This window comes from Phlebotomus papatasi, chromosome 2, assembly GCF_024763615.1.
Source record: "Phlebotomus papatasi isolate M1 chromosome 2, Ppap_2.1, whole genome shotgun sequence".
NCBI classification, from domain to species: domain Eukaryota; kingdom Metazoa; phylum Arthropoda; class Insecta; order Diptera; family Psychodidae; genus Phlebotomus; species Phlebotomus papatasi.
The window spans coordinates 58,160,981-58,273,126 of record NC_077223.1 but is presented as its reverse complement, the minus strand read 5'-3'; the positions used below and the strand labels follow the sequence as shown (position 1 = coordinate 58,273,126).

The 112,146-nt window shown below is 34.3% G+C and overlaps 7 protein-coding genes across 11 annotated transcripts; 1 reads left to right on the top strand and 6 right to left on the bottom strand.

Annotated features, from left to right (window-relative positions):
- Window positions 1-9,064: 9,064 nt before the first annotated feature.
- On the bottom strand, window positions 9,065-36,991 carry LOC129801893 (cholinesterase 2). The gene is made up of 2 exons (XM_055847328.1): window positions 36,077-36,991; window positions 9,065-11,336 (listed from the first exon to the last, which is right to left on the bottom strand). The coding sequence occupies exons 1-2, from the start codon at window positions 36,540-36,542 to the stop codon at window positions 9,877-9,879; spliced, it is 1,926 nt and encodes a 641-aa protein (XP_055703303.1). The 5' UTR covers window positions 36,543-36,991; the 3' UTR covers window positions 9,065-9,876.
- A 126-nt stretch (window positions 36,992-37,117) lies between these two features.
- LOC129801907 (protein LZIC-like) lies at window positions 37,118-40,982 on the bottom strand. Of its 2 annotated transcripts, XR_008751739.1 has the most exons (4): window positions 40,790-40,982; window positions 40,540-40,675; window positions 39,981-40,468; window positions 37,118-37,280 (listed from the first exon to the last, which is right to left on the bottom strand). XR_008751739.1 is itself a non-coding variant. In XM_055847344.1 (3 exons), exons 1-3 carry the CDS (start codon window positions 40,873-40,875, stop codon window positions 40,190-40,192), a joined length of 501 nt encoding a protein of 166 aa, XP_055703319.1. In that variant the 5' UTR covers window positions 40,876-40,982; the 3' UTR covers window positions 37,118-40,189. The 2 variants fall into 2 exon arrangements, 1 of the variants encoding a protein (XP_055703319.1); XM_055847344.1 differs by having other exon boundaries at window positions 37,118-40,468.
- Window positions 40,983-41,223: 241 nt separating this feature from the next.
- LOC129801904 (signal recognition particle receptor subunit beta) lies at window positions 41,224-50,151 on the top strand. The gene is made up of 5 exons (XM_055847339.1): window positions 41,224-41,455; window positions 41,524-41,690; window positions 41,750-41,889; window positions 41,959-45,811; window positions 47,097-50,151. Exons 1-4 carry the CDS (start codon window positions 41,350-41,352, stop codon window positions 42,275-42,277), a joined length of 732 nt encoding a protein of 243 aa, XP_055703314.1. The 5' UTR covers window positions 41,224-41,349; the 3' UTR covers window positions 42,278-45,811; window positions 47,097-50,151.
- LOC129801898 (uncharacterized) lies at window positions 50,152-56,151 on the bottom strand. The gene is made up of 2 exons (XM_055847333.1): window positions 55,266-56,151; window positions 50,152-50,548 (listed from the first exon to the last, which is right to left on the bottom strand). Exons 1-2 carry the CDS (start codon window positions 56,124-56,126, stop codon window positions 50,258-50,260), a joined length of 1,152 nt encoding a protein of 383 aa, XP_055703308.1. The 5' UTR covers window positions 56,127-56,151; the 3' UTR covers window positions 50,152-50,257.
- LOC129801888 (adenylate cyclase type 7) lies at window positions 56,139-60,639 on the bottom strand. 2 transcript variants are annotated; one of them, XM_055847321.1, is made up of 10 exons: window positions 60,248-60,639; window positions 59,559-60,083; window positions 59,376-59,494; window positions 59,260-59,298; window positions 58,382-59,200; window positions 57,835-58,315; window positions 57,512-57,754; window positions 57,196-57,320; window positions 56,728-57,131; window positions 56,139-56,660 (listed from the first exon to the last, which is right to left on the bottom strand). In XM_055847321.1, the coding sequence occupies exons 1-10, from the start codon at window positions 60,509-60,511 to the stop codon at window positions 56,188-56,190; spliced, it is 3,492 nt and encodes a 1,163-aa protein (XP_055703296.1). In that variant the 5' UTR covers window positions 60,512-60,639; the 3' UTR covers window positions 56,139-56,187. The 2 variants fall into 2 exon arrangements, with proteins under 2 accessions (XP_055703296.1, XP_055703297.1); XM_055847322.1 differs by having other exon boundaries at window positions 58,382-59,197.
- Window positions 60,640-63,588: 2,949 nt separating this feature from the next.
- LOC129801884 (laminin subunit gamma-1) lies at window positions 63,589-85,980 on the bottom strand. Of its 3 annotated transcripts, none has more exons than XM_055847314.1 (16): window positions 85,780-85,980; window positions 84,519-84,772; window positions 79,628-79,761; window positions 79,434-79,561; window positions 74,751-74,868; window positions 74,327-74,688; window positions 74,111-74,245; window positions 72,032-73,420; window positions 69,305-69,502; window positions 68,815-69,118; window positions 68,166-68,436; window positions 67,801-68,100; window positions 64,959-65,512; window positions 64,652-64,901; window positions 64,209-64,596; window positions 63,589-64,135 (listed from the first exon to the last, which is right to left on the bottom strand). In XM_055847314.1, exons 2-16 carry the CDS (start codon window positions 84,636-84,638, stop codon window positions 63,924-63,926), a joined length of 4,863 nt encoding a protein of 1,620 aa, XP_055703289.1. In that variant the 5' UTR covers window positions 84,639-84,772; window positions 85,780-85,980; the 3' UTR covers window positions 63,589-63,923. The 3 variants fall into 3 exon arrangements, with proteins under 3 accessions (XP_055703289.1, XP_055703291.1, XP_055703290.1); XM_055847316.1 differs by having other exon boundaries at window positions 84,519-84,729; window positions 85,782-85,980; XM_055847315.1 differs by lacking the exon at window positions 85,780-85,980 and having other exon boundaries at window positions 84,519-84,947.
- A 1,473-nt stretch (window positions 85,981-87,453) lies between these two features.
- Window positions 87,454-105,619, bottom strand: LOC129801885 (transmembrane channel-like protein). Its single transcript, XM_055847317.1, has 13 exons — window positions 105,540-105,619; window positions 100,843-101,044; window positions 100,518-100,764; window positions 100,257-100,445; window positions 100,060-100,193; window positions 96,019-96,126; window positions 95,782-95,876; window positions 95,653-95,696; window positions 94,818-95,213; window positions 89,982-91,405; window positions 89,742-89,918; window positions 88,861-89,192; window positions 87,454-88,787 (listed from the first exon to the last, which is right to left on the bottom strand). Exons 1-13 carry the CDS (start codon window positions 105,568-105,570, stop codon window positions 87,745-87,747), a joined length of 4,422 nt encoding a protein of 1,473 aa, XP_055703292.1. The 5' UTR covers window positions 105,571-105,619; the 3' UTR covers window positions 87,454-87,744.
- Between the last annotated feature and the right edge of the window lie 6,527 nt (window positions 105,620-112,146).

Here is a 112,146-nt window from a genome sequence, read left to right as displayed (position 1 = left end):
TTTCGGAGAAAATCCCAAAACAAAAGAGGTATAATAGCTCTTGAGATTTTCCTTTGCGATTAGTCATTGTAATTTGAAACCCAGATTTTTCTTTCTCCAGACACTGGAAAATATGTTAAAAGGCCATTTTATTCAAAATACATAATTCAATTTTTGGGGTTTCGTTTTTTCTTCTTTTTGCAACTCTGGGGAAAATTACGTGATTCCATATGAATGTTTTTTGAGCTAGAATGTAGAGAAAGGATGGAAAGTGGGAGAATTATTTGATAGACAACTTGAGATATGACTTCTAGAGAGTGTGTAAAGTTTCTTTTGGGCTGAAAGTGATTCACAATTGCGTGATTGTTGTCGTAAAAGAGCTTGAAAGATCCTCGTAAACACAAGAGAAAGCTTTATATTGAGCTTCTTAGGCGTTGATTTTGTGACGCTTTCCAAATGTAATAACTTGAACAAATTTAGATATTTCGTGTAGAAAAGGACTTGACAAAAAAGAAATTATTACATTATTACAGACAATAACACAAAAAAAATATTTAGTTGAAGAAAAGTTTCTTTTTTCCTAAAGATTATTTAGTCTGTTCGAGAGACACTTTATTAAGTATTTCAATGTCATTACCAATGTGCCCCGTGTTGGAAGAATCTGTTGATCGTAAATCGCCCAGGCACGTCTTCCCCGTAGTGAATGCTTCTTACTTGCTCCTGAAGTTTTTGGGCAGCTGCGGGGTGCATTTTTTATTACGGTTTGTCACAGTTTGAGAGTTAAGTCAGAGATCTCACCGCCCAAGACTAAACGGTCTTGCCTATTTCGCCACTGAGATCCTTTTAACTAATCCTAACCGCTTTTTATTCAATTCGATGCCTTCAAATCGGTGGCAGCCAAAATCCTGAACGCCAAAATCCCGAAGGCCAAAATCCCGAATGTTCAAAATCCTGAAAGGGATGAAATTATATAGAGGAAAATATTTAGAATAATTTCTTAAGACACGGAATATTTCCCTTTGCCTCCAACAATCGTGAGAATAGCTGTGACACTTTTAAGAATTCGGGATTTTGGCTTTCGAGATTTTGGCCGGGACCCCTTCAAAGTAATTTGATGTATCATGCAGAATTTAGTGTCTGATCTCCGATAGGACCAGATCAAAGCAGATGATTTCCTTCCTTTCCTTCCAATCCCACCAAATCCACAAGAAAAACTTTCTATCAGTAGTCAAGACTTGGGCTGATTGTAAATGATTCAGCCATGATAGCATCAGTAGGGGAGACTGGGGTAAAATGTGAAACAAAACGTATATTTTATTTTTTTACAAGCTACTCGAGCGCTTCAAAAATTTCTAATTAGCTCAGTTTTATAGGAAATTTACCGCTCTACAACTTTGTGAAAGTAATATTCCTCTATTTTGTAAGGAAATACGTTTATTGAGCCAATTTCTAAAAGGTAATTTTTTGACTATTCTCAAAAATGCTGGGGCAAATAGTACCAGACATTGGGTATTATTATATTTTGATTCGCTTCATTACGGGCTTCCGTAAATTTGAAGAAATATCTAGAGGATATATTTTCATAGAAAATTTATTCATCTACATCTTTGTAAAACACCGTTTTCTCTGCGAGAAAAGTGAGAAAAAGAGAAAGGCGCTTTTCAAGCTATTTTAGAAAAAAAAACACACAAAAGACTGCAAATCGTTTGACCAATGCAAACAACAAGCGGCGAGACATGGTAATGACGTTTCTTTTCGCCGTGAGACATCAGAAATTTCTTCGCTTTTTTGTTACTTTTTGCTCTATACCTTTTGTTACTTTTTACCCCAAGTGGCCATTTTTAATAAAAGGATTTCTCGAGAAAAGAAGTTTTGTGAAATTCTAAAATAGATAGCGGATTCGTATTCAAAAAATCCAAATTATTTAGAAAATATTCACCAGTGCATCAATTTTGGAAAATAAGTAGGTAATAATTGTTATCTTCTGCAAGGAAAATATTTCAAAAATAGTGCTAAAAATTTCGATATTTTTTATTTTCTAAATTCCTTGTTCAAATTCTAAGAAACTTACAACATTGAAGAAGTTCTATGGAGGCTATCTATAGAAAAAAATTTGAGCCGCTATGTTTTTTATTTTGGAGATATTGAATTTTGAATTTTCCGATTTGTGACTTTTTGCCCCAGTCTCCCCTATCACCAAAGAATCAAGACTACGATGTTAGTGTAGAAAAAAAAACAGCATCATTTTTTCTAAAGTTGAGATTGAAGGTGTCATTGAATTGTTTTTTTTTTGTGTATGGAACTGTTTACAGTCATCTCATAAATTGATATCAAACTCTGCTTACAATTCTCAGAACGAAAGGGTATTTAGACAGAAATCTAGTATATTTTATTCTTCTTAACAAGGGACAGAGTAATGTATACATACAAGGACCGCTTCAATTTTGACTTTATCGCATTATACGGGCTTCAGACCTAAGGCTTAGCCAAATGGCTTAACTTCTCTAACTGGTTGTTGGTCAAGGTTTCTGGAAAAATTTTGATTTAGGATTAAATATTGAAAGCAAATGATCAATGAGATTTTCAAAAACCAGAAAAATTGATTTCTATTAAGGATTTTGAAACCTTCAGTCTGAAGACCACTTTACGGTCACGAGTACAGAAAAATTCCCATATGAATCTGTTATGTGAATGAGAAGATGGCTTAAGCTTTGGAGGCCACTTGCTAAAAACTCATAATCATATGAATATAGGACTTTATTTCTAATTTAAATAATTTTTTTCCATCTCAGAAATTATTACTAATATTGTGTCTTTTTCAAAATTCAAGTAATTTTTTTTGCATTAAACAGTGATGTGCATGCGAACCAAAAATCTGATCTTTTATTTGCGGCATTGAAAGTGGTCGCTATAACCCTAGAATCAATACCGGAATACCCTGAAATCAATATTAAAATTAATGAATGAAAATGCAGCATTTTAACTGAAGGAAAAACGAAAAATACATTTTTAGATTTTGGCTTAATTTTAATTCTTAACAAGGTATTATTAAAAGGAAAAAAGACTTTTTAAAATTCAAAGAAGAAAAAGTTCAAGTATTACGACAGATGGTCATCCACGATATTCTAGAAACGCTAAAATGGATAGGTAGGGTAAATTAAGCTAATTCAAAACCTACTTCAAATGGAAATTTTTCGCTACTCCAAAAGGAAACGTCACTGTTTTCATGATAAATACAGTACTAAATTACTATGTTTATATATTTTCTATAGCTCAGTTTCATTATTTAGTTTAATTTTACTCCAAATAAAGCGAAAATTCATTCATATTCACAAATTTTAATTTGTTAATTTCTCAGAAAAAGTAAAAGTATAACTTTTCACCATTGAATTTTTCATCGATCGACCATGTTTTCCAATGAAAAACCCAATGAGGTGACTGTTGCTTATTCATTTTGTACAACTTTTATGTCATATTTCTGGCTATTTTTAGTTAAATTAAGTGCTAAACTTTATTGTTAACGGTACGTGAAGTTTTTCTGAAGTGTTTGCAAATGCTTCAATAGGAAACACCAGAAATATGATTTTTTTGGAGAGATTATCTTATTGTCTCAGATATGAAAGCAGAAAACACCAAGAATAAGAACAAATCCTGTACTCAAGAGCAACTCAATACGGTTTTGGAAGCCTTTCGTCGCGGTTTCACTTACACTGTTTATCTCCAATTAGAAACTTTCCCTTGTCTCCATTTGGATTAATTTGTCTCCAATAGAAGTATTTAACACTCGTGTATTTTTCTTGTATTTAAGAAGTTTTCAAATTATATCTAAAGAATTTTCACTAAACAGTAACATTCTAGAAGAGTCAAGGAGCAAATTTATGTAATTCTCTTAAGAAAAAAAATATGAACTTTATGTGTTCAATTTTCTGTCAAAGTTAAAGCGTCTGAAAATGGTTTTGAATTAGGACATTTACCCTAGATAGTTTACTTAACGTATTTTTTGCACAATACAAGAATTAATTTTTCTTTAATTCAAATGACATAAAAAGAGATGGGGTTATAAGTGATTGCGAACCCTGCATGCTTTGAGTCCCTGTTGCATTTTAATTCACCGGATAACCTCCAGAAAAAAAGTACATCAGTCGTTATCAATTTGGAATGATTCCCTTTATCTTCAAAATTCATTTCCGAATTTAATTTGCTGTCTCGTTAAATTGACTGCATTTGGAGAATCTGATCTGGGATATCTTCAAATGGGTTGAAATCCTGTAAGCCAAAATCCCGAATGGGTCGAAATTCCGAAAAGCCAAAAATCCGAATAGACCAAAATCCTGAATAACCAAAATTCCGAGAAACCAAAATCCCAAATGGTTATAATCCTGAAAAGGACAAAATTATACGCAGTATGAATTCTAGAATAATGTGTTTCGGTATTTTACCCATTCAGGATTTTGGCTTTCGAGATTTTCATCTGGACCCCTCTAACCATTATATTCTCTTCTTAGGAGCAACCTGGAAACTGGAGCAGTAGTAAACAAGGGGTAATTGTAAGCATGATTTTTTGTCTTTACAATATTTGGACTTATATTGATTATTTGTTTAGAGAACAAGGATCCCTACTTTCTATAAATTCTTATAAGCCTTCCTAAGAAACAATTTCTTCTTAATCTAGTCTTGTAGAATTCTTTAAGTAAGGCACTATAGAACCAAAAATCTTTTTACTTGCTTATAACGCTCTTGGTTCCATCACTGAGATTCCTATAAGTAAAGTGGCACACTCTTACGGTTCTTAGACGCTTCTATAGGAATTTTGACAGAACATTCTCACTTTAAGTCTTTTAAAAGTGCAGTAAAAGACTTGTTTAATACTTGGTTCTATAAGGCAGCTATTTTGCTTCTTGGGTTGTTCTTTGAAATTTAATTAAAAACATTGCAGTGTTTACAACTTCTCCGTGTTTACTACTGCCCCAATTTCTCCTACTTTAAATTTTTCTCTATGGGAAGATTAAAAATATATCGGAAAATACGAATCTGAATACAAATTTAAGGTCCGGTCGGTGACGGATCTAAAGATTTATCTCAGAATTCGGAGGAGAGTATTCTTAAAAGTTGCGAAGAATTAGTGCTGTGTAACATTTGCCTGCACCCTTCGCTGTATGGATTCATCATGCAGAATTCAACAAAATTAAGAAATTAATAATTTACACTAAATCGCAAAATATTGCAATTAATTTTTATAATAAAGCTTCCTGACTGAAATATCAAAAGTCTATTTTAAATAATAATGAGTGATTTAGTGAATCACTGAAAAACAAGGAAAATCTTAGAGAAGGTCTCATGGGAAATTGATGGAAAAATCAATGAATTGTAACTCCAATTCGAGTCATTTGCGATAAAATTCCACTTGTTCAAATCAAGACAATAAATTTCTTCGTCTGACAATCTCAATTGGATGCTCACCCTTGTTGTAAGATCGATTTGCACATATGTAACTCACGCGCTTTCCCAACCATTGTATAATCACTGCATAATTATCAATAAATTTTATCTACGTAGAAGGAGTTGAGGCCACCCAAAGGATTTCCAGGGGTTTTATTTGGAAAGTTGCGACAAAGGAGTTTTTAATTTAAAATTTCCAGTAGAAATTTGCACAATCGAGAGGATTAATTTGCTGTCTGTTTTTCAATTTCCTAGTACATTTTTTTTGAAACGTTTAAGCTTGGTTTTTCCGCGCAAATCGATCACTCACTTTCACCCCTCAAACCTCCCACTCTTCTGCAAAATATCCCCAAAGCAAATGACACAATCATGTGCGTGCCTCAAAATGCAAATGAGACACTTAGAACACCGCTGATGACGAGAGCGATTGAGCTCCCTGAGGAATTTCCCATCCAGGGAGGGATTTCCATTGCAGCATAAGAAAAAAAACCAAGGAAGAACTTTTGTTCTCTCTTTTTTTTTCAAATAGATAAACTCTTTTTTATTGGATTTCTCACTGATATTTTTTACACGGACTCTCTCATTTTATTGCACTAGGGAACAAAAATAATTTTACACCCTTTACACCACTTTTTTTTATTTACTAAGAAATGTGCAAGAAAAATTTTATAAGATGGACTTCTCTCTTGACTCTCTTGTTAATTTTTTCTCTCTCTTATTATGAGGGAAATAACCTCCTGGCGGAAGAAGGAAATAAATTGGTTAAATACAGCACATAAAAGTCACCGGTTGAAAAATGATTTACCATGAAAACACCTTTATTAATTGGAGAAAAATAGTTAATGCTTAATTTTTCTGCAATAACAATTTGAAAAAGTGTTCCTTTTACTTATAGACAAATTAACATTTTGAAATATAGGGACGTTTTTTATTACAAATTAAACAAACCTTATTATAACTATCTTTTTGAAACTTCTAAAGATAATTTAAACCAAAAATTAAAGAAAAACGTTATACAAATATGACTCAGCCTTAGGGGAAGCTGGGGTACCACCAAACCCTAATTTTTAGTTCTAAACTACTTGGAGTATATCGACCATTTCTTCAGTGGACAAGCATCCCTATAATGCCTATAAATTTTTATAAGCCTTGTCCTCTGAAGTCGAATATCTGATTAAAAAATCGGAGTGATTGATGCAACCCCGTGTTTGGTGGTGCCCCAGTTTCCCCTATGTCCTAGACACACTTACGACTTAAGCCGAGAGACGACTTAGTGGAAAATTATGGAAATGCAGTTTAACCATTATTTCGAATATAATTACGCTAAGCCGTCTCTCGGCTAATCTTCAGGTCTGTCAAGGCCCTTACCCTCCTATAGAAAACATCTGGTAATATGGAGATATCGAAAAATTGAGAAATTTTTATAATACTTATAATGGATGTTTTTCATTACATAAGTTCGTGTCCTATCTAAGGATAAACTTTGACAATTAATTTTTTAAATAGTTTTTTTTTTCAAAAATATATTCTTCATTATTCTTCATAAAATTAAAGATTCTGTATTGATACGTGCAGTGCCTTTTATTCGAAAGACAAAATATTCAATATTGAGCTTGGAAATGTATCCAAACTTCGTGATACCAATTTGTGACCTCTCAGTAACCTTCTTCATTTTTTCACTTCTCGATATATTATTTTATAGCGGTTGCCTTAACGTATATTTCCTCCATATACGAAAATACCGTTAAATCATTCCGAATTACAGGTCTTTAAGGTCAAAAATTTAAAAAGCTCTAAAGAGCCTGTTCCTCCACAAAATGGTAGGGAAGACTGGGGCAAAAAGTCACAAAACGGATATTTTATTTTTTTACAAGCTACTCGAGCGCTCTAAAAATTTCTAATTAGCGCAGTTTTATAGGAAATTTACCGCTCTACAACTTTATGAAAGTAATTTTACTCTATTTTGTAAGGAAATATGTTTATCGAGCTGTTTTCTAAAAGGTAATTTTATGACCATTCTCAAAAATTTTGGGGCAAATAGTACCAGACATTGGGTATTATTACTTTTTGATTCGCTTCATTACAGGCTTCCGTAAATATGAAAAAATACCTAGAGGACATATTTTCCTAGAAAATTTATTCATGTACACCTTTGTAAAACACCGTTTTCTCTGCGAGAAAAGTGAGAAAAAGAGAAAGGCGCTTTTCAAGCTATTTTAGAAAAAAAAACACACAAAAGACTGCAAATCGTTTGACCAATGCAAACAACAAGCGGCGAGACATGGTAATGACGTTTCTTTTCGCCGTGAGACATCAGAAATTGCTTCGCTTTTTTGTTACTTTTTGCTCTATACCTTTTGTTACTTTTTACCCCAAGTGGCCATTTTTAATAAAAGGATTTCTGGAGAAAAGAAGTTTTGTGAAATTCTAAAATAGATAGTAGATTCATATTCAAAAAATCCAAATTATTTAGAAAATATTCACCAGTGCATCAATTTTGGGAAATAAGTAGGTAATTGTTATCTTCTGCACGGAAAATATTTCAAAAATAGGCTAAACACTTCGATATTTTTTATTTTCTAAATTACTTGTTCGAATTCTAAGAAACTTACGACATTGAAGAAGGTCTATGGAGATGGAGGCTATCTATAGAAAAAACTGAGCCGCTATCTTTTTTACCTTGGAAGATATTGAATTTTGAATTTTTCGATTTGTGACTTTTTGCCCCAGTCTCCCCTATCATGCTTGGGTTCATTGGAGAAATTTTCGATTTTCTTACAATTCTGAACCGAATTCAATTGCTTGAACCGACTATAAATTGATGAGTAATTTTTATTTGAATATCATTAGTGTTACGCATATGCAATTTTATGCGATTTTTTGATTTTTAAATCGGTACAAATCAATGGTAAACGATGCGAAAGTATTTTTGAAATAGCATAGACGTCACGAGTTCGAGAATTTCCCAAAATATGGAACGCTTTTTGTATAAAATTGCAATCCTTTTTTTTTTGTTAAGTTCTAACGTAGATCCCTTTCCGAAGATCGCAGATATACATGCTTCATAATGCACGTTTTTATTACTTGTTTTGAAAAAGAAATCTCTAAGAAACAAATCGACCTATTTAAATACACAGAACTTTTAATTGAAAAAGTGATCTTTAAAAATCAATTATATCACGGATATTTTGGGCTTCATTCTCTAATTTTTAGAGATTCCTACTACTAAAATCCTAAATCTATCCATAATAGGATTAATTTGAGATAAAATCAGATAGATTTTGTAAAGTCTGAAAATATAAAAAATATTTGGAAACAGTTTTTAGAAATAAATACTTGATTTTATCCCTCTCTAGGGTTAAAATTAGAGCCCTCATCTTGATTTTAAAAATAGGGCTAGAAATTTTTGGGATCCTTTTTTTTTAAAGAAAGTAAATAAGAATTGTGAGTTTAGCCATGAGATATACTTCGAATTCGCCAATGAAAATCGGACACGAACTTATGCGATCATCTAATATAGTGTTCTCTATTTTAGATTGAGCAAAAATATCTAAGGGCCTAGACAGACCTAAAAGGATTAGCCGAGAGACGGCTTAGCGTAATAGTCAAACTACATTTCCATCATTTTCCACTAAGTCGTTTCTTGGCTTAAGTCGTAAGTGTGTCTAGGGCATTACGGTACTTATAAAAATTATCCTAAAATTGCTTTAAAGTATAACAATTTCAAAATCGGTTTGTTGCCAATTTGTAGACGGATTGTAAAAGAAACAATATTTCCATCGCGGATATGAAAACGGAAAATCAAAGTCATTCTTTGACGAATAACAATTTTGGAAAGGGCAAATACGGATCGTCATGATTCCAAATACGATACAATTTAATCATTCAGGCTCTCAGTCCATAACAGAATCAAGAACGAACAGAACAGCAAAATTTTTCCTTGAAATTAAAATTCTTCAGCTTTCTTTTAAGACTACAATTAATTTTTAACTTTGACTAATTAATTTTGAACTTTTTAACTTTAAGGACGAGAAGGTCAAAAATTGGTGCACTGAAAAAATCACTTTTTCTGACTTTTTAGAACAAAACATAGCTTTAGAAGGCCGTAGGAAAATTTTCAGTTTTGGGTCACCGGTGACCCAATCGTCCTTAAAGACTTAAAAATCAATTTTTAAGGGTATCCCCAAATAACTTGTTGCTATATTCCTAATATAGAAAATTGGAGGGTTATTACCTTAGAAATCATTCTACAAAGCTTACAAAACGTTATCACAGATAGTTTAAATTCAAAACCATCGAGTTTCCAAATACATGATATGATATTTAATTTCATCTATGCTATGTAGAGAAGTTAGAGAGTCAAGAGAGAAAACCTTTTTGGAAATGGGTGATTTATCTCACCTATCTCATCATTGAACTTTTGATTGCTATTTATACACATCCTCTGAGGGCCTCTCATTACGTCCATATAATAAGCGTCGTCAGGATGATGAAACAATGAACAAAGAGTAGGTTTCTAGTCTCTCCTGGTGGATAGAGACGTATAGAAGTGGCTAAACTAGTTGAATTGCAGCACTGACTGGCGAATGTAACTACTTTGGGGTAGTATTCATTCCAGAATTGTACTGAGCCATAGTTCATGTTTGACCGATCGCTCATATTGAAAGCTCTGTCTACAATTAGAATCCCAGGGGAGTCAGCTGTGAACTTTTCCCATTTTATGTACACTCCCATCTCTGTGGGATTACCAAATTTAGCAAAATTTGCCCACAGAGTCATGATGATCTCGGCAATTTGTTTATCAGCCCGGTCCCATTGTGCACCAGACGGCAACTGAGCCCAGTAGGGCAGACCCCAGACAAATAGAGAATCAAAACCATGAGGGACGCCAACCCAATCTGGGACTCCTTCAAGTACACCCGGAGATCGGGCTTTCATGTCAAATCTGTAGGCATAGACATCGCCTTTCTTGAGACTCATGGCAGCCGCTAATTGAATTGCTGGAGCTGCAAATTTCTTCTCTGTGCTAAAATCGATAAAACGCTTTCGGAGGATGGTAGGTTCCATTGTTGGAGGATAGGGCTTGTACACAAAATTCACTGCATCAATCACAATCTGATTGTTACCCACACAAGTATCATTAGACTCAAATTGAGAGAGTTCATTTAACACCATATCCCCTAGAAGAGTATCATACATCTCCGATGAGATCCCTTCAGTCAGAATATCACCAACAGCAAGCTCTAGCACTTCCTCCATGTCTGTGAATCCAATCAGCAGAGGCATCTGTCTGATCTGTCCACGCTCCACAAGAGCCTTGGGTGTGTCCGGAATAAAGGGAGTTGTTGTATTACTCAATCCATCATCCACCACTGGACCCCAATCTGTCACAGGTCCACTGTCCGCCAAGATCTGTGCCGGTACATTTCTCAGGCAATTCAGTAGCTTTGAAGTTGGTCTCCGGAAACATCCAAAAGTCTTTGCTGTCCTATCCAGAGCAGACATATAGCTCTTGGCTTCGCGTACATTTGTGTCCAACAGAGGACTCCCTGACATCATCACAGCCCTAGTGAACAGTCCCTCTGACCAATCCCCAGAAATCAAATGCAGACCAACACTGATTGCGCCAGCACCGTGTCCCATTGCTGTGATTGTATTTTCATTTCCGCCAAAATGTTTTATATTGCGTTTGACCCACAAAAGGGCAGCAGATTGGTCCATAAGACCAAAGTTTCCTGGGGCCTCACCATCTGCTGTTGTTAGGAAGCCAAAAATGCCCAAACGAAAGGCAATGGACACCACAATGACCTTCTGCTTGAGAACTAGTTGGAAGGGATTGAGTTCAGTGGCACTGCCAGAGGAGAAATCTCCTCCATGGAGCCAAGCTATCACAGCAAATCCATCCGGAGGAGCAGGAGCTGGAAGAAAAAAAAGATCTTCATTAGGCAAGCTCTAAATGACTTGGAAAAATTTAGTTGTTGTTTTTATAATTGAATTTGCTATATGAGTGTTAGATCGGCTGATCGGTGCCGATCAGTCTTTATGATCAGCTAATTGGAGCTTAATTATTGTCTAATTAGTGTCGTTCGGTTTCCATGATGAGCTGATCAGCGCCATTAAGTTTTCATGATCGATTGATCACCGTCAGTCGTTTAGCTTACATGATCGACTGAAAGACGCCCTCCATTTCCTTTTCAATTATCAATTGATCAGTTTCCATGACCTTTCTTTCTCTCGAAATCGAGTAGAGAGGTCGCCCAGGAGAGCGGGCTGTGCTTCTCCAGAAACTCAAGAATAAAGTGAGCGAAGTTCAAGAAAAAAGTGAGAAAACTTAAAGCATTACCAAGGATGCTAGCTTCTACCACCTTATCGGTGGTATGTGGTATCCTTGTAGAATAGGATTGAACCCATTCCTTGATGTTGGGACCAAGAGTTTTAATTGCCTGGGAGGCGGTATACCTCCAGAAAGTTCCGTTAGTCAGTGAAAAAGTTTAATAGTTACCAAAAAGTAATATTCTGCTTTGAGAAATTAAAAGTACATTAATAAATTCAAGTGATAAATTAAAATCTTGAAAAAAGTGATTAAAAAAAAACAAGTTTTATCAAGGATGCTCATTTTTACCGCCTTGTCGGTGATATATCTTGATTGAAAAGGATTCAACCCATTCCTTAATTTATGGGAACAATAATTTTATGAGCATTAAAAAAAAGAATAGTTGCAGTCAGTTAAAAGCATAGTTGGTAACAGATGAAAAGAAAGACGTACAGCAGATTCTCCAAGTACAGGGCATTTGACGGGACATCCGATTAGATAAGGTAGAAGTGGAAGAACTGGTTTCAGAAATGAATTTTGAAGACAAAGGACAGAACACTGGTTAATCACTCCAAATTGATGACGATTGTTCCAACTTTTTCTGGAGGCTGGAGGGAGAAGTGAACGTAGTGTTGGCTGAAAGAAGTGAAGGGCCCGCATTTCAGCGAAGTCCACACTTAGGTTTATCCTGCAAAACCAGTTATTGCTAAATTTGTTTTTATCATCGCAATAAATCATCGATCAATCGATCAATATCGATTGATCGAGGCCATTCAGTTTCCATGATCTACTGATCGCCCTCGTTCAGTTTTCATGATTTGCTAATTGGCGCCCTTTAGTCCCCGTCCCCATAATCGACTGATCAAGTTCCATAATCGACTGGTGTCGTTTCCATGATCGGTGCTGGTCAGCTTTCATTCACTGATCGATCGACGCAGTTTAGTCTGCATGATCACCTAAACAACAGACATTGTTCAAGATGAACATGCACGTTCATACAAATAATGTTCAAATTAGGATTTTTTAATCTTTGAGGAATGATAATGGGTTTTAATTCATATCCGAGTACTTTTGAATAGTTAAATCAACAGGATATTCATCATATGTTCTCACATCCTAAAAAAGATACGAATAATTGAACACAAAAATTGGACAGTTTTGGGTTCACCAAGACTTTACAAGGGTTTTCGTTACCCCTACTTTTTAAGTCAATGACTTATCCTTAAAGGATTTAAGGACTACTACACTATTTTTAGATACTTTTACTACTAGGAATGTCCTGTCATTTCAATTAGAAACGAATAGTTTAACTAATACACGGATTTTAGTTTTGGTTAATCCGAGTCATTTCACGAAGTATACAAAACAAGTCATCTTTGGTGCCGGATCGTGATATTCTATAGGTGGGGTATCTGACGGATTATATTGGATTCAGATCTTCCGGTGTTCGTCAGGGGCAGCTTTTTCCTCAATCAAAAACTCAAAATTTTGCTCCAAAGCTTTCAACCTTGGTATGGGTCTTCCTCAGTGGGTCAATTTAGAATTTTTAAATCATTGGGAAACGTGTAACGTCTACTTATCATACATCACCATTACTTTTCAAAAACTTCTTGAGATTTTTTTGTAAATTATTCTTAAAAATTTTTTCTCACTCTCTATAGAAAATGTTGGCTCACTCTCTATAGAAAATGCGATAGAACCTTGGTTAAAACTCTCTCGAGGCACCCCTGGGGTAGCCTACACAAGGGACCATTACGGCCTTAAGCCCAGTGGCTCGAAAGAGCCGTTACTAGAGGCCGTGAAAACAGCACAGAGTCAGTCCAAACAGTGGAAGAATTCCCCAGAAAGTTTTCACCAGAGCAAGTGAATAATCTGACGGGATTCGGATTATTCTCTTCCTCTAGCTTCGGCTTTTCAGCTGTTTGGAGCCGAAACAGACATAGTAAATAGTGAGTTACAGGTCTGTTTATCACCTGCCGATAAGTCTTGGCATGCTTAAGAACTTTTTACAACAATAAAAACAGGATCTTTAAGGTGTATTGACTAATATGGGATCACTAGAAATCCGAAATCAATTACCATTTTAGACTGTTTATAAAACTCTGTTTATGAATATTGTTAATATAAACTGTTTACGAATTAACGCTATTACGAAGATAGAACAACTAATACCCTAAAATAAAGCAATAAGATTTTTAATTTTAAGAATTGTAAAAAAACGGTGATATACGTATAATGAACCACCACTCTCCCCTGAATTTGTTAAAATCATCAAAAAATTTTAACTGCTTCCGTACATTAATTTCAATAGAAATTTTATTTAACTGATCTTAGTCGTCAACAAAAATAACTTGAAATTCTTATGAATGTCGAGAGATGATTAGGTCACGTCTGACTTAGTGAAAATTAAACACGATTTTTGACCTGGTTTAGATCAATTTGTTTTTATTCAGTTCAACAAATTCATCTAATATTCCTCGGTTTTTTCTTCAAATTGGCTATTCAATTAAATATCAAAAAAAAAGTTTAAGTTTTGCCTTGAACTCTTGAACTTTAACATTATACGTACACATAGCGTGAAGAGGAAGCCATCACTAGAAAGTTCTGTCTTCACGCGAAATGTTGAAGAGCTTTCTTCGCGTAAACTCAATTATAGTGGCCATAAATCCTCCTAAGAATTTTCCTTCCAAAGAGTGGCCATATAAAAAGCGACGGAGAAAGATTTGTGTGAGATGATAAGAGGGCAACGGCTTTTGTGTAAATTTCGCTTTCAAAAGAACCAGAAAATTCTGAGAGACGCCAACAATTAGCATTTTAGCCTTTCACCTTTTGGGCCACGCGCCAGCCATATATACAATTGAATTGCTAATTGGGTGACTTTTTTTAGGGGGTTGGTCTGGCGTCTCTTTTTAATTCTTCTGAAGATGCTAAAAAAAGGTTTACCCACTTGTAGGGGCTTAATTATGCAAATAAAATTGGCAGGAGTTGAAGAGGAAAAACCCAAAGTGTTTCTTCATGCAAATCCCCACATATCTGGGTATTTTTTTTTGGTGGATGACCAAGGGGGAAAATGGGGGCGAGAATGGAAAATATGTTCATTTGTCGTGTTTGTAATTGTTTCCCGTTTGTGTCAAGCCAGGAGGAATTCTGAATTGTCCACTGCGAGTTACTTATGGACCTTTCCTCAAATTCCACCCACAAGACTCTCTCTTTTTTTTGTTCACCTTATTAACTTCCATGGCATCTGATAAGAAGCCACTAGCGATACTATACACAAGTGTGAATATTACGCATGTTTTTCCATCAAATGTCGCAGGGCAAATAGTAATTTTCTCGACCTAGAAGAGTGACCAACATTTAGCGGCAATAAATGTGAGACTGTTGTTAATCAATCACAAAAACTGCCACTTGAGAGCAAGATCAGCGTAATTGAGGGTTAATCTTAAATTATTTTGTATAGTATAATCTATATTTAATAAGAGGTTTTAGATACTAATTTAATGAGCTTGAAAGCTCGAATATCTCTCTCGTTTGTACATTTTTTGTTTGTCCCTATAACTCATGCCAGAACATTCTAGACTGATTATTTTTTTTTTAGGCTTTTCTACTACTGATATCTTAGTCTTTAAATAACAAACCAGTGAGATTAGTTTTTCTTTGCGTTAATAACGTGTCCGTAATATTCAATACAAATAGGTGTGATTACGTAAAAACCACGCCCAAAAAGGTGGTCGATCTCTTCTCGAATGACTCTACGTCATAATTAACAGTTACCGTGAGGTTGGTACTTTAACAATAAATTTACATTCATTTTTATTGCTTCAAAGTCGTAAAATTTTAGTTAGGGGAAAGTACTCTTCCTTCGAACGCTCATGTCTTCGAATAATATCAATTTCTTTTATTTTTCCAAAGTGATTTACATATGATTATCAGGTAATTATCAATAATTGATGATAAGCTAACTAATATTTAATAGAAATTTGTAAGTCTCTTAGGAAAAATAAAAGGAAATTCACATTATTCGAAGGCATGTCGAAGGGAGAGTACTTTCCCCTATACTGCTATTGTAGCATTAAAGACGTTCGCTCGACCTCTTTATAGGCTAATATCGTGCATTCAGTAATACGGGACACTTCGGTAGTGACGTTTTGATGATATAGGGGAGACCGGGGATGTTTGGGACACTTTTTCATGTTTTGACTTTGAGACACTATTACAAAAAATCACGATAGTGTATCATAATTTTATGCGGTATACAGGATACTTATGGGCAGGGGGGTGACATTAGCTCTGAAAAATGCGACCAGTTTCAGTGTAAATTTTTTCCTGTTTTCGTACATATTTCACAAGATATCTCCAAAACTACGTAGGTTGCCAATTTGGGGTTTTCGGTTGCCTTTTCGTTATTAAATTGGCTTTTATTTTGTATTAGTATTATTTGCTAATTCACTCTACAATGACAGAAAACAGCTAATAAACTCAAAAGTTTTTTCGGCACGCTACAAACATATGGGAAACATAGGAAACGTCATGCCCCTGCTTATGGGTATTGACTTTATAAAGAATACTCGATAGAACTTGGAAAACGGTTGAGTTTTCTTGGAGAAGATAAAACATTTAACTTGACGCTTTGTCCCAAACCTCCCCGATTTGGGGCAGTATGGGACGCAAAAGAGGATGTTTGGGACGCATTTTTTCTCGCATAATTTGCATTATTGGAGAACGTTAATTAATTTTAAATACTAGATTAAAAATATTTCTGATAGAAATAAAAATGTTTCATCTTTAATTTCATACTTAGAAATGAATATCACTTTTATTTGTCCAGTAGAGTCATTTATTGTCAATCGATTATTTAAAGTATTTTCTTCTTATTTTCCATTTACCTTTCCTTACCTTTTTTTATTCTAAATATTGCAATCATGATCATCAAATTCCTCAGGCGAGTAGATTCTCTTAACACTTTTAATTTTGAACTCATTGGCGGATTCCTATTTGATTTTACGACAACTGCATGGTACATATTTTTTCTTATTTCTCTGAATTAGCTCTTGCCTTGCCTTTTCTGGAGAACTTTTGAGAATAGTAGAGGATATTGCTCGAGAAATTTTTGAGAAAATAGTTTTTAACGAGATTAAGCTAAGATCGAAGCCCCTCTGAGAAGAAATTATTGATTCCCAAGACATTGATGATTTAATTGTCTCTGTAGTTAGAAAAATCTGCTCCACTGGTAAAGTTTGCACAAGAGGGAGATTTTCAGTAGAAACTGGGCATTATTCTTCGTTTTGACAATAAACAATTGCACACCACCTACAATATTGTCGAAAATCAGCGTCCCATTCATCCCCGTTCAGGTGTCCCAAACATTCCCGCGGGTAGTTTTGGTATTTAAAACCTTTATGTAAAAAACAAGAGCGTATAATCTCCGAAACTTTTATAAAAATATGTTCCCAGATTACACTGCTACCTAATGAGATAAAAAAGTTTTGATTATATATCGCTGATATAAAATACAAAGAGCAAAACTGAGAAATCAAAATATACAATTTTTATCAATTTTTAAGAAAGTGTTCATAGAATTAAAACTATAAAACTGAGGATATCCATTCTTTTAGTTAAGATACATCTCAATATTGCCTACGATTGAGTAGTGGTTAAATCCCATTTATTAAAAAAAAATAATGAAAAAATCGCCTTGTCCCACACTACCCCTGTCCCAAACCTCCCCGGTCTCCCATATTCAAAGCCCGTGGTTTTTGATAAGTACGCCTAATATGAGGAATAAAATAATAAAATTTAATTAAAAAGCTTAGCTTCAAATCTTAGCTAACTAAAATAAGTATCGAGGTATTTGTAGGTTTAAATCAATTTAACGTTTTGATAATGATCCTAGGTATATAATAGAGAATTCGAGTAATAAAAGGTATTTTTTATGGGTTACTCATTTTCTATTTTTTTTTTGTAAAAATAAGACAGTAAAAGGATTATAGTTCTTAAAGCCCACTTCTTTTAAACTTTTTCTATTTGCAAAGGTTAAAATGGAATAATCTGGAATCATTTCTAATTTGGAATTTTGAGACTTTCTCTCTATTTTAAATGGGATTCTGATTTTTTTGAGATTTTTCTATTTTTATTTGGCCCATCTAAAACAGTGAAGAAATCTCAAAATTCCAAATTGGAAGTGATTCCAAATTACCATTGTACCCTAGGTAGGGTATAAAATATTATATAAAATTTCACACAATGCGGAATTCTGACCAAACTATTTTAGACTTGGGATTGTTTGAGATAGTACTCTAGAATCGCATACAGTAGAGTCTCGCTATAGTCCATATTTGGTTCCAGATTTGACACTTAGGTCGCACTATAGTCCATGTCATTTTTTAAAATTATCAACGACATTTAGTATTGAAATTGCTCGACGATTTCCACTTTCTTTGCGATTGTGATACTTGTCCTCGCTCTCCATTATGGATCACAATTATCACAACTACTCAATAAAGATTGCCAAAAATATTAAAATGATTATGAAAAAATTGCATGTCGCGTACTGAAAAACATAACCTAACTCAAAATCAGTGTTTTGAAATCAACGGTCGTTAAATTGTGGACTATAGAACGATGGCCTATAGCGGGACTCTACTGTAATTACTAAATTATTACTTAATTATCAAAGTATCAAAGTCCAACTTTAAAATTACTTTAGCATTACGCCAAACAGCTGATATAGGGTTAGCTTAGGTATTTGGTAATTTCTATAAATAATTAAAAGTTTTCGTTTTATAAGTTAGCTGTTTTTTGCTACTTATACGATTTTTTCGAAGTCTCTGTTTTTTTTAAATCAACAGGGTAAAGTGATACAATTTGGACATAGTGTTATAAGTTGGACAATTCGCCGGTACAAGTTGGACAGGGATTTTTTTCTTGATAAATACAGTACTAAAATTTTTTAAGTACAAGAAACTAAAGCATTAAAAATATACAAATAAAAATGAAGTACTAAATTTATTGTTAGATTAAAAGTCCTGGTTACACTTGCACTAGCTTCTTTATTGTTGTTACTCCGTTGAAGTACAAAGCGACACTGACTCATTGACTCGATAATCAATAATATGATATACAATAATTATGCTTATTAAACAATATAGGCGATTCGCCACATTCCTCCCCCCTTAATTAAACAGTGGTATTTTTCTTAATTTTAAAGTTCTTACAGCTATTCCAATATTTATAAAGAATAAAAAGTAATACCCCAATGATAATAGTTATATAAATAATATAATGATATACATGGTGTTTTGTCATTTGATCACTATATTCTAAACCTTCTGCGATATGGACTTTTTCAAAAAGGTCTTTTAATTCCTTCCTACTGCTCAACAAAATATCCTTTTTTGATTCAGTTTTAATGTTCGAAATATTTAAGCTTCTGAAATTACTCATGAATACTTCTACTTTCCGAGATAAATTAGAATAAACTGACAATCCAGAATATAGTGACAAATGATCATTGTTTAGTTTACATTCAGTGTTAAATTTTAAAACACCACGTTTATTAATGTTTTCTTCAAATTGTTTATTTAAACAATTGATTATGATTTTTCTTGGAACTTTTTGGACATATACAAATGTTGCGTTATCGATTTCAATCCAAATGTTTTCTGAAAGATCAATTTTCAATTTACGACAATGTGAAGTTTCATCTTGTAAAATGATTTCACTTTCACAAGTGTGCCTTCCCACCTTATATAGAATTCTGGAAGAACACATATGTAAAGTTTCAATAATATTACATTTTGATAAATCATTTTCAGTTAATGCAAGATAATTGTCTCTACTTTTATCAATAGCAACAGCTGGAAAATCGATATGGATCAGTTCATATCCCTCCCCATTTAAGAAAGGAATAGGCGAAATTTGGAATAAAGTAAATTCATTATTGACACACAAGGGAATTTTGATCACTCCAACTAATTTGGCATTTAGAGAATAGAAGGAAAGGCTTGAGACTTCGTATAAGGGTGCTACATCGTTATCAAACGGAATTAAAACGTCTTTAGGCAATACAAGTGAAATAGATTTTATTTCATTTAAAAAATCATTAGGAGGTAGAAAGAACGGATGAACATGACCAAATGTTGCAGCATGTAATACCGCCAAAATTTGTTGTTGTTCATGTTCCAACTGTTGCATGTCCAACAATACAGTCTCTCCAAGATCGTACAGATCATTCATTATGTTTTGAAAATTAAATTGAGAATCTATTTTCTTCAAACTATCATGAACTTGGAGTACAGCAGTGTCTATAGCTTCTTCGGTTCTATTAAGTTCACTGAGCATGGATTTTACAATAGATAATTGCATATTTGTTTTTCTGATCAAAGTATTAGAATTATTTCGAAAATTTTCCATGACACTTTGTATTTCATCATAATCGTTTTGATTCATAGTTCCGAATAAAAATTTTGATACATCTCCAACAACATTTATAAGTCCTCTTTTATCTCTTCGAGGACGATGTAACTTCATGATTCCTTTTATCATCAGATTTGTATTATTCAGTTGTCTAATTCTTATATTCATTTTAATTTTACTGGATCTACAAGGCATGTCCTCTATTTTAAATTTTTTTGAATTTTTTAAAAATGGATTAATTTTCAGTGTTTCACATAAATCTTCGAATCTTTTAACATGTTCAGACATAATTGAAATACCATCACTTAAAGGTTGAGTATCGCACGCAACTATAACAGTCCATTTTGAGTGACTTATTAATAATTTCCCCAGGGAGTGCACGTGAAAATTAACGTCCTTTGGCAGTGGCACGATTTCGTAAGGTCGCTCCGCATTTGTCAGAAGAAACAATGACAAGAAAATTGTCAAAACGAAAACAAACCCTGCAGAAAAGAAATTTCTATAAATTTTACTCCACAAACTTCCTCAATAAATTATTATGCACGGTTTTAAATTTCTTCCCGACTAAAATTCTAGTATTTAAAGGCGATAAGACATCAGTGACTATGTAGGGTCCTCTTCTTTTTGGCAAAAACTTTGATGATTCTCCTGGTTTAGATGGAGATTTGTTTAACAAAAAGACCTTGTCTCCTATATCAAAACTTTCGGCGTTTATATTCTTATCATAGTGATTTTTTGAGTGGATTTTCTGCTTCTTTAGTTTCTGTAACGCAAGATTCTGAATTTTTTTGAGTTTCACTTTCAAGTCAAAAATGTAATCATTAAACGTATACGCAGGTTCATCCTTGCGCGCTGTCATTGATGGGAATTCAAATTTTGTCCCAAAAATAAGTTCATGTGGAGAGAATCCATGTGCCGAGTGTACCGCTGAATTATAAGACGCAATAGCTCGAGGAATCCACAAATCCCATTCCGAAGGGCATTCCTGAACGAAACATCTCAGATAATCTCCGAGAGTTCTGTGAAATCGTTCAAGAGCCCCGTTAGTCTCGGGATGATACGGAGTAGATTGAATCTTCGTAATCTTAAGCATTTTACATACTTGTTTAAAAACTTCTGAGAGGAAGGGAGTTCCTTGGTCTGAGCATACAATAATTGGCGTCCCGAAAATACAGACAAAGTAATTCAAGAAAGCATTAGCGATGGTAGTAGCAGTTTGGTCCCCCATGGGAATGGCTACTAAATATTTAGTAAGATCGCATTGAATTGTAAGAATATACTTGTTGCCCATAGAAGACATCTGCAAAGGCCCTACTACATCTAAAGTCACCTTATAAAAAGGGGAAGTGGAATTTGTCGTTAATGCCATAGGCATTTTTGTTGCTTGGAAGATCTTGCTCTTCTGGCAAATCTCGCATCTACTTATATATCGACCAATAACTCTCCGCATATTTTTAAACCAAAACTTTTCTTTAATTCGCTGATAAGTAGATGTTACTCCGCGATGACCACCTAGAGACGTGTCATGATGCTCCTTAATTACTTTTTCTATTTCTTCCAAATCAGTTAATCGTTCAATTTTATTTAGAAAAATTTCCAAAATAATGTCTGAATCGTTAAAAACGTAATTTATAATTTTCTTAATTAAACAAAATTCGTATTTCCCTTGACATAAATTTGCCTTGTCAAAAATTAGACTGTTAATATTGTGTCGTTCACAGTATTCCCTTAATATTTTGAAAAATTGAAAAATATTAAAGTACTGAACGTTGTTAATTAGAGGAATTTTCATTAAAATGAAAAATGTGTTTTGCGTTTGTAAACTGCTGATGGATTTTATAGGGGAGTTCTCAATAATATTTCGTATTTCTTTCGATTCGATGAAAGGATAATCCGAAGGATCGCTTGTTTCCGGAATCAAAAGAAATAGATTACCTTTAATATCGTTCGAAATACATTTATCCTCAACCTCAACAAAAACATCACTCAGTCCTGGATGATCATTCTCAATAAAGGATTTAAAATCCTCATCAAATTCCTCGTATTTCCCTTTTTGAATGAAAGGATTGGCCTTGGCCTGAGATCGAGTTACTGCGTTTACAGTTTGAGGAGTCGCTTGAGTGTTGGATATGCGACTTAAAGTATCAGCATTAGGGATAGTGCTGCCTGCTTTATACTTAATCTCAAATTCAAAATCAGACTCAAGTTTTATTCGCCAACGTAAAATACGGTGAGAGGGATCTTTAATACTAAAGATCCAAGTTAAGGGTTTGTGGTCCGTATAAATGGTAAACTTTCTCCCTACTAAATACTCTCTGAAATACTTACAAAAATAATAAATTGACAAAGCCTCCTTTTCTATGGTACCATAGTTAATTTCGGCTTTGTTGAGCGTCCGACTCCCGTAAGCGATCACGTGATCACCTTGAGATAATACCGCTCCAATTGCGCATTTCGAAGCATCGGTAGTTAAAGAAAATTCCTTAGACAAATCTGGAAATTTAACCACGGGATATGTAGTCAATTTATTTTTTAATTCCTCGAATGAATTTTGACATTCGATTGTCCATTCGAAAGGCACGTTCTTTGCTGTAAGTCGTATTAGAGGATATGCTATTTTTGAAAAACTGGGTATAAAGCGTCTGTAATAAGACGCTAATCCCAAAAAGGATTTAACCTCTCGAACACATGTAGGTCTCGGAAATTCTGCAACAACCATTACTTTACTTTTATCGACGGATAACCCCTTTTCCGAAATACTGTATCCCAAATACACTATTTCGTTGCAAAAAAAATCGCATTTACTTGGTTTAATTTTTAATTTGTAATTTTGCAATCTCTCAAACACTTTGGACAGTTTTGAAAAATGCGTTTCGAGGGTATCGGAAAACACGATAATATCATCGAGATATACATAACAAGATTCTCCTTTTAACCCGTCTAAAACACAATTCATCATACGAGAAAAGGCCGCGGGGGCGGATGAAATACCCTGAGGTAATCGAGTGAACTCGTAATGGCTTCCCGCAGCATTAAATGCAGTCGTGTGTCTACAGGAATCATTAAGAGGAACCTGATAATATCCTGATGCGAGGTCCATTTTTGTAAAATATTTACAATTTCCCAAATGATTTAAAATATTATTGATATCCTCGAGTGGATGGGAGTCACGAACAGAGATTTCATTCAATTTGCGGTAGTCAATTACAATTCTCCACTGCTTCTTACCTGACTCGTCAGGTTTCTTCGGAACAAGAAGCAGGGGTGAATTATATGGACTTGAGCTATGTTTAATAATTCCATTCTGCAACATCTCATCCAACTGTTTCTTAACTTCTTGTCTTAAATGAATGGGTATTTTATATGATCGTTCATTTACCGGGGCACTTCCAGGCTGAATAATTATCTTATGTTCTCCCACAGAGGCGCAAGATAAAAAATCACCTTTCAAGTAAAAAACGTCACTAAACTTCTGCAAAAAATCTTCAAAATGTTTTTGTTCTCTAGGAGCAAGCTCGCGTCCTATTTTTATGGAATCTAAAATTTGTTTATGTCGATCTTCCATTTTCAATTTGGAATTATGTTCGATCCTTATCTCATATACGTGATACTGTTCTATATCCAATGATTGAAATTTAAGACTGAAATCCTTCAAAGTCTTGTCAAAAGAATTAGTATTCGTAATAGGGATTCTTGCCTTGCATTCACGAGGTTGAACAATACAGCTAAAAACATTTACACCGCATTCCAATCCTTGTGTCATACATAACAATGGCTTATTTTCAGGAAGTGTGACCTGAACAAAAGTTTGTGTTTGTGCAGGCAAGAAACATTGACCTTGTATAGTGGTAATTTCCGTTATTGACTCTTTTTCTAGAGCAAGAGCACTAGGATTGAGAGCCTTGTCTTCAGAAGCAGCCGTGGAGGCTACATTATGGTAACGTTCGCAGGGAACAGTGAACGGCAAGAGCACGTTTATGGTATTGAACAGGACTTGCTTGTCTTTAATAAAAATTACTGCATCCATTTTATCTAAGAAATCTCGACCAAGAATCCCATCATATGGAAATTTTGAAGATTCTGGAAGGATTTGTGCAATTCCATCAGTCATCATTTTGTTAGGATCTACTCCCAATTTAAAAAACGTAGTCCCTAAGGTTTTCGATTCAGAATCAGTTATTCCAATTATTTTCAATGAATTTGTATTATTAATTTTAGTAGTGGAGGGCAAGATAGAAAATCTCAAAAATGTAAATGGGGAACCGGTGTCGCAAAGTAGCTTATACATTTTAATATGACCCTCAATGTCCAGATAAATATTGAGCAAATAAGACTGAATATAACCTTCGGGAATACTATTAAAGATTCCTATTGCTCGGTCGACAACTCGGCATCCATCTGAATTGCCGACCCGTCTTCGTTTCCCGAAAATTCTTCATCATCCTGTTCATTATCTATTACTGGATTTATACGAGATCTATCATGAAATTGTGTGGATTCAAATTGACCACCTCTTGGACGAAAAGTGGAATTAAGAGTTGTATTTTGTCTGGCGCTTGTACCTGAGAGTGAATTGTTTTGATTAGAAGAGCGATTTGGGTTAAAGATTGCATTTCTGTTGATTGTGCGATTATTTGAGCTACTTGAGTTTTGCAGTGTGACTCTGCGAGAATTATTTGAATTTGCTTGAGATGACGAGGCATTATTTTGACCTAATTGTGGATTTTGTTTTTTATAATTCGTCGCGAAATTTATTGCGGATTGCAGAGATCGAAATTGTTTCGCTAACGTCAGGATTCTTGTTTCTTGATGACGAATGCCATTAGCAAAAACTGAAATCGCCAATTCAGTATGTGCGTCTTTGATTGACGTAGGTAAATTTCCGTTCAGCAATAATGCATGTACATGGTTCAATGTCTTTTGCGCTGATTCAACGCGACTGCCAAAGTCCACTAAACTTTCTTGATGTTTCGGTGAAAGTCTTTCAAGATTTTGAAAAGCGCCCGCCAAATTTATGTCTGGACCAAAGAGATTTAGAATTTCATTTTTAAACTCTTCATAACTGTTAAAAGTTGCGTCGCGAATTTGTTCATGTACACTATTACTGATTTTATATTTGATTGATCTAATGAACTCTGCATCACTATCCCCATCCCCGTAGTAATCTTCATAAATATTATCACATATATAGAAAAAATGTTGCACATCTTTGGGCTCACCCTTAAGTTCTGGAATAGTTTTCCAAGCTTCCAGATAGGGAAGACGAAAATTTGTCTGTCTGGATTGAGATCCATCTTGGTTAGTGTTGTTTTGTGGATTAGAGTTTCCTGGCATCTCGGTTGATTCAGACGGATGTGTTGCTCGGATGCTGGAGAATGGAGATACAAGTTGATTATCGTCTGGTAATACGTCTCTGAGACTCCAGTCCAGTGGATTTACTGAGTGTCGATCGTGTTGAGAAGCTGCTGGTGTTTGTATATCTGCAAATGTAAATCCAGGTGAAGATCTGGTTTGGTCCAGCAGTGTGTTACCAGGAGAGTTTGATTGAGATGAAGTAGAAGATGATCGTGAAGAGCAAGTTGTAATTTGTAGTTCCGGAACTGATCCAGACTGTTCAGCGATTAAGTTGTTTGAAGATTGTGAAAGCGGGGGGCTTCTTTGGGTTATAGTGCTCCTCTGGAACGGATTAGATGCAGCTTGGCTGGGCACGTGCCTATTGCGAAGATCAAAACTCCTTCGACTCATAAAACCACTTCTGACACCACTGTTAGATTAAAAGTCCTGGTTACACTTGCACTAGCTTCTTTATTGTTGTTACTCCGTTGAAGTACAAAGCGACACTGACTCATTGACTCGATAATCAATAATATGATATACAATAATTATGCTTATTAAACAATATAGGCGATTCGCCACATTATCAAGAAAAAGCCCTGTCCAACTTGTACCATTGTCCAACTTGTACCATGGTCCAACTTGTACCACTTTACCCTAATAATAATATAATTCATCTGTAAAATTCCTCAACGATAACCGAATCATTTTTGAATACAAGCGGCTGTCACAAAGTGGTAGTCATTTTGACGTTGTCACTTACCACTCATTTCTAATTTAACTTATTTACCTAAAAACGCCCAATTAATTACTTTTATAAATTAGAATTATTCACTTCCTGAACTCCTTTTTTGGGCATTTTTGGTTTACTTTTAACAGTAGCACCCTCATTTTATCCCGCCAAATTACCCTTAACTGCAACGCTCGCCGAAAGTGTTTTCAATTTACAAATTTGTGGTTTCCGTTTCCAATTTTACCCTCTCCCTTTGGCTGAGGGCTTTTCTCCCTCAGCTCTGCCTTCTTGGGAATTTCCGTAGTCAAGGGAGGAATTGGTGCAGAAATGTGGCCCAGAAAGTAAATGTGCGGGATTGTGTGATTAAAAAATGTGGAGCAGACTAAATATTTTTTTCTTATTTTTAAATCATTTTCAAAGAATTCTGTGCTCGTAAGAATCAGTGGGAATGTAGGTGGCTTGATAGTGGAAAAAAGCGTGATTTGGAGTAATTAAGGGGATTTTTTTTGCTGGCACAGAAATGTCACCAGTGCTGACCACAGTCTTAAATCTCTATTGGGTCATATGGGGGCGACGATGAGGAAATGGGGAGCATATGGAACAAGCAGGGAGACGTCTATGGGGGATGAAGAAAAAGAAATGGGAATGGCGTCATGTAATCAGTGTGTTGAAATCGCGTCCTGTATAGGAGGTTTGTTAACCTCAAATCCCGCAAACTTGCCGCCAAAACGCCGTGCACCCGTTTTGGGAGCGTCGGGGAGCAATGAAGCAAAATAAAAAAAAATGGAAGTGAAGAGAAAACCTCCTAAAAGCTTTCGTGACACGCAACAATTACATTAAAGTTGCTTTCCGCGGGATTTTTAGAGCTGAAAAGGAGGAATTTACACTCTTTAAACAATTTCGTCAAAAACAATTCTGTAATCTCACCTGAAATTTTTGGCTAAAACACCAGCAAAGGATTAATTAAATAAATGCATATAGAATTCATTCAGCGAAATGGTTTTAAATTAATCAATTTCCAGATATTTCACAGCGGGACTAAGGATTGGAATAAGGAATGCCCTAAAAATTCCCGAGACGAAGGAGACCAAGGGGTAGCACCCGAAAAAACGTGAAAATGTGAGATCGCGTGAGGGCAAAATATTTATTTATCGATTTACCAACTTTAATATTTTTCCATTTTATATCCTTTTCACTCTCTCAGGCTATTCCTCCTCTTTTTTTTCTGGGCTCCCAAGGAATCTAACCTTTCCACCCTCGATTAATCCAAATTAACTTACTTTCATCTTGTCTTTAGGAAATACCAATCGAGATAATCTCCAAGAAAATTAACCTTAAATTATACTCCTTGACCGATAAGAATGAGGTGAAACGTCACTAAAATTGAAAGTGAAGACCTCGGTTAGAATAAATTGCAGTCTCTTGGTATTTTTCGCAGAATGTTCAGCAAGGAAATCCATTAATAAATCATGAATCTAGAGAACGCCTCCCAAAGAGGAATAAAAGTTAAGAGAGAAAAGAGAAATTCAATCACGTGTAAAGTTTATTGTGTGAAAATTTACACTTAAGAAGGTAAAACTTTTGGAAGAGTTTTCCACAAAAAGTCTTCCTCATTGGATTTTTTTTGAAACTCCGTAACTTTAAGATTTCCTTGACAGAAGCACAAACTTATATTAATTAGAGAATAGTAAAATTTATAGTGAATTAGAGAAAGTTGTTCCGTTTTTAAAAACCCCCTTAAAAAGATTGGGTTAATAGATTTCATTTTAATATTTCTTCAATATTTTATTTATCATAAGACTGAAAATATTAAAATTAATTTGAAATAAAAATTTCTCTTGCAGTTTAAGTATAGAGAAAATAACAATTTTTAATTAGCCATGAAGCAGACCTAAGGCTTAGTCAGCTTAACAGCTCTATAATTTCTTATTAGTCAAGATTTTTTAAAGATTTCGAAAAAATAATAAAATTGCTTAACATTTTGAAACCTTCAGGAATTGATCTGAACCTCTAGTCTGTGACTAAACAGCTTTACAGATAAAAATAGATAATCATTCTCCAAAAGTGAAAAGTATCTCATATTTTTTTTTGTACAGAAAACTTAGTCAAATCAATTTTTTTTTAATAATTTAAATATTGGAAACTCAGTTGTCTAAAAATTGTAACATAAAAATTACAGTTTTATGCTCATTTTATACTTCTTTAAGTTATGATATAACATGAATAGACTTTTATAAATATTTCAAAGAATATGGGGAATGGGGACGTGTTTATACTTTCATTAAAACTTTGCTCAATACACACATTAAGGAAAACTATAGAAAAATTTACTGGCTAAATCTATCCATGGCTGTACCGCAGTTTTTCCTACCCACATTACTTTAGCCACAATTTACTTTCGGTAATTTATAAATCGGTTGTGACATTACTCTTTTACAGCACATGCTTTATTGACAATAACCTTGAACAACTTCTTTCTGTTTCTCAAGGTCAAAAATTAAGAAGCTATCAAGAGCATGTTTCTTAACTTTATTTTAATTGGTTGTACGAGTAATTTGTTTCCTAACCGGTCTGGTTCGGTTCCGAGCAATAAAAAGGTAATTATATTTTGCAAGACCATATGGAGAAGAAAATGTTATGGTACCGATGAAACATGGATAATTTAATAGTTTTTCAAGATTGAAGGTTTAAAAGGTTCTATATAACGTGCTCTTTAACTTAATAGAATCATGTTTGGATGTTGGAAAGGACCAGGTTTCGCTGATAATGTCTGAATCGGTTCCAAATGTTTTTAAACCAATAATGAACCTATTATGAATCGATACCTAATTTTACTGCTCGATCTCCACACAGATAGCAGTATACATAACCCCTCAATTTTTCCATCCCCTAAAATTTTCACCTTCCACCCCCGGGGACCACTTTTCTCAATATATCTTCGTGTTTCAGACAATTAAGTTATTTTGTTCGATCTTTTGAGTAATTTGTATTCAGTTCAAATTGATTAAGTAATGGTAAACTTAAAATAATGCGCAGTTGAAAAAACTTTTGAAAAATTTTCGATCTCATGAATAGTTTGCTTTTTTCCATGAATTTGATTTCTAAAAGAATTTTATTAATACGTACATGTCAATAATGCGAAACTATTGGATGATTGCAAAAGTTCGTAGGACTCCCAAATGTAAATTTCAACAGATATTTTCTTTTAGAAATATTATTTGTATAATAATGAAGGATATAGTTTACATTGATCTTAACACTTGTCCTCGAAAGATGTATAAGCTTATCAATTCCATTTTTTTAAGGAAGAGACTGTTTTTTTCTCGAATAAAGCTTGCTAGGTCGTTTTCGACAGCTTGAGCGGAATCCATATTTTTGCACACCAAACTGTTCTGTAGAGATTGGAACAAATGATATTCTGAAGGGTCAATATCTGAAGAATATTCCAATTTTTGGAGAATTTCTTATTGCAACTCCTGTAATTTTGGCAGCGTTTGTTATTAGTCGCACGATTTAATGTTGTCATTTTGGAAGATCATGCCCTTTCTTTTGACCAAAATCGGATGTTTTTATTTCCAAAATTCGCTTAACATAAAATGCTGCAAATACACCTTTTTGTTCCACATTTTGGAAAAGTCCTCCAAAGGACATATCGACCTAATTTGAAGGATACATAGCATTAGAGGGATGTAAGGCACTATAGTCTTTCCAGTACAAGCAAAAGAGTAAACATGAATTGTGGAGGTAAGCTACAGGATACCCCTTAACGACCTGTGTGAAAAAGTCCCATGAACTTATGCAATCATCCAATACTTCTCAGGTATTTTACCTCACAGCCTCGAGTTCGAGTATTCCGGAAAGCTAAAACCGTTAGAACGTTTCGCTACTCCGTTTTTATTAGGAAAAACAAATAAGAAGTACAAAATTAAATTTAGTTTAGAAAAAGTATTAATTTTGATTTCATTAAATTTTCTCGATTATAAAAGATGTGCCGGGTGCTTAAAAAATCTAGACCTAAAAAATCTAGAACATTATATTAAAAAAAATACAGATTAAATGAAAACTTGTTGTTTTCCCTTTGGCAAAACATATATGAAAATTTCACTGCTTTTAAAGTTCTGAGAATTGCTCAAATTTAATTTTTTTACCTTTTTTTTTTTAATACTCTTAATAGTAGGGTAAAGTGGTACAAGTTGGACAGTGGTACAAGTTGGGCAATGGTACAAGTTGGGCAATGGTACAATTTGGACAGGGATTATTGTCTTGATAAATTTAGTACTTCATTTTTATTTGTATATTTTTAATGCTTTAGTTTTATAATTTGGTTCCTTGTGCTTAAAAACAAATTTTGTACTGTATTTATCAAGAAAAAAAAGCCATGTCCGACTTGTACCGGCAAATTGTCCAACTTATAACACTAATTCCAAATTATATCACTTTACCCTATAATATTTTAGCTATTTATTTTATAGTACACTTTAATTCATAAGTTATTGTAAGATATTCAAACATTGTAAAAATCACCGAGAAAAATGTGGATGGTAAAATTTACCATCCTCCATACAAAATTCTAATGGCCGGATAGTAAAAAAGTCACCCAGCAAACGCGATATTAAATTGGACTGTCAAAAATTGTAGAATCTATTGCATGGATAGTAAATTCTAATAGCCGGATGGTAAATTCTAATATCCCCGGATGTTAGATTTTACTAGCCGGATGGTAAATTTTACTGGCAGGATAGTATATTTTACTAGCCGGATATTAGAATGAAAAATGTCGGAAAAATTTATTTTTCCTTATTTTCATTGCTTTTTGGCCATTGTTTGAGGGCTTGGGGCCCTTCTTGGATGATATTCTCTGTATTTCAAGCCATTTTAGTGCGTGAAAATTGACGACTGCGCCGAGATTTGAACACGCGACCTTTGTGATGACAGTCCAGCATTTTCCAGCTGCGCCACGAATTGCTATAATGTATTCAAAGCATATCGGGAACCGTTGCATCGGCATCCACGATATTCCAAAATGACATTCTAACAGCAGGATGGCAAATTTTACTGGCTTGGATGGTAATTTCAATCCAAATTACTATCCTCCGTTAAAATTTACTGTCTTCCAGTTAAATTTTAACATCTAATATGCGGCCAATAAAATTTACTTCCCGGATATTAGAATCTAAGAGAAGTTAAGGTAAAATCTAAAGGAGGATAGTAGATTTTACCATCCGGCTGTTAGAATTTACTATCCATAGGATAGTAAATTTTAAAATGTCAAGATGGTAGATTCTAAAGGAAAGTTTCTATGGAGGATGGTATTTTCTACTATCTTTTGAGATAGTAGAATTTAAAGACACGATTTGTAGAAAATACCATCCAAATTTTTCTCGGTGATCTTAGAATTTTTATATTTTCTTTAAAAACAATGATTTCTCCAAGTTCTTTTAGTATGGGTTTTTCTTAAATCACTGAATGTTTGGCTGAAAATTTCTCTTTAAAATCATTTTGTAAGTGATTGTTTTTGTACGTGAAATCCTCCATTATCCAATGAATAAATTATAGGGTGGAAGAGTCAGAATATAAGTGGAAGAGTCTGCATTTTCGCAGTGTTTGTGTAATAATTCAGCAGTAAATGTAGCGGGTGGACGTGGACTTGTAAATGATTGCAAAAGATCTCAATCAGACAGTGTCAATTTCACACAGTGATGGTTTATTGAGAGGCCTCCTCTTTGACCCGAAAACCTGGGGATGCTCTCAAAATAGCAAAGTTGATAACCTTGCGCCTTAAAACTAGGACAAATTGATTGAGAAATCTAAATTGATATTTCATCTATAAATATTTTAGAGAGGCTCTCATGTAACTCCACCAAGTTAATTCAATGCGATTGTTCTGCATGAAAACACCTCTCTTTTTCAACATTTCAATAAATTGTGGAAAATTTTCCTAAAAGCTCAATGAAGGGTGGCTCAACATACAAAGTATACAACATGATTATTTTGTCTCGTGAAACTTTCATGATCATTAATATTAGTTGGGTAAGAAGTTTAGCACACTTTCTGCACTATATTAAGTAATTTTTCTCTGGGTGTCTTAATTTGCAGAAGACCTTTAAAGGTCAAGATTACGGCAATTTTGTCTGCAATCCACTTTGCTGTTGTCTCCTGTGTCCTCAAAAAAATTATGCTGGAAAATTCAATGAGCAGCAAAAAAAAGAAGAAAAATTCCTTTACTGCAAGCTTCGAAAGCAACATGCAAAGTTAACACGCGCGAAGAATCGAGTAAAAAAGTGAAAAATCTGCGAGTAATTAATTGGCCTTAGCGTTTTTTTCCTCAACCTCTTCAGCAGCTAATAAGTTTAGAGAATGGATTAAAAAAACAAGTTCTCCATTTCTTTTTCAAAAAAAAAGAGGCAGTCTTTAACATTCATTCACGATTGCTTCCCTAACGTTTAGCAATATGGAACTAATAGAATCTCCACCCTCGTGGAATTATGTGTGCACGAGGGAATCAATAGCAATGTCAATATTTTGAAAATTTATTCATAGATTTATTTGTCATGAAATTGCTCACAGACGGTAAACATTTGTAGCGTAACAATGTGTAACGAGGATATATCCATGGGGAAGAGCGCTCGTGGATATCGCGAGGGTTGGCAGAGAAATGGGGTTTCGCATATTCGACAAATGCAAAAAAAGGACAGAACCTTTCCACAATTTCAATTGTGAGGGAATTTATTTCTTTCTCTTTTCGAGGACAAATTTTGGAGGAAGTTCCCAAACGATTTGCAGGTTGATATTTTGATGGATATCTCCTTGATGAGACAATTTGGAAAATCCCTTTTTTATTATGTTGAGAATTTTTATTAGGCATTAATAAGTATAAGACTATGTAACTAATTACTTGTTAATTATTTTATATAAAGGCTTCTTCACATTGGAAAAATTTCTGTCAAAAATTGTGTCTTTCTTGACATTGAAATTTTTTTTTATTGAAAATTTTCTCATACTTTCAAAATATTCAAATTTTTACTCCTTAAGCCGTTATGATAAGTTCCAGCGTTTGTTATAACCTAGATGGGTACTTTCCCTAGAATATTAAATCCTTATTAGTTAATATTTTTTGTGTATAATGGTGTCTACACACTAGAAGCAATTTTCGTAGAAAAATGTCTTTTTTAAAAAATTCTGGCATTTCTGCCTACAAGGATAGGGGAAATTTTCTTTAAAAAGGCAGTTTTTAAAGAAATTGCTCCTAGTGTGTAGAGGCCTTAAGGGAAATAATATTGAAATGTTTAAATCATATCTTTTTATCTTGTGAAAAAAGATCATTTAAATGGATTAAATGGTAAAAAATAAATAAAGGTGAACTTGCCTAAAGCCTCAAATTACAGTAGACTCTTTCTCAATTGGTTAGGAGGCAAAATGTCATCCAAATTATCGAGAAATTTGAGTATGAAATTCATTATAAATTCCACAAAAAGCGCTCAAATATAAAGAATCGCGATAAAACAAAAGAAACTGCAGCGAATTTGAACAAATTTGCTTTAAAATCAAACATGAAAATTGGCAACAAAATTTTGCGCCCGATTGAAAAAGAGCCGATTGAGCGAAAGTCTACTGTAGCAGTAAAGTATCCAGTAAACGAAATTTATACAAAGGTGGATCTCTAATCCATGATCCTAATCCTTAGACCGTAATCAGATTAGAGGTTTAGCCTAGTTTCCGAAGGTCTCAAAATCCTAAATAGCAACCAATTTAATTTGTTCTTCTGATTCAAATATATTAATTCCCCTTTAATAATCCATTCCTAAAGCTGGCTATACATTAGACATAATTTATTGAAATATTTCTTTTCAATGTCAAATATTGACAAGGATTGCCTCCACATTGCAAAGATTTATTGACATAAATATTTCAATATTGAAGAAAATTGTTCAGTGTGTAGGCAAATATTGAAATATTTCTTTCAATATGGAACATTTTATTTCATTATTTTGAATGGCTACAAACTAGGCCAAATTATTTCAATAAAAAATTGCAGTCACATTGATATAAAATTTCAAAGAAATTCCAAATATCAAATTGATTTGATATTATTTCCTTCAGAACGTCACAGAACTGCTGGATTTTCCTTGTTCATGAATGGAAACACATCCAAGATCAAAATCCAGGTTAAGACACATCGCTCCTGCTTCCTCCAGAAAATCCCAGATTCTTGGAATTTAATTATATATTTTGTTCAATCTCCTCAAGAACCCAACTTGGTCAGCACTAATCACCTGCTTTCTCCAGAAAATCTCAGAACTTCTGGGATTTTCTTGTTCATTATGCCCAAAGCACTTCAGATACCTTCTGTGGTCAGAGGATTCCTGGAGCTTCCTCCAGAAATCCCAGATCTTCTGGGATTTTCTTGTATATTATGTCAAAAACACTTCATATAAGTATAATTTTATGATACGAATTGGAATTCTACAGAGGGAACGAAGGCTTGTGGTTGTGGCCATCCAGTCCTTTTGCTCGCTATGGTAAACTCTCCTACGGTATGATACGAAGCATAATCCTGAAAGTCTGTGAGAATTCAAGTTATTAATTCTATTTGGCTTTTGTTTCCAATCTGAAGTGTTTTTGACATAATATACAAAAAAAATCCCAGAAGATCTGGGATTTCTGGAGGAAGCTCCAGGGATCCTCTGACCGCAGAATGTATCTGAAGTGCTTTGGCCATAATGAACAAGAAAATCCCAGAAGATCTGGAATTCTGGAGGAAGCTGGAGAAATCTTCTGACCAATTTGGTTATTTTTGGGTGTTCTTGACAAAATGCGGAAGAAAATCCCAGAAGATCTGTGAATCCCTGACTAGACTGGTGTTTTTAATATTGAAGTCAATTTTTTCAGTATGTAGGCAATTATTGAAATATTGGTTTCAATATTCGCTTCAATATTGAAGTTTCTTTTCAATGTCACTTTGAAATGCTATTATTTCAATAATTTGTCTAATGTGTAGTGTAGAGAGCTTTATGGCCTCTACACATTGGGAGCAATTTTTGTCAAAAATTGCTTTTTTGAAGGAAATTCCCTGCAGCGTTGTAGGAGGAAACGTCAAATTTCTGTCAAAAACGCAATTTTTGACGAAAATTGCTCCCAATGTGTAGACGCCTTTAGTGCTTAATATTATAATGGACGAAATAATTGGCTCTAGATAACGTGGAACTTACTGTCTTTATTAGAAATATTCACGATACTGATTAAACCTTCAGTTTTCAGCCTAAAATTAAATAACTTGAGTTTGATTTTTGCATATACTTTCTGAAGGCTAGAAAGATTTCCATTTTAAGTTCTAAATTTAAGTTATGTAGTACAAAAAATCATTTAAATAAATTATCCTTCTCAGTGTTTTATTTTTAATGTTTTTCACTTTTAAAATATATATTATAGATGTAAAGCTGAACTTCTTTTGTGTTTTTACAAGAGAATAACCCTTTTGTTGAAATACACCAACATTTTTCTAAAATTCGTGATCATGATTGAAAATTATATTTTGTAATAGCACACATATTTTTACTTATTATAGCTTTTTTATGAGCTTATCATAAATTTATTTACACACCAAATATGAACTGGAATTTTTGCTAAAATGTAGAACAAATTATTAAGAATTAAACCATGTCACAGTCAAATTAATCATTCAATGATTTCAAATTGATCACAATTTTGCTGTTTTATTATTTAGCAAGGAATCAGGATATGGTTGAAGAGTCCGGCTTTTAAGAAATTATTTCTCCAACAAGATACACTTGACCCTCAATTTTTTCTTGCACTTTCTTTTATTAAAATAAAACTTGAATTATTGAAACATTTTTTTAACTCACCATCCGGAATGTAGACGTTAACAAAGAGACAGTCCTCGTCGAATTGTCTCGGAGGAGCTGCTGTAGTGCCACCATCTCCATCACCACTGCCACTTCCACCTCCCATAGTGCCCCCCATGGCAGCCATTTGGGGCGCTATTAATGCTTGCAGAGCTTCTTCGTGCTTTTTTACTGTTCTCGTAGCGCTCTGGAGACAATCCGCAGGCAGTTGACTGGCATTTCGGATGCCCTCCCAAGTGGGCAAATTGTCCACAACTGGAGGTGCAAAACGATTCTCATTGATGGGTGGCTGAGCATAGGGAATGCCCAGGTAAGCCACTACGGCCTGAATCCGAAACATCTTGAGATAGGTACCCATAACGGTACCCTGATCCGGAATGGCCACCGTAGGTGGTTCACGGGCTCCATATACCACCTCAACGAGTTGAAAAAGCAGGAAACATACGACAATCTTCACCAGAAACATCGCCCCAAGAGTTATCCACAATCACATTATAAAATTCACAAGAACACATACACTTGGCGCAATTCCCCAAGAGACATACAGTTCCACTGCACTGGGTTCTTTCACTTTCAGGAGGACACTTCTTGTCTGAGGAGACTCCAACTACCCACTAAGGACTCAGACATGCAACTGAGGTAGGTCTCTCGTCGGCGGGATTGTTTTCCTTTTTACTTGGCGCGCGCGTGAGACTCGCGCGAGGAAAGCCATGCCAAAGGGAGGTTTATTGCTCTTTCACCCACACTCCCGGACCGCGCGATTTCCCAAGCGGTTTACCGAATACTCTGCTGAGCCTTAGCTGCGGGGAAGGGATGAGAATCTGGGCGCCCAATCGCGTTTCCCAAACTTATACCCCCGAAAAAAAAAACTACAATTTGTGTATTTGTTTGGCTGGAAAGTGCCATTGAGAGACTTGGAAGTTGGGCAGGAGTTCTCAAAAATTATCAACAAAATTATTTATAAGAATGCTATATTTGTTACCTAAAATTTAGTCCAAAAGGGGATTTATTGGAAATTCATCTGAATATTAGAAGACTTAATTGATTTTGTCGCCTGAAAAAGCTTTTTTTTTTATTTTTAAACAATTTACAATGCATCGAATATTAAGTTATTTCTTAGAAAATCATTAAGTTTAATCATTAATTTTCTCCTTGACTTTATTTTCATGTTCATTTCTCCCACAAATTCTGCTCCAAAACTTTTCTGAAAATACATAAATATAGCAAAGTTTGCATGTACTTAAAAAGCCAGTGATAAGCCTAAATCAGCTTATAGTGGTGTGATTCCTTCGTTGCAAATTCGGATTGTGGCAAACTTGAACGATATTTATACATAAATAATGCAAATTTCGTTTAAATTGTATGTAACTTCTTATCGTTATTAATAAGGAAAATTGGATGAGAAATGCATAAAAGTGTCTGAAAATCTTTAAAGTCGATTATCTCGGAAACTATGGGAGATAGAGGCCTCAAACTTTACGTCCCTTTAGAGCCTCTTTCAGGCTAGATATGTGCAAACATTCACTTGAAAATGAAAAAAATTGGATGAGAAATGCATAAAAGTGTCTGAAAATCGCCCCGCGAAAATCAGCGAAAAAATTCACGCCTCGCCAAAATATTCGCGCCCAACGAAAATTCACGAAAAAATACGCGCCCCGCGTATTTTTCTCTCTCTCTTGAAGAGAGCGAGAGAGAGAAAGGGAGAGTGAGAGAGTGCTATATATATAAGGAAAGCTTGTCCGACCGTCCGACGCCGCTTCTCCCGCTTTTTTCCCGCCTGACGCTAACAGCAAATTTTCTTAAAATTGAAATCTTTAAAGTGAAATATCTCAAGAACTGCTCGACGAATGTCATAATTTTTTTTAAATTGGTCTAAATTTTCTGGAATGGAACAATACAAACATAAAAAATTCAAAATCGCATAGGGGAGAGTGGGGCAGTTTCACCTCTAAATTGCAAGATGAATTTTGGGACCATTTTGCAAAAAGATGATAAACAGAAGTAAAACTTTGTATATTCTGTGAATTACAGTTGGGTTTAGGGTTAATGAAAATAATAACAATAATCCTTTAATTTCATTAGTGTATTGTGGAGAAATTCATTTCACTTGAAAGGCAGAATGTGTGAAAGTCCCCCATTGCGGGGCAATTTCAAGATAAATATGAGGCTATTTTTGAGAAAGAGAAAACGTGTGTATAGGAAACTTGCGATATCAGAATTGATTAAAATTGCTATTTTGAAGTCTTCAAAGATTCTAAACTAATACATAAAAATATAATCGAACAAGAACTTTATAACAGAATTTGAACACTAATTGATCACACAAAGAAAATAAAATATCGCCAAAGATTTCCAAGCGTATTTCTCATTAATTGAGCATTTTTTTTTAAAATTTTTATACGAAAGAAATGTCTTTTGTAGTGCTAAACTAATTCTGTACATTGTTGGATCATTATATTGCCTTATAACATGTCCTTCTTAGTATAACAGTTTTATAATAGTATTTTAAAGTCTTGAATTTTTATAATACTAAAAAAAATTTACAATATCTTGCTGAAAACATCCTGAAAAGATATTATAACAATTAAATTAATCATTTTTAAGCACTTAAAAAACGCTGAAAGATTATTTTTTTTTTAATTTTTTTATTAACTTCTAGGAAATACTACTTCCCATAATTTCGAATTTTATGGACAATTACAGCTACAAAACGTTTTCAATGATCATTTTAAGTTGATTTTGTTTAAAAAATGTAAATTGATAGACACTGAAAACTTCTCCGTGTACTTGCATGAAACTGCCGCTCACGCACTTTCGGAACTTAATTCAAAATTGTCAGAACCGTCTTAAAATTAATTCAACGCTAAATGCCTTATAATAATCATAAAACCACTGGTAATTTAATACAATTATGTTACTTCCATCAACTTCTGCAATAGTTCAGAAATTGTTGAAATTAAAACATTACAAAAAGTTTCATTTTGATGCAGTTTTACAAAATCAATTAGAGAATTCAAACGAGAAGCGTCACGAAATTAATTATTTTTATGAACATGGGTCTCAGTTATCTCTTCAATAACATAAAGGTTTTATCCCATTCCTTTCAAAAGGATAAGAAGAATATGCAAAAATTGAAACTGCCCCGTCGTTAAACTGTCCCACCCTCCCCTACCTAGATTTCGAGATAAACTACAAAACGTGATTTTTAAACGGTTTAGAACCAGTTTTTCAGAAAACTAATAGCACAGAAATCATCGTACGCGCGCGTAGATATATTTAAAAACAAAAATTATGAAGATATCTATCCAAACCAGAGATATTGCGTACTACGGACTGCCGGACTCGAAATTTCCGGCTTATGATTTTCGGCATCAGGGATGTTCAAAACATATACAGTAGACTCTCGCAAATTCGGCTCTTTTAAGATCGGGCTACTTTTTAATTCGGGCATACGGTTGGTTTGTTGTCATTTTTCAAGTTTGATTATGGTTATCAAATGAATCAAATATGCTCAAATTTAGCATGGTTTGTCTTAGTTTTGATGTGATTTTGCATTATTGAGGGATTTTCATGCAATTTACGATATATATCAGTGTGTAAACTGAATATCTATATGCACATGTCGCCCGAATTTCTGTCTAATTCGGCTGACATTTCGGTCCTATATGCCCGAATTTGAGAGAGTCTACTGTACCCTGTGAATTTCAGCTCGATCGGAGCACTTTGAGAAAATCCGAGGATTACAATAGGTGTGATTAGAAGGAATCACACCTAATCATTTGTAGAAATTGCAGCCTTTGACTCTTTTGTGCTCTCCAAGGAAAAGCTTAGCCATTTGTCCCAATTTTATTTTGCGTCCCCTTCTCCGGCTTTTCACTCCCAGCTTCAATAGTTAATTTCTCACCTGGCGAGTCGTAAAATGGATCTAGGTTTTGAGGCTGGACACGAAACGGAAGTAAAAGAAAATGTCGTTTTTTTTCTAATTTTTCCGCCTTTCAACTTTTTTTTCCTACATGGAAAAGAAAAAGAAAAATTGGTGACCAAAAACTCTTGCTATTGGGGCGGAAAAGCATAGCAAATGGCAAGATTGGGAGATGGTGGGTTGTCATCTGGTCAGTCTTCTTCTGTAATCTCTTCCAGTTCCTGGAGTTGCTTCTGGCTCATGGATTCGATAAATTGGCAATCTTTGGCAGACAGTGGATGTCCCTGAGCTTTCAATTTTCCCAAAATCTCCACTTTCTTCTCTTCCATTTGCTCCTTTGTGATTTTTTTGAGCCGAAATTCCTCATCGATCTGTAGCAGCTGCTTCTCAAGTTCACTGGCATTCTGTTCCCCGAACATTTTTATCATTTCCAGTGTGTTGAAAGACGTAGCAATTGCCTTTCTGATAGACTAATTCAAAGAAAAGTTTTTTTTTTCTCAATGGGATTGCCTTATCACTGCGGAGTCTTCTTATCACTTACCTCTTTCATTTTTGAAAATTTGCTGTCCAGTGTCACATCTCCCTGATTCATGCGAGACAGTCTCTCATTGAATTCTTTAATTTGTTCAATTGTATCTTCTTTTATTGATTCAAATTCATCATCATCGAGATCTTCTCTGAAATCCCGCAGAAAAGGGGGAAATCAAAAGGGCGGGAAAGTGAATCGTGGGGAATGTAGGGTTATGTCGAGCCGGAAGATTCATCTGAAACTTGTGGATTTTTGTACTTACTTTGCTTCCTCGAGATCTTTTAATTGTGACACCAATCTGTCCAGTTGGATCTCTAGATTCTGGATAAGCTTCTCATTAGCGGACATTATTACAAAAAACTATATAAAACGGGGAAAATTTGGAGGAAAATACGAATAAAACGTCACTGGGATTTAAACAGGGCAGCCAACTGAAACTAGGAGCCATAATTTGAATTTGAAAAGCGCGCTTCCTGATTTAGTAATCGCAAATTTACAGAATCATGGTAATCGTGAATAATTCTGCATGCAGTTGTTTAAAGTAGAAGTAAAATGATGAAAAACCAATATTTTTTGTATGAAATGTATGAAATAAAACATTTTGTAATAGAAATTATAGGGTTATGTTTTTTCCCGCCCGGTGTGCTCAGTTTAGGTTCAGAGAGGGGCCTTGAAAACGCCATGTTGGCTGCCAAACGTCACTCCATGTGACGAAGAACACACACACACATACACAAACTGCCCAAAAAAGCGGCTGATAGCTGATTTCCTCAAGTTTCTTGCACTTTCTTGTGTTTCTCCAAGCCATTCAGTGTCTCAGCCATGGATAAAGCCAGTCATACATCTCGGCCTCGTGAAGAGCCAAAATTCCAAGCACCAGATACCACAACTCTAATAATATCTCTAATTGCCGTCTTCGTGACGATCGGTAAGTCTCTTTCTCTGAAATTCTGGAAATTCCCAAGGACGTCCTTGACATTGCGGGCTGTTTTTTAGTGCTTCTATATGTCTACAAGAAGAAGAAGACTTCACGGACTGATGTACTGCTGATGGGTTTGTGTGAAGCCGGGAAAACTAGTGTTTTCACACGATTGATCTTCAATGAGGATCGTGAGACTTTCACTTCCATCAAGGAGAATTCAGCTGGATACAGCAGCAAAAACGTAAGGTAGACATCATCTTCCTCAAGAGCATGAGCTTATAGTGTTGTATCTCTGAGCAGGGTTACGTGAGAATTGTGGACATTCCGGGACACGAACGATTGCGTGGCAAATTCTTTGATGATTTCAAACATCATGCCAGAGGAATTGTCTTTATCCTGGACAGTGTCTCTCTCCAGAAGAATATCCGTGATGTGGCTGAGTGAGTTTTAAAATGTCCTGCAAACTGTTTAAGGGCACTTCCTGAGGGATATTCTCTGTTTTTTTGCAGTTTTATGTACACTATTCTCCTGGATCCTGCCATAGCTTCCCTTCCCTTCCTGATTTTGTGCAACAAACAGGATGAAACCATGGCTAAGGCTGCCAGTGTCATCAAGAGCCTCCTGGAGAAGGAACTCAATGTCGTTCGTTCCACGAGGAAGAACCAGCTGGAATCTGTAGATTCCTCCAGCAAAGCCAATTCCTTCCTCGGCAAACACGGTAAGGACTTTGAATTCATCCAAATCTCCCAATATGTGGACGTGCTGGAGTGCTCGGTGAAGAACAAGGATATTGCCAGTCTCACTGACTGGCTGGACAGGATAGTGTAAAGTGACCTCCGGAATTGCCTCATTCAAACAAAATGTTTGACTTTCGCTCTGTTATTCATCAGTGGAATTTCATCTTTGTCCCTCTCTCTCTCGGTGCCTCTTGGTTTTTGTGGGAGAAAGTCACTCGAGTGGTTTCCAAAAACACTCCAAAACCTCCAAAATATTCATCTAATAACTTGTCTTTTCCAAGTCAAACTCGCTCATTAAAATACATTGGAGAATTTAATGCATTTGGCTTAATTTTTGAAAACTATCTTTTTTTTAAATAAATTTTATTTTCTGAGAGAGAGGGAAACTCTTTTGTCTTATAAAATTCACCAACTATTTCGAATGAGAAGTTGCACAAATATTTATTCTGCTCAAAAAAATCTTGATTCTTTTTCAATGAAATTTATTAGAAAAAAGTGGAAAAGATAATGAAATTGTGAGGAATTGATATTTGGTCATGTTCCTTACTTGAAATGGCATATTATGAAACTAACCAAAAATACTAAAAAGGTTATCTCGGTTATCTAATTAAGCCCATACATATTAGAGTGATAATATTTTCTTCTAAATATGAACAGAAATATTAACCCATTAAGGCCCTTTCAGTGGTTCCCTGAATATTTTTATTATTCTACAGAGAAGTTCGTGGTAAAATTTTAAGCCACGCCCCCTATAAGGAGTAACAACTAAACTGAAAAAGATTATTTAAATTTTAATTATTCTCGGTAGATGTCTAGATTTCATATAAAGAAAAAACAGTTTTTTTTTTTAAATTAGGGCTATTACCGTTGCTTTACCGATTCACCGCCAATTGTGACCGATGCACTTCGGGTTCAGAATTAAAAGATCTTTCAAAAATGTCCAAATTTGTCCAAATCCGTTGAAAATTGGGCCCTCCAGGGTGGTTGACCTTTGACCTTGAATAATTCAAGATGGCGATTTTTCCGGTGATAGGTGTCTAAGGACGAAATTTTCAGCTCGACTAACTACAAAACATATCCGAAAATCATTGAAATCGCTAGGGCCAATTTTTTGCAACATCAAAAAAACATGTTTTTGGAGGGGATAGAAGGGGTGGGGGGTACTTTGGTAAGTTAGTTCACTAGAGCATGCTGACTTGTGGGGGGGTCACTGAAGACCGGAAGTCAATATCTCTTACCGTTTAGCAGCCAGGATGGTGAGAATTTGAAAAAAAAGTGGATTGTGAAAACTGCTCTCTCTTGGAGTTCGAGCAGTTAAAAATGACATTTTCTTTCGTAACTTATGAGCACGGCCTGATTAATAAGCCACGCCCCCAATAAAACTCGTAGATAGTACAGACGTAGTTGTCCTGTTAGGTATTCGTTCAGGAGGGGCATCGTAGTGAGGATCAGTATTGAGAGTTAGTTCATAATGGATCGTCGTAGGGAGTAGATCGTTATTAGGAACGCTGAGGGTTCTGAAGAAACCTCTGACAATTGGGGCATCCATCCACGCAATTGCCTTAAGGGCTCTACGTCTACCCTTACAGATTCCCTGACGAATTTAACAATTTTGACGAAAGTGTCAATAGGAATTCCTTCCCAAGAGATGTTTCTTTGATCCTACTGCATATTTTATAGATTTTTTTCCGGAAGGATTATGTGCAAATTTTAAATGTTGGGTGGGTAGAACGCTCATGGGGCGTGGCTTATTATTTAGTGTGCGGAGTTATTAAGATTAATATTGCATTTTAAAGCGTTCCGAAATATCTGGCTACTAAACCTTGAAAATTCTAAAATTAAAATCTAAAGAGTGCACGAGAAAAAATAAACTTAGGGAAAAGTGCGCTACCTTCGGACTCGGACGACTCAAGCTTCGGATAACTCAATTTTTTCTATGTTAATGGATTTGACCCATGTCTGTTTATTTTACCCTGCAGTATTGATCCGAAATCCGTGTAAATATTACCCTTTTCAGGTGTATTGGGGGTTAAAGTTACCCTTTTTCATGTTAATTTTACTTTTAAAAAGGTGTAAAATTAACATTAAAAAATGTTGATATATTTTTACACTTAAAGTTTTTTTTACAGTGGGTTTTATTATTTTCTAAGTCGTTTTTCTTTTAAAAATTCTTTTATCAAAAATAGTTACATAATCGGGATCGGAATAACAATGACAAATACCTGAACTAAAAATGACATTCATTCTGTAGGGAAATTCTCACTGAGAAAAAAAGAGGGTGCGATTAATTTTTTTTCCTCATAACTTTAACACTTTTTAGGTGTAAAAATATATCAACATTTTTTAATGTTAATTTTACACCTTCTTAAGGGTAAAATTAACATGAAAAAAGGTAAGTTTAACCCATAATACACCTAAAAAGCATAATATTTACACCGATTTCGGATCAATACTGCAGGGTAAAATAAACATTTCCGGAATGTTATTTTAACTTTTTCGGATTTCTCTAAGTGGTAACTTGTGGCATTGTCAGACATGAGTACGGAATCTGACAATGTCAATCGAGCTTTTTTTGTCACATCACATGAGTTCAAAAATGCAATTTAATTGGTTCTTTAATAAAATCTCTTTACTTAATGATATTATGCACATACAGTTTCTTAGTTGATTTGTTTAATAAAATTCATTGTCATTTGAATTGTCAACAGTGCCACGTGAGCTCAAATGACAATGTCACGGCTATAGAATCACATTTTCGAAAGAGTTCTCCTGAGATTCGAACGCAATTTGTCATTATAGGATTGCCAGAAAGTTACAGAATTCCCAAGAATTCCCCTACTGGGGTGCAATTCTGAATTTCACCCCAGTAGGTACTTAGCCACGTGGCTTAACTTCTTTAAATTGTTATCAATTAGGATTTTTTTTTTGGAAATTTTTGATTTAGGTTTGAATAATAAGGGTAAATGATGTATTAAATTTTGAAAAAATAATGAAATTTCCAGTTATTAATTTATCTAGTCTGAAGACTGTTTAACTAAATCATGGATACGATTTTGGCGGTTATCACCAGACCTAGGGAATATTAAAAATCAAAATGAAGCATTTTTTTAATGTCAATTTTATCAAAAGTTAGCAAAAATTGATTGGTATTTTCTAACATTGGTATCCGGGATGACTGAAAAAAAAAACTTTTTTCAAATTTAACAAGGAAAGTTTGTCAAAAGATATTTTTCCATATACGGGTAGTCCCGCTTTGAAAGAATTTCTTTCAAAAAAAGGCTCGCGAATTAATTCCAGTGACACAGTAAAATTGCATACTTTACAGGAGATTACTTTGGAAAAACTTAAGAAACCGTCGTGATGTATGCAAGACATTTTCGGCGCCAATTTTTCAGCCTATTTTCAATGCCAACGGCTTATAAAAAAGTGCATTTAAAATGTACCGCGTGAAAAAATTTGCATACGATCAGGGGAATTTTAAAAATGATTTTTATAAATAAGCTCCCAATAATAGGCAATTTGTATCAAATTCTTTCAGTTCGGTTTAGTAAATGATATCATTTTGCCAAAATTTGACCGAGATCCATTCCACAATTTAACAAAACTTTTTTCCAGAATATATTGGGTGAACAAATAAGTCTTTGCTGTTTTTTCGAGAAAATTAATCTTTTATTGAAAAAAATCAAGAAAATACAGGCTAATCAAAATATTGCCCCTTGCTTGCCACTACCTTTGCCCATCTTTCAGGCAACTTACGAATCCCAGATTGAAAGAAGGACTTTGGTTTGGACGCAACCCAGGAATCAACCCAATTCTGGACATCATCATACTTCTTGAACTGCTGACCAGCCAAGTCAGTAGTCATCGTCCGGAATAAGTAATAATCAGAAGGCACGATGTCGGGAGAATACGGCGGGTGGGGTAGAACTTCCCATTTCACAGTTTTCAAGTAGGTCTTAACCGATCTTGCGACATGAGGTCGAGCATTATCTTGCTGAAAAATTATCTTGTCATGTCTCTCTCCATAATGTGGCCGTTTCTCCTTCAGAGCACGATTGAGACGCATTAATTGCTTTCGGTAGAGCTCTCCCGTGATGGTTTCATTAGATTTGAGGACTTCATGGTACACGACACCTTCTTGATCCCACCAGATGCATAGCATGTCTTTGGATCCATGAATATTCGCCTTGGCCTTCTGTTTTCCTTTATGACCAGGCCTACCCCATGATTTTTTACGCTTGGGATTATCGTAGCGAATCCACTTTTCGTCTCCAGTCACGATACGATGCAAGAAACTCTTCTTCTGATGCCGTTGGAGTAGCAACGTACATGTGGACAAACGACGCTCGACATCTATTGCTTTCAATTCATATGGCACCCAAATGTTGTTCTTCTGAACCATTCCCATGGCTTTTAGGCGTCTCGAAACGGCTTGTTGGGTTACTCCCAATGACTTTGCGAGTTCCTGTTGTGTCTGACATTGATCTTTATTCAGCAGTGCTTCCAGTTCGGTGTCCTTAAATTTCTTTGGTGGTCCAGAGCGATGTTTGTTCTTAACATCAAAACATTTGTTTTTGAAGCGCTGGAACCAAAATCTACACGTTTCCACTGATGGAGAATGGTCACCATAGGTCAGCACAAGATTTCTATGTGCTTCAGCTGCTGATTTGTGCTGAAGAAAGTAATGCAATAAAAGTTCCCGCAAATGTTCTTTTTCTGACACGATCTTCGATATTTTGAGAGAGTTAAAAAAATATGTCTTTCACAAAATGGCGAAATAGGATGTACTGTCAAATATAGCACAATAGTGAAGCTTTACAATGAAGTTAGTCGCAAGTCAATCCGACATAAACAGGCTGAGCAATAACAAAATCAAAAAAACAGCAAAGACTTATTTGTACACCCAATAGTATAGCAATAATTGGGAAATTCTGAATGTTTATTTTTGCAGTAAATTTGATTAATAGGAGGACAATAAATTGACTGTTTATCTAACTTATTTAATCAAACTGAACGTGAACAGTTTTTTTTAGAAAGCGAAATCGATAACTTTGTGTGTGGTATAACAAATTCAGGGTTTTAATGGATTAGTTAGTGTATGTTAAGTTCATAGAAAAATATCATTCTATAATGGCTCGAAATTTCTGTGACTTATGAATTTTTCTTCAGAACCGAAAATACGCTGTAAGCGTTATTTATTCGGAGTCACAATCGACCGTAAAATACTAAGATACCTAAGATAAAAATTACTTTTGCCCTTGTAAAGTCGAAAGTGCGAAATAGACTTGATAAAACCTTCGACAAGAATTGAAAGTTTAACGAAGATTCCGTTAATGAAAGACATAAATCTACAGATCATCATTAGGTATATTTACGTATAAATAGTACTTTGGTTCTATAAGAATGGATTCACAAGTGCTAGAGTTAGAAATCTGGCAGTTTTCGAGATAATTTTCGTTATCAATTTCTTGAATGTCCCTTGTAGATCTTGAACAGAATGACGATGCATTTGATAGACAATAATCTCTTGTAGTGAACCTCTCGTTAAGCTTTCTAGGCGGCGGTTTATAATAAACCGACCTATAGTTTGTATAATCCTCACAAAATGCATTTTTAGTGATATTCTGGGATCTTGCTAAAAAGTTTTCCTTGAAATATCTATTTTTGAAAAGGTTATGCTTTAATTTTTTTCTGGACATTTTAGGCCTATGTTTTTGCAGTTCCTTCCTTTTGGACTTTCGTTTACGAGACTCTTTGTTCCTTTGCACAGTTCTATGTCCAGCAATTAAATTTCTAAAAGAAACCTTAAAATCGGATGAACCATGCTTCTTTGTAGCATTTTTAGTGAAATAAGATCTTGATGCATTTTTCTTTATTCGGAATTTACGATATTGCTTTCGATTTTGAACTTTAGGAGTTTTAGTATGATTTTCAGAAATGAAGTTTTTAGCTAGTAAATAATTTAGAATTTAATGTGAAATGAAATTAAAGATAAAAATCAATAAATTACCTTTGCTATCAAGATACCCTGAGGTGGATTGATTAAAACCCTTATTGTTCGTTTTTAATGGATTTTTTTCACTTCGGAAATTTTTGAGTGAATTGAAAAGAACCGTTTGGTTAGTTTTCGGTTCATTTTTCTTCACAGAAGACTCAAGTTTGCTTACGACTTGATTAACATCCGATTTTCCATAAATTTTCTCTTTTATTTTTCTTTCAATTTCGTCATTTTTAATGTCCTTGGAATTTTTCTTTTTTTCTGAAAATAAATTACCTTAAAAATTTAACAAATCAGTAACTAAAATATCAGGAAGTTTTCCAATTGAAATATTTCGAAAATTTTACCTTTATTTTTGACATCCGTAAAGCTTGATTGATACAAGGCTTTAGGGGCAGTTTTTCCAGATAGTGAATTCCTTATGGATTCGAAAAGGGATTTTTGATTAGGTTTTGTTTGATTTCGCCTAGAATTATTAAGCTTGATTTCCCCTTTCCGGACTTCAGGATTTTCAATTTTGTCTTTAACTGTTCTTTCTATTTCGTTATTTTTAATTTCTTTTCGATTTTTCTTTATTACTGAAAATAAAATTAAAAATCGGTTTGTTAGCAAATACCCCTAATCAGCAACTAAAACCTCAGATAATTTTCTGATAAAAAGCTTTGGAATATTAAAACTAGAAATTAGTTTTGTTCTTTGGCTAAAAAAAATGAAAAAAAGGAACAGAAGTTCGGATAACAACCTTTGGTACCAAAATGAGTAGAACTTTCATGATAAACGACTTTGGATTTTGTTTTAGGAAAAATTTTTCCATCTTCAAAAGTTTTAATGGATTTTATAGGAGCTTTTTGTTTAGTTTTCGTATAATCTCTCCCTAATTTATTAAGTCCGATTTTAGTTTTTCGAATTTCAGCCTCTTCAGCTCTACCATTTTTTCCTTTTCTGATCTTCGGATTATTACCGAAAATAGAAAATAAATCTGGCAAGTTAGAAAATGCATTATATAAAACAATTAAAACTTCAGGTTGTTTTCTGATTGAAAGGTTCAAAGGTAAAACATAAGATGATAAAATTACCTTTGCTTTCGAGATCCGTGTGGCTGGGGTAATATAGGATTTTGGCTTTTGTTTTATGGATACTTTTTCCAGTTCCGGAAGTCTTGAAAGATTTGTAAAGAGCTTTTTGATTAGGTTTGGCCTGATCTTCCCTAGAATTATTAAATTCGATTTTAGCTCTCTTAATATCAGGGCCATCAACTATATTCTTTATTTTTCTCTCAATTTCATTCATTTTAATTTCTTGGCGATTTTTCTTTCTTGCTGAGAATAAAGATAAAAGTTGATGTGTTAAAAAAATTACCAAATCCACAATTAATATCTCAGGTAGTTTTCAATGTAAAAGCTTAACTTTGCATCTAAATCAGAGGAAGAATAATAATAAAAGTATAATTCTACATATTTAATTAATTTAGGAAATGTTTATCTCTTGGTCTTTGCGTGCAAAATAAGCGTTTACTTTAATGATCTCAAGCGCACATTAAACATTTTATAATCAAACTCAAGTGGTTACCATAGGAATCACACCAACTACAAATTTCTCAGCATTTATCAAACGGATTAAGTTTTTATTTTTGCCATCAAAAAGATGTTTTTCTCTTTATGCATAAAATTATATTCATGAGATTGAACAAGATTGAGCAAAAACTTTAATAAAAAAAATATCTCTCATAATGTTGTATAAATCGTACTTAAGTGACAATTTCTCATTCAAAATAGCCATAACTAATTTGTATTGCATTGCCCATAATTTTTTTTGTAATACAGAGCTTTTTAGGTAGATAAGAGATGAAATTTTAGGGAACTATCTTGGATTTTGAGCTATTCCCAATTTGCAGTGTTTTCGTTTTTTTTATACCTTTAAATTTGGAAATGACAATCTCTTGAATAAATTTTCGATAATGTGTGCAATTTCACCTTATTTGTTCATTCGTGTGGCTTGTGATTTTTTTTGGACACACTAAATTTGCGATGATCGTTCCGCATTTCTAAACACAAGGTTTAAATTAAATTCGAATTACATTTTCTGCTTACGCGCTTTTCGCCCAGTTTTCTCGCGCCTTTTCTTTTTTGTCCCTCCTTTCTTGATATCTTGATCTTTGACACTTTTTAGCACGTTCGTTGTGTTTGGTGAGTCTTCCTTTTCCATGAGATATTCTTCCTCTACCTGCGTCTCAGTGGTTCGAATCTTTTTACAAGGGAGTTCTGGTAGCTCCCAAGCAAATTCGAACGACTGACAAGATCTCATAGAACAGTGTGGTCCTCTTTGAATCTCCACAAACACTTCATCCGGGATTTGAGTCCTCACCTTTCGAAATAAGTCAAGCTTTAAATTGCTAATTCTATTTCATGTGGAAAAAAAGAGGTGAGAATATTTTAACCTAATCTATGTTTGGTTAGATAGGAATATTCAACCCATTCCTTACCATTGTATGATATATCATACGCAAATTGAGTGATTTTAGATAATTTATTCCAGGGACATTTTTATTCGAATTACTGTCGGGAATGGATTTTTAGCAATTTTAGTTTCTCAATTACTTAGAAAAAATAGCCCGACAGAGATAGGAATACAATTTGTTGTAGAACAATAGATGTAGATGTAGAACAATAGAGTTTGTAATGAATTAATGCACATAATTTAAATTCAGTGACCGTTAAGACGCGTGTTTGAGGGCGGCTCCCCGAGCCCCCATAATGGATAAAAATTATCTCTTTTCAAAAAATTCATCTATTAATCTGTAGGAAACTAATCCCAAAATATGAACATTTTATCTCAAGTATTTCTGGTACATTGACTGAATGGGTTAATAAATACCATTCGCATTTTGAAGTGACATAGACCTTACGAAAAAGTATATATATACCATATCATCAAAGGCAGAAGCAAAACTTTTTGTTTAGCATTATTCTTGTTAGATAATAATGTTATTTTTTCACAACTTCATCAAGCATTTTATCAAATTATTTTGAAATATTTGAGATTTACTAAGTAACCAGATTTTCCTAAATCTGTGAATTGGCGAAAAAGGTTAGTAAAAAAATGCACTTGTCTAGGAAATGAAGAATGTTGGGGAGTAAAACAATAACAATTGGAATTATCAAGTAAATTGTAATTTCAATCAGAAAAATTTGTATGACTGACCAGCAAAAAATCATATTTGGTCAGTAAAAACTTGATTTTCGTTAATAAAAATGTGGTGCCAAAGCATCCGAGGCTTTGCGAGCTGCTCAAAGAAAGAGCTCTGCCTTATATACTTTTTCCCAATTTTTTCTGGTTCATACACTGAGAAAAAAACGGGGGTGCGATTAACTTTTTTTCTTCATAATTTTAACACTTTTTAGGTGTAAAAATATATCAACATTTTTAATGTTAATTTTACACCTTTTTAAGGGTAAAATTAACATGAAAAAGGGTAAGTTTTACCCCTAATACACCTAAAAACATAATATTTACACCGATTTCGGATCAATACTGCAGGGTAAAATAAACATTTACGGAATGTTATTTTAACTTTTTCGGATTTCTCTCAGTGTAATTATTGTCGAATTTAATTTGTCTATAAATCACCGCAAAACCATCTTGAAGTTAAAAATTTTTCAAGAAAAGGGTTTTAAAAAAATCATAAACTTTTAATTAAATAATTAAATTTTGAATTTTGAATTAAATTTTAACAAATCGGATGAAAATTAGGCGTTTGACCTTCAATAATTCAAGATGGCGATTTTTCCGGTGTTAGGTGTCTAATGCCCTAGACACACTTGCGACTTAAGCCGAGAGACGACTTAGTGGAAAATGATGGAAATGAAGTTTAACCATTATTTCTAATATAATTACGCTAAGCCGTCTCTCGGCAAATCCTCATGTCTGTCAAGGCCCTAAGGACTAAATGTTCAGCTGGACTACCTCCGAAACATATCCAAAAATGAATGAAATCGCCAGGGCCAATTTTCAGTCAGGGACAGGGGAGAGGGAAAAACTAAAGAGGTTAAGTTCGAGATAACGTCATTTGAGGAGGGGCCATCGAAGACCAGAAGTTGATATCTCTTACCGTTTGAATTTTATATGGGTCAAAACCCTGAAAAAGTGCAAAAAACAGTATTTTCAAAATAAATCTATTACCGTTACTTTCCCGATCCATCACCGATTATGACCGATGCAGTCGGATTCAGAATTAAAACATCTTTCAAAAATGTCCAAATTTGTCCAAATCCGTTGAAAATTAGGTCATCCAGGGTGGTTGACCTTTGACCTTCAATAATTCAAGATGGCGATTTTTCCGGTGATAGGTGTCAAAGGACGAAATGTTCAGCAGGACTATCTCCAAAACATTTCCAAAAATGAACAAAATCGCCAGGGCCAATTTTTTGCAATGTCAAAAAAACATATTTTTGGAGGGTATAGATGGATGGTGGGGGGTAATTTCGGTAAGTTAGTTCGATAGAGAATGTTAAATTGTGGGGGAGGGGTCATCGAAGACCGAAAATCAATATCTCTTACCATTTGGCAGCTAGGATGGTGAGAAATTGAAAAAAGTCGATTGTTAAAACTTCTCTCTATTGGAGTTCGAGCAGTTAAAATACGATTTTCATAAGCAAAATACCAAATTTGTTCAATTCAAGTTAGTTCAATTTCGACCACTCAGAATACGAAACGAATAATTCGCAGTAGGCAAATTTTACAGGAGAGCGATTTGAAGCTGAGATTTTACATGCCGAGTGTAAGATTTTTGAAATTTTACATCTCGCTCTGTAGAGGGTATAAAGAAGTATCCAAAAAGCTAATAAAACTATTTTTGTAAAAAATCGAATTGTTCGACTTATATTCTGAGTGGTCGATTTATAATAGTTAGTCAAGGTAAGGACAATAGAACAAACTTTATTTTCTATTTTTCTCAACTTACAGGATGATTTCACTTCTTTGAATCGAAATTGAGCATTGATCAAATTTGTTTTTTTTTAATGTTTGGATTTGGATTTTTCACTAACCAAAATAGAATTACAGATCAAAACCATTTTTTTTGACAAAAAATTATTTATCACTGCGGAAAATTGATTCTTTTACTAATTAAGATTCGCATCAAAATCAATATTAATTTATTATGGCTCCGTCACACGTTTTAGATCAGGAAAATTTAATAGTCAAAATTCACATTCCATTCTCTCTAAAACGTTTTACATATGTCTATCCTACTCTTTCACACTCTTTTTCTTCTTTTGAATACCACGCCAAATTAAATTTACTTCAGTTCACTTTTAAATCCGAAAGACTTATGCAAATCTTTTGAGAAAGAATGGGGCGTGAATTTTGATTTCATAAAATTTTACCGATCCAAATGGTGTGACAGAGGCATTGCTGCTAAAATCGAATTAATTTGATCTCTTTCTGATGTTTTTTTTTTAATTTTTAGTAACCGCGTCTCTCTGGAAGATAATTGCCCCCATGTTCCGAATGCTAATTATTTATTTATTTATTAATAATCAATACCGAATTTTCTACTGACCATTTTGATTTTTTTTTTATAAAAAGCAAATAAGTCTATCTTAATAGTTAACAGGCTAAAAGTGTATTAAACTTTTTTTTTAATTGATCATTTGTACTTCTCATTCTTTTGTAAGCAATTTATGAGGGAGTGGGGTAGTCTGAAGACTTAGAGCCTCTATCTCTAACCGTTTGGCTTATTAATTAGGGGAAAGGCTGATAATTTTGACCAGTTTCTTATTTTGGACAATTTATTTGGGGATAAAATTGGACACTAAAAATAAATTGATTAAAATTATGGATTTTTATTCCAATATTTGATGAATAATGAATTCTATCTAAATATTTGTTCTTTTTGGAAGATTTTAACACTAAATACGTTAAATTTTTAATATGATTTGAGTTGAAATTGCATTGTTGAAAATTCAGTGTTAGCAATTGCTTACGAGAAATATGACAGAACTTCGTGTTTACTTCACTCTTATTTAGCTGTGGTGAAGTACAAACAATGTTTCTTCGCTTTTTTCGAGTGATCTTATTGAATATTCATTGAATATTGTGTTGATTCACGTTAATGGTGATTTGTACATTTGACCTGAAGTGAGATTTGCCTAGTGAATTGCATTTTTCTTGTGAAAAATGGGTAATTTTCTACCAGGTTCACCAGTGAGGTGATACTGCTTATTTTGGATAGGTGTTTTTCTCATGAAATTTCGTGAAGTTTTAGCTTTTGTGATGACTAGGTTGGAAAAATGCCTGGAGAAGAAAAGGAGCATCATCTCTACGAAAAAGACGTAGTGAGAAAAGCCTTGAAAGGCTCCCGGAAAGGCCAGGGAATGCACAAATCCGAGCGTACTTGGAGTACCGAAGTCAACTCAATTTAATGAATAATATGGAGAGTTTCCGGGCTTCTTGTGACATTCTACGGTTCCCTTACATGAACAGGAAGAGGACTTGGTAAGATTGGTTCTTGAAATTGAGACCAATGGGCATCCTGTTGAGGCGGATTTGCTGTCTAAATTTTCAGCCAAGTTGTCCAAAATAAGAGTCAAATTCACCTCTACATATCAATTCATTTTTTAACGTATTAAGACTAATTTTAGTAAAAAAAAACAAAGACAATAAACCCTTGACAAGTTTCTAAACTACCCTTCTGAAAAGGGAGTATCAAAAACAATCAATTAGTATTAAAAATATCGCACTTCAAACTTGGAAAATCGATGCTTATAAGCAGACTGGTCAAAATTATGAGCCCTTACCCTATTGTCTTGAAAATACGTATTTGACAAGAAAGTGGTTAGAAAATGCCGGAAAGCTCAAAATAGTTTTCAGAATTTAAAGTATTTAAAAAAAATGATTTTTTTCAATGATTAAAAAGGCATGACCTTGATTTTCTCACATTCAAAGCGTTATTTCACAACAAAATGTAAGTTTGACTAGCGGTAAAGAAAATCTTCTCTTGGCGAGGGATATCATTTACTTGTTAGCTTTTTATTAGTAAATAAATTCTTCTGTATTGTAATTCTATTATACATTATCTTACCTTATTCAGTGGTTTTTTATTGTTTAAAATTTCTTCCTGAATTTCATTTACTAAGTAATCAGGGTACTTAGCATTACCTTTGATCTTGGGGAGTCCTTTATAGTTAGGAATTTTTCTCAGCCCCCTTGTTTCAGTTGGACAGGCACAAGGTACTTTCCAAACTTTACCATGAGAACCTTCTTGTATGATTAGCATTTTTGGAGAAAGCATTGTTGCTGTACAGTCACATGAACCCTGACAAGATTCTTCAAAACAATCACAAATGGTTGATTCTGGACTTTGTTCTCCGCATTCTGAACATTCTGTGTAACCTTCATGGGGTTTGGCAGTGAAGTTTTCCACTAAGGTCAATCCCAAGGATGTAAAGGTCATAGTTATTGCTAGAAATCCTAGGGAACGTTGTCCACAACCAAATAAAGGAATTAGTCTCATGATAACTTCACTGCATGAGCAGATTTTTCTCTCAAAGGGGAAATCTGACGAAGAGCATGATTTTGTGGATCCTGGGAAATTCGCACAGGTCTCACAGGTAGATTTTTCTTTGTGATTATTTAAGATCTTTTCAAGGATTGATGTAAAATCTGTCGTGTAGCAAGCGAGAGACTCTTCATGACAATCATATGTCTTCTGAAGATTAATGGTCAGTTGAATATCCTGAGAATTATTTTCCGGGAGATAAAATAGACACTTTCTCCCCTCACAGGTTTCACTTTCATCGCATAGATATTCTTTTAGGGGAAAATGAATATGTAAGAAGTTTCCGAGTGAGATCTCCAGACAGACATCCTCAAGATCGTCAAGTTCTTTCTCCTGGATAATGGTCAATAAATTCAGGAGGAAATTTGCACGAATAAGGGGCATGTTCACAAAAAATTTTCACACAAAACAATTTTACTTTTTTTTCTGGGATCACTGCAATTCACTACAATTCTGTCACTTCTTGCTCATTGTCCTCTTCAGATATCAATTTAAGATCATCATCCACACCCACAAAGTACGTTAGAATCTGACCAGCTCCCTTGATTTCTCTGAATCCACGACATTCACACTGAACTCCAAGGTTTTTCAGTCTCTGTGCTGTATTTGGGGTCACTTGAATCTTGCCTGGTTGTCCTGTTGAGTCCATTCTTGATGCCATATTCACAGCATCGCCCCAAATGTCGTACAGGGGCTTACTGGAACCTACAACTCCAGCCATTATTTCCCCATTTGAAATCCCAATTCGCAGTTGTCTCTCATTGAATGCACTGAAGTTTTCTTCATTGAAGTTCCTGAGGGCTTCCATGAGTTCCAGAGCAAATTCCGTCAGAACATACACAGGATCTGTGATTTTAGTGAGCTTTCTCTTTACCTTCCTGACTGTATTGTTATCAGATTCCCGGCCAAAAGTGTATTCTGAAAGTAAGGAATTTTTTCAGTTAAAAGAGATCAGGGAGGATTTTTTTCAAATTAAAATACTCACTTCTCCTCCCGTCTGATACTCTGACTCCAAGCTCTGGTTGTCCCCCAATTGTCGAGGAAGAATCTCCCCAACGAGATTGCAATCCACAGGCTGCCATATATGTCCATCCAGCTACTTTAATCTTTTCAATATGGACAGTTCGCTGTTTCATCAGAAGACGCTCGTCGAAATCACAGATTATCCCGTTCAAGATGTTAAGAGCATCAGCCTGAAAGTTGAAGTTGGTGATTGTGGCAAACATTACAGCCACATCGTCAAATTCCTCATGATAGAGTTCATCTCTCTGCTTCTGATTGATGTAAATTTCAGCCACATGAGCTGGTAAAATGTTGTGTACCAAGAAATTGTTGGTATCTTTCGTGAGTTCGGCTTCTCGTTGTTTCCGCAACAATTGCTGCTTCCAACTACAAAAACCAATTGGTTAGACGTAAGTTTAAGAGTTTTGAGTTACAATTGATTTTGGATTACTTGTAATCTATCCTGGAAATGTACTCTGATTGACGATCAACGAGATGAATTGTGATAAAAGTGAAGAAGAGCGCCATCACATGAGCCACTTGAGCATCTAGACCTAGATTTGTCGATGAACTTTCCTGGAAATAAGTAATCCCTAATTATAATCTTACTCTAGTCATTTTAAGTAAAAGCCTTAGGGCCCTGACAGACATGAGGATTAGCCGAGAGACGGCTTAGCGTAATTATATTCGAAACAATGGATTTTTTTTCCATAATTTTCCACTAATCCGTCTCTCGGCTCAAGTCGTAAGTTTGTCAAGGACCTTACCGTGAAGACTGTTGAAGCTCCTAATAGTACCAACCATAAGTAAAAAATACAAATGAGTAGTCCAACGGAAAATTTGATCATAAAATGAATTTTCAAGAACAGAAAGTTCATACAAATCGTCAAAATTAGACAATGAGTAACTGCCCAAGCGTTGATGTACTTAGAAGGAATGAGATTGGTACTGATATCACTCGTATTTAGGATTTGTTTGTCCATCTCCAGTGTCGTTTCCCTGACTCTGGTCTGTAATAAAATAGAAGGCAAAATATCTCATTGATCATTGGCATTCGTAAAGAAATGCAAAGAACTTCAGTTATTCTCACCAAATGGATGAAGGATAGCATTGTCAACAGACTTATGCTAACGATGTAGATCATTGTTCTGGCTACTGCATTCCGTGGTATCCAATTAGAAAATCTAAAAATGTTTCTAGTGATTTTCCATTTGGGAACAGGCGCAGCTGGTACGTCCTCATCCGTTTCGGGGGTTAGAATTAACCAGAGTTTTTTGAACCAAGCAAAGGGAACAAATACCAAAAGGACAATTGCTCCAATAAGAGTTGCATATGAAAATTTCAATCCGTAGGGTTGATTAAGAGTCTGAATGGCAAAAACCAGTATGTAGATCACGAAAACCGCTAAAATACTGTATTTTAGCAAGTGATCTGTCTCATTGAGAAAAGGCCACTCATCGCGACGATCCTTGAAGCAAAGGAAGATCATTGAGAGACTTGTTAGTTGATTCTTTTCAAGATCAATCTCCGTCTGACGTCGTCCTTTGGAGCCAGAGAAGATTTTATTGAAACTGGAACAAATAAGAAAGTTCAAGTTCTCGTATAACGATTACAAGTTGTTGATTCTCTTTACTTACTGAAACTTCCCTATAGGCATCAGATTAAGTTCTCTAGTCATCTCGACGTTAATCTGTCGCATGATCTGTCTAAAATGCTCAATGGAATCCTGCATAAAGTTTTTCACTGATGTCAGTTCAGATGTTCTTGCAGGAAGTGTGATAGTTGTACGATTGAGTAGTCTCTGAACACCACTTCCCATCCTAGATTGTCTCCTTGTAGAGTCATCCAAAGGATTACTTACAATTGATTCTGGAGTCATAGGAGGTGTTATTAGGAATGTCTTAATGTTATGCTCATTCAATATGGGATCATTCTTTGCTTTCTCCGTTCCTTCGGTAAACACATAGTTTCCTCTCAATAGATTAAGGGTTTGCTGTGAAATGTGTAGCTTCCCTGGTTCACCCGTAGACTCCATTCTGTTAGCAATAACTACGTCTCTTGACCAAATATCATATTGCCACTTACATGCCCCTATTAGCCCTGATATAATAGATCCTGAGTGTATTCCAATCCTCATATTGATATCCAGATCTCTCTTCTGTCGTACTTCCTGTATGTCCTTGATCATTCTGAGACCTAAGTCAATGCAACTTTTTGCGTGATTTGCATTTTTGGCTGGAACACCAGCTACACAATAATAGCAATCTCCGAGAAACTTTATCCGCAGGACTCCATTCTCTTCGGAAGCTTGATCAAACTTGACAAAAAGCTCATGAAGAGTTTCAACCAAGGGCTTTACCTTCAGCTTTGTGGTCATTTTGGTATAGTTTACTACATCTGAATATAGGATGGTGACATCATCATGAGTTTCTGCATAATAGGACCCGTAGGAGCTGCTACGAGAGGGGTTGTGAGCACGTTGCGAAATTTTCTATTATAGAGTATGGTGACTCACCTTATTTCATGTCCACGCCAGAATGCCATAATAGCTGTACTGCATGAATAAGAACAAGTTTTAAGTTTTTGCAATTTGCAAATAAATCTGTTTTCTTATACACTGTCTCAACGTACCTTTTTCCGTTTTCGCTGGAGTTATTTCTCTCATTGCGAATTCTCCTGATCATATGACTGATATCTTTCTCAAGAGCATCAGCGGTGTGTTCTGGTAAAATGCTAAGCAACAAGTTCCTCTACAATAAGACATAGTACAAAGTCTAACAAAGAAATATTTTATAAAAAGGGCAGTGAACTGACCTCTTGTTCCCGCTGGAATTTTAGGACTAAGTTTCCTTCAACGCATTGCCTACGATCTAGCAGGGTTCGTCTTATTGTAATCTCAAAGGTGAGACGATAATATAAGCCCAGTAGATTAATTCCCAATAAGAACAGTGCCTCAGAAACTACCTTCAAATTGCGATACTCATCCAATCTGTAGGTGATCATGGTCAGTTCTGTAAGATAGGCGATAGTTGTGGCTAAACCAAGGAGCATCGTATGCCAATTGTTCATCAACGGAAAGAAAATGTAGATGCTGAGAAGAATATGGCAAGCATAGGCTGGTCTTAGTGGTGGTTGGGGAAAGGTCACAATTGCATGGTAAAGGGGAACGGTAAGGTCAGCTACTATCAGGATAAACAGGGCTGAACATGAGGCGGCAAATGGTAGCCAAGGACGCTTCTTCACTTGCTCTTCTCGAAAAGTTACGAAAAGAGACAGCCATACGATGAGAATCGTCATTAGGTAAGCGAAGACTTCAACGGTGATTGATGCGTCTGTTTGCTTAAAAAGAAATGCGATGTGGAAGTATTTGATTAGACTTTTCGATCATGAAGTACTTCTATGTCTAGTCTACACATAGACCATTCTTATCAGTTGTGCTCATTCATTCATTAATAAGGCTTTTCTTTTAGAATTTTCAAAGGTTGCGTAAGGTCTTAACTCACTGTGGCTTGTCCTACGAGAATTATCGTATGTAGGAGTCCAAAGAAAGTTGCAATTACTAAGAAAATTGACAAGTAACTCCTCTGAAGGCGAAGCATGTAGGTGTTGTAGACTCCTTCGAGGCAGAGATTTTTGCAGGTGTTTTTGAAAGCTCTCAATTCCCACTTTCTCTCATCCCATGGTTCAGATTGCAATCCTGTGGCATTGTATTTGCTAGCCAACTGCTCAGATTCTCTTCGCATAAAAACACCCTCGACCACGTACATTATCCTGTGGTCATCTCAGTCTCTCCAATTATTCAGAAACTATACCTTTCACTGCGATTCACAGTCATAAATTGCCTATTAAATCACTAAAACGGTATACCTCACTCAATGACTTTCAGCTGTAAACTGATGGTCTGCTAAAGTACCTTCTATCAGCCACTAATTGACTAATTGATAGCATACAATCACTGATAAGGGGCAATTGAATTCATGTGCTTCTCAATAGGTTCCCGATGGACAACATCTTGCGATTAGATAGATTTATTTCACTTTCTCGGAAATCTGAAAGATCCAATTTTCACCAGAAATGCCGATTGATTTATTAAATCGTCACACATATAGGTACTTGCTTCATCTTGTGCTATATCCCGATGCGATAAGCCTACACCTAATATTTGTAAAACATATTGCTCAATGAAGGTAGGTATTTATTTTGAAAAACCTTATCACTTTCAAATTTCTTTCAGTATTTTGTATAGGGAAGGTTGGGCAGTTCAGATATGCTCGACTTTCTAAACTAAAATATAAAATTTCTGGGTAATTTATTTAAATTTAAGTTTGAAAAGTCACCTAACTGTGAAACAAGAGAACAGACAATTGATTTTTTTTTAATGAAAGCTGAACTAAAATTGTGAAATAGTTTTTCAAGAAGAAAGAGGGATAAAAAGGAGATATATCTACTGCAATTACAAACTACAAGCTTTTTATTCTTCGCTAGTACTCGGAGCCAAATCCAGATTTTGCACCCACTAACATTATCTTAGATTTACAGATAATATGGGAAATATGATTTATATTTTCAATGCAATACAAATTTAAGATAAATTACTGAATATAAATCGTTAGCTTGGATATATTTTAAAATCGTTTGGCAATCAAATCTTGAAAAACTAATTCAACTGATTGAAACTGCCCATCTTCCCCTGTTTGAATTGTAGTAGGGCTGAAGGAACACATATTTGCACTTTACGTATTTGCACTTTAAGAAATCATATCACGACTTATTGGCACCTTACTTTAGGGGAAAGGCTCATAATTTTGTCCAGTTTCTTATTTTGGACACCTAGGATAAAATTGGACACTAAAAATAAATTGATTAAAATGATGGATTATTATACCAATATTTGATGAATAATGAATTCTATCTAAATATTTGTTCTTTTTGGAAGATTTTAACACTAAATACGTTAAATTCTGAATATGATTTGAGTTGAAATTGCTTTGTTGAAAATTCAGTGTGAGCAATTGCTTACGAGAAATATGACAGAACTTCGTGTTTACTTTAGTCTTATTTAGCTGTGATGAAGTATTAACAATGTTTCTTCGCTTTTTTTTGAGTGATATTACTGAATATTCATTGAATATTGTGTTGATTCACGTTAGTGGTGATTTGTAAATTTGACCTGAAGTGAGATTTGCCTTGTGAATTGGAGTTTTCGTGTGAAAAATGGGAAATTTTTTAAGACATTTTACCAGTGCAGTGAAGTGATACTTCTTATTTTGGACAGGTGTTTTTCTCACGAAATTTTGTAAAGTTTTAACTTTTGTGATGACTAGGTTGGACAAATGCCTGGAGAAACAAATGAGCATCATATCAACGAAAGAGATGTAGTGAGAAAAGCCTTGAAAGGCTCCCGGAAAGGCCAGGGAATACGCTAATCCAGGCGTACTTGGAGTACCGAAGTCAACTCACTTTAATGAATGATATAGAAAGTTTCGGGGCTTCTTGTGACATTCTACGTTTCCCTTACATGAACAGGAAGAGGACTTGGTAAGACTGGTTTATGAAATGAAGAACAATGGGCATCCTGTTGAGGCGGATTAGCGGTCCAAATTTTCAGCCATGTTGTCTAAATTAATAACCAAGTTGTCCAAAATAAGAGTCAAATTCACCTCTACATATCAATTCATTTTTAAACGTATTAAAACTAATTTTAGTAAAAATAAGACGATTGCTAAGTTTCTAAACAATTCTTCTGAAAAGAGAGTAACAAAAAAAGTCAATTAGTATCGAAAATATCGCACTTCAAACTTGGAACATCGATGCTTATAAGCAGACTGAACCAAATTATGAGCCCTTACCCTAGGTCTGAAGCCCGTATAATTAGGAGGTAGGGCTACTTTGAGTTTTGGTTCTACATTGATAGACGATTCCTTCGCATATTCTATAATCTATAGGAAGCTGGGCCTTATCATAATTTGATTTAAATCGACAATGGTTTTGTCTATCGACAATACATTACGTTAAAGCCTGGTTTCCTTTATAAGTAATGCGAAAAAATCGTATATCAATGTAGCCCTAAAGCTCAAAGTAATACGGGCTTCAGATCTAAAGCTTAGCCATATGGCTTAACTGATTTATTTTTTTTATCAATCACGATTCTTTGGAAATATTTAACTGAAGATTGGATAACTTAAAGATGAATGACCTGTTAGGCTCTCAAAAAACAATACAAATGCTCGCTATTTAGGATTGTGAGACCTTCAGGGACTGGGCTAAACCTCTAGTCTGAAGACCGTTTAACCTTCAGATTAAATATCATTTAATTATTTTTTAAATCAGTTTTTAAAAGAATTGAGCAATGCAAACTCTAAATTTGTTAGTCCGGAATTCTAAATTTTACCCAGTACCTAGGATGATTAACTAACAGATGGAGCATATTAATTCACAAATGGTATATTTTTCTTAAATTCTTTCTAATTTTTAAGCTTTAGATCCCACAAAAATAAATAAAACACGAAATGGTAGCCACATATACAGAGAATATATTTTTATTAAATTTAAAATTTTGCTGGTGTTACAGATAGAAAATTTATCAGAAAAATTCAAAAAATTGCGAATTTTACGTCTTTTTCATAAAGGTTTTAGGAACTATTATTCTCGTGCAATCATTATAAATTTTGTGCTAATAACATAACATTAGATACTATTTCATTTAATAAAAGTTTCAAAATGATCGCATTTGGTTTTGTACCAAAACTAAAAAACCACTTAAGAAAAAATATACCACATTTTTGTATGCAAAATGTATGAGAATGCTCTGCCCTGCCCTGTACACACTTTACAAGAAAAATGCTTTTATTGAATCGTAAAAGGTAAACTTTTATTTAAGAGAATGTTATTACAAAACCATTACATTTTTCTTCACTTTCTCTCTTTCTCTCGCTCTCTGTCTCTAAAACGGGAAATTTTCTTTGGTAAGAAGATAATAATTGAGAATGAGAAATTTATCTATCAAAATAAAAAGACACAAGGCGCATAATACGATAATAAGAAGCGGAAAATGCCGTGACCACTTCAGTGGCAGTGAGAACAACACTAAGAAAGGGAACAATCTACATTAGTGACTGCGTAGCTAAGGATCAATTTTAGGATCGGGTTTTTGAGAGATTGTACACACTTATGTGGGTTTTAGGGCTCAAGGCGGGTACGTTTGAAGCATCCCTCGGGCAGTGCTTCGGCAATGGATCTGATGTTGGTTACTTCAGCTTCCAGAATCTTCACCTGAGACTGATATTCCTTGAGCAGTTGATTGTGATAGTTCTTATATTCACTCAAATTCTCCATCCTCTTGCTCAGATTTGCTTTTCGTAGATCATCTTCAGCATCTTCAAGTCTCTTTTCTGTATTTCCAAAGAAAAAACAAATTAAAAGCAAGTTCTGGATGAACAATGATTATCTAATGAAAATCCTTACCCAGTGCATCCAAATCTTTAACATTGATATCTTTGAGGTTGTTCAATTCATCCATGATCGACTTGACCCTATCCATTGCACTTTGAACTTGCTTTTGAGCCTCCTCGGCATTTGTCTTTGCTTGACCTACACTCTTCTTGGCTTCAATGGTAATATTGTCATCTTTCTTGGCCAAATCCTCAAGTTCTCCAATCCTGTTGTCTGTCACAGTAACTCTACCATTGAGTTGATCTGCTTCTCCACGGAGTTTTCTAGCTTCGAACTTTGTACCGTTTGCTTTCTTCAGAATCTCATCAGCATCCTTTGAAGCCTGTTCGGCGTATTTCTCCTTGGCTTTCTGAGCATTATCCCTGGCTTCATTTGCATTGGAATGCGCTCCAACAAGGGCCTGTGATATTGTGGAATCTATAGGAAAACATCTTAACATACCATGCTTGACTTACCGCTTCAGCTTCTTGCACCATCTTTTCAGCTTCTCGGATTTCTTTCTCAATGGCTGGAACAGTTCGCAGAGCAGCTTTTGCATTAGCTGAAGATGTGTCCACTTCAGATTGGAACCCAGCTAGAGTGTTGTAAGTGTGATTAGCTTCCTTAAGTGTTCCATCTCCTTGAGCTACAGCTTCCTTGGCCATTTCGTTTGAATGTTTAGCTTCTTCAAGAAGTCTCAGTGCATAGAACTTCTGGTCATCAGCCCTAAAAAAAAACAACCAGTATTAAAGATAATCTTCTAATCATTGAAATACCACTTACGTTTCAATCAAATTCCTAGCCTTATCATTGTTCTCATTCAATTCTATTAGTAGTTTTTCATTAACCATCCGGATTTCATTCAACTGTTCCTCAATCTTTCTGGCTTCTTCATTGTTCTTATTAGCTTGCTTCTTGATCTTTTCGATATTCACATCTGGAGGAGATTGAGAGTTTACCGTTGCAAATAGAGAGAGGGCTTCCTCATAAACTTCATCAGCTTCCCGCTGGATATCTCCGGTTCTGTTTAGGGCTGTGTCTACTGTGTCTTTTGAAAAGAATACTTCAGCTTTCACATTTGTCTTCAATTCGTTGCTGATGTTCTGGAGCAATGCCATAGAATCTCTAGCTAAATTATATGCTTCAGTGGCATTTCCATTGGCTTCAGTAGCGACGTCCCTATTGAAGTTGGCTTTAGCTTCTAATTCATCAGCCCTTGCTCGTGCTTCGCGAGAGATTGCACTGATTTGTTCCGATTGGGATCCAAATTGATCAGAACGATCCTTGGCTCTAGCTAGAGCACTAGCTCCTTCTGTTTGCAGAAGCTCTAGAGCAGCCTGTAAAAAAATGATATTAACATTTTATCTAGTGTTTCCAGGACTGGGTACCCGGTTCTTGAATACCCCGGTACCCGCCAGATTTTTCCACGGGTATAGGAACCGGTTCCTAGCCATGGAACTGGTTCTGGAACCGGTTCTGGAACTGTTTTTATTAGAAAAATTAAATTGAATGTTCCAAAAGAAACCCTAGGAATTTTCAATTTACAATGGAACTATTTCTCCGATTTCTACAATATGTGATTTTCTGTAGCTTATCCAGGAATTATTAGTGTGTGGTTTTCAGCATTTTGCTATCCAATTAAAATTCTATACGCTTACTTTAAATAGGGAAAAAATAAATGAGCATTAAAAAGTTAAAAGTGGTCAGCAACAAATTAAATTTGATCAGCAAATAATTCTAAATGATCAGTAAAAATATTCAATTTTGTCAGTAAAAAGTTGAATTTGGTCAGTAAAAAATTAAAAGTGATGAGAAAAAAATTAAAAATGGTCAGTAAAAAGAAAATATGGTCAGCGAAAAATAAAAAATGAGCATTAGAACTATTCGAGTTGATCAGCAAAAAAATTAAAAGTGAGTAGTCAGAAATTAAAAGTGAGCAGTAGAAAATGTAGTCAGGAAAAAAATAAAAAAATGGTCAGTAAAACATTAAAAATTAGCAGTAAAAAATAAAAAATGGTCAGCAAAATATTAATTAATTAATTACTGACCACTTTTCATTTTTTTTACTGACCACTTTTCATTTATTACTGACCTATTTTTATTTTTTACAGCTCATTTTTAATTTTTTGCACATTACTTTTTTTACTGGCCACTTTATTTTTTACTGACCAAATTTTAATTTTTACAAATCACTTTTTATATTTTACTGCTCATTTTTAATTTTTTGCTTACCAATTTTTATTTAAAATACTGACCACATTTTTTTTTTGACTAAACACATTTTGTTTTGTGCTGACCACTTTTTATTTTTTACTGCTTATTTTTAATTTTTCACTGATCAACTCGAATATTTTTATTGTTCGTTTTTCATTTTTTGCTCATCACTTTTTATTTTTTACTGCTCATTTTCATTTTTTTGCCACTTTTAATTTTTTTACTAACTCATTTTAAATTATTTACTGATCAATTTTTATTTTTTTATTTATCATTTTTTATTTTCTACTTATCATCTTTTACTTTTTACTGATCATGTTTAATTTTTTTTACTGACGACTTTTCATTTTCTACTGACCCCTTTTAATAAAATACTGCTCTTTTTTTACTTTTTACTGCCCTTTTTAATTTTTTTACTGATGATATCAAATTTTTTACTGACCAAATTTGGTCTGTTACTTTTAAATATTTCCAGAGAAATTAATTTATTTACAAAGAGATCTAAAAAAAAATGTTGATTTTTTCCCTTTGTAATAATCTTTCAATATATTTTAATAAATACACTGATCACAAAAAATTAAATAAACTAAAAATTAAATAAAATTTAATTGAATGACATTTCAGTGTGGAAAATATCCGCAGAAATGTCAGTTATCGATGCGGGAAATATTGCTATAGGGTACTGAAACGTATTGCCAGATTTTACACTAATAGGAAATTTGTATTGTTTTCTTTAACTCTTTGCGGACCGCAGCATATGCTGCAAGCTAATTTCACTTTTTTTAATCAAAAATATCTAAGCTCAGGAATTAATTGAGGTCCTACAAAAAATATCTTACATTTGGACATCCTTATAGTATGTAACCATCCACAAGAATTGGATTTTTATCAGTTTTGAATAATTAAAAAACATTGTTTTTCATAGAAAATGCATATGCTTCTTTGGGTACTACAGTCCCAAAAGAGACGAAAGAGTTAATTAATTTCTATTCTGCAACAAAATCTTATTATTTGGTCCTTTGTAGTCGAAAAACTTAAAAAATTATTATCCAGCCATAAAAAGATGGCTGTATTTTAAGGGTACGCTATAATTTATATGCCATTTTTTCTTGTGTAATCAATACAAATCTCAAGTGAAAATTTCCTATACCTATTTATTGGATTTTAAGATAGTTTGGCATATAAACTACAATTCTCTACAAGAAAGAGATTGCCTAAACCCCCCCTCTCCCTTTATGCTTTCAAACACTAAAACACTTATTTTTTCACAGTTAAAAATATTTTCGAAAATTCATAGTTGGAACCGGTTCCTACCCGGGTAGCCGGGTACGGATTTCAGGGGAACCGGGTACCCGGCAATTTCAAAATACCCGGGTATTTGGAAACACTCTAAATATATTGAAAGGCTTACATTGAGTTGATCTCGTGCATCTTCAATAGTTTTCTCTGTGATTTTAAAGTCTCTGTTTGCATCTTCAGCCTCGCTGCGGGATTTATCCAGCAAACCATCTGCTTTATCCAAGACAGACTTGATCGAAGCAAGTCTATCATGGAAGTCATTTAATCTTTCTCTTAGGGTATGCTCGCCACCTCCAGCACCGGCCTTAGCGTCCTCAGCTAAAATATCTATCTTTTCCTGGACAGCTTTAAGTTTGTATCCAAACTCTTCGTCGTCAATTACCGTTGGTTTTGATGCAATCTCGGCGAGAAGCTAGAAAGATCATAAGTGTTTAATTGCTTCTTTTGTGGTATCTTGAATATGTTGATTATATCTACCTTTTTGAGGCTTCCTAATTTTTCGCGATGATCATTGGTGGCTTCTTGAACCAGATTGTAACAGAATGGACAGTCGAGACATCCTTGGTGGCGATCGTACTTGTTCTCTTTACAGCGATCGCATTGGCGTCCTTCCACGTTATCATTGCAAGGGCACTGTCCAGATTCATCGCACTGGAAGCTCTTGGATCCACTCTGGTCACAATCACATGGTAGGCAACCGTCCTCTGAGAATCCATAGTGATACGGAGCGCACTGATCACATCTCAAGCTTTAATGGAATGAAAAGACGATTAAAATATTTATTCTTTAACGACAGGGTCTTAATAAGCTTCATCCGGGAAATATGCTGATTTGCAACAGCCCGGAAAAAGATTGTCTCTACTTTCATCTAATCCAATTTTAATTCTCTGAATATCTATATTTCCTCTGAATTTTTAATTATCCTTGAGATCTTCTTTTGAATTTTTTAGGGATTTTTTCTCTAACATTCGAATCTTTTAGTAACGTTCGCTACTTGGCGTTTTTCCCTCTGAATTAAATTCTTTTCAATTTCTGCCACCAATCAACTTATTATTCTTCTTATCACTCTGATAACACTATCAATTTGGAAGTCATATCTCGTCATATTTGTCAGTGAGAGACTCACCCAACAACTCCAGGTTTACACTGACACTGTCCAGTGAATCGGTCACAAGTTGTGTTAGATCCTGTACCGTAGCTTCCGACTGGATCACAATTGCAGCTCTCACATCCATTTCCCGATACAATGTTGAAGTATCCGTTCTGGCATTCGTTGCAATTCATCCCAACAACATTGGGCTTGCATCGACAATTGCCAGTGAGGGAATCACACATAGAAATACCATCGTCGGTTTGTTCTGTTCCGGGAGGATAGCAGGAGCATTGTTTGCAATTGCCATGTGGTAGAGCGAAGGGATCTCCAAAGTGACCTACAACAGGGTTAGAGAGTTAGTGAGGATCTACTAAACTTTGAGCTTGTTCGTACCGTCTATACAAAGCTCATCAGCCTTCACAAGAATTACAAAGAGAACAAATCCAACGCACACTGACTTCATGACACAATCGACAATTACTGGCACACTTTAGGCTCTTGCGCTATCACGATTATCACTCACCTGGAAGACACTGGTCACAGTGGGTACCGGCAGTGTTGTGAATACACTTGAGGCATTCGCCCGTTGTTCGATTACAGTTGCCCACGGCATTGGGATCGACGTTTCCATTGCAATCACACGGCTGGCAGAACTGAACGGCACCATGGAGTCCGGTGGGATCCCCAAAGAAACCATCGGAGCAAGACTCGCAGCGTGGTCCTTTAAAAAAATAAATAGGTACCCTTTAATAAAGTACTTATTTTAATAAAGTACCCTTCGAAACGTCGGCTTGCGAAATTAAAAGGAGAAAGGAGCCAAAGGTCAATACCGTGTTTTACTGTCCCTTATACTCAGTTTACTGGCCGAAAATGGCCTAGTACTTATTTTACTTGGTCTAGTTTTTGTTTTTCTAGTATTTATGAGCTGATCTCTTGATATATAGGATCTTCTTCAGGACATCAAAGCAATTAGGGAACAGCAATATTAAAGAAAGTCCTAAGGGGAGACTGGGGCAAAAAGTCACAAAACGGATATTTTATTTTTTTTACAACCTACTCAAACGCGCCAGAAATTTCTAATTGGCGCAGTTTTATATATAGATAAATACATTTATCGAGCCGTTTTCTGAAAGGTAATTTTGTGACCATTCTCAAAAATGCTGGGGCAAATAGTATCAGGCATGGGATATTATCACATTTTGATTCGCTTTGTTACGGGATTCTGTAAATTAAAAAAAAATACCTAGATAACATATTATAACTCATAGATAACTCTTCCCTCTCTTGGTGTGACCACATCTCTCCCATCAACCAAAGAGTCTACTGTACACTAAGGATACTACGGCGCTTTCGTGAGGTAACCCCACAGAATACTCGTCTTATGCTCGTGAGAGCACTACTACTGCCCATAATCATATATGGAGCAGAGCTATTCTTCGATGCCGACTGTGAAACAATCAGGAGGCTTTCTGTGACGTTCCACAACTGTGTCCGGTATGTGTGTGCTCTACGTGCTCGTGATCATATTTCACGGTATCGAAACATTTTGGTTGGCTGTGATCTGCCTTCCCTCCTCCGTTTGAGAGCTGTTTTATTCCTGTTCAGTTTGATTACTTCTCGGAGGCCGGGATACTTAGCATCGCTCCTGGTTTTGGGGGCTTCGGCCAGGTAGCGGGGACTCCTGGTTCCGAGAGCTCACTCGAGCGTACTCATTTTGTCAGGGGGGTTGTAATCTACAACTCCCTTCCACTTCGCGCTAGGACGTCGCAGGCCGGCATTTCTGGTGCCTTTCAGTCGGGGTAGAGTTTCTTTGTTTCTTTTTTTTCTTTTCTCTATTTAAATTTTTCTCACTTTATCTTGTTCTCATTTTCTTTTTTTTCTTGTATTCTATTTTCTTTTTCTATCTAATCAGACATTGTAAGAGGGACGGACCGGGACGGACCCTAAGTATGTTTGATTTAAAACAAATAAATAAATTCAAAATTCAAAAATATTTTCATAGGAAATTTATTCCTCTACATCTACACCTTTGTAAAACACCGTTTTCTCTATCTGAACGATAAAAACGTTTTTCAAGCTATTTTGGAAAAAAGACACAAAAGACTGCAAAGCGTTTGACCAATGCAAACAACAAGCAGCGACACATGGCATTGATGTTTTTTGCCGTGAGACATCATAAATTGTTTCGGTTTTTCTTACTTTTTACTCCATACCTTTTGTTACTTTTTACCCCAAGTGATCGTTCTTAATACAAAGATTTCTTGAGAGATGAATCTTTGTATAATTCTAAAATAGATACCGGCTTCGTATTCAAAGAATCCAGTGCATAAATTTTGAATAATAAGTAGGTAATAATAGACATATTCTTCAAAGAAAATATTTCAAAAGTAGGGCTAAAAATTTTGATATTTTTTATTTTCTAAATTCCTTGTTCGAATTCTAAGAAACATACAACATCGAAGAAGGTATATGGAAGCTATCTATGGAAAAAAAATTAAGCCGCTATCTATTTATATCTTGAAAGATATTGAATTTTGAAATTTTCGATTTGTTACTTTTTGCCCCAATCTGCCCTAATGGATGTTTCAAAATTAAAATTGCAAAAGTGGTATTTTTGTGTCTCTGTGTTCTCCAAATTACCAAATTACTTGATGTCATGAAAAAGATCCGATCCAGCAGGGCTTAAGCGCAGACTAACGACGTTATCACACTTGCACATTAAAATTTTAATGTGATTCACATTATTTGTCGATTGTGAGCGTCCAAATATGTTATTTGTGTCTTTTAGTCACTTAATATTTGGGGTTTTTCTATTTATTGATAAAGAAGTGGACTTGGCCTGCAAAAATAAGTTTAAATTTACCTAAAGCATAAATATTTTTCACATTAAAAAATTAAAGAGAAAATCGATTTAATTTTTCGCATTAATGCTATAAATTAATTAATATCAAATTTTGCGGGCCAAGTCTACCTTTTTATCATCAAATAGATCAAATTTTGAATATAAAATGATTCAAATACACAAATTACACATTTGGACTCTCACCAGCGACAATTAATGTGAATAATATTAAAATTTTAATGTGCAAGTGTGATAACACATTAATAAAGAAGATTAAAAGAACAGAAACCAGACTGAATATTTCCGGTTTAACTTTCGTAGTTGCTAATACGTTACGAACATTGCTTTTATACTTTTGGCAAATTGTTTAATATTCGAGTTTTATTGAAAAAGTTGGTCTATACTTACCAAAGTACCCAACTGGACATTCAAGACAGATTACTGAATCATCAGCCATTTGCATACAAGCTCCATTGTCAGGGCAAGGGCATCTTTTACAATCGTAGGGTGTTCCTACAAGAGCACTTCCGTAGTATCCCTTTGCGCACTGATCACAAGTATCTCCAGCTGTATTGTGTTGGCAAATGCACCTTCCAGTTTCAGAATCGCATATCTCTGCATGTTTGTTGCAATCACAGGGGATGCAGGGCATAAATGGACCTCCAAGGGCTGGCGAATGGCGGTATCCGGGTGCACAAGACTCACAGAATTGTCCCAAATAGGCTTTAGGGCAAGTACACTGTTCAATCCACGTAGCTACGCGTCCAGCAGCTCCACGATGAGCTGTTTGTAGTTCAACATCATCCAGATAGGCTTCCCCGAGTGCCGCATAAGAGGCACGGATCTTGATGGCAGTTAAATTTGCCAGAATTGACATGAAGCCACGAGCTGATTGACTTGGTTGCCAGGAATATTCGGGATGCTCATGAAGTCTAAAGGCGTATTCTCGCACCTGTTGATCAGGCATGTAATGCCCTTGTGCAAAGATTGGCAGGGAAATACTGGTTCCTGCTCCTTCAAGGATAACATCATGTGGTGAAGGATTTGGTCCAGACTGACCAATAGTTTGCAATCTGAACTTCAGCAATCGATTGTAGGAAGCCCTTTGATCGCCAAGGAAACGTTCAGGAGCAGAGAAGTAAATGAATTCATGTCCTTGAGCTGTGATTCCCACACTCTGGCTGAATTTGTTATACTTCAGATCTACCAAGGTATTTCGATCATCCACAGCCATCCATCTCTCAAGATGTTTGTTGAAGTTGGATGTCAGGGATACAATTGAGTATCCATTAGCACTCTGACATTCACTGGTGTGTCCGTAGCAGAAGCATGGAGTGCATCCGAATTTATTTTCCAGATCCAAGTTGAAGAAACCCGGCTTACATTCTCTGCATCTCCTTCCTTCAACATTTTCTTTGCAGAGACAAGCTCCAGTTACTGGATCGCAAGATGGTGTATTGTCTAGGGATCCCTTGGGTTCACATCCACAGTGTTGACATCCATGTGGTCCGAAGTTGTAGTAGTTGGCTTCACAGCGATCACATTTGTCTCCTGTGACACCGGGCTTGCACTGGCATCGGCCTTCGGCATTGCACTGAAGTGACCTGGAGCCTGTTGTATCGCAAGCACAGTTGATGCAATAGCCATCCTCTCGCATGTAGAAGTTTTCCTTGCACCGTTCGCAGTTAGGTCCATCACGGTTCGCAGCACAGTCCAGACAGTGTCCTCCATGGCCAGTTTGATTGTACAGATGTCGGTCAAAGAAGCATTTGTTGGAGTACCCATTGCAGTTGCACTCTGAAATCAAACGTGATTTTAATATCGTCCAGTTAACCGAAATAATTTTGAAGATTTTTTTTTAAATAGGGAACTTAATAAATATGAACACAAAGACTTTCGAGTTTCTTCAGTATAACTTTATTAAAGCAATGTTAAATTTGCTTTTTAGCATAAAAAAACCCCAAGAATGTTGTTTGATCCGAAATATCACTGAAAAGAAATTCTTCGTAGAATTTGCAATTTCTTTAATAAAAAAAATCCAATTATTCTTAAAGTGAATTCCTATCTCAAAAGAATGCGATTGTCTTAACAAGATGCGAATGCATTGGATGGATAAAGAGTAAGATGGACAGAGAAAGGCAAAAGACCAAAGGTGCCAGTTGCCTTAAAAGGAACCCCTTCCCAATTTGGATGTGGTTTCTCTCTCTCTACAATCCGGAGTTCTTTGAACTTGACACTCGCGATAAGGCGCCTCCCTGAGGCCACCCTCTCACATATATAGAAAGTGGGTGAAAGTGCCCTCAATTCACCATTAATAAAATACCACGGTGTATAGCGAGAGATTTTGTTGGTCCTGTAGTCCCAGAAAGTGAGGGAAAGGCGTACAATGGATGCAATCACGAGATACTGACGCCACATTCTGCGTCTTTGCGGGCAAAAGATCGCGTAGCAACTGTTCTTGCTGAAAGTACCTTCTTACTGTCTTACCTTTACACTCGTGGACATTCTTTGATGTAGCCCTGCCCCATGGGACGTCGTTGAAGTACGGAAGGCACCGTTCGCAATCTGGTCCGTCAGTATTGTGCTTGCATTCGCAGACTCTTGTTCTCTGCCCATTGAGTCCTATAAGAAAATAATATATAATATATTTGAAATATCTCAATTGATTAACATAAGGAAATTTCTGCAAATTGGGCTATATACCTGTACTCGTGACACACTTGCTGGCGTGTCCATTGCATTTGCACCTCGCACCAACAGCAATATCCGCGATGGCATAGAAGTAGGACTTGAGCACTTGGGCATCTCCAAACACTTCATCACCAAAAGTATTCAGACGATCAAGCGTGATCCGAATATCTGTAGCAGTGACCCAATTCTGTAGTTCAATGCTATTCTCGAAATTTATGGCACTAGGACGTCCTTCCAAGGATGAGAATACCACTGTTCCATCCCTCAATGGGGAGATATCACTGTAATCACTCATACAGAGTACTCTTGACTCATCTTCGCCCTTCTTCACGGCCAATGAATCCGGAAGACCGTATGTATCCCGACATGTTGCACTGAAATTGAGAGAAAATTCAAATGAGGTTTGTTCATGGACAAAGTTCTAAGCACACATTACCTATAATGCTGATAGGGGAGCCAAGGACCATTAGGAACGATTCTCTTGTAGATTGAGAAAGATTCAGGACGTGGTGAGTAGAACACAACTCGGATGTAAGTAATATCGAAGGATTTAGCTTAAAAGAGGAATAATATTAAAAGTTAGAAGTTTTTGAATATCTTTAACATGTTTTGGGAGTCTTAAGTACACAAGGGATTCTGGGATTTTTTTACTGAATTTTAGAATTCATGAAAATCCAATTTGCGTATAGGGGAAAGTGCCCATGATTGATACTGTAAAATGATTTTCAAGGTTTGTGATTTTTTTCTGATTATCACACAAACCGAAGCGATTCTTCCACTATGACAAAAAAGGTCTCACTTATTTTGTTCATAATCCCACCTCAAATAGTTTCTGAAAAACCTTAGATTTTCTTCAAGAAGAAAATGGAAATTTAGTAGCGATTTTTATACAAGTTGGGTCCGGGGCCTTCCTGTATAATAATTGAATCGACAATTCGGAGGCCAATTTTCACTGCAAAAATTTCATCGAATATAAAAAATTGCACATCAATATTTAGACGGAACTCTAATCTATCTGCTTAAATCGTTTGTACGACTGGTTATTACTTTTAAACTCACTTTTAAGTAATTTTTCTAAACCATGTTTTTATGACATTAGGGTACTAGCGAAAACCATTTTTTCACTTTGAGTCCGTGAAAATGTCACTCTGCAACCTTAAAATTCAGGCAACAGGGTTGAAGACTATGTCAATTGTCGATAAAATTGGCGGATTACAATAGGTGTAATTATGAAATAATCACATCAAATGATAGAGTTGCCACAATTAAATTATCATTCATGGACCCTTTTTAAAATATAGCATGGACACAGGTGGAATTTATGAATTTGCCACCTCCCACAAAAACAGTGTCCCCAAGTAAAAATATTTTTACATAATTATTAATACTGATAAACCCTCTATGTGCCTATGATAGTAGTTTTCCTGAACAGCGACATTAATTAAGAAATACTTATGAAATATCATGTAATCGAAATTATAGTTTTGGACCCATTTTTGATTTTTGCTTCCTGAAACTAGGAAAAAAAGAGCTAGGATCCTATTTTTTTTAGGAAATGTGAGGCTTAGCACCAGCTATTGAAATATATTGCTATGAGTCATAACTATTAATTAACGTAGGAAAAAAAAAGTTATTATCAAGCTTGGATCGTATCAAGCATGGTCACTTTCCCCTACACAGAAAAAAATATTTTGTAAAAATGTTCGTAAATGTTTGTGAATTCCTATGGGGGAGTTATGAAATGCTCGTTAATCGTATAACCCACAAACAAGTTCGTAAAAGTTTGTACTTTCTTCACAAACATTTTTCGTTACATTATCATTTGACGAACATTTTTTGTACTTTTCGACAGTAAAACATTTACGAACAAATGAGAAAATTTTATTAACAATTTTTTGTGTGTTTACGAACATTTACGAACAAACGTTTGTAAAAGTACGAAAAATGCTCGTCAAGTGATCATGTTACGAACAATGTTTGTGAAAAAAGTACAAACTTTTACGAACATGTTTGTGGGTTATACGATTCACGAGCATTTCGTAACTCCCCCATAGGAATTCACAAACATTTATGAACAATTTTACAAAATATTTTTTTTCTGTGTATGATTACAAATTTTAAGATTGTCCAAATCTTACCAGATTGATTAATTGTTTAACTGAGATATTAGAAGTTCACGGAAAATGTTAAAAAAATTAATTTATTTTGCATTTTATTATGAATCTCATTGTTATTAGTTTTTAACTTATCTTACATTTTATTCGTAATAAAAAGTTAAAAAATAAAAATAAAAGGTTTATTGTGAACCTTTGGATGAGATCATTTGTATTTAAACCTTTTTTTATAAGGTTTAAAATTAACCTTTTTATTAAATGCTTTCAGGATCTGAAATCAACTCTGAAAGGTTCATTAAAAGACAAACTTTTAGGGGGATCAAAAACAATGTGTCTTATTAAAAACTTTACAATTAACCTATTATTTTTACTAGTGCATAGTCTTTGAACTATGAACTATATGAAACCAAAAAATAGTTTTTGGTTTTACTATAAATACATTTTGAAATTTAAATTTTAGCATTTCAGTTTTTATTCAATTGAACATTATTGAAATGTAAGTTCTCTAATTTATGGCCTCTACACATTAGAGATATTTATGTTCATATTGAAGAGTTTTTCCTACACAAGCGCAGAAAATTGGCTTCAATATGGACATAAATTGCTTTAGTGTGTAGAAGCCATTAGTGTAGTTTTTGATTTTGCTCAATTTCACATAAAAGATTAAAAAATATTTCTTATAAATGTGATGTGCATATATTTAGCGGTGGCAGCCAAAATCGCGAAAGCCAAAATCCCGAAAACCAAAATCCCTAACGCCAAAATCCCGAAAAGGCCAAAATTCCGGAAGCCAAAATCCCGAAAGTCAAAATCCCGAATGTTCAAAATTCTGAAAGTGATTAAATTATATGGAGGAAAATGTTTAGAATAATTTCCCAAGACACAGAAGATTTCCCTTTGCCTCCAGCAAGCGCAGGTACAATCGTGGGAGTAGCTATGACACTTTTAAGAATTCGGGATTTTGGCTTCCGGGATTTTGGCCCATTCGGAATTTTGGCTTTCGGGATTTTGGCGTTCGGTATTTTGGCTTTCGAGATTTTGGCTTCAGGGATTTTGGCCCATTCGGGATTTTGGCTTTCGGGATTTTGGCGTTCGGTATTTTGGCTTTCGAGATTTTGGCTTTCGGGATTTTGACCGGGACCCATATTTAAGTCTACAAGGTCTTTTTGCGGATTTTTTAATGTTGCAATAGCTTTAATAAAATATTAAATGATATTAAATAAATATTAAAAAAAAAATTAAATAATGAATACTTTACTATATTTTTGGGATTAACAATGTTAAATTGACTTAAATCAAACGAACAGACGAATTTTCTTCGAAATTGTCTGAAACGCGAAAATATGTTGAGAAAAGGGATCCCCGGAAGAAAGTTGAACTTGGAACTTCTGATACTGCAGTCTTTATAATGTTTTCGTGCAGTAAAATATAATTCTGCAAAGCTATAAAATCTATTTTAATTCTAAATAACAGGAGTATAGCGTTATTTCAGTAATTGGCTCAGAAGGATCTTTGTCGCCCTTTGAGAATTAAAAATAAATCCTAAAGATGCTCTTAGTATTATATTAACCAAGTAAAATGAATAATTTTAACTTTTCCATCTTTTTCTCTCAGTGGCAGTAATAAACTCAAACGTAGAGATAGTAATTAAAAGCAGAGATGAAAATAAAATTCAATTGAACTCAATTCAACTTGGTACAGAAATTTGCGATTTATATCAAAGTTTCTTCTTTAGGTATTAATTCATTTTCTTAAGTCAAGACAGTTAAATGTAAAACATTGGATATTGATGTTAAAATTATTAAATTTATCATGTTTTTCTGTTTTTGTCTTTGGTTTGGTATTTTTTAACGTACGACTCTAACGGCGTTATCACACTTACACATTAAAATTTTAATGTGATTCACATTAATTGACGCTTGTGAACGTCCAAATATGTTATTTGTGTCTTTGAGTCACTTAATATTTGGGGTTTTTCTATTTATTGATAAAGAAAAGGGACTTGGCCTGCAAAAATAAGTTTAAATTTACCTAAAGCATAAATATTTTTCACATTAAAAAATTAAAGAGAAAATCGCATTAATGCTATTAATCAATTTATATAAAGTTTTGCGGGCCAAGTCTACCTTTTTATCATCAAATAGATCAAATTTTGAATATAAAATGATTCAAATACACAAATTACACATTTGGACTCTCACCAGCGACAATTAATGTGAACCATATTAAAATTTTAATGTGTAAGTGTGATAACACAGTAATAGTGTCAACGCCATTCCTTTTTAATATTTCTGCAGTTTTTAAAGTCATTACTTGTTTATAGTACTACTTTATTCTTTATGAATTGTCTCAGATTCTAAGTTAACAAAAAAAGTTTTAAAATTTTGCATTAAAATTTTCAAACTTGTTTAAAATTTTTATTCGTTAACACTATTGGAGTTGGAATGTAGGGGAATGCTTTCAGGTTTCAGGCTTCAAACACACTTTGGTTTCGAACACTTCATGATTTCCCATATTCCTTTAATGAATCTAACCTATTTTATGAGGAAATATGATTTCAGACTAATTTTGGGAAGACACGTTACCTTCAGACGACTCAAGCTTCGGACAACTCATTTTTTTCCTATATTCTTAATGGATTTTACACACATCTCTTTTCTGGAAATTTAAGGCATTGGATCAGCTATTAAAATGTAATATTACAATGGGCCAAATAATTGTAAAACACATTGAAAAAATGAATTGTGCGAAGCTTCAGTTGTCCGAAGGTAGTGCGCTTCCCCTATTCAAATATATTCCCATAGATTGATCAGATTCGTTAAAGGAATATGATAAAATTTGAAGCGTTCGAAGCCAGAGTATATGGGAAACCTGAAAGCCTTCTCTTATTAGCCTTATTCCTTTAAGTTTTTAATCCAATTCTAAAATATTGTATACTGAATTTATAAAAATTCAAAACTTTTAATTTTAGAATGCTTAAAAATAAATTATGAAGTTTATCTTACCTAAGTTGAGTGTTAGATTGACTTGATTGGGATACTGAACCCCTTCAAACATCGTTTCTGATTGCCACCAAGTAGGATCATTGGGATCATGGATATCCGTCAAATACCTTGCTCCATGATCTCCAGCCCTATGAAATTAAATAAAAATTTTGGTATTTTGAAAAATTCATCCCAAAAGTATCTCGTGATGTTACCTGCAAGTATCACAACTTTTCTTATTGGAATATCCTGTCTGAACACAGAAGTCAGTATCCCTGTCCTCTCCACAGGTATTGGTTGCATCTATTCGAAGATCGTAAGCTGCATTTTCAAATTCCGGGATGCATCTCTAACCATAGAAAAGACATTCAGGTTAATATTTTAAACACCATATAAGCAGCTGAAAATCTCATTTTGACATTGAATTTTATTCCAAGATGATGATTTCATGAATAAATAGAAAATACTCAATTTATGCTGTGTACCCAACTAATTATGTGGAAGTCAATAAAAGTTTCATAACTCGTCAGATCAGCACTTTTTTCTGCACAGTAGCAGTGAATGATGAGACCGATGAGACTGTGCCCCTCTCACTTTCTGTTCCTCAAGATCACTTCCCACATAATTCAGATGCAGTGAAATAATTTATTTAACTCACGGAGGCAATTTGTAGCATCTCGAGACTCGAATCAATTAAATTAATCAAAATGATTGCCCGAGATCTTTTTGGGGGGTTCACGTTCGTTTTTTTCTCTTCTCGGAATGTGTTAAAAATCTTTTTTTTTTTGCGATTGTCGTAAAAACGCGCTGCAAAAACAACCGCGCTGCTTTTTCAGTGGGAATCGATTTTCTGCCAAATTGCGATAATTAGTATCTTGAATGGTTCGCAAAACTATACTAAACACATTTTACTTGGAGAGTTTTTAAAATAAATTAGATATTATTATCTATACACTTGTTGAAACTCCTTCGTAATATTTTATTTTACACAATTTTTTGATATAAGTGATATTAAGTAAGTTTAGGGTGGGTGAGACAGCATCATTAGTATATCAATTTTATTTTACTATTTTTTAGGAAAATGAAAATTATTGAAATAAAAATAGGCATCACTTAATATGTAAATGTGGAACAAAAGTTTTTTTTAAATATATTTATTGATTAATAAAAAAAATCTGTTTTTTTAAAGTCAGGCTTGTGTAAAAGTGATCCACCGGTACGCTAAAAGTAGCAACTAGCTATTAAAATATATTTCGACAGATAGGTCAGATTCATTAAAGAAATATCGGAAAAATATGAAATGTTTGAAGCTAGAGTGTGTACGAATCCTAAAAGCCTTCCCCAAAAACTAGACAGATTTATAAATGTGACTTAACTACTGTAAAACATTAATAAGCAATCATTTAGCTAAAATTTTGTCTAAATATTATAAAATAATTGATTTAATAAGATTCTACAAAATTACTGCAATGGCTTATATTTTAGAAATTATAGATAGCCAATGACAATTTATAATGAGCATAGGGGAAACTGGGGCACCACCAAACACGGGGCATCACCAAACACTGCGATTTATTAATCGGATATTGGATATCAGAGGATAAGACCGATAGGAATTTATAGGCACTATAGGGATGCTTGTCCACTGAAGGAATGGTCGAGATGGTCCAAGTAGTTTAGAAATAAAAATTACTGTTTGGTGGTACCCCGTGTTTGGTGGTGCCCCAGTTTCCCCTATCACGTTTTTCAATATTTATTTTTTTTTAAGTCCTGCTGACCAGCTTTAGTTAAAGAAAACTCGAAGAAGGTTGACATCTACATTACATTTTAGATTTTTCGTCGCGTATAATTTAAATACTTAAGGAATTTTCCATTTAAAAATTAAAAATATTTAATAATAAGACAAATCAGTTTAAAAATGACAATTTAAAGACTCAGGCCTCTACACATTATGGGCAATTAAAAAACACTTTTTTTTAAAGAAAATTTTCTTTATCATTGTGGGCAGAAATGCCAAATTTTGTTTTAAAAAGGCAATTTTTTACGAAAATTTCTTCTAGTGTGTAGACACCATTAAATTTCAGTATTTACCTCAGATTTAAGAGGACATAAATGTTCCGTTCATATAACACTTTTAATTCATTTTTAGTATCATATTATCACATTTCAAATGGTTCAGCAGTAGGGAAGACCGGGGCAGAGTAGCCAGTAAATGAAATTTTTCATTGTATAATATTTATTAAAATGTTTGCATTGTGCTAACAAATACTTCAATAAATTGGAAGGGAAGTGTACTTTTGGAATAAATTTCTTTAGTATTCCTTCTATGACAAGCTATAACATCCCACTGCCTAATACCATGCGTGGCTAATCTACCCCGGTCTCCCCTATATTTTCCCTGATAATAAATAACTCTTTTGGTTTTAAAGCATCAAATTTTAAAGAAACTAAGAAAAATTATTTAAAAAGAGAAAAAATGATTTTATCTTACATATCGCACTAAAAAAAACAAGTGAGTAAGTAAAAAAGTGAATGATAAGAATATGAAGAAAAACGATTATTGATAAAACAAATTAAGTTCAAGATGACCTCAGAGTTTATGATATTCGGTAAAAGGGTGTCAAAGCATTTCGACTTTGGGAAATTCCCGAAATCGTATTTTTGATGCTATGCCCTAAAAATTAATCAAGCCAATATTAAACTTATGAAATGGATTTTTTATCTTTGTTAGATTATAATTAATTCAAATCGTTTCATAGTTTTTTTTTTATGTTTCGAAAATGGCATGGAAGTAATACACTATTGAATAAAGGCACTTAATAGATAGGAAACGAAGATTTCAAGATCTTTTAAACAAGTCCCGATTAGCCCCAATTGAATGAGACGATTTTATAACTGAATAACATCTAACATTCAAAAATAAGGGGTAAAAATAGGCAGTCAGAAAAAACATGATTATTAAGTAAGAAACATAACTCTACTTGGTCGTAGAAATTTTTTTGAGTTCACTCAAGTCCTTAAAGTTTCTAAACATTGAAAAAAAATATTCAGATCTTTAATGCCCGACTCTAAATTATATCCAGATGAAAACTGTCAAGCGTTCGAGAAATTTAAAAAATCCAGATTCTCATAAATTTTAAGATTCAGGTGATATGCTCGTACATTTATGACAAAAGTAATTCCACAATTTCTAAAACATTTCCATAAACCCCTTAAAAGTATGTTTAAGTAAAAAAAATCATCATGGATTTCTCTACTGTTAGTTTTATATATGGGACCTATAGGTATTTGCATACGATAACATAAGTCATTTAACCCTTTAACGACGAGACACTTTTTACGGTCTGAAAACCAACAATAAAAATTAATAAACTGAGAAAAATAATCAATGATAAGTTTTACATCTAATTTTGGAAAGTCCAACAGAGTCTGATTCGGTGTATTTTGTGTTTCTATGAATGATAGGGACGAAATATCCCAAAAATTTAAGTAATTTTTCTGAAAAAACAAATGAATATTTTTCGCTTTAATGAAAAATATTACGTATGAGTATTGTAGTTTTTATTGCCAAAAGGGTTTTGCTTAAAAAAATTGGAAGTATAAAAAATAAATAAAATCAATTATGAATTTGAGAATTTAAAAATTCGTCATTTTTGAGCTTAAATATTTACTTAAATAGCAAATAGTTAGAGACTTGCAAAAAATATTCTAGATTCCTTCAACCTTACTTTACAATTATGTACAGACGTAGGAAAAAATTAACTTTGGGTAGTCAGAAAAGGTTTTTTCATGAGAAAGTTCTTAAAATAATATGTCAAATATCATGTTCATTGTGAATTTTCCTTATGAAGGATTTATTCTCTGAGGACCACAAGTGGCTATCTCTAATCGTATGGCCTGGCGACGTTGGAGACTTTCTAATAGTGTGATTTGCAGATAGATGTAGTTTTCTCAACATATTGCAGCTAAATTCACGATTTTTGCATAAAAAATATCTAGGGTAAACTGGGGCACCACCAAACACGGAGTAACACCAAACACTGCGATTTTTAATCAGATATTGGACTTCAGAGGACAAGACTTACAGAAATTTATAGGCATTATAGGGATGCTTGTCCACTGAAGAAATGGTCGATATAGTCCAAGTAGTTTAAAAATAAAAAATTAGTGTTTGGTTAGTGCTACCCCATGTTTGGTGGTGCCCCAGTTTCCCCTATAGCTGTGAAATTAATCTAGGTCCTACAAAAGTTGCCTAGATTTTGACATCTTTTTAGTTTCTAATCATCAATAAGAATTGGATTTTTATGGATTATATAATTAAAAAAAATTGTTTTTGCTAGAATTTTTTCTTATTTTTCTTTGAACAAATATGAGAAGTAAATCAGTAACAGGAAATTGTCGTTATTCCTTTAGCTATATAAAAAATAACCCTTTAAAGTTAATGAAACGTACTATTTATTAACTTTTGACATATACAGGGTAGTGGAGCATCTTTGAGTTGGGGAACTTTTGAAAACAAGGTTTTTCTTCTATTTTTAAATGACACTGGAGACTGGGCCTTACCACGATATAATGCAGTTTCACAAATCAATAATTTGTGAAGCTGGGCTTGTTTGTGATAAGGCTCTGTTTGATTTACAAATAGGAGGAAAAAGCTCTATTCCAAAGGTGCCCCAATTCAAAGCTGTTCCAATTCCCTTAATAATTTGTCATAAAATCCTTAGCCATTTTTATTATATCTGTATTAAATGATATTGTATTTTATTTGGGAAAACTACTAGTTAAATATCGCCATTAAATAATAATTTAGCTAAGAAACCTTAAGCTGAATAAGCTGAATATGCGCCGCGAGACGAAATGTGAGAAAAGAGTGATGAAAATTGTGCTAGTCAATGAGATTCTCTCTGGTTTCTTATCACAAATTATTTCAGCTACTATATGTCGTTTGCCCATGATACCGACTTCCGGTTGTTCCGCGATTAAAACAGCTCTAAGCGAAATAATTGTCCCACTCGACACTTGAGCACACAACCGCATTTAATGTTGGAGGATTTTATGAAGGGATGTCATAGAGGAAACATGGACAGGTGAATCTCTAGGTCTCACCTGAGGTCGTCTGTAGGCGTCGTAGCAGTCTAGGGCTGGCATATAGTGTTTATTTTCCGGGGTGGCATCCACGTGTAACGTCACGGCCACAATTATGGCACAAAGCACGATGTTCTTCATGATCCTGTCTGAGGGTCTTCACAATTCAACATCCACAATTTATGACTCACAACGATCACGATCACTTCTCCATTGGGTATTTTGGGCCTGACTGAGAGACACAAGACACAAGACTCTCACACACTCCCTTCCATCTTCAAACCAGAATTTGGTGCCGGGAAGCAATAACAATAATAAATAGTGGAGAGATGCTATTATTAGAGATTCACCAGATGATCATCTTCCAAATTGCTCCACATGAAACATGTCCCGATGTACACATTTTACTAGCTCTTGTTACATTGGGCTGTTTTTTTTAGGGAGTATTTCTCAATGATTTTAGGAAAATTTCAGAAGAACAAATTGAATAAAAAAAAATAATTTGTCAAGTCTACTTGGGGCTTTGAAAAATTTTATATTAAAATTTGAAATTTTTGGAGAAACTGTAGTTATGAAATAGAAGAATTTCCAAAGAGTGTTTAAATTTCCTATACTCAAGAATTAAGATTTCAAAAGCCGTAATAGCTTTTGATCAGAGATTTATTCACAAATGAGATTAAAATCAACCACAATCATTGATCAATTATGATCTTATAATTTATTTCCTCATCCAAATGTGCTTTCAAGAGGAAATCCTATAAAGCTGTGATCAAGAATATCATTGAAAGGTCCTTTCAGTGGAAAATTTGTTCCTAAATAAATTTCCGGATGCTTGCTGGCTACAAAGCATTGTAGTTTTTGCAGCATGCATTATTTTACAAATAACTCTTGGCCAAGAGTATGGAGTTTGAAGATCTCCAGAGTGTTGGTGTTGCTTTTTCGGTGTGTGAACAACTCCCAAAGAAATCACACAAGGAAGAATGGAGAAAAAAACGAAGAAAGAATTTCTCTGAAATATTTCTTTTCATTGAGACTGTTGGGAGATGTATGGAAGAAGTGGCTACATAATGCTTGATAAGGGACTTTTTTGTTCTCCACAGAGACGATTTTAATTGTCGGATGAGAATTTTTTTTAGTGCTTTTTTGGGCGGATTTGTCTGAAGGAAGTGTGAGAAAAACCCAGGAAAGTGTCTCATGAAATACATTTTACAGAATAATTTAAATTTAAGAGTGATCCTCAATAGAGGATCACCGGAAATCACAATAAGATCACTGATATTACACTCAATCACTTCCGGTGATGATGTTGACAGTGAAATAGTATCCAAATGGTGCGGGAGACTTCCCTAAATCCACTGGGAAGAGGCTGATTTTGATGCTGTTCACTGAAGATCACCAACTTGGAAGGCAAATGAACGCGGAGATCGCACCCAAATCACTTGGAATCCCGACTGCAACTGCTCACAAAATCGTGCTCAGACTCTCACACAGTGCGAAGAAAAAGGCACATATAGAAAGAAGATTGTCAGTGTGGTTGGAAGATCGTGGGATCACTAATACACTCTGGTTAAAGAGACGTGATTTTGAGCATTTCAAGAAGTCAAGCAATTTGTTGTGACCCAAACAAACTTAGGCGCAAGATCACCAATTTCACCCACAATTTCCGCACTCTGCATCACAAACTACCTAATTCACTCAATTAATTAGTGATCTTCAATACTAAATAGACGATCCTCACGGAAATTCTGTGGAGCAATTCCAGTCAAGACGATCAATGGAGGATCACTGAGAAATTTGTTGGGTACAAATGACTCTTTCTTTCACAAAACCACCACACAGAAAACCGGAAAGATCGTGATCTTACGCATGATCATCTCTGTCTCTTTCTCTATCAGGCGTAGAGGAATACCATCCACGGGCCAAGCTGAGATTCCTTGTGCAAAAATGTTATCTTCAAGTCTGAGAGAGATAAAATTTATTAGAATATCAACGATCATTATACATTCAACTGATTTCTTTCACAGAAGTTTAACACAGATTTTAAGTGAACTGAGGGAGAGGAATGTGTTTAGCTATTCTCAAATTATCAACTTTTATCGCATGACCCTGTGAACTCTTATTGGAGTGTTTTCCCGCCCAAAAAACTTGCCAACGAATTTGTGTCACTAAATTTTGAGATAAGATTGTAGTGTTTTGCGAGAGATTTTGACCCTTAAACGAAGGGATGATAGTGTTCAATATGTTTATTGAATCAAAGGCCTGATGAATTATTAATTCTAGAATCATATAAGGCATCCTGACTTTGCGGAATACCCGACTTCATCATTTTGATGATATGCCTTAAAGTTTGGTTAAACATTAATTGTTTAGACGAAACATTTAATTGTTTCAAGCAATCAAGTTCGCATTCTTTAATTCTTATTTTCCGGTTCATAACAGGTTTTATGCAATTTACCATTGATTAAAAAATTAATACGATTTAAAAAGAAGTAACACACGATTAAATTTAGGATAAATATTAGTTTTCCAGTAATTTTCGGATAATAAAATTGATTATCGATAATAACCGATTGAATTTGGCTCAAAACGGATTAGCTTTCTAAAACATTTCCAACGAATACAAAATTCCCCAAATTATTGAGAAGCTCTAGCATTTTTTCTCTTGACCTTAGAAAACCCATATTTGGAATGATTTAAGGTTTCTTCGGATTCTTCGGTAATCTAGAAATTATTAAAGAAAAGAAAAAAAAAAAAAACAAATCGCATACGTTTTCAAAGAAACCCAAAAAACTTGGTTATAGAGGGAAGGTTGAGATGGGGATAGGTGAGGATTATGTTGATGATTCTTGAATCGACTTGGAGGGCTTCTTTAAGATCTCATGTAGTTATTCTATAAATCTTTTGTCTAACTTTGAAATTGCATAAACGAAATGTATAATTGAAATATAGTCTTAATTCTTCAGGCCTAAGAATCATTATTATGATATAATGGATATAATCAACTTTTTCAAACTTTGACTACATTTTACCAAACTCGTAATTGATTGACGAACCTAATTCATAAACTGCTAAATTTCTTTTTAAACAGAAAATTATTTGAAATGAAATAAAAAACCCAAATTGGCTAATCTTTAAAATTGTAATAATATGCACTTTATATTCTTAATAAACAGGGGACCCAGAAAAAAATGCAATAGAAGATTTATAGATAAACCCGGTAATCCTCAAAGTTAAAGAAAAATGTAGCTTATGATGTCCTAGGCGAATCTCTAGGAGACCCTTCTGATGATGGTTGTTCTTTTCCTTCTAAAATGCATTCATCGCTTTCGGTTTTGCTTATGGTAATTGTGGGGATGTTGTCTGACCAGATTGAAGACATAGAATCCTGTCTTTTGGACATTTTTCTAGGATGTTTTCTCCCAGAAGCTTCTTCTCTTGCTTCTTTTTTGGGAAGTTCTTTAGTCTGTTCTTCAACTACCTCTGCCACAGCTTCCTGTTCTTTTTTGGCCTGGATAGCTTCTTTAACAAGGTTAAAGAAAGTATTAAATTTTTTCTTAGCTTTTGGTTCCTTGACAATTGGTTCAGGTTCAGATTTTGCTGAGGATTCTGCTTTAGGGGAAGATGGTTTAGGTTGAACATCCCTCTTAGGCCGTATTACCCCATACTTCGGTTTTTCGGTTTTAGGAGCGGTGAATTCCTTGCATACAACTGCACCTTTATGCTGTGTCCTGGAAGAGGAATCATCTCTCTCTTCCTCGGAAGTACTAAGATCTCTCTCAGGGATCTTCAAATCTTCTTCTATATTTGTCGGTAAGTCAAAGTTAAAGACAGGTGGTTTTTCCTTTTCAGAAATTATGGTAAATTCTTGAGTTTCTGCAAGTCTGGGTTTCCTCTGAGCCAGACTTCTGCGTCTTTCATGGGGAAAATGAGTCTTCTCACCTTCTTCAACATCTTTCTCCACTCTGAATTTTTTCAAAGGATGATCATTACCTGCCTTCTTTTCCGGAGACTCTCTGTTTTCTTCTTGTTTTTGTTTCCTAGCAGCTTCTCGGAGTTTCTTTAGAATTTCCGGAAGAGATTCTCTGGCTTTACCTTCATGCTTCTGCCGATTTACCCGATTGTCGTGCTCCTCAACATTTTGTCCGGCTTCTTGGTCATGTGGAAGGGAATCATGTTGCTCTGTATCTGTTTCATCGTCCGCCGGCACTGCAGGTGCGGCTGGAGTGCTGTCTTCGTCAGATGTTGCAGAGCTTTTTCGTAAAGCTTTCTTCATAATTCTCTGCAAGAGTTCTAAAAGAAAAAAAAGCCCACGAAGAGTCTTAGCTAAAAGGCGCAAAATTTGAATTGAGTTAATCACACAAACCTTTCTTAGCCTGCAATTTATTCTCCTCAGTATCTACAGGAGCTGCTCCTGTTGGTGTTAGAGGCGATGTTGCATTCTCCAGAACTTTTCTCCATCTCTCAGATATTCCTGTTGGTGCATTTCCCTCGGCAGCTGGTTTGTTTTCGGCTAATTTCATCATCTTTCGCCTCTCTTCGACCCTTTCCCTTCGTAGTTGATTTCGCAAATCTTGATTGGCTTCCCTGAGGGCATTTGTTAGCGAAATCAAGTAGTAGATTATAAGGATAAGAAGCAGAAGGAGAGGAATCACAGTGCTTGGTGATGCGATGAAGTCCAATGGCTTGTGGAGTGACCTATTGAGCAGTAAAATACAATCATTTAATTATTGAACAATTATTGAATTAATTAGGATATAGAAATGAAAATTAAATTGGGATATGGATTGATGAGGTGTTTCCCAGATATAGAGAAACCTTTATATAATATATAATGTAAAAATGAAAATGTGAAATAGATTTTTGTGTTGTCAAAATTACAGTAAAAACATATTAGCAACTCTTATTGTTGTAAAGCAAAAATTCATTTAAAGTAATAACGTGTAGTTATTTAAAAATAATAAAATTAAATGTGTTTGGAATATCGGCAAAATATATACTTTTTGCACAAACATTACACGTTTTCTGTAAACAAATTTTCTGTGTTTGCTTTACACGGTTTTCTATATATTTTTTTAGACAATACACAATTTTGTAATTTTACACAAAAGAAATACAAAAATTTCGTGTTTGTGTAAGATTATAATCGTGTAAAAACATTGTGTAATTGGCAAGTTATGTTTTGGTGAGACATTATTTCTTCTCTAGAGATTATGACTTTTAGATTTTTTTTTCGAATTAACTTACTTCGGCAGAGTTTCTCTGAGAGTCTCAGTGAAGATGTAATAAATCCTGTATCTGTTTGAAAAGGGCCCACAATGCCAGGAAGGTTCAAGCCAAACTATTGCAAAAGCAACAGGAAGGACACAGAGGAAAAGCATTGTCAGCAGCAGAGCCAAGTAAAAATTGTTTGATCTCGAAGCCCTGCAATTTTTTTTCAAATTAAAAAAATTATGCAAAAAATTCTTCAACAGGGGGGTGTATTACCTGAAAATAACTTCATGAGGGACATTGCAGGTGAGCACTGCCCATGATCTCAAGTACATAATAATTACTAGCTTAATGAGATTGAGAATGGCTAATCCGGGCGAAAAGAACATTCCCATCCAGACCATTCCTTGATTGTTCACCAGATGTAGGATGTTCTCGGCAATTTTAAAATCTCCGTATTTGGGAAAGCGCTTTTCAAGGTCCCAGCACCAGCATTTATTCATGAAACGTACAAACAATGCTCTAAAAAAGTCCAGGAGCATCGTAGACATTACTGTGATCAAGAGATCCATTACGGTCAGCTTTACGAGTTCCTGTCCAAACATTGTCTCCCAGCAGAGTTTTCTCAGTTTTTTCTTTGTTTCATTTCCGATAAAATTGGCTCTTTTTCTAAGCACATTGATGTCTGTTGATGGTGGTTCTGTTGAAACTTCAGTAACTGTTGTCGGAGGTTCTATGGTCGTTGAAGAGAAAGTTTCCCCCTCTACACCTCCAAAGTGTCTGTCTCTGTGAAAACTCACTTCCGTCGTTGCCTCAGGGAATGCTGATGTGTCCTGAAGAGTCTCTTTTGTTGTGCTCTCTGTAGAATAATCCCAATTCGTGGATGGATTTTCTGTCACCACCGAGAAACTGGTCCATTCATCTTTCTGCAGAGGTTCTTCATCACATATTATTTCGAAGCATTTTTCCTCTTGAAGGAAGTCCTCGAGGCGCGTAATTAAATCTGTTACATTGTCCATCATTGTCCCATTTCCATCATTCCATGCTTCCGTTGAGGACAAATTTTGCCATAAATCCGTCATATTTGCCCAATCTGTGTAATTGAAAAACTCTGGTGGTTCTGTGATATTACTTTGAGAGAAAAACTTTCCAATAATCTCAAAGATATTCACATTTTCTTTTGAAGCCTCATCAGACAAATAATCATAATAATCGTAATAATCTTCGGTCGTTGAAGTTCTGATGTTAGTGCTAGGGGATGAGACTGTAAAATTTTCCACAAGCGGATATATAGTGGTTAAATTATCCGTTTCACTCTCAAAGTCAAAAGTTTCATTGAATAATCCAGCAAAATCATCTTCAAAACTTGAATTATTCCTCGAAGAATTGAAGCCTCTCGAGAGGAATAATGAAGTTAGCACTGTTGTGGCATTTATCGAGCAATTCACTTCAACTTGGCGACAATTACTTCTCGTCGAGACATCCTGGAAGTCCTCAGTCCAGGAGGAAATTGTCGTTTGAAATGTGGTGGTGATGTCTGCAAGGAAAGTTGAAGCAACTTCTTCAATTTCCGCTACGCTCGTCATCACATAATCCGCCATCGAGGCACCTTCCGTGGGCATAAAATCCACTGAAAAGCTTTCAGTTGTTAAGGGAGTAGTTCGAGGAAGAGACAAACTATGATCCATGCTGATATTTGCCTTAAGTAAAAATAAAAAAAAAGCTATCATAAGGCAATTGAATGGATTCACTAATCACGTCAATTTTGAATAAAAAATTCATTATAAGAACATCAAAACTTTATAATACTTTCTCGCTCGAACTATTTTTTAACAATTGCGTTGGATGTATTTCATTTTGTATTATAAGCGATTTTTTAAAATACTGAACCTCCACTTGAAAACTTTTAGTTTATCTTTTAACTTTTGCTAATTAACTACTCCTATAAAAACTCTTACAAGAGATCTTGGAATTTGGGTCAAAATAATCGCATAATAATTAAATTTATATTTGAATAAGTTTAAAAAAGTTTGAACGAGTGAATTTGTTTTGGTTTTAAAAAGACGTGCTCTAACGCTCTAACTATTTTTCAAAATTAATTACGGAAAGGGGGACATAGTGTCCGATACTTTGCGGAATGCTCAAACCTGCGACTTAGACGCCATACTTCAATAGCACTTTCGTATAAGGGTCGAAGGAAAACTTCTTCGTCAAGCAACACTTGTTGGCAATTTTGAAAAAAAAAATGAAATTTATTTAATGTTAATTAAATTTACCTTAATTTACATTAATTTTAGGTAGATTAATTTTTATTAAAATACATTTTCCTATAAGGAATAGGTGTTCAATTTTAGTATCTCATATGGCACAGAAAGAATGCCAATAGATCATGAGACGAATTCTTAAGATGTCAGTAGGTTTTCCTTAGATCCTACTGTTTCTCGATTCAAAACCCATTTCAATTGATTTGTAACTCACTTAAAAGTTCGTTCAAAATGCTTCAAGATTAATACAACTGTACAATATAAATATTTACCGATTATTCTTAGCCGGTTCATTTTCAGTTATAATTGACTGGAACCGGTTCAGTTCAGATCAGTAAAAAAAATTCAAGATTTTTCCTACAACACCAAATATGACTGAATACTGATTGAAAACCCGTTATTGGGAATGGTTCAACAGTATTTTCGTTTGTAGACGTTATGTTCACCTAAGTAACCTCTAAAACCGGTCCCGGTCAAAATCTCGGAAGTCAAAATCCCGAAAGCTAAAATTCCGAATGGGCCAAAATCCCGAAAGCTAAAATTCCGAATGGGCCAAAATCCCGAAAGCCAAAATCCCGAATTCTTAAAAGTGCAATAGCTACTCCCACGATTGTACCCGCGCTTTCTGGAGGCAAAGGGAAATCTTCTGTGTCTTGGAAAATTATTCTAAACATTTTCCCCCATATAATTTCATCCCTTTCAGAATTTTGAACATTCGGGATTTTGGCTTTCGGTATTTTGGCCTTTTCTGTATTTTGGCCTTTTCGGGATTTTGCTTTTCGGGATTTTGGTTGCCACCGTCTAAAACATATCCAATTAAAATAGCACAACGAATTTTCGATCAATGCAAAAACATGATTTTGACGGTCCTTTATTTATTTGTTTATTTAAAATAGATAATTTTAATGCATCAATACCTACCTACATATACAAAAAAAACTTTTATAAAACTTTTTTTCTTTTTTTCCTACATGAATGTAATTAAGAATTTTATATTCAAAGAAAATTTCTTATCTATGTTATGACCCGCTCTGGATATGTTACTGTCACTGTGTAAACTTTAGGCCATACCATTACGTCCATCTAAAGTTATGTTTTCTTTTGAATAGGTCGTGATAAAAAAAAATATTTCACTATATAATGCTTTTACTTCTCTACAAGAAGCAGCGTTTTAAATAGAATAGAAATTAAATTTATCAAATGTATGGCCGGACGTAATAGTAAAAATTGTATTTGGACAACCGGAGACCCTATCGACATAGTAAAAGGAAAGGATTAAAAAAAATAAAAACTGTATAAATACGATAGTTTTCAAATGAAGACTGAGGTGTATTTGACAAGATTTGTAAAAAATTTTATATTTTTACTCTAACTTAAGGGGTTACGTTGGTCATGCAGACTAAAAAACAGCATATTTCCTTGATATTTTTTCAATATTAATAAAGAAATCAATTCGAGCTGTTAAGCACATAAAAGTACAATATATTAACTGTATTTTCTGAAAATTTTATTTCAAAATTTTAAAAATTCAGCCGTTGGGACCTGATTTTTGTAAACGGTTTTTGAAAAGATAACATAATTTTCGGTGGACAAGATTTCTCAGAGTATACTTATTCATCTGACATGAGAAAACTAAATATTTCTTGTTAGTTGATGAGTTAAACTTCCTTTTGAAGGGAAGTTATTTATTTTCCGTTGATCACAATTTATTTTACAAGATAACACGATGTAAGAATTGAGCCAAAAATCCAAATTTCATTTAAAAAATGTATTTTTAACGAATTTAACTCGTCAGCTAACAGGAAGTATTTAGTTTTTGATATCAGTTGAATATACTCTGAGAAATCTTGTGCGCACCGAGAAGTACGTTTTTTTTTCAAAAGTCTTTGAAAATTAGGTCCCCCCAAAAGACTGAACTTTTAAAATTTTTAAATCAAAATTTCAGAAAATATTGTTTAAAGGTTGCACTTTTACATGTTTAGGAACTTAAATAAAAATAAAAATTTATTATTTTGAAAAAAACAAGAATGAGAAAATATGGTGTTTTTCAATCTTTTTGACACACGTAACCCCTTGAGATTAAGGGAAAAATTAATTAAATGTTTTGAGATACGGGAGACTGGGGCAAAACTTGTTTAAACGCATATTTAATTCTTTCGCGAGCTCTAAGAAAACTTAAACGTTTTATAATGAGCGTAGTCTTATAGAAAATTTACTGCTCTACAACATTGCAGAAAACTATTTTCCTCTATCTCGAAAGAAATGTGATTTTCGAATCATTTTCTAAAAGTCGATTTTGTGGAGATTTTCAAAATTGCTGGGGCAAATTTTGTCAGTCTTCGAATAATTTATGACATTTTACTCTCGCAAACGTTAAAAATATCAAATAAATATATTTTTATAGGAAATTTATTCCTCTACAACTTTGTCGAAGATAATTTTTCTCTATCTTTACGAGAAATGTGCTTAAATTGAGCTAATCAGTATTGATATTTTCTGTAAGCCAAATATTCCAAAATTAGGGCTCAAAATTTCATTATTTTATATTTTACATAATCCTTCCTCGAATCTCTTGAAACTTTGTAAGTTTAAGAAGGTTCATGAAGGCTATCTATGTATAATAAAAATTTCAAGCCTCAGTCTCTGTTATTTTAGAAAATAGTGAATATTGAAATTTTCGTTTTGACAATTTTTTCCCCAGTCTTCCCTACAGTAAATGATGTCCCGAATTAGGCCTAAAGGACATCGAAAATGGTTTCCAAAAAATACAAAACAGTAGTGAATAAGTGTTAAATGTACAAGAAAAAACTACCCCTATGTGGTATATATTCTAAATTTTTCATCTTACCTTTATCTCTAACAACTCTGTATTCATATCGCTTATCTTATCAAACAATGCAAAGATAAGTGAGTATAAATTTAGAAGATTGAGCAGCATGATCCGGGCCAGCTGAAGACGCAATTGTTGACGTGGATGGTAGCTCTCCATAAAACCCAAACCCTCAAAGATCATGGGGAAGAAGAAGGAAATGAGAGACATTACAATCGTAATCTCATTGCGTCTCCACCATGTATCATTGGCCTCTGGTTCAGTTGAACGATTTACGACCATTACTACGGCATATGCTGAGACAACCAGAAGTCCTGCCACCAAGAGATTCACCACAATTCTCAGGCCAATAACCTTCCAGTTTCGTTTATCCTTCTTCTTCTCAGCTTCCTCCAAGAGAGCCTCTTTGAAGCCCTGCAAAAAAAGCTCTGTCATTCACATTGTTTATACATGAGTAGTGCTTTTTTTAAAGAAGTATTTACACTTCCTGAAAACAATTTGATACAATATTTAAAGCTTTTAACTGCTTAAATATTAGTTCTGTTGTCTGACTGTCGACTTTTGCCGGAAAAAAAGAATTTTCCTAGATATTTTAAGAAAGTTGACGTTTTGTGAAAATTGCAGGATGACTGTGGGGATTTGTCGAAGAATTTTCACGGTTGAACGAAACTCTGCAAATAACAGGGAATTTTTCCACAGTTGTGAAACATCCCTTCGTCAAACACCCATAATCGGATTTTACACTCACTGATAATGCCATATCAAATAATTTTGATACTAGTTTTTCTCCCTGATATTTGCTTTTTTTCCAGATATACTAGAGCAAAATTACCATGGAAATCCCTATACTTACCAACACGACAGAAGCTACCCTATTGTGAGCTGTTTCTGCATGGCCTGGGTGAAAATACCAAAATAGGAAGTATGAATGTTTGTGTATATTAAATGGCATATCTCCTATGATAACACAGAAAACACTTACCAATCATAAAGTCCCATCCAGTAAATAATTTCCAGGAGAAGACGCATTCATCATCTTTGGAAGATAATTTCGACATGCGAGAATTTTCCGCCATTCTATCCACCAAGAATTAATAGACATGTTATTATGTTTGGGGCTATCAAATCATAAATTTCCATAAAATATCACAGGGAGTAGGAGTATTAAATGCTGGAGGCGAGAGATGCTTAAAGAAAGTTCAAGATGAGCTTCACTTACTTTCTCAATGTGGCCACAAAACTGTAGATGTAGACAACGAGGCCCGTTAGAAAATACGCCAGAGGTAATTTATAGCCCCAAAGTGTTCCGGAAACATCTGAGTAATACCTGCGATGGAAAAAAAATGAAGAGGCAGAGTTGGTGGTGAAATATGAAAATTCACATGAAAGGCAATTTTCCTGCATACACTCCTTTTTTGGCATCATTTGTCTCACTCAGAAACTTGAGAGGCGAATTTGCTACAATGTCAGAGTGGAAAATTAATAAATTGAGCAGGATTTCTGCAAGATACTGATACAAAGTTTTTTTTTGTGATTTGCTGAAATTCTAGGAAAATTGAAAATTATTGTCAAGGCTAAGGCTCACTATTCGATATTTGAAATTATTAGTGATTCTATATTTCACTTATATTGCATGTAGCGTTTAATTAAAAATTATAATTACAAATGTAAATTTAAATTTAAAAAAATATGAGTTCGACATGAATGAAAATTTCTACACTTCTCTTTTAGAATGAAAGTTCTTGCATTATTGTGTGAATTTTTATTGGTAAACCATATAGCAGAACTTTTGCTATATAACGCTTCCAAGAGCCTATAGTATTTTTTATGAATATGTTCGTGCAAGGAGCAAAACGTCTATGGAGTTTTTTTTTATTAATTTTAAAAATATTCATGGATTAATCCATTCAGTCAATGTACCAGAAATACTTGAGATAGAATGTTCATATTTTGGGATTAGTTTCCTACAGATAAATAGATGAATTTTTTGAAAAGAAATTTTTTTTATCTATTATGGGGGCGCGGGGATTTGCCCTCAAACACACGTCTTAACGGTCACTGAATTTAAATTCTGTGCATTAATTCATTACAAACTCTATTGCTTTATTTCTTTTGGAGTCTGACGGGGAACTTTATGCTCTCAATTCTTCCGGTGTTCGTCAGAAGGGTATTCCTTTTTTCAAATGAAAAGAATCTGTTTTTTTTTTGTTTGGAGAAAAAACAGATTCTTTTAATTTGAAAAAAGGAATACCCTTCTGACGAACACCGGAAGAATTGAGAGCATCTATTGCTTTAGTTTAGATAGAGCAACTATCCAAGAAAACAAATTGGCAATCAGAATTCAAATCAGGAAAGAGGAAAGAGGCCAATTTTAATAAATTCGACGGGATGTCGAATTTTCTGTCCGCCATTTTGAGCAAAAATTTTGCATGACCTTCCGCGAAGCAAGAAAACAATAACAAAAAGTATTTTCATCTCTGTCGGACTATTTTTCCCAAGTAATTGAAGAACTAAAGTTACTAAAAATCTATTCCTGACAGCGATTCAAGTATCAGTTGCCCAGGAATAAATCATCTAAAATCACTCAATTTGCGTATGATGTATAATACCATGGTAAGGAATGGGTTAAACAGGAAAATCAAGACAAGTGCAGATAAAATGAAGAGATAGGGATATGGTTACATCTATATGCAAATATTCTTTGAGTCTTCCTTTACAAATCGCTGTTCAACACAAACTATAATGTATCTATAACGTTATTGAGATTACACAGTTTAGTCAAATAATTCTAGAAATTTCTTAAGAATTTTCACCCTTACACATTAGGCGTCTGCACATTAGTAGAATTTTTTTTTTAAAAATGCCTTCTTAAAGAAAATTTCCCCTATCCTTGTAGGCATAAAAAATTTTTAAAAAGCATTTTTAAAAAAAATTTCTACTAGTGTGTAGACGCCAAAGATATCTCAGAATCTTGACGTGATGGACCACAAGTATTTTCAGAAGATATGTTCAGAAAACACTCAAAATACTCATACATTTCTATATTACGAAAAAATTTTCATTTTGTAATTTATTTAATTGATTTAATTCTTTCTTTCTTACTTTGTTGTATTCTCTGAATTTACTTTGTATTTATTATGGCTGTAGCAATATCGGGCATATATTTTGATAAAAGTGAGCAGCAGAAATTAAATTTGGTAAGTTGGCACAGGGAAAATATTAAGAAGTTCAAAAAATTATTAACATTTATTCATACAATGCTCCAAGTAAAGCATTTTGTAATTGAATAAAGAACTACACACGCTTTAATCTTTCCTGAAATATTTTGAATTTAATGAATAAGCAGTATCACCATATATAGCTAAAACGTTAAGAGATATCAACTTCTGGTCTTAGGTGACCCCCATTAAAGAGAATGTTATCATGATACGTTTTTTTCCTTTTTCACCTCATCAGGTTTTTCTCGAAATTAACCAAAACTTTTTCAATAATTTTCGGATATGTTTTTGAGGTAGTCCAGATGAAAATTGCGGCCAAACCTACATATGACCGGAAAATTCTCCATTGTGAATTACATTTTATTACATTATATTTTTGGTGCGCAAAATATTTCAACTGATTTGCTTAAATTTGGATTTTTTGGAAAAATATTGATATAACTTATCCGGCAAAATCATTCTCAATCATTAATGAATTGCTCAAGTAGGGGAGACTGGGGCAAAACTTGTCAAAACGCATATTTAATTCTTTCACGAGCTCTGAGAAAACTTAACGTGTAATAATGAGCATATCCTTATAGGAAATTTACTGCTCTACAACATTGCAGAAGACTATTTTCCTCTATCTCGAAAGAAATGTGATTTTCGAATCATTTTCTAAAAATCGATTTTGTGGAGATTCTCAAAATTGCTGGGGCAAATTTTGTCAGACTTCGGAGAATTTGTGACGTTTTATTCTCGCAAACGTTAAAAATATCAAATAGACATATTTTTATAGGAAATTTATTCCTCTACAACTTTGTCGAAGATAATTTTTCTCTATCTTGACGAGAAATGTGCTTACATTGAGCTAATCAGTATTGATATTTTCTGTAAGCCAAATATTCCAAAAATAGAGCTCAAAATTTCATATTTTTTATTTTACATAATCCTTCCTCGAATCTCTTGAAACTTTTCAAGCCTCAGTCTCTTTTATTTTAGAAAATAGTGAATATTGAAATTTTCGTTTTGACAAATTTTGCCCCAGTCTTCCCTAATCCTAACTGATTTATTTTTCTCGAATAACCCTTTTTATTTACGCGTAGGCATTTTAACAATGACAAGAATTTTCTAGTTTAGAATGGTTTTTCGATTTGTTAATGAATTATAATAGGTAATAAATTGGTATAATCCAATAAACATGCGAAAAGATAATTCATAGATAGCTCTATCTCGTGTGAGTTTAAGCAAAGCAGGGACGTTCAATCTATTTTTTAATTTAATTTGCTAGTTTACTATCCAAAGACGTTTTTCTTTAAATTTTTGGACTGTTTTTTTTTTTTAATAATTGGAATTTTCGTAATGAACTATCATTCAAAAATGTTTTTATCCCGTTGGGCAGCTTTGAAATTGGACTTGTTTAAATGGAGCTGTTTTTAAATGGAAATGAGCCTTAATACTTTCCCCTAATATATATTTTTTTAAACTAAAATCGTTGAAAAACAATACAAGCTTTTATTTTGAAATGAATGTTCATATTAACAAATGAATTGAATAACTAACATTTTATCAATTGTAGAAAATGGAATAGATAGTTAGCCAATAATCTGACTGAACAACATTTAGATTTTCAATATCTCTCTCTTTAGCATTAAATTGCAAAGATGGAAATTTTCCAAATTGCATTTCTTATTTTCTCTTCTAAAATCAATTCAATTTTCCACTTGAAAGCTTTTATTCAAGTTGCAACATGCTCTTTGTATAGGAAACTTTCTCATTCAACCACTTCTTTATTCAAAGCAAAAACATTAAATTTCATTTTTCTGAAAAGAGTGATTTTTTGTGCAAATTTAATATGTTAAACGATTTGGAAAAGAGATTCTCATAGTCTTTTCATTTTAATTGAATTGTCATTGAGTTGAAATCAATTTGCTGAACACTAAATTACTAAGAGGGGTAGTGGAAGTGTTTTAACAACTTGAGAAATGCTTCATCTCAAAAGCTTTCCAGCGAGGAAACGAAGTGGATGGCAAGAGAGTACTTAATCTGTGAATTTGTCTTACCCATAGAAGAGAGGTGAATACTTGAGAAATCCCTCAAAATCCCAAATGGTCAAGAAATTGGCAGCTGTTGCCTTTTCTTCCGGCAGCATTTGCTTCCGGTCATCATTGACACCCATGAAGTCTGTAGCAACAATCTTAAAAGGAAGCATGAGATGGATTTATAGTTTGATTGAAAACTACTGCATTGTCACACAAACCTCTGGCACCACAACAAAAATTGTAAGTACAACTGCAATCACAATATTCACCCAGAAGAGCCAACGCAGGAAAGTGAAGTATGAGGCGACCACAGAGCCAAAATGGGATTCAATCTCTTTTATTCGGCGTTCCCAAGGAATCAGTAGAGCCGAAATGTTTGCCAGCTCACGTCGTCCATGTTGCCATTTCTTTAAAAAAAAAGTCAGTTAATATAGAAAAGATTGAGAAAAAAATTAAATATCTCATTTTCTGTAACTTACTGCAGCGATGAGAAGTTTAAAGCGTGCAAAGAGATCCCTAGTGCTCCTGGACATGGCAAAGCGTTCCTGGAGAGCTCCCTCATGCTGAGCCACGTAAGATTTGGCCTGATGTACAAGTCTGAGCTTCCTCCGGATACTCCATGCTTGAAGTTTCACCGACTGAATAACTTCCTTGTGCAAACGAATGTTTTCCAAAATTTGCTCCTGGGTAGATTCTTGATTTCCATCCTCCAGGGATATGGCAGTGCTTAAAGTTAAAAAGCAATGAGGTTTTATTTTGTAACAAATTTTTAGTAAAATTTCCATCTGAGGCCAATATACTTACTCTCCTGAACTCGTTGTGTAAACACTTGAACGCCTTCGGTCTAGTCCACCTGGAAAATTCATGGCATTTCCCATTGGGCTGGACGTCCTTCTGGGACTCTTGTAGCCCCTTTTTCTGGCCCCACGTGTACTCGCTCTTCTCTGCATTATTGCTGACACAGACACACTGTATTCCTCCAAATCTTCGTCCTCTGAATCTCTGGCTAGGATAAGAATAGGATGGCTTATTGGCATTCTGGACATTTTTCTCTATCGACAACATATTTATACAGCTCTTAGTTCTCGCATATGCTCTTAATGGTTTAGCCGGAAAAAGTCTTATGGGGCCATGGAGAAAATTTTCTATGGAAATTTTCACGTTCTCTCAATGGTTTAGGAGATTTTCAGCCAGAATATTGAAAATTGTGCATATTGCAAAATGGTGCTAGGAAGAATTTTAAACAGTTTATTGAAAGAGAACAACTTCTGCATAGTTGAGCAGCATATGAAAATAGAAGCTGTGCACATTTTATATAAACTTCTTAAAACACAACTAGATTTTTTTGAGTTTAAAAGAAATATTGTTTTTATATAAATTTAAACTATTATATTATATCAATATTGGATTCCCAAAAGTTACTTGAAGACTTGCGCTTTTTGAAAATTGTACAAACTGGATATGCGTCTATATTCTTTGTTATTATATATACTTTATACTATTTGTGTCATTCAAATAATTTTACTACTCGAACTCCAAGAGAGAGCAGTTATACAATCCGCTATTTTTCCAACTTGTCACTGCACTAGAGCTTTTAAACGGTAAAAGATATCAACTTCCGATTTTCGGTAACCCCCAATAAAAAAAATATATATACCCAGACGTTTGCTAGCTGAGATTCTTTACAATCTCGGCTTTTGCGGTCCTATGTGAAATCCGACCTCGTCAGATCGGGCCCAAATTTTGGATTTACACGTTGTGATACGTTCCATCCGTCCCGTCACGAATACAAACGCTTCTGGAGAGAGAACGGAAAGAGATATTGACAAGCGGTTTTCGGTAAAGGTTAAATGTTGATAAGTGGCTAGAAGTTGGTGATGTCAGACGCGTCAGACCCATCCCCTACCTCTCGTTTTTCTATTATGGAACTCCCTCAATTTTTTCTCAATAACTTAGCCTCTATAGCAACGATCGATTTCAAATTTTAGTATGCTAAAACTAGGCCTAAGAGCTTTCGATTAAAAAAAATTTAAGCCCCCTACCCTACCTGATCCGTGCTATTTAGTGAACAAAAATGTCATTTTCAAATGGCCATATCTCCAGTTCCAAATATCAGCATTTAACAAAAAATCTAAAGCCTGATTAATCAAAAAAAAAAAAAACGATTTTCGAAAATTTAGTTTCGCATATTTCAAAAACTAGACGATGATTTTTCTTTACATTTTAGTTATATTGCAGCTGAGATCGAGACCTTTCCAACGGTGGGTCACACTTCTCCTTCTATATGTTCTATTCTCTAACCTGAGCTATAATCAAAAATGTCTTGACCAGACTGCATTTTCGATGTTTATAAAGCGACTTCGCAAAAAAATTTCAGTACTCCCTCCGTTTCGAAAAAAATCGTGAAAAATGTTTGTTTCGAAAAAAGTCATAGATTTTATGAAAAATTGAGATTCAGGGACAGTTTACTGGTAGAAGTTTTGTATACTACAAATATCTCTTGTAAAGAACCATTGTTAATGTTCACTGCTAAAATTGGGGTTCAGTCCTGATGGTAAGTTGAGGAATGAATGTCTTAAAAATTTCTTACTTTTTACGTTTTAGTTTTAAACTAAATTAGGTGCTAAATGGTGAGAGATAGAGACTTGGGACCTTCGTGGGACCTCCTAGAAGTTGATTCAGGGACCATTAACATGCCCCTAATTCTCCCCCAACCAACCTTTCCCCTTTTCCACCAAAACCACGTTTTATCGGTTTGCTCGAAAACGCGTCGTACGATTTTTTTTTCAATTTTGGATGTATTTTACGGATTGCCTAGGGGGATATTCGATTATATAAGAAATTACTGTAGAATCATTACTAATTAATAACGATTTTTCAAGGTTATAGGTTAAAATGGCTTTAGAGAATAGTAAACGCTATAACCGAATAGTATCATGCTTGTGCTAGTTGGAAAGATCTAGGAATTCTTCCATAAATTGGATCTTTGAAGAACTTTATTAATTTATAGGTAAATGAAACGAAACTATTTTAGAAGATAAAAAAATAAGTGTAATTCAAACTTCAACGAGACAAAAAGTTTTTTATTTTGCAATTACAGATGCCTACCAGATGATATGAAGTGAGTTAGTTTAAAGATTGAAATCGATAATTCACAGATAGCTCTACTTCTTGTGTTCGAGCATTCTTCAAAGTTGGGACGCTTTGCCATCTATTTTTGTGTTCATATGTTATTTCTGTCTTTATACATAAAACTGTGTGGGTAGTGTATTGATAAAAGTCTCAACAGAAAATATTCAGTATTTTTTTTTCATTTAAAATTACCTGAAGAAAATTCTATAATAATATATTCAGAAAAAAATTCTCAGATAAACAAGGTTAACACAATTATAAAAATAGTTGTATTAATTTTTAAAGTTTATACGACTACGACATCGACTTATGTCATAGCATCAAGTTTTTTAAACTTTAATTGTTGGATCTCTTGGTAGAAAAATTTCTCATGAATTATTGAAATAGTATGTACAGAAACTATTCTCAATAAACAAAACTTTTTATGAAATATACTTAAATATATAAATTATTCTGGTGTATTTTTGAAAAATGTGACTAAAGATTTTTGAGTTTGTAAGTTGATATTAGTTTTTACTAACTTTACTATTCCAGAAGATTGTGGGACATCTAAAAATATTCTACTTTTTTTTTTTAAAGAAAAATATAATTAAATCAAGTCTAAAGCCTCATATATGATTAATCTTTTAAGGTTCAGTGGATTACCGGTAACCTAAACAGATCTTTTTTTTTTTAACTATTTAGAGGGCAAAAAACTTTACCAAAAATGCTTTTATGTTTGAGACACTACTGTGGTGATCTACTGGTCTGTAAAAGGTTAAGCAACGACAAACAACAGAAACGGTTTTGTCTCAGGCACAAAAAAACTTCAGAATAATAAAAATTCCCATAAATGTTTGTATAAAATTAATAAAAAAAATAATCTAGTGGCATGGAGTACAAAATTTGCGTTATATAACTTTATGTCCGGAAATGTTGAACATCAAATAAATCGGGTACCGTAAATGCGGATGTACTCAGGCAGTAATCCTGCTTATCGTAAGCTTTTCTTTAATTATAGCATTTAAGGATGACCATTAGATCATTCTTAAGTGCCCTTATGGTCACTGGACCATTCTTAAATCCAGATAAATTTTTTAAATCCGTATAAATTTTTTCCTGTTTTCGTATACATTTCACGAGATACATATCTTCAAAACTAGGTTGCCAATTTGGGATTTTCGGTTGCCTATTCTATATTAAATTGGCTTTTATTTTGTATTTTTATTATTTGCTAATTTATTCTACAATGACAAAAAATAGCTAATAAACTCAAAAGTTTTTTCGCGCTAGAAACATATGGGAAACATAGGAAACGTCATGCCTCTGCTTAAATCCTTGACTTAAAGCAAAGCTTGCGAAAAGTAGGGGAGGAAAGTACGAGTTTAACACATCAGCTAAAACGAAATATTTAGTTTTTTGACGTCAAATGAATATACTCTTTTATACTCTGAGGATATACTCTCAGGATATACTCTGAGAAATATTATCCACTGAAAAGTATGTTTGTTTTTTTTTTAAACCTCTGAAAATTGGGTTAAAACGGCTGAATTTTTAAAATTTTGAAATAAAAATTTCAAAAAATATAGTTTAATTTCAAGGTTATACTTTTATATGCTTAAAAGCTCGAATTGAATATTTTTTTTATTATGTGTTGAAAAGGGATGTCAAGGAAATGCTGCTTGTTTTAGTCTGCGTGATCTACGTAACCCCTTAATATATTACTTTAAGATACATCAGAAAGAACTCAGTAAAAGAACTCGTTCTTTGAATTTCTATAACTATTGAAAAAATTGTAGTGATTATTGCAATTGCGCCTATTTACAAGTACTCCAGTTTCTTCTGTTTAACTTTAAAATTCATCATTAATCTGTCTATGTCTATTAATATTTTTCGACATTTCTATTATATTCATTGGGCGTTGCTGAGCTCGATGATATCTCTTATTTTTCGAGTACAAATCAAACTTTAAGTGAAACTGGGGCAACACCAAACACGGGGTACCACCAAACACTAATTTTTATTTCTAATCTACTTGGACTATCTCGACCATTCTTTCAGTGGACAAGCATCCCTATAGTGCCTATAAATTCCTAAAGGTCTTATCCTCTGAAGTCGAATATCCGATTAAAAAATCGCAGTGTTTGGTAGTACCCCGTGTTTGGTGGTGCCCCAGTTTTCCCTAACAACATTAGAAAATTGCATTTCGAATTTATCTATGTATAAAATGACCATTAAACCCTACATATTCATTTAAATTTATTCTCAAAAGTTCTCATCGTTAAATCTTCACTTTAGCATCATTCTGCATAAAATTTCGCTCTAGTAGTGGTCACATGTGGAGCTGGAAGGCTTCATAGCTTCAATGTAAATTTGCATTTTTCATTTACCTGGAAGGTCCAGAGGACTCGATGGTTCCATATAAATGGGTGACTCCTTCCCACGGTCTCGTTTGTAAAATTGCTGCTCCTCCTTCTGCCTGTTTGTCATTGAGCAAGACATAAAAACGGACAAGAGATAGTGGTTGGGAGAGAGCGAAAGTGGTGGCAAAAGATGGACAATATCACTCATCTAACTTTTACAACCACTCATTCGTCCTTGATACAAATCGCAATTTATGCCGATTTACTAGCCCGTTCGACTATCGAAACACGCTGGTTAACATTGTGCGGAGCTTTTTTCCACTTGGAGGGAAAGTAACACAAACTGATAAGGATTGACTGTGGGTGGGAAAAACTGTTGTGTCACATGCAAACATTTCATTTTTTTGCTGCTTCTCAAAAGGATGGGTTTTTGCTTGGGAAAAAGTGCTCGTGTGGGACCTCGAATCATTGCCTGAACTCTCCGATGGGACCCTTTTGGCCAATTGGATCTAGGACTGTTTTTTGTTGGTTGGGTGAAAATATATGACTATGGGAAAATTCATAAAGTTCATAAGTTCACCTTTAAGATTATTAAGAATAAACCACGACGAAATATTAGTGGGTGAAATTGTGGGAGTGGGATTTGCTAAGTTGGAGAAAACTCAGTGTAAATTGCAAAGTTATTGCACAATCTCGAAGAAATTCTCCTGTGTAACTTCCTGAAAGTTTCTCCAAAGCAAAAGAAGGATGAGAAAGAGCTTTTGTGTGCACTTTCTTCATCTGAAAATAATTTGCATTGTCAAAATCAATTTATGGGAAAAAGCATTGAGTGGGAAAGTTTTCCATCTATTCATCTACCTATGTCTTTTCTGCCAGACTTTTCAACAAAAGATTTGAACTTTTTTTTTTTTGGAGGGGAAAGGTTGTTCAATTCTTTAACTTATTCGTGAATTCACACAATTGGTTTTGCTCGATGGTCAAATTGAATCAACGGGACTTCTTAAAATAGAACTTACTTGGGAGTCTTGCTCACTGAGTCCTTTGATGTGGCATCTTGGGTCTCCTGGTGCGCCTTCAACATCTCCTGACCACCATTCTGCTCTTCATCGACCTCCCGTAGGAAGGCCCAGGTCACAGACAACTGCTGAGGCGATGGTGATGCAGACGACCCACCAGGATGCTGTTTTATTGATCACATTTAATCCCAAAGACATGGCATTTCAATTCCACCACACAATTCTTTCTCACAGTCTCTTAAGAGCTTTTTAATACATATACTACACCATAGATGGTTTCTTCAGCTTTCACCGAGGATTTCTAATGAGAAGTTCGGTAACAAGAACCTTCACACATTTCCGTTCAAACGGAAATTGCTCAGTTTTTTACGTAGCAGTACTTTTATAAATGTTTCTTCTCGTGGAAAAGTTCAAAAGCTTGTATAGAACAACAATATAAAATTTGTGTAATGCAATTGACTTGGTAAAAATGACTCCAAGATTGAATAAACAGAGATAATTAAAACTTTTCAACTGCATGCAAATTCCTTCAAAAGCATGAATTTTCTAATGAAAAACTTTTCTGGAAGAAGGAACTTTGACAATAAAAAAAACTGACAAAGAATTCCTTCTGAGGTATTTTTGAGAAAGAAGATGCTGTAAAATGGAGTGGTGAAAGTGCGGAAATACCACAAAGGATTTTTATTATTCATTTGTAGCATTGTTGGTTAATTGAATGTAAGATGGAATTAAATACCAACATCGTGTAAAGCTTTTCTGTATAACATTAAATTACGACATGAATAAAGGATTCGGCAGGGAAAGGTATATACAACAACCACTGTGCAAGAGTGTTAATTCAACTTTTGAATTCAGAATTCACTTTAGACTTTTCAGCCACGATATTTGACTTTTCAGTATACGAGAAATTTAATAACACCATGATTGCGTCTTTTTGGGAACTTTTCAATTCTCACTCTCTCACTTGATACTGAGTCTAAGCTCAACACGCCAGAAGACTTAAGAGGATCATAGAAACTTCCAAGTTCCCCAAGTGCAAAAAGCCCAAACGTGAATGGCAATTAATTTATCATGTCTTGGTTATCGTGTTATCCACTTCACTGTGCTTTTATTGCTCGTGCGACAAAAAAAAGCTCAGTCGTAAAAGGTGTAATATTTTATGACAAGCCAAAGAGGAGGATCGTCAAAATGAACTTTATACGCGGAAAAACTCTATATGAACATCCTCGAAATATTCTCGTTAACATTAAATTGATGCCTTTGTTGTCACTGTCAGCTTTTCTTTTTCCTGTTTGTCATATATTTTATTGCTACTAATGCTTATAAGGAGCAGTCCAAAAAAAAACCCCATTGATAGAACATAACAATCATCAATTTTCTTGGAGAGGATTTGAAGATTAGAAAATGAATGGCAAAGTGCCTCAGTTTTGCGAATTGCTCAAACTCGTAAGTACTATACCTATCCTCAAGAAATTGACGTCTAAAGAACTTTATTAACATAGGCAAATGATGCGAAACTACTTTTATGAGAATGCAACTACGTTATTGTAAGGAAGTAGAGAAAAGTGCCCATGCTTGATACCATTGGAAGCTTCGTAATGACTAAATTTTTCCAATATTTCTCAATAAACGTGACTCCGTAATATATTTTATAAACTGGCCATTTTCCTATAGTTTTTAAAATATGGTTGCGATGGGTCACATATATATTGTATAATATAGAAAATTTAGTCATTACGAAGCTTCCAATGGTATCAAGCATGGGTACTTTCCCCTAGAGCAATTATAAGAGGAATCATTGAAAGTATTTTATAAGATGGTGCACCACTTTCATGTATATTTGTTAAATTTGAAGTTGTTTAGTAAAAGATTTTATTTGCATCACTTCAGAATTTCCGACTTTTACCTGGCTGATATTGGAAAGTCCGGTAAGTCTGTGCATTATACCATAGAACAAGATTTTAGGATAAGGAAAATCTTATTTCATCTTCAGGAGTTAGGGGAAGATGGGTCTTCAATACAAAAGCTTTCCCATATTTGCAAAGAAAGCTGGACTCTAACGTAATGTAATTTAGATATACAAATCTTTTAGATCTAAATTGATTTATAGCTAGGTTCAGCTTCGATTAGAAATGTACGAAAATAGCGTTTTCAATGTAGGTCCTGATCAATGAAGTCCCAACTACCTCCCCCTACGCAGATCTTGCAGTTTTAATTATTTTGTACAACAGTATACAACACGACAAGAATATTTTCTGAAAGTTTCTGAAACTGGTCAGTGGAAAGCATCAATTTTAATCACTTTAAGAACTCTTCCAACATTTAATTTTTGAAAACGACGGATGAGATTTTGCAAAGGCAAATGAACCCATTTTATGGAAATCTTGTATACTCCTTTTGGTTAGGATTATTTAGTTCTTGAATAGAGTATTCTTTCCAAGATCACAACTTATTTTATAAGACAAAAATTGGTGTTAAATATACTAAAAAAGAGGATTGAAAAAAATCATCAAATAAAATCATATATTTTATTATATTCTCTAGATAGATTAAAAGGTCACGCAGACTTAAAAAAAAACATATTTTAGGTGAGATTTTTTCGATCTCAGTTTTATATTGTATTTTTTCATCATGCTCTTAAGTAAATAAATAAAAGTACTTAAACCATGTTTTTTCAAACTTTTATTTTAGAAAAATTAAAACTTCAGCCACTGGTACGTGATTTTTGGATTCATTTTTTGTAAAAAAAAAACTTACTTTGCGTTGGAGAAAATTACGTGGTTTAAAAACACGCAGAAAATTTTGTAAAGTAAGTATTTTATTTTTAAAGATTTCCGAAAAGCAGGTCCCAACGGCTGATTTTTTTTTAAATTTTGAAATGAAAATTTCACAAAATATTGTTAAATTGAGTATAATTTTATTATGTTAAAAACAGGTTTCAAGGTAATGCTTCTTTTTTACTCTGCGTGACCTACGTAACCCTTTAAATGAATATTTTGTTATGTTAAAAAAATCAGAGAAAATATGTTGTTTTTAGTCTTTTTGAACCACAGGGAATGTTTAAAATAGAGCTTTTTCTTTTATTTTAATTTTGTACTAAGTAGTTTATATTCACAATTAATTTTGAATTCGTTCACCAATTCAAGTTGCCTCACTTCTCCCTAAACCATTAAGGAATGTTCTAAATGGTGTAAACTTTCCATGTTCCAATCTTTTGACGTAGGTCACAAAGTCTTTGTGATCTCATAGAGGAAACTGGGGCACCAAACACTGCGATATTTTAATCAGATATTCAACTTTAGATGACAAGACTTATAGAAATGTATAAGCAAAAGCATTATAGGGATGTTTGTCCACTGAAGAAATGGTCGAGATAGTCCAAGTAGTTTAGAAATAAAAATTAGTGTTTGGTGGTACCCCAGTTTCTCCCAATATTTTTTCCAAATTTAATAAATAAAAAGATCTTGTATGAAAGCACTTCAAACTCTATGAAGAAGTCATTGGCTTAGGATGTGGTAGATTGGAATAAAATGGCAAATAAATACCGATTTTATAAGTTAAATATATTTTCAATTCATAAAAATAGTGAAATATTGTTAAAAAAGTATAAAAAATTGTGAAGTTATAAACGTTCTTGATAATTCATATATATTTTAAATTGTGTTTAAGTATTTTTAATTTAATCTATGTAATTGAATTAAAAAAGTGACAAAAGTAGACCAAGTATGATCACAATCACATGAGGAGGGAATTTACTCTTTTACAGATGTGAAGATGAAAATAAGTAGTGTACAAAAGTTTCAAAGTAAAATTGTTCTAATTGTAAATGTGTCATGATCACGGCTAATCCTGTCATTATAACTTTTCAGAAAACAGACCATTCGTTTTAAAAATATAATATATAAAATTCTCCATTCAAATTACGTGTGAGTTTTAGGTAAGATTCTTAACAATCTCACTTACTATTCTATTTCATATTGCATATAAAATTAAAAAATTAACTCCTTTAGATGAACTCTCATTTTACTAAATCCTGTCTTAAAATCTGTGTGTTACAGTGCATTTTTTATATCGTTTTTCCAACATGTCATATTTATCTGAAAAATTCGAAACACTCAAAAACAGGCAGCAATAAAATAAACTAAATATCTGCAATAAATTTTAGAATTAAAATTTATAGTTAAATCAATTTTATTCACTATGATATATGTTCTATTATGTGATTTATGTGTTTAATTGCTCTAAAAGCTTATTCACACCCCTTTTGTTGGAAGCATGAAAAAGTCGTCGATATTGCAATGAAAGACAATTTCTTGAGCATTTAGGGATAGGAAAATAATAGTGAGCAAATTTCTCAATGGAACCTCAAAGAAAAAAACTATGGGTTTATATAGTCCACTTTCACTTAGTTACCCCATTTAAATTTTAGTTTTCTGTTTTAATAGTGCCTGCAGCACTTGTGAGCTTTTCTTTTATTTCTTTTACTTTTTTTCCACCTTCACGCAATATATTCCACTTCTTTGAGAAAAATATCACGAAATCATGTAACACTGATAATCCAGAATGTGAATCCTTCAGGGACGACACTAAACGTACCGAAAGTATTTAATTTATAGCTCGTACGTGAGATTGTCACTCTTGTTTTCAGTCTTGAAGCATTCTCAGCAGAATAAAAAAACACTAGCAAAATAGAAGGGAAAATCGTGGAGAGAAAATTTATCATGCAGGAATGGTCGGGAGAAAGTTCATGAACTTCCCATTTCAAAATATCACCTCTTTTTTGGCAAGGGTGAGTTCTTGCAGTTGAAAGTTCAGACTAATCTGATGAAGAAGTAGCGCGTTGTCTGCTCGCGATTCGAGCTCAAGAGACGTTAATCGAAAACTAAAACATGAACTGACCAACGTCCTAAGAAGACAGATAGTTTGTGAGAGAATTAAATTCAACAGGGTGTTCCATTCAAATAATTCTTAATAATTTAGTTTTTAAAGGCAAGAAGTTTTTAATTAAAACACTGTTAGATTTTTGAGAAAATTTATCAAAAACCCCATTTTTACAAAGTTCCTTATTTAATAAATTTAACCAAAGAAGCACCCTACAGCACCCAAACCACCCACAATGATTAGATTCTCTTCTATGATAATGTTAAGTGCGAGTCGAGCAACGGAGTCACGAAAGCTTCGGGAAATCACCAATCGCGAAGCTCACCAACAAAGAAGAAGTCACACAATAGGAAAACTTTCTCGCCACCATCGGAAAATGCTTCATCATCCCACGTCGCGGTGCCTTCCATGGAATTTCCCAGTAAGAGTAATTTTCGCAACATAGTGCCAATTTTAGCGGGGAATGCACAGGAAAAAATTTAATTAGATGAATTGCGTGCAATTAATTTGGGGTGGGAGTTTCTTCGAAAGGGTACTGCTCTGAACCTCCCACTGAACACGCAGAGTATCCTTTGGAGAGTCACGCAGAGATGGACATCGGGAGGTCCCACTGTGGAGTCTGGTTCAGGTCAGGAGGTTTATAAGTCGTATGGTTGTGAATAGAACACCAAGAGGATTGTCATTATTGTCAGACTTCCTAATAAAAATGATATTACGAAATTATGTAATTATCTTGT

Coding starts and splice junctions, on each gene's coding strand:
- LOC129801904 (XM_055847339.1), top strand. CDS start 41,350: ATGGATAAAGCCAGTCATACATCTCGGCCTCGTGAAGAGCCAAAATTC. Junction 41,456..41,523: donor TGCCGTCTTCGTGACGATCG/GTAAGTCTCTTT, acceptor GCTGTTTTTTAG/TGCTTCTATATGTCTACAAG. Junction 41,890..41,958: donor AATATCCGTGATGTGGCTGA/GTGAGTTTTAAA, acceptor GTTTTTTTGCAG/TTTTATGTACACTATTCTCC.
- LOC129801907 (XM_055847344.1), bottom strand. CDS start 40,875: ATGTCCGCTAATGAGAAGCTTATCCAGAATCTAGAGATCCAACTGGAC. Junction 40,676..40,789: donor AAAGATCTCGAGGAAGCAAA/GTAAGTACAAAA, acceptor GCGGGATTTCAG/AGAAGATCTCGATGATGATG. Junction 40,469..40,539: donor AATTTTCAAAAATGAAAGAG/GTAAGTGATAAG, acceptor TCTTTGAATTAG/TCTATCAGAAAGGCAATTGC.
- LOC129801888 (XM_055847321.1), bottom strand. CDS start 60,511: ATGTACGTGGTCGAGGGTGTTTTTATGCGAAGAGAATCTGAGCAGTTG. Junction 59,495..59,558: donor AATTCCAGCGGGAACAAGAG/GTCAGTTCACTG, acceptor GTCTTATTGTAG/AGGAACTTGTTGCTTAGCAT. Junction 56,661..56,727: donor AGTATCAGACGGGAGGAGAA/GTGAGTATTTTA, acceptor CCTTACTTTCAG/AATACACTTTTGGCCGGGAA.
- LOC129801884 (XM_055847314.1), bottom strand. CDS start 84,638: ATGAAGAACATCGTGCTTTGTGCCATAATTGTGGCCGTGACGTTACAC. Junction 74,689..74,750: donor CTCCCCTATCAGCATTATAG/GTAATGTGTGCT, acceptor TCTCAATTTCAG/TGCAACATGTCGGGATACAT. Junction 65,513..67,800: donor ATGCACGAGATCAACTCAAT/GTAAGCCTTTCA, acceptor ATTTTTTTACAG/GCTGCTCTAGAGCTTCTGCA.
- LOC129801885 (XM_055847317.1), bottom strand. CDS start 105,570: ATGGAACCATCGAGTCCTCTGGACCTTCCAG. Junction 95,877..96,018: donor TTTGTGGCCACATTGAGAAA/GTAAGTGAAGCT, acceptor CTTGGTGGATAG/AATGGCGGAAAATTCTCGCA. Junction 91,406..94,817: donor CAGAGTTGTTAGAGATAAAG/GTAAGATGAAAA, acceptor TTTTTACTTAAG/GCAAATATCAGCATGGATCA.
- LOC129801898 (XM_055847333.1), bottom strand. CDS start 56,126: ATGCCCCTTATTCGTGCAAATTTCCTCCTGAATTTATTGACCATTATC. Junction 50,549..55,265: donor ATAAAAAACCACTGAATAAG/GTAAGATAATGT, acceptor TTATTTCGAAAG/GTGAGGACTCAAATCCCGGA.
- LOC129801893 (XM_055847328.1), bottom strand. CDS start 36,542: ATGTTTCTGGTGAAGATTGTCGTATGTTTCCTGCTTTTTCAACTCGTT. Junction 11,337..36,076: donor TAACGTCTACATTCCGGATG/GTGAGTTAAAAA, acceptor TTTTTCTTCCAG/CTCCTGCTCCTCCGGATGGA.